Source organism: Gastrolobium bilobum, unplaced genomic scaffold, assembly GCF_033153095.1.
Source record: "Gastrolobium bilobum isolate Gb01-03AN ecotype WA unplaced genomic scaffold, APGP_CSIRO_Gbil_v1 utg111814, whole genome shotgun sequence".
Classification (NCBI taxonomy): Eukaryota; Viridiplantae; Streptophyta; class Magnoliopsida; order Fabales; family Fabaceae; genus Gastrolobium; species Gastrolobium bilobum.
In genome coordinates, this window is record NW_026896239.1 from 14,618 (window position 1) to 135,336 (window position 120,719).

At 35.9% G+C, this 120,719-nt stretch overlaps 4 protein-coding genes across 17 annotated transcripts; all 4 read right to left on the reverse strand.

Moving 5' to 3' along the window:
* Positions 1-1,125: 1,125 nt before the first annotated feature.
* LOC133298427 (nuclear pore complex protein NUP1) lies at positions 1,126-43,053 on the reverse strand. Of its 14 annotated transcripts, none has more exons than XM_061497705.1 (17): positions 42,710-43,053; positions 40,855-40,901; positions 24,763-24,902; positions 23,777-23,975; positions 23,388-23,687; positions 7,484-7,582; positions 7,317-7,403; positions 6,488-7,207; positions 5,991-6,089; positions 5,824-5,910; positions 4,995-5,717; positions 4,574-4,666; positions 4,130-4,222; positions 3,700-3,792; positions 2,725-3,362; positions 2,045-2,197; positions 1,126-1,517 (listed from the first exon to the last, which is right to left on the reverse strand). In XM_061497705.1, the coding sequence occupies exons 1-17, from the start codon at positions 42,966-42,968 to the stop codon at positions 1,442-1,444; spliced, it is 3,906 nt and encodes a 1,301-aa protein (XP_061353689.1). In that variant the 5' UTR covers positions 42,969-43,053; the 3' UTR covers positions 1,126-1,441. The 14 variants fall into 14 exon arrangements, with proteins under 14 accessions (XP_061353689.1, XP_061353690.1, XP_061353692.1 ...); XM_061497706.1 differs by having other exon boundaries at positions 4,995-5,714; positions 6,488-7,210; XM_061497708.1 differs by having other exon boundaries at positions 2,731-3,362; positions 6,488-7,210.
* Positions 7,591-10,485, reverse strand: LOC133298426 (nuclear pore complex protein NUP1-like). The gene is made up of 3 exons (XM_061497703.1): positions 10,170-10,485; positions 8,572-8,618; positions 7,591-7,938 (listed from the first exon to the last, which is right to left on the reverse strand). The coding sequence occupies exons 1-3, from the start codon at positions 10,426-10,428 to the stop codon at positions 7,591-7,593; spliced, it is 654 nt and encodes a 217-aa protein (XP_061353687.1). The 5' UTR covers positions 10,429-10,485.
* Positions 43,054-56,094: 13,041 nt separating the features above from the next.
* On the reverse strand, positions 56,095-66,857 carry LOC133298425 (calcium-dependent protein kinase 1-like). The gene is made up of 8 exons (XM_061497702.1): positions 66,686-66,857; positions 65,347-66,244; positions 64,072-64,215; positions 63,792-63,944; positions 62,713-62,828; positions 59,679-59,846; positions 57,170-57,394; positions 56,095-56,476 (listed from the first exon to the last, which is right to left on the reverse strand). Exons 2-8 carry the CDS (start codon positions 66,167-66,169, stop codon positions 56,354-56,356), a joined length of 1,752 nt encoding a protein of 583 aa, XP_061353686.1. The 5' UTR covers positions 66,170-66,244; positions 66,686-66,857; the 3' UTR covers positions 56,095-56,353.
* Positions 66,858-110,685: 43,828 nt separating this feature from the next.
* Positions 110,686-115,717, reverse strand: LOC133298423 (uncharacterized). The gene is made up of 5 exons (XM_061497701.1): positions 114,503-115,717; positions 113,840-113,894; positions 112,730-113,785; positions 112,545-112,672; positions 110,686-110,745 (listed from the first exon to the last, which is right to left on the reverse strand). The coding sequence occupies exons 1-5, from the start codon at positions 115,715-115,717 to the stop codon at positions 110,686-110,688; spliced, it is 2,514 nt and encodes an 837-aa protein (XP_061353685.1).
* Positions 115,718-120,719: the final 5,002 nt, after the last annotated feature.

The window sequence follows — 120,719 nt, forward strand, 5'->3', positions numbered from 1 at the left end:
AAGAATTCATGCTTGTGCTTATGAGTGTTCTAGCATTTTGAGCAATTAGTGAATTGGATGACTGATTATGTCTCTTGTGTTGCTAGAATTGAGGTAAGTGGATCATCCTTGAGTAACCATCCATTGGAGGAAGTTATGAAGCTTGATTAGCTCACTTGAATTGGTATTAATTTGTGAAGCTTGGTTGATTGTTTATTGGTGGTGGACAAAGGATAAGCTTAGAAGCACATTAAGGTAAGCCTTCAAAACTTGGGTATTGATCCCTTTATTGTTCCACCAAACCCTGAATGGGTAGTGGTTGTTGATAGTGTATGTAATTACAATAAAGTAATTTAATGCTTTGTTATATGTATGTGTATGCATTGGGTGTGACATAGGATAGTGTTTCCCAATGCTTTGTATGTTGCATGACGATGCGTAATTCATACTTGGTAGATTCTCTAATCAATAGGACTATTTGAATCTGAGTATCCTTAGGATGACATGAGAGCTCAAGAGATGTCTCCTGGAGATGTTTGACACACTGCATGGATATGTATTTACTGCATTATTTACTATTATTGCTATTATACTGTGAGTGAACTATGGGGTGAAGAGATGCTCCAAGGACCCCTGATTTACTGAAGTATATTCGTATATCTCACTCCATATTGTAGAGACCCCCTTTCAGGTACATATGTTGCAGGAGCCTCTGGTGGCAAGTGCTCATACTTGAGCTAGATGGTTATATGAGGATAGCCTGTTGTTTTGGATTGCATGCTGTCTAGGATTGTTAGATGTACTTGTCATTTATATCACCCCTTGTACATGTATATTTTGGAGGCCATGTGATGTATTTTGGAAGACTTAATCCATGACCATTGTTGTGGTAATTACCTTGTTGTATACGGCTAATAGCTTTGATCATGTCTTTTGATAGCTAAGTCATTTGGCATGTATTTATTTTGAAGAACATGGATGTAATTGAGATATTGATACATTAATAGAATGTGATGTTATGGTTTTGTCATTTTGATTTGTCCAATGAAATGGTATAAAAGATCGAAATAAATGCGAGTAAATTTTTTCCTTTTATTACGCGAACATTTAAAACCGTAAAAAACGTAATAAATAAAAGTTGTGACCATAACTGTAAACTCTTGCGGAATACTTGTTTAAACTATTTTTATATCTTATTTTACTCAATACAGGACACTAAGGGGAGAGCTACTGGATAAATTCTGACTAAAACAATTTGTACCAATAGATGGAAATGTAGAGGCAAATGTAGCGCTTGAAGCAACACGTCCATTATCTTGATTTAATCTGTTGCTAAAAGTAAATATATTATTTACAAAAAAAAAAAAAAAAAAAGTAAATATATTAGCAGGTGATGTCAACAATGATGTCGATGCTGCAGATGTAACAGCTGGCTCTGATGACGGAGGAGAAGATCCAGCAACTATATTAGTCTTAGCATCAGCATTAATTCAAGAACTTTTTGCATTGAATCAACAGCAACAGGAACAGTAGTGGAGCTGCAAATGAAGGGAACATTTAATATATTTGTTCATTGTAACACTTCACTAAACATAATGTAAGATCCCTTATATCTCTTCACAAACCCAACTGAACAGTGTGTCAATAAGAACAGTATTATTATGATACATCACAGAAATCACAGTCAAATTGCAAAAAGTTCAAAATTCACTTTAAAAATGAGAACCAAAACTCAAGATAACAACTAATCACCACTTGATAAATTTGGCGAGTCAACGACCATGAAACTGTGAATGCAAAATGTGTTTTACAAATCAAATGACACCGGAACAGTAGCAGGGAAGAATGAAAAGTATTAAATTAAGACAAACTTATTATAGCAAACATGGGGAAAAGTAAAGTTATTGTGAAAGAAAAATATACTCCCATAACTCATTAGAGACATTCTTTTTTCTTTACTGAAAAGAAGTCAACAGAACAGACACAAATCTATAAACTAGAAAATAATGTAGATGAGTAAAGGGTTATTTTGAGAGTGTTTTTAAAACAAGCCAAAATTACATACACTAACTTGATTGAGCTCGTCATCTTTGAGTCAGAAAAAACACCAAAATTGAGACCACCAACTGGTGATGAGAAAGCAAATTGGGGAACATAATCAACATTTTTGTTGATGCCTTTTGGCATTGAATCAACAGCAACAGGAACAGTAGTGGAGCTGCAAATGAAGGGAACATTTAATATATTTGTTCATTGTAACACTTCACTAAACATAATGTAAGATCCCTTATATCTCTTCACAAACCCAACTGAACAGTGTGTCAATAAGAACAGTATTATTATGATACATCACAGAAATCACAGTCAAATTGCAAAAAGTTCAAAATTCACTTTAAAAATGAGAACCAAAACTCAAGATAACAACTAATCACCACTTGATAAATTTGGCGAGTCAACGACCATGAAACTGTGAATGCAAAATGTGTTTTACAAATCAAATGACACCGGAACAGTAGCAGGGAAGAATGAAAAGTATTAAATTAAGACAAACTTATTATAGCAAACATGGGGAAAAGTAAAGTTATTGTGAAAGAAAAATATACTCCCATAACTCATTAGAGACATTCTTTTTTCTTTACTGAAAAGAAGTCAACAGAACAGACACAAATCTATAAACTAGAAAATAATGTAGATGAGTAAAGGGTTATTTTGAGAGTGTTTTTAAAACAAGCCAAAATTACATACACTAACTTGATTGAGCTCGTCATCTTTGAGTCAGAAAAAACACCAAAATTGAGACCACCAACTGGTGATGAGAAAGCAAATTGGGGAACATAATCAACATTTTCGTTGATGCCAAAGTTAAATAACGGAGCATCAGCACCTGGCTCCTTTGACGATGCAACTTTATCCAAACCAAATATTGGACCTGATTTAGTAGACTCCTTTGATGGAGCATCAGCAGCAGTCACCTCTGTTGACTGAACAACTTTATTCCCAAAGTTCAACAGGGGAGGATTAACAACTGATCCATTTTGTGAATTAAACTTCTCGGAACCCAAAATTGTGTGTGCAGCTACTGACACTGCACCCATTGTTGGCTTAAAAGTAGGATCAGGGATAGACGAACTTATGGACGTTGGTATATCAAACTTCTGACCAAATGTAGATCCATCAGCAGACCTAACAGGAGGTGAACCATCTGTTGTAAAACTTTTGGATGGCAATACTACAGATGAAGCTGGGGGAATCTCCTGTACATCAGTTTCAGTAGCAGAGGTAGTTTTCTCGGCCACAGGAGTGGAGCCTGTTGTTTCTTTCCAAGTAGAGAAAGAAGGAACGGCTCCATTAGGGTAGGCATCATCATCCAGCTCCAGATAATCCTTTAAGGCAGAAAAAGAGAGAGAGGATAGTAAACAAACATCATCTAACATTGAATCATATTTTTCATTTGAAAAATTAACTCACTTTACTCTATCAGGAATCAAAACCAAATGTATAAGAAACAAAAAAATAAAAATCTTAGCTATAGCTTCACTAATCATAATTTGGGAGCTAATGGAAAAAAGCAACAAATCACTATAAACAACAAGATTAATAGTACCAGCTCTTCCCACTATATATATATATATATATATATATAAAAGTCACATAAGAATTTCTAATATTTAAAATCAAGATAACTACAGGAAACCATCAAACAGTTGCAAAATATCAAACCTCATGTGCACTCAAATGGAATGCCCTCTTTTTTTGTGGATGATAAGGAACGGCTCCATTAGGGTAGGCATCATCATCCAGCTCCAGATAATCCTTTAAGGCAGAAAAAGAGAGAGAGGATAGTAAACAAACATCATCTAACATTGAATCATATTTTTCATTTGAAAAATTAACTCACTTTACTCTATCAGGAATCAAAACCAAATGTATAAGAAACAAAAAAATAAAAATCTTAGCTATAGCTTCACTAATCATAATTTGGGAGCTAATGGAAAAAAGCAACAAATCACTATAAACAACAAGATTAATAGTACCAGCTCTTCCCACTATATATATATATATATATATATATAAAAGTCACATAAGAATTTCTAATATTTAAAATCAAGATAACTACAGGAAACCATCAAACAGTTGCAAAATATCAAACCTCATGTGCACTCAAATGGAATGCCCTCTTTTTTTGTGGATGATAAGGAACGGCTCCATTAGGGTAGGCATCATCATCCAGCTCCAGATAATCCTTTAAGGCAGAAAAAGAGAGAGAGGATAGTAAACAAACATCATCTAACATTGAATCATATTTTTCATTTGAAAAATTAACTCACTTTACTCTATCAGGAATCAAAACCAAATGTATAAGAAACAAAAAAATAAAAATCTTAGCTATAGCTTCACTAATCATAATTTGGGAGCTAATGGAAAAAAGCAACAAATCACTATAAACAACAAGATTAATAGTACCAGCTCTTCCCACTAATATATATATATATATATATATATATATATATATATATAAAAGTCACATAAGAATTTCTAATATTTAAATCAAGATAACTACAGGAAACCATCAAACAGTTGCAAAATATCAAACCTCATGTGCACTCAAATGGAATGCCCTCTTTTTTTGTGGATGATAAGAAACGGCTCCATTAGGGTAGGCATCATCATCCAGCTCCAGATAATCCTTTAAGGCAGAAAGAGAGAGAGGATAGTAAACAAACATCATCTAACATTGAATCATTTTTCATTTGAAAAATTAACTCACATTACTCTATCAGGAATCAAAACCAAATGTATAAGAAACAAAAAAATAAAAATCTTAGCTATAGCTTCACTAATCATAATTTGGGAGCTAATGGAAAAAAGCAACAAATCACTATAAACAACAAGATTAATAGTACCAGCTCTTCCCACTAATATATATATATATATATAAAAGTCACATAAGAATTTCTAATATTTAAAATCAAGATAACTACAGGAAACCATCAAACAGTTGCAAAATATCAAACCTCATGTGCACTCATATGGAATGCCCTCTTTTTTTGTGGATGATAAGAAACAGGATTTGTCACAGAAGAATCTCCAGCTTTTACAATAGACACAACTTGATTCCTTGGGACTGTAGCATCTGTATCAGTAGGAGCAGCAAGCTTCAATGGACCATTTTCAACCTTGTCTATCTTTGATGTTAACTTTTGAGCACTAGCTGACAAATTTCCAAGTGTGCCGCCTAATTCATTATCTCGTATGTTATCCAGGAATTTTGATGAATCCACTGTCTCCATACTTCGAAGAGCCTGTCCTTGTAACATGGATGATGACAACTTTGTCGGAGATTTATCATTCATAATTGGTAGCCTTGGTTCCAATGATTTTTCTTTAGGAGAAACCAAATTATCAAGTTGCTGGAGTATTTTTGAGGCCATCTCGCTAGATTTTGAAGATATAGGAGGAAAGCCAGTACTAGGCATGGTGTCATCAACATTTTTTGCTGACAATTTCGTATGGCTATGCTTAACTTCACCCAATAGAATAGGCTTCTGCATGGAAGATGAAGGTTGCTGAGCAGCATCAATGCCAACTCTGTTCCTAGCTATAGATAAGGGGGCGCCTGAATGAGGTAAGGTTAAGCCTTTAGAAGATAGAAGATTAGACTTGTGAGGCATTCGGCGTATAGGACCAAAAGATCCTATATCATTATCTAATAGAGAACTTCTACGTTTTAATGCCTGCTAAAAATGGGGAGGGAAAAAAGGTGAAATCCAGGAACATATCTCTGAAAAAGAACTCTAGAATGTACACTGAAAGGATAGGACTTATAATCACAAGTATGTATACCCTTTGTTTAGAGCCAGAAAGCATATCATGATCCAGTGCATACTGAGCTGAAGATGATGGCTCACCTTCAACAGCAACGCCAACACCCTGAAAAGTTAGAGAAACCCAATAAAAATCTCAACACTAGAAACAGAATTATCCAAAGTACCATTTAGTAAATGGCAAACCTTGAGCGTAGATGTTGGATAAACTCTGGCATAAGGTGTTCGAGCCATCCTATATATTGCTGATCTTCCATGAGATCTTGGGGTCACAAAGCCAACACCCTGTAAAGTTAGAGAAACCCAATAAAAATCTCAACACTAGAAACAGAATTATCCAAAGTACTATTTAGTAAAGAGAGAGAGGATAGTAAACAAACATCATCAAACATTGAATCATATTTTTCATTTGAAAAATTAACTCACTTTACTCTATCAGGAATCAAAACCAAATGTATAAGAAACAAAAAAATAAAAATCTTAGCTATAGCTTCACACTAATCATAATTTGGGAGCTAATGGAAAAAAGCAACAAATCACTATAAACAACAAGATTAATAGTACCAGCTCTTCCCACTAATATATATATATATATATATATATATAAAAGTCACATAAGAATTTCTAATATTTAAAATCAAGATAACTACAGGAAACCATCAAACAGTTGCAAAATATCAAACCTCATGTGCACTCATATGGAATGCCCTCTTTTTTTGTGGATGATAAGAAACAGGATTTGTCACAGAAGAATCTCCAGCTTTTACAATAGACACAACTTGATTCCTTGGGACTGTAGCATCTGTATCAGTAGGAGCAGCAAGCTTCAATGGACCATTTTCAACCTTGTCTATCTTTGATGTTAACTTTTGAGCACTAGCTGACAAATTTCCAAGTGTGCCGTCTAATTCATTATCTTGTATGTTATCCAGGAATTTTGATGAATCCACTGTCTCCATACTTCGAAGAGCCTGTCCTCGTAACATGGATGATGACAACTTTGTCGGAGATTTATCATTCATAATTGGTAGCCTTGGTTCCAATGATTTTTCTTTAGGAGAAACCAAATTATCAAGTTGCTGGAGTATTTTTGAGGCCATCTCGCTAGATTTTGAAGATATAGGAGGAAAGCTAGTACTAGGCATGGTGTCATCAACATTTTCTGCTGACAATTTCGTATGGCTATGCTTAACTTCACCCAATAGAATAGGCTTCTGCATGGAAGATGAAGGTTGCCGAGCAGCATCAATGCCAACTCTGTTCCTAGCTATAGATAAGGGGGCGCCTGAATGAGGTAAGGCTAAGCCTTTAGAAGATAGAAGATTAGACTTGTGACGGATTCGGCGTATAGGACCAAAAGATCCTATATCATTATAGAATATAGAACTTCTACGTTTTAATGCCTGCTAAAAATGGGGAGGGAAAAAAGGTGAAATCCAGGAACATATCTCTGAAAAAGAACTCTAGAATGTACACTGAAAGGATAGGACTTATAATCACAAGTATGTATACCCTTTGTTTAGAGCCAGAAAGCATATCATGATCCAGTGCATACTGAGCTGAAGATGATGGCTCACCTTCAACAGCAACGCCAACACCCTGTAAAGTTAGAGAAACCCAATAAAAATCTCAACACTAGAAACAGAATTATCCAAAGTACCATTTAGTAAATGGCAAACCTTGAGCGTAGATGTTGGATAAACTCTGGCATAAGGTGTTCGAGCCATCCTATATATTGCTGATCTTCCATGAGATCTTGGGGTCACAAAGCCAACACCCTGTAAAGTTAGAGAAACCCAATAAAAATCTCAACACTAGAAACAGAATTATCCAAAGTACCATTTAGTAAATGGCAAACGGTAGATGTTGGATAAACTCTGGCTTGAGCCATCCTATATATTGCTGATCTTCCATGAGATCTTGGGGTCACAAAGCCATTTTCATGAACCCGGCAAGGGTTTGCCCTTGGCACAATTGACATAACTGGGGTAGCAAAGTTCTGATTTCTTAGTAGAGTTGGATCCTCTCTTGGAGGATTTCGCAAGCCCAGCATTGATTGGGATACCTTGGAAGGCCTGCTCCCCATGTAAGCCTTAGCAAGCTCGGCAGGTGAAGCAACATCATCAATAGAAACCTATGGACAGCATATGGTTATACATGACCACTCCAAAAAATATAATCAAACTTATATATCAAAGATAGGTATGAATAAAATTGTCGTACGCTGGAAGTAACATATGGAGTTGAAACAATATGACACTACAAATGAATATGTTTCCCCTTAAAGTTGAATGCCCCAAAAGAACCCTTGTGGAGGGTCCTAAAGAACGAATTGTGCTAACTAAACCTATCTTGGAATGCAATATGACACTACAAATGAATGTTTCCCCTTTAAGTTGAATGCCCCAAAAGAACCCTTGTGGAGGGTATCAAAGCACGAATTGTGCTAACTAAACATATCTTCGAATGCAATATGACACTACAAAATGAATATGTTGCCCCTTAAAGTGTCCTTAACTACATCGAAGATACAATATACACCTAGATAGGTTGGAAGACAAAAAATAAATAAGAGGCATAAAAATTAATATAATTTCTTTAGCATGAACACATATATTGCAGTAGATTTGGTATAATATTAAGACATTGTCATTAAACAAAGGAACACCCAAATTATTTTTCATAGCATGATGGAAAAATAAAATCACACCCAAAAAATTATTCCTATGAAAACAGCAAACAACATATGTGAAGCATGCATACTTACAAAGACAGCTGCTTCCTGGTGATTGTCCCTCGCTTCCTGCACTGCTTCTGTGCCCAAAAAAAAAAAAGGTAAATAAATATACATAACGGAAAAACATTGAATCATGTGATTTACTTTAATATAATAAAAGGACACACCAAGGTTATCAAATCACAATTCAAATCATGAATCGCCAAGTTACTTTTGAATCATGAATTAGAAATCATATCAAATCGTAAGATTCAGAAACACAATAAAAAATAGCTCCAAATATATCACATAAATAATATATTATGTACACTGCTCAATGTATGAATAAAAAAACAAAGTCTTACGTCAGAAAGTCATAATTGAGTGTCGCCATCAATTCAGATGTAAGATAATAAATAAAAAACTAATAACACATAAGTAACCAAGTCCAAAAATACTATGGTCTTTGGGAGTGTCAAGACTTTATTTCAGAGAAAGAGGAATAAAAAAATAAGCTTTCTTGGGTCTCAGAATCCCAAACTTAAAAAATAGTGCTGTTGATAATGGTATCACGAAATGTACCATCCAACTGTAATTTGAGTATACAGCAAGGCCAAAACACACTGTTCTACTTTACCCTTTATTTAAAAAAAAATCATGTGTCCTTGACCTTCAGGTCGCATTGGGTCATACACAACCGGACATCGCGACCCGCATTACCCAAATAATTACAGTGGCAACGCAATCTTCGTACATTTCTTTCTGCACTAGATTATGCAATACTAAATTCATGGTGCAATTAAGGCCAGCCAGCAATTCAATCGTTGATCTGAATCGTTCACCCATTGACTCAAATCAAATCATACAAGTGATGTTGTGAATCATCCGCTTTTGACAACCATTAACATTGTCGCACACAATGAAAAGGAAAAAATAAATCAAAAGTCACTGAAAAGTTACAACAAAAAGTTACCCATAGTATATACCATTATGAAAAGTTAGGAGAGCAGTGAGCCCACAGAAAAATTTCATAGCCTTTGGCCCCCATTTCTCATTAACAATGTCCTACTCTCAAGCCAGAAATTAGATATGAGATAATAAGGCTACGTACAAGGATTACCCTCATCTCAACCCTCACTTGTCGGTTCGGAGAGTGATTTTAGTCTTGCTGAGTTCTATCCTTTTAACCGAATCAACACATACAAATTCAATGTAATAATTCATTCATGATATGTTTTAGCACTGCCCTAACTATTGGGGTCCTATGTTGGGTAGAAAATCAAAGACTTGTTATTAAGTAGTGACTATCAGAAGATTACAAAATTTTCAAGCTTTCAGAAACATAACATCCCACAATATAGGAACTAAAAATCAATTACTTTTGAAACGTAAAACGATAATCAATAACAATAACAACAAAATTGCTAACTTAAATGCTTTCAAAATTGAAGTATTTGACATTATTTAGTAGCAATAACACCGAAAGAGATTAGATTTCCTCAGAAACCTAAAAGGAAAAAATATTGAAAAACAAAACCAGCAATTCGCATAAAAAAGTTATTAAAAAATAATAAAAATCACACAAGCTTCGTTCAATTAAAATTAATTAATTAATAAGTTAATTTAAACAAAAAAAGGGGGAAAGATACCTGAAGAACGTGGTGGTGGTGGTGGTGGAGGAAGGCGCTTGCGGAAGACGGAGGCGAAGAGCCTTTTGGCGCTAGAAGCGATGAGCCTCTGTGCGGGATCAACGAGCTTCGAGAACCAACCACTGTTCCTGCTAGGGTTTCTCAGCGCTGTCAGCGGCCGATCGTACGGCGTCGTTTGCGTTCTCCGAAACGGTAGTTTTCGGAACTTGCCGAACCCTCCTCCACCTTCGTAAGGGTTCTCATCACGCGCCGTTGCCATGAGAGAGAGAGAGAGAGAGAGAGAGAGAGAGAACGGGGAAGGAGCTTTCAATTTCAAGGGAGAAAGTTGAGAGCGTGCAAAATTAGGGTTTTAATTCTATGGAGAGAGGGAGAGAGAAATAAATAAATAAAGGAAAAAACATATATCTATTTATGATTTATTGGGCCAAACTTAAATCCAAAAAGTAATAACCGTTGATGGACGAAAATAAACGGTTAGGATCTAAAATAATATAAGATTATATCCTCTTTAAAATGACATATGTTATTCCCATAAATAAATATTTATTTCAGAACGATATCGAAACAGGGGAACGAATATCTGGTGACAGTGGTGAGCAAGGAAGCACGTGAATAAAAAAAGTCGGGCTAAATTCCGACATACGGCGACACGCTCCGACACGCTCCGACACGGTGTCGGACACGCGGTTGACTTTTTCCGATTATTAATTTATTTAATATGGCATTTTTAATTTTTTTTTTAATTTTTTTTAAAAAAATTTATTTTTTCTTAAAAGTTAAAATATATTAATAAAGTTCCACCTGATCGATCAATTTTAAACGGTAGATAGAGATCATCTCAGCAATTGTTGTCAATTCTCATACGCTCTTGTTAGAGAGAGAGAGATCTGATATTATAGATCCCAAATTTTTTTTATTAAAGCTTCCACATAACGTGTTGATGTTAATTTAGTTTCATGTTAAATTATTAAATATTAAATGAAATATACACTATATAGATTAAAAATATTATTTAATATTAAAACGTGTCCCAACGTGTCGAAATCCATAATTTTTTAAGATTGACGTGTCAGAGTGTCGTGTCGTGTCGTGTCACGTGTCGCGTGTCGTATCGGTGCTACATAGGTGGTGAGCGACTGTGAAAGAGAGAGAATCTCACTCCTTTCTCCTTTTTAGTCTAGTTTTTTTTTAAAAGCATAATAATAACAGTGCTGAATGTAATTTCTCATTCGAATCACTTTGAATTGAAATTTAAAATTAAAATGAAATTACTAATGAATTAATGGTACAAATATTGTAACAATTAATTAGTATTACTATCAATGTTACTACTAATTTTACTACCAATCAATTTCTCCGTTATATCAATTATGTTGATCATCTAATTGATTATATTTATTTCCATCTTTGTATGGTCATGATTTTCCATATTTAATGTGAAAACATTAAATATGAGAAATCATAACCATACAAAGATAAAAATAAATATAAAGTATTAAATATAGAAATCATAACCCTACACAGATGAAAATAAAATAACTGTTAATCAACATAATCGATCTAACGATGAAATTAATTGATAGTAACACTGATTAATTGTTACAATATCATTTCCCTTTGAGTAAGACAGACAAGGGTGAGCTTCTAAGTTCTAATGTATCGATTTTATACTCTAAATTTTAAATCCTCCAATGAAATATATTTGTATGTTTTGCGACGGGGAGTGAGAGAAAAAAAAATGCAAAAAGAGAGAATTTTTTTTTCTTTAGTGTATGTTTAAAGGGATAGGTTATTCTACCTATTTATTTTTTCTGTCTACATTTACCTACCACTCTGAAATACTATTAGATCAAAATCTCAACTAACATTTATCTTTCTCTCTTTTCTTGAGATTCTGATCTAACACTATTAGAGAGTGGTAGGTAGAAAAAAAGTATTTTATTTAAAATTATAAAGAAATTATATTTATTTACAAGAATGTGATTAATAAACTTTTATAATTACAAGATTATCACCATAAATTAATTTAAATATGAAAAAAAGTTGGATTCATTTACCAAAGTACCATTAATGAATTATCATAATTATAAAATTGTAATTACAAAAACAATAAAACTAAAAAATAATTTTTCAAGGGAAAAATATTTCTACTTTTATGCATAAAAATTTCTTTGCCACACTCGAAGTGAGTGGGTCGCATTATCATTCATTTTTAAGCGAGTGTGGCATAGAAATTTTTTTTGCATTACAAACAGAAACATTAAACCATTTTTGAAACATCTCTAACTTGTTCTTCTTTTAATTTTTAAAAATTAAAAAACAGTTATTGTGTTGAAAATCATTTTGCAAAGCAATACATTTCAAACAAGTTTTTTTTTAATTCTAAACATTAAAAAACTATTTTTAAAAACGAAAATGAAACATATTATTTTTTTTCCTTTGTGGTTCCATGAAACATATTATTTTTTTTAAGATACATTTTTTTGTATTTTTATTGTATTAGAATTATAAAAAAAATCTATTTAGATAACACATTCTTGGTCACTTATAATGCAAAACTTTTCCTGAAATCCTATCAAGGTAAAAGTACACATACCAAACAAGTTGAATCAAATATCTGTTTAATTATGTGCATAAAGGAAATGATAACGTGATAACTACTTTATTTCATAAGCATGCTTCAAATCCTTTAAATCATATTATTGATGAAATTCAAAATTATTATAATTTGCATATATATTTCTTTGCATTCATCATAGAAATTTTTGGATTTGATGTTCACTTTAAGAAGCTTACTGTGATTAGATTACCATTTCATTTGCCAAATCAACGGTAAGTTGTATATAATGTTGAGGTGGGTTCCTCCTTTATTAATATGGAGACTGACCATGCAAGACATTAATAGCGCATGACTCAAAAGCTGATCAATCACTTCAATAAATGCAACTACTTCATTAAATGACGAAGTTTCTGAAAGAATATGAAAGGCCTACCCCACCTATAAAATGGGATGAAATTAGAAAGAGAAAGTTTAGTTGGTCAGAGAATCTCTCTATAATAGAAGTTTAAGTGTGTAACCTCTTCATAAAAGAACGTTGTATTCCATCCTTATATGGGTGAAGTATTCGTAATAATCCTGGGGGTGTTTCGTATAGGAGATATTTTTTTTATCAGGAAAAAAAGATTTATAGGAATATGGTGGTGAACATTTTTGCCTAGGTAAGTTATGAAAAAGTGTTTGGTATGCCAAAATTTTACCGAAAAAGTTGGGTTAAATTTAATGATATTGTGTTTAGCTGGTAGTAAAATATTGGTGGGATTTCGAAGCAAAATGACTAAATTACCCTTTCATTTTGAATCTTGAATATCTTTTCTATCAGGAAACGTTCGTTTGTGGATATCTTTTCTATCATATATTTTAAGACATCTGCATGTCTTATCTCAAGGCAATTTTGTCTAAAAAAATTAAAACGCTTTTCACGGTTGATGGGTAAAAAAAAATACCACGGTTCAAATGAGATATTTTTTGCCAATGTAACATTGAAAAACATATTAATGGGAATAATATTACACCAGCATTTTTATCACATTCTCCATACCAAACAGAGTAAACAAATATTCCACACCCCACTTTCCCAAGATTTCTATCACATTCTCCATCCCAAACACTCCCTAGTGAGTCACAAGGGAAGAACTCTTGTGATCTTACTATTCATATAATTGAAGTTTTTGTTATACTAGGTCACATGGTTTTTACTCCTCTGTATTTGAGGAGATTTTCCATGTTAAAATTGTTGTGTGTTTTTTCTTTCCCTTCATCTCCATTTCTACATCTTTGTATTTTTGTGTTATTGCGTATTTGAGCCGACTTATCAATAGGTCGACCTCCAAGTGTCGAACTGGTGTGCTCGACTTGAAGAACTATTTGCTTTGTAGTGAAAGAGGGACCACATCCCAACAATAGTATCAAAGCCCGAGATTAAGGGTTTTATGAAGTGGTAAAGTTGGACGGAAGGGTTTCTCATGATGGAGACATGTTCAAACTTATAGCAGATAACTATTCATATTGGAAGCCAATGATGTATTCTATATTTTGTTATCTGACCTTTCATGCAGGAAGTGAACTTATGGGTGGAGACTACTCCATAAACCCTAAGTTTACTGAGATGTTGTCTCTCACCCCATTTGGGGATATATATTTCACATAAAGCAGTAGCAGGAGAACCATCACAGGGAAACGGACCCGCACATGGTTAGAGCATACAGGATCAAGGAAGAATTTATATGTTGGGATGTCTGCATTTTGTGTGCATGATATAGTACCGTGCACTACTATATAGACGAATATGTATTTTGAGATGGACGACAGAAGTTATATGTTGTGAATTATGGTATCAAGATTATGTACATGATGTATATTATGTTGTGCGATATTATCAGTGATGGCGCAGAGCCATTGTATGGTATTTTTATAAATAGGTCATTATGTGGATTGAATTTATCTATTATCAAGTACAAGATATTATAGTGTGATTTAATCCTTAGTTGCCTAGTTTACAGCCGTTATGCTGTCCAAGAAACTTTATCCAGAACGGTACGTGATATCGTATTGGGTAAAGGTATGATCATTAATTATGATCACGGGATTTGTAGAGTATGTCATATAGGTATGAGACTGTACAGATATAAGAACTTTGATAGAAAACAAATTATGAATGACAATTACATTGTGTAAACATAAAGGAAAAAGTAAGTCTTCCGCGAATTTAATCAGGTATGCTGCACTGTTAAGACTATATGTTAGTTAACAGACCGATTATTAAATTGGGGCGTTGCAAGGTACAACAAATTTACTTCTCTATTTTGGAGAAGGAAAAGGCAAGTTGGAAGACGATACATATGGTGATCTAGGGTAGGTATTGATTCTAGAAAATTAACAACATGATATTTGATTACCTTTGCAAGGGGAGCCGTGTCATGGCAATCAAAACTCCAAATTGTGTTACACTATCAATGATCGAGGCCCAATATATCACCGCACCTGAAGCAAGCTAGGAGATGATATGGATGGAGAATTTACTCCTTGATAGACAAGGTTACCTCTAGATCTCGCTCAAAATAAGAATCTACCTATCAATCTCGCTAAAAACACACTGATATTCATTACCACTAGATCCAAGATATGATAAAGAAAAAACATATTCAACTAGAAAAGGTGCATATCGACCTGAATTGGTCTAATATGATGACAAAGGCAGTACCAGTAAGAAAATTTGAAGAGTGCTGCAAGGGTGTCGTGCTGATAAACCATTGCATTAAAGTCAGAAATGGGAGATTTGTTGTGATATGTTCCTCCTTTAATGTTGTGGAAGTCGAGCATACAAGTTATTAATAGTGCGTGACTCAATGCCTGAATAAAAATTCCAATAATTGCAACCACTTCATTAAATGATGAAGTTTCCAAAAGAAGATGAAAGACCTAGCCCATTATAAAATGAGATGAAATTACAAAGAGAAATTTTAGTTGGTTAAAGAATTCCTCTATAACGGAAGATTGAGCGTGTAACCTCTTCAGAGAAGAACCTTGTATTACATCGTTGTGTGGGTGAAGAAGAATTCGTGTAATCCTCTAGTGAGTCACTAAGGTAGAACTCTTGTAATCCTACTATTTATATAGTGGAAGATTTTGCGAGACTAAGTCTCGTGATTTGTACTCCTCTGCATTTGAGGAGATTTTCCATGTTAAAATTGTTGTGTTTTTTCTTTTCCTTCATCTCTATTTATGCATTATTTTTGTATTTCGTGTTATTGCGTATTTGGGCTGACCTGTCAATAGGTCGATCTCCAAGTATGGAGCTAATGTGCTCGACTTGAAGAATTATTTGTTTTCCCACTAATAGAGGGACCTTGTCCCAATATACAAGGACAACGAAATTGTTCAACATGTTCTAAATATGACAGAAATTAAGAGTATTTTGTTCTTAGGTTGGATGAAAAAACAAATCATAGATGCAAGCAATATTACACACAATGAATTTCCTACAAAATTTGTAAGTAAATAATGATGTTCGAAATGGATGCCAAGAGAGAAAGGATTTGCTATTGGAAGATTGTCTCATGGAAATGGAGAAAATTTTAATACTGGGCTTTCGCTAAAACATTTGAATAGGTAAATGGACTTCACATATATAAGAACATTCAATAGTTCCACTCATGATTCATTCAATGATGCATGCTATGCTTTTGGTCTGCTACAAGATGAAGTAGAGTTTATTGACACAATCAAATAAGCAAGTTATAATAGCCATAACCTGATTAATTAGAAAATTGCATGTGATTAAATAATTAATCATGCATTATGGGATTTAATTAAGCAAAAGTCTTAATTAAAGGAATGAAGTCACTTTTTGAATAAAAGGTGCAGTTAGTGAAACTTTTAGGGTGTGTAGGAAAAATTACCTGGAATGTAAAAGTAAATTGAGGAATATGACGATAAAAATATCCCAAACTAATAGTTAAAGTTTGAAAGTGAGTTGAGGTAACTAGATCGATAAGTTTTTACCCAATTAAAGGTTACCTAACCAAAGTTAAGCTATTTTACTAAGTTTTTCTCACTTTTCCCTCACTCTCTTCGTGCTTCTTCTTCATCTTCTTCTTCTTATCCCCAACCATGCGACCATTGAAGAGGGACCAAGAAACCTAGCCTCTCCATTTCTCAACCAAATCCCTTGGTTCTTGGACCAATCTTGCTTAGAATTGTGCTTATGAGTGTTCTAGCATTTTGAGCAATTAGTGAATTGGATGACTGATTATGTCTCTTGTGTTGTTAGAATTGAGGTAAGTGGATCATCCTTGAGTAACCATCCATTGGAGGAAGTTATGAAGCTTGATTAGCTCACTTGAATTGGTATTAATTTGTGAAGCTTGGTTGATTGTTTATTGGTGGTGAACAAAGGTTAAGCTTAGAAGCACATTAAGGTAAGCCTTCAAAACTTGGGTATTGATCCCTTTATTGTTCCACCAAACCCTGAATGGGTAGTGGTTGTTGATAGTGTATGTGATTACAATAAAGTAATTTAATGTTTTGTTATACGTATGTGTATGCATTGGGTGTGACATAGGATAGTGTTTCACAATGCTTTGTATGTTGCATGACGATGCGTAATTCATACTTGGTAGATTCTCTAATCAGTAAGACTATTTGAATCTGAGTATCCTTAGGATGACATGAGAGCTCGAGAGATGTCTCCTGGAGATGTTTGACACATTGCATGGATATGTATTTGCTGCATTATTTACTATTATTGCTATTATACTGTGAGTGAACTATGGGGTGAAGAGATGCTCCAAGGACCCCTGATTTACTGAGGTATATTCGTATATCTCACTCCATATTGTAGGGACCCCCTTTCAGGTACATATGTTGCAGGAGCCTCTGGTGGCAAGTGCTCATACTTGAGCTAGATGGTCATATGGGGATAGCCTGTTGTTTTGGATTGCATGCTGTCTAGGATTGTTAGATGTATTTGCCATTTATATCACCCCTTGTACATGTATATTTTGGAGGCCATGTGATGTATTTTGGAGGACTTAATCCATGACCATTGTTGTGGTAATTGGCTTGTTGTATATGGCTAATAGCTTTGATCATGTCTTTTGATAGCTAAGTCGTTTGGCATGTATTTATTTTGAAGAACATGGATGTAATTGAGATATTGATACATTAATAGAATGTGATGTTATGGTTTTGTCATTTTGATTTGTCCAATGAAATGGTATAAAAGATCGAAATAAATGCGAGTAAATTTTTTCCGTTTATTAATATAAACGGTTATGATTTTAATCAATCAAACTTATTAATTAATTACTAATTCCAAATAAATTATAACAGTTGATTGGCGAAGATCAACTGTTTGAATTTGGTGCCAAATTTTAAAGCTTGACACCGATATCAAAGGATCTCACTATATATATATATATATATATATATAAAGGGTTTATGCTTTCTTATGTTACTTTGGGTTATACGTAATCTCTGTGAATCTGAAATAATGACTTCATCTTGGATCTGTAGGACAATGTGAATGAGGCACGTATAAGTTGACCATAACCTCGAAGGAGAATTTGGGACTCTACTAAATAATGCATTGCTGAAAGAGAATACGAACAAAACATTTTGATATGCATTCCAATAAACTCTTCGTTCAATATATATATTAAAATATATATTGGGATGTTTGTGAGTGGTCTACACTCTACACTCTTGGGATGTTTTATTATTTTTGCTTAATGTTTATGTTATGGAATTTGAATATTTGATTAGTTATATGATTTATTATGAGTTGCTATATGTATTAAATGTAAACTATATTATATATATTAAAAATATTATTTAATACCAAAACGTGTCCCAACGTGTCGGAATTTAGCATTTTTTAGAATTAACGTGTCGGAGTGTCGTGTCGTGTCGTGTCCCGTGCCGGTGTCGATGCATCATTGATTGCCAATGCAAGTCTATAGACTTGATAATTCAAATAAGAAAAAAAACTATGATATCAAAATTTTCTTTTTTCTTTTTTTGGTGTGGATATCAAAATTTTCAAATCAAGGTGTATTTGGATAAAAAAAAAAATTTAAAAATGCATTTTGTGATATATCAATTTTTTAGAATATATTTTGAGAAATATACTACATATATTCTTTTAGGGTTTTCATTTTTCTAAAAAAAATAATCCAATTATCATATGAAAAAAAATTTGAGCACGTTCATATTCTTAAAAAAGATACACAGGCCCCCAATCAATAATTCGTCATTACTGAGTTTCCCAAAAAAGTTGTTTGTCCCAACTCCCAAAAATTTCTAAGTCTTTTAATTTATTTAAAATCAACATCAAAATTTATTTAAAATTGGTAAGATCCAATTAAACGCACAAGTTAAGAATCACTAATACTAGTGGACCTTTACTAAAAATTCCCATAGTTGTTGAATTTGAGGTTTTATGTACATTCTATGAACATAAAAACACCAATGATACATAAATAATGTTGCAACTCGTGAATGCCTAGTTGAGTTTGCCATTAGATAATGCTTAGCCTACCAACTCTTCAATCTCATCCTCAACTTGCTGATGCACAGACACATATATAACACGCATCTCAAGCGAGTGTTCCTTTCAAGTTTGAGAGGAAATAAAAGCCAAATGCAAGTGCTCAGGTGAAAATCTGTGTTAATAATTCTACATTGCCAATACACGTATTACATAGAATATCAACATTTATTATGATCAGCTGGTTACTGCAAATCACATATTGTCAATTTCATGGTTCATAGTTCTTTACTTAGTTAATGCAGGCCACACTACAACACTTCTACATGCATTTCTGCATCTTGCTGTTGGTTTATCAGGTATTTGATCAGGCAAATAATTAAAGAAACCATTTATCACGTTAAATAGCTTCTTTCTCTCGCTCTTATACAATGGTCACACTATCCCAAGTAAGTTCTTTCTCTCGCTCTTTTCTCTCTTTTTTGTGGGTATATTTTTCTTTCTTATTTTTAAACGGCCTTGTTTATACAAAGTTACAATACAGAATACATGAGTACTAATTGCTACACCATAAATTGTAAGTTATGCGACAACCAGCTAAGCCATAAATTCATGCCTATTTCTGGCTATGATACAAATAACGAAAATACAGGGATTTTGACAACATCATAACTGACCAAATCTTGATCTTGAAATATGACCTAAAACCATTACAAGTACAGCAGATATGTTCAATCACATCATACTATTACAAAATTGTGAAAAGCTAAGCCTTGCATTCTATAAGAAGCAAGACACGAGACTGACAAGCTTGCATATGTTGATTTGCTTTCATAGCATCATTTGTCCAGATTGCTAACTGAACAGCCAAATTAAGGAATCATTCACCCCTTTTAAGAGTTTATTCATTTGTAGCACTAAGTGCAGACTGCAGCAGTGACAGAAAATTTTCAGAAAAAATGGTCTTTACTTCTTACGCTGCTTATGTTTAACTCTCACAAATTTTCGACCAGACTTGTCACCACCACCAGTGCCCAATGAGAAACTCCCTCCAGCATTAAATTCTAGACTGCCAGAAGCCTGAAATGGAGATGGGTTCTGTGGAGCAATATTCTGTTGACTCGCATACTGGAAAGGATTCGCTCCGGTTGGAGTTGATGCTCCAAATACAAAATCTGATTTAATTGGGGGAGGTTGTTGACCAAATACAGGAGTGGCGGGCGGACCTGCTTGAACTGTGTCCTCAGCCATACTGTCCTCCATGCTCATCTGATCATTATTAGCAGAAGCTGAAGCATATGTGAATACAGGACTAGGACTTCCAAAAGCAGGCTGCATGTTGGTAATAGCTGCAGCTGAAGTAAATGAGAATTGAGGACTAGATGCACCAGTGGAAGATCCAAATATGGGTGAACTGGTAGAAGCAAGAGGAGTGGATGTTGCAAAAACAAACCCAGAGGTGCTGGGCTTGCTGGGCTTCCAACTAGAAAGTCCAAACAAAGTAGAACTTGAACTACTCTTGGAGCTAAAAGTAATAGGGTTGCCGGAAGCAAGGGTACGTTGTCCAGAAGTTGTACCAGAGTTGAAAATACTAGCGCTGGTACTTGAAGAAGTAAACAATGAACTCCCTGAAGAAAAAGTTGTATTCCCAGTCAACCCAAACAATGGGGATGATGCAGATGAACCAAATCCCACTGACTGATTCTGAGTAGAAGTTGTAAAACCACTAGTAGCAGAAGGTGCCAGCATACCAAGGACAGACCCACTTGTAGTGCCAAAGACAGAACCCTGAGACTGGCTATATATAGAAGTCATTACCGGGGAACTCAACCCAAAAATGCCACTCCCTGTGCTACCAACAGCAGCAGAAGAGCTTCCAAAGGCAGTATTGCCTAGATTACCAATTCCTCCATCCTGCCTGCTCTTGGTTTCCACTGGTTCTGAGCCAGACGATGATACAGGTAAACTTGTTGATGATAAAGGAGTGGATCCAAATTTGAAGGAAGTTGTAGGATATGAAGATGCCACCACTTGGGTGGAGGAACTGCTCGGGGTGCTAGTTGTCATGCTAGTGCTAGAGGAAGTTGCTGTGGCACTAATGCTGCTGCTGCTTGCTGCAAGGGAAGACCTACTGGATATATTCTGACTAAAACTATTTGTACCAATAGATGGAAATGTAGAGGCAAATGTAGCGCTTGAAGCAACACGTCCATTATCTTCATTTAATCTGTTGCTAAAAGTAAATATATTAGCAGGTGATGTCAACAATGATGTCGATGCTGCAGATGAAACAGCTGGCTCTGATGACGGAGGAGAAGATCCAGCAACTATATTAGTCTTAGCATCAGCATTATCTGATTCAAGAACTTTTGGCATTGAATCAACAGCAACAGGAACAGTAGTGGAGCTGCAAATGAAGGGAACATTTAATATATTTGTTCATTGTAACACTTCACTAAACATAATGTAAGATCCCTTATATCTCTTCACAAACCCAACTGAACAGTGTGTCAATAAGAACAGTATTATTATGATACATCACAGAAATCACAGTCAAATTGCAAAAAGTAAACACGAAAAAGTTCAAAATTCACTTTAAAAATGAGAACCAAAACTCAAGATAACAACTAATCACCACTTGATAAATTTGGCGAGTCAACGACCATGAAACTGTGAATGCAAAATGTGTTTTACAAATCAAATGACACCGGAACAGTAGCAGGGAAGAATGAAAAGTATTAAATTAAGACAAACTTATTATAGCAAACATGGGGAAAAGTAAAGTTATTGTGAAAGAAAAATATACTCCCATAACTCATTAGAGACATTCTTTTTTCTTTACTGAAAAGAAGTCAACAGAACAGACACAAATCTATAAACTAGAAAATAATGTAGATGAGTAAAGGGTTATTTTGAGAGTGTTTTTAAAACAAGCCAAAATTACATACACTAACTTGATTGAGCTCGTCATCTTTGAGTCAGAAGAAGCACCAAATTTGAGACCACCAGATTCACCACCAACTGATGATGAGAAAGCAAATGGGACTTGGGGAACATAATCAACATTTTTGTTGATGCCAAAGTTAAATAACGGAGCATCAGCACCTGGCTCCTTTGACGATGCAACTTTATCCAAACCAAATATTGGACCTGATTTAGTAGACTCCTTTGATGGAGCATCAGCAGCAGTCACCTCTGTTGACTGAACAACTTTATTCCCAAAGTTCAACAGGGGAGGATTAACAACTGATCCATTTTGTGAATTAAACTTCTCGGAACCCAAAATTGTGTGTGCAGCTACTGACACTGCACCCATTGTTGGCTTAAAAGTAGGATCAGGGATAGACGAATTTATGGACGTTGGTATATCAACCTTCTGACCAAATGTAGATCCATCAGCAGACCTAACAGGAGGTGAACCATCTGTTGTAAAACTTTTGGATGGCAATACTACAGATGAAGCTGGGGGAATCTCCTGTACATCAGTTTCAGTAGCAGAGGTAGTTTTCTCGGCCACAGCAGTGGAGCCTGTTGTTTCTTCCCAAGTATCAAGTTGCTGGAGTATTTTTGAGGCCATCTCGCTAGATTTTGAAGATAAAGGAGGAAAGCTAGTACTAGGCATGGTGTCATCAACATTTTCTGCTGACAATTTCGTATGCCTATGCTTAACTTCCCCAAGCAGAATAGGCTTCTGCATGGAAGATGAAGGTTGCTGAGCAGCATCAATGCCAACTCTGTTCCTAGCTATAGATAAGGGGGCGCCTGAATGAGGTAAGGTTAAGCCTTTAGAAGATAGAAGATTACACTTGTGACGCATTCGGCGTATAGGACCAAAAGATCGTATATCATTATCTAATACAGAACTTCTACGTTTTAATGCCTGCTAAAAATGGGGAGGGAAAAAAGGTGAAATCCAGGAACATATCTCTGAAAAAGAACTCTAGAATGTACACTGAAAGGATAGGACTTATAATCACAAGTATGTAAACCCTTTGTTTAGAGCCAGAAAGCATATCATGATCCATCATCATCAGCTCAGTATGCACTGGATCATGATATGCTTTCTGGCTCTAAACAAAGGGTATACATACCTGTAAAGTTAGAGAAACCCAATAAAAATCTCAACACTAGAAACAGAATTATCCAAAGTACCATTTAGTAAATGGCAAACCTTGAGCGTAGATATTGGATAAACTCTGGCATAAGGTGTTCGAGCCATTCTATATATTGCTGATCTTCCATGAGATCTTGGGGTCACAAAGCCATTTTCACGAACCCGAGCAAGGGTAGTTGCCCTTGGCACAATTGACATAACTGGGGATTTCTGAGCAAAGTGCTGATTTCTTAGTAGAGTTGGATCCTCTCTTGGAGGATTTCGCAAGCCCAGCATTGATTGGGATACCTTGGAAGGCCTGCTCCCCATGTAAGCCTTAGCAAGCTCGGCAGGTGAAGCAACATCATCAATAGAAACCTATGGACAGCATATGGTTATACATGACCACTCCAAAAAATATAATCAAACTTATATATCAAAGATAGGTATGAATAAAATTGTCGTACGCTGGAAGTAACATATGGAGTTGAAACAAGATGGTTTTCAATCCCATTTTCTAGTGCTGGAGTTTTGGGATATTCTTCAATTTGAACACGAGGCAACATTGGATCTGATGGAACCACTTCTGTCCTCTTCCCGTCTTCCCCAACAGGTGGATCCACGGTTCTTGAACGCATAAGCGTTGTCAAATGATCAATCTCAGATCTGCGGAAAAATAGACACTTACCATGAACAAAGTCAACAAAAAGCTTATCGAGTGAATAATGTTTAAGAATATAGAATGACATGAACTTGATATGGATACCTAGAAGAAGCAAATTGTAATTTTTGCAACAAGAACTTCATAAGCTTCAATAAGTTACACAGAAAGTGTAAAATACAAAACAACAACCATCAAGCATTATCCCACCAGGTGGGCTCAGCTACATGGATCAAATGACAACATTGGGCTAAATTAAAAACCAAACAATTGTATAATTGTTCAACAATCCTTGTAATAAAAATTAAACAAACCTTTATAATTTGTCACGTGACATGCAACAAATTATCACATACATATATATACATGTTACATATAACATGTATATATGGATTAAGTGTTTCTCCTTTTACATGAGATACCTAAAACCATGTCATTTCGAGTTTGGGGAAAAAATTGTCATGATAATGACTAATACAGCCCCAACATGTACCAAATTGACATAAAAAAACCCCCACAACACCAATATGACTTTGTTTTGGGGTCAGAGAAAATAATTTTATCTCTTGTAACATGAGAAACATTTAACCCTATAAATACACACACACACACATAAGAGCGAACAAATAACAAATCTTCATAAAAAATTTCATTCCTCAAAGTAGAAATTACATATTTACATTCAAGAATTTGCTGCAAATAAGATTATTCAATATTCAAAAGCAGGGACTACAGAGTCAGCAACCCAATGTGAAAAATAGTGATGCCACATGCACATCATACAAAGCATACCTGGTGAAAGTCTTCTGCTTAAGTAGTTTCTCCAGTTCAGTTAATCCACCTCCATCTGAACAGTTAATTTGAACACCACTTTCAACTATTATTCCTTGTTGCTTGCCAGAGGATTCATTTGCAACCTGTTCCTCCTCATACTACAAACACCAAAACAAGATGACAATGATGATAGTAACAACAAAAACTAAAATTAATACAAAAAAGGGGGGCGTAATAGAGAAAAATCTGCATATGGATTATATAAGTAAAAAAAAAAAAAAAAAAAAACCAATCCCCGTTAAACCCGACTAGCAAATGTGGGTGGAGGTAATCCTTGTACGCAGCCTTACCCTTCCATAATTGCAAAGAGGTTGTTTCCTGGATTCGAACCCATGACCTTTCAGCCATGAAGGAACAACTTTACCACTGCTCCGGTTCGCCCCCTTTATGGATTATATAAGTAATGACCAAAAAATCTTTCACTTACAAAAGAAAAAAAAAAGTGCAGCTCTAACCATGAAAAATTATCATACAAGGACTGCAAGAAGCCCCATCAAATATGCATTTTACTACTATTAACTTAAATATGCTACCAACAAACACTTTGAAAATAAGTAGAGAAGAATCAAGCACAGTAATATCAGTAACAACCTCAACCAACGTTGAGTAAAGTTCCACAACCAAATCAAAGTAACAGCTCACGAATTTGCGGTGAATGTTATCCATTTTGTCCGAACTTTATAAATACTAGTGTCTTGATAAGCACTTTCAAAATTTGTCCTTTTACAAACATGTAAAATCATTATAATGTTTCACAGCTTTCAACAACTACTCATTTATAAAAATTCTTATTAATTATTTGTTGCTTAGTAATTAAAAAGGAAAATAGTGTTAGAGAATAATATAAACCATTTAAAAAAGCCCTCACCCAACACCTTAAAATTTTGGATTGAAGTGGTTCTTTACATGGTATCAGAGCTTTAGTGACCACAAGGTCACGAGTTCGATTCTCACCGCTCCCCACTTGTTGAATTAAATAAGCATAAAGTAAAAAAAAAAAAATTGGGCCTAAGCAATATCCACACTTCAAGCCCAAAGGACTCTTGCTTGAGGGAATGTGTTAGACAATAATATAAACCATTAAAAAATCCTCACTCAACACCTTAAGGTTTTGGGTTAAAGTGGTTCTTTATATAGAGAAGCTTTATAAAATTATAACTACCTTGTTAGTATATGGATGTCCTAGAGACAATCTTTTAATTAGAATAGGACATATGTGGACCTTTGTATTGTCGCAAATAAATAAAAGCACTATTTATCCTGTTTCATATTTTGTCTCAATATTACTGTTAATATTTTATATGAGTAACTGGATAAACACCTTGGAGTAAAATAGGTATCTCTTGAGTATCTGTGATGAGATCACGATCATGAGGATTCAAGGATACTGGATATTTATTTCTAATTTTATGTTCGTAGTCTAGAGACACTGGGAATGGGGATCAGTGATCTCGGGTAAGACTAGCACGACTTATCTACTTGTATTCAGATGCAAGGTAAAAACCTCATGAGCTACAGATATGGAGATGTCTTAGCTAAAGTCGTGGGTGGATCTATAAGGGTATAGCTCGCACTGAACAGACCCACAAAAGAGACTCTATGAGGAAATCTCACAGAGAGTATCATTAGAGTAGTCTCTTTATATTTGGGTATGTCTTTCCTTAGTCCAGAAGTTATTACCTAGACTGTGTTCTAGAAGGCATGCTTTGACTGTATACCTCGTCTGCCTGACACATGGAGACTCATAGGTATACTGTTGGGCTTGTCCTGAAAGAGCACAGGGCTAGGGTGATAAGCTGAAGGAATTCGTCAAATCTCTGTGAGAGATTAGGTTATCTGTAAACCGGAGAAATCGGGATGACATTTACAGGGACTCGGAAATCTATGCATAGTAAAAGAAATCATGAGATGATCTGCCTTTAGAGTCAGTAAATTGAAGATTCCCTATTTCGAATAAAGCATACCCTAAGCCGCAAGGGTTGATACGCTTCCTTACCCTAGGTTTTATGGGAAGGTAACCGAGACGAAAAGAAATACATACGGCAACCAAATATGTGTAATACGATGATCAAGTCATTAATCTAACTAGCTCTGGGGCAACAAAGCATTGCTAGTGCTCTGTGTTGTCATTAAATGGGTTGTGGGCTTGTTGGGCCCGAGCCCGTTTATGTCAGTGGCTATGTTGGACCTAATGGGTCACACACTAACACCTTAATGTCATGACGATATAGCATTAAAGGTATTGGGCCTAATAATGGTTGTTAGCCCAAGATGAAGTTTGGAAGCCCACTTAAGAGGGAGAGAGCGCATGGTATTGTTAATAGGCTTGGATGGTCCAAGACATTACTAATTAATTTAATTAGTTAAATTAATTATCAAATATTTAAATTTTGAATTTTGAATTTGAAATTTGAAATTTGAATTTTGAATTTTGAAATTCGAATTTTGAATTTGAAATTTGAATTTTAAAATTTGAAATTTGAATTTGAATTTAGAATTTAAATGTTTGCACGTTTGAATTTAAATGTTTGAATTCGAATTTGAATTGGCTATGAAAAGTTGTTTCATAATAAAAGGATAAGATGAGATCTTGTTGGAACAAATCCCTTGTATCAAGAGAAGATCTATGGAGATCTCCAAGGGCTGATTTGGGGCGCCATTTTGGTGAGAGATGATTGTCATCTTGTCAAACCAACAAGCTCCAATTAGATTTGGTTGTTGAGAGAATCAGTGAGCTAGTTGGTTCAAACTTGAATGCAACAGCTCAAATGTATCTGGACCCTTTTTGGGCTGAATAGGGGCGCATCAATTGGTGGTCATATGATGAGCATTGGTTCAGAATTTTGACTAGATAAAGACCTAGTCTTATGAGGATTCAAAGCGGAGGTTGTTGGTATTTTTGAATTGCAACAACTCCACCTTTGTCTCACTCACTTGTGCGCCACTTTCATTATAAGTAAAGTAAAAATTCTGATTTGATACACTAATTCTCTCCCTCTCTTGTGCGCCTAGTTGGTGAGTTCCTCCTTAAGGTTTTTCAAAAGAACCTAGCCAATTCTTCTATATACCATTCCCACTCTTGTGAAGTTTTCATGCTGGAGACTTCACTCTTCTAAACACATATACCTAGCCTCCTTCTTCACCTGTTGAGCGCATAGCAAGCCTCTCTGTGGTGGTCAATTAGTGGCTTTCAAGAAAGCGTTCTTGCATCTTGACGTGGGTCGTGTGGATCAACGTTAGAGGGTTTGAACCCTTCAAACCTAACACTGATCGTCTTGGAGTTTTGAACTCATAAACAAAGGTAACATCACATGCCATAAAGCATGATTCTTGATTGCATGTGTAATTCCGCATATGAAAAATTTTGTTTTTCCCTCTCACATACTACGACCTTCAAGGCCATTTTACTTTCAAGTGGTATCAGAGCCCGATCGCTTTACCATCGGCGAGTGATGGTACTTTGTTTGTGAAATTAATTTTTGCACGGTCAAAAGGTCTTTTTGTTAAAGACTAATTCTTTGCATGTGGATTTTTTTATGAACATGTTTAATATGATTATGGTGTTCATATATCTACATGACCTCAGGGTTTTGTTTGTTTTGATTCTTTGTGAAAGTTTTCAAAAGAAACATTTTTTTTGAAAAGGGAATATGATTCTGCCATGATGTGAATATTCAAATGCATTATTTTCTCCATGATTTTATTTAATAAAATTTTTGTATATGATGATGTAAGGTTCGGCCATATGAGTTATGGTTGAATAAATGGTTTAATTTTTGTAATCTTTGAGAAAGATTTGACAAAGATTTGAATTATGCATAAAGATGCAAAATTCGACCATTAAGAGAAAATTGGAAAATTTTTGAATTTTGATTCTTGTTTTGATATTTTAATTGTTAAATTATCAAAATATATGTGAGGAAATATTTATATAATATTTGATATTATGTGCTTGCAAGCTGTTTAAATTTTCAGGTGCAATTTGGAAGGGGATGGTCATGGTGCCCGAAATTCGAATTTCAAATTTTAAATTAATGTGTAATTTTGCTCTATTTTAATTAGAGTTGTAATTTGAATTTTGAATTTTGTATTTTTATTATTTGTCCCTCCAAAGATGTTTTGGAGTTTCTTTAATTATATGTAATTAGAGAATTAGGCTAGTGGCGTATAGACGACGAGGAGCCGATGCTTGAGAAGCAAGATGGACAAATGCACGAGCACCATGACCATCTCAAATAAAACTGTTTTATATGCATGTATGCTTTTATGTTTTGAACGACTAGTATGCATGAATTGGACAAAACGCGTTTGTATGTATTATTATGCATGTCCAATTACGACTAGTGTAATCCGATAGATGTTTGACATAAGATAACGACTAGCATGATAATAATATAAATGTGTTTGATGAGACCTAATAAACCCCAAAAAAAAGGAATAAATTATAAACATATGATTACCTCCAACCACCAATATTACTTGAACCTCCTCTACATAGTGGTGCTCCACATCTCAGTTGGGACCCACTGTTTAGTTGAGTAAGAGTAGTATTAGAAGTGTTAGACACTTAGGGTGTTGGTTAATACTTAACTGAGACATAAGTTGCAGACTCAGCCGGGCTTATGTGCTTAGGGTAATAATGCTAGGTTGGTTGCATGAGATGCACCACTAAGTGACAAGGAGTTGTCAAACTAATGTTAAGAGAGGGTATGAGATACTGTTGATGAGGATCAACCCATTATTTAAATTAATCTTGCGATCACAGACGGAGGTTAAAATAGATAATCGCACTCTTAATCTCACTAAGGTAAAATCTAAAAGTAGATTAACCCTAAGTCAAATGGGAAGGGTCATTGACTTAGATACAATAGTGGGAGGGGCAAATTATTTAAAGTCTTTAATAATTTGTTTATACAACATGTCTAAATATATTAATTAAATCATCTTTACATCTTTTTCAGTTTTTAGTATGACTAATCCACTGTCACTGCGCTCAATACTCGATACGAACAAACTGACCGGTTCAAACTTTATGGACTGGTATCGGAACTTCAGAATTGTTCTTAGGGCCGAAAAAATAGCTTATGTCCTGGATGCTGCATTACCCGTAGCTCCTAGGGAAGGGGAAGATGGGTTCGCGGAATTTGATTTCGAGGCCCACAAACAGCACATGAATGACAATGTGTTGACTGTCTGCATCATGTTGGCATCCATGTCGCCTGAACTGCAAAAGCAGCATGAGCATAAGGATGCTCCCTCTATTGTCTTAGGGTTGAGAGGACATTAAAGGCAGGCATGAGAGGTATGAGGCCTCTAGAGAATTGTTCTCATGCAGGATGTCTTAGAACATGTCTGTGAGCAGTCATGTTCTTAAGATGATCGGGCTCATTGAGAAGCTAGGAAATCTAGGCTTCGTGATGGATGCCGAGCTAAGTAATAACTTAGTCCTGACCTCGTTTCCACCTTCCTTCAGTCAATTCATTATGAATTACAACATGCATGGGATGCTTGTGAGCTTGCCTGAATTGTTAAGAATGTTAACAACTGCTGAAGTGTCTATCAAGAAGGATAGGACACATGCTCTTCTGATTGGTGGGCCTAGCAAGGAGCCTGCGAAAGGAGACTCCCTTAAACCCAAAGGAAAACCCAAGAAGAAGAAAGGCAAAAAGAAGGGTAAGAGTGCATCCAAGGACAAAAGCGATGTTGAGTGCTTCCATTGTGGCAAGAAAGGCCATTGAAAGAGGAATTGTCCAGACTACCTGAAGAGTGTAAAGGACAAGAAGCATGGTGATGCTTCTACCTCAGGTACTTTCATGATTGAGATAAATTATTCTTGTGCTAATCCTACCTCATGGGTATTGGATACCGGTTGTGGTTCTCATATCTGCAATATGTTGCAGGTGCTTAGGAGCCCAAGGAGATTGGAGAGAAACGAGGTGGACCTCCGCGTTGGCAATGGAGCAAGGGTTGCTGCTCATTCTGTTGGAGATGCCGACCTTATTTTGCCTACGGGCCTTTTATTGCATTTGAATAATTGTCTTTAAGTTCCAAACATTTCTAGAAACATTATTTCTGTTTCTTGTTAAGAACAAGATGGTTTTACTTTTAGTATTAAGAATGGTACATTTTCTATCATTTCAAATGATATTGTTTATGGTACTGCTTCTTTAATATATGGATTGTATGTTCTGGAAATGGTAACTGAAGTGCTCAATATAGCCGTGAAACGACTTAAGATAGATAATCAATCTTATCTTTGGCATTGTAGACTAGGGCCCATAAACGAAACAAGATTGTCTAGGATGCATGCAAATGGATACCTAGATTCCACTGATGTTTGTGGGCCAATGTCTATAGAGGCTAGAGAAGGATACTCCGATTTCATCACCTTTACTGATGACAAATCAAGATTTGGGTACATGTACCTAATGAGATATAAATCCGAAGCCTTTGAAAAGTTCAAGGAGTTTAGGAATGAAGTAGAGAAACAGTGTGGCAAGATGATTAAGACATTACAATCAGATCGTGGTGGTGAATATCTGAGAGAAAATGGAATTATCTCGCAGGATTATCTGAGAGAAAATGAAATTCTCTCGCAGTTTACTGCACCTTACACACCACACCAAAATGGTGTCTCCGAAAGGAGAAACAGGACCTTGTTAGACATGGTCAGTTCTATGATGAGTGAGACTCAACTTCCAAAATCGTTTTGGGGATATGCCTTAGACACAGCGGCATACCTTCTAAATAGGGTATCGTCTAAATCTGTTCAGACCACGCCATATGAGATATGGAATGATAAGAGACCCAACCTGAGTTACCTCAGGGTAAGGGGATCGCCAGCTTATGTCAAAGCGTTGGCATCAGACAAGCTTAGTGCTAAGAGTACTAAATGTCTATTTGTGGGGTATCCCAAAGGTACTAAGGGATACTACTTTTACTCCATGGATGAACACAAGCTGTTTGAGTCAAAGAATGCTGAGTTCCTTGAGAAGGATTTGATCTCTCAAGGAGCCAGTGGGAGTAAGATTGATTTTGAATAAGTTCAAGAACCACATGAACAGATTGAGGAACCCGAGTCTGCTCCGCAGGCGACGTTCTCCAATGGAGAAGTAAACACACAACTCCGTAGATCAACGAGGGTCATCCATCCACCTGAGAGGTATGGGTTTGTGATTGAGAATCAGCAAATCGTCGAGGATGATGAACCAAGTAACTACGAAGAGGCAGTCACGGATGTTGACTCTTCTAAATGGCTTGAAGCCATGGAATCTGAAATGGATTCGATATATCAAAACAAGGTATGGACCTTGGTTCCTAAACCGCAAGGAAAAGTTCCTATCGGTAACAAATGGGTCTTTAAAAGAAAGACTGATGCAGATGGCAACGTTCAGACCTACAAAGCTAGGTTGGTTGCGAAAGGGTATCGTCAAAGACAAGGAGTTGACTATGATGAGACTTTCTCGCCTGTTGCCATGATCAAATCTATTAGGATCATGCTTGCAATAGCGGCATATCACGACTATGAAATTTGGCAAATGGATGTCAAGACCGCCTTCTTGAGTGGGTTCTTGAAGGAGGAAGTGTACATGACACAACCTGAGGGCTTTGAAATCAAAGATCAGAAGCATATGGTATGCAAACTTCAAAGGTCGATATATGGGCTAAAGCAAGTATCAAGGAGTTGGAATATTCGTTTTGATGAAGTCGTTAAGAGTAACGGTTTTATCAAGAACGAGGATGAACCTTGTGTTTACAAGAAGGTTAGTGAGAGTAATGTCGTCTTCCTGGTACTTTATGTAGATGACAAATTGTTAATAGGAAATGACATCCCCACATTACAAATAACGTAAGAGTGGCTTTCAAAAAACTTCACCATGAAGAATTTGGGAGAAGCGGCCTTTATACTTGGTATAAAGATCTATAGAGATAGATCCAAGAGGCTGCTGGGTTTATCTCAATCCACGTATGTTGACAAGATGCTAAAGAGGTTTAGCATGGAAGGGTCGAAAAGGGGTTTTCTTCCCGTCAGTCATGTGGTACATCTTTCAAAGGCTATGTGTCCTAAGTCAACGCCTGAGAAGGATCGCATGAGTGGAATTCCATATGCTTCGGCTATTGGATCCATCATGTATGCCATGATATGTACGAGACCAGATGTCTCATGCTTTGAGCATTACGAGCAGATACCAATCGGACCCTGGAGAGGGTCACTGGACAGCAGTCAAGACCATCCTTAAATACTTAAGAAGAACTAAGTATGCGTTTCTGGTCTATGGTGGGGTTGATGAGCTAACAGTGAAAGGGTTCACTGATGCCAGCTTTCAGAGTGATAAAGATGACTGCAAGTCACAATCAGGGTTCGTATTCACCTTAAATGGTGAGGCAGTATCTTGGAAGAGTTCCAAGCAGGAGACAACAGCAGATCCAACGACAGAAGTTGAATATATAGCTGCTTCTGAAGCAGCTAAGGAGGCCGTGTGGATCAAGAAGTTCATATATGAACTAAGGGTGGTTCCAAGCGTGGATGAGCCCATACAGTTGCTTTGCGACAACACTGGAGCCACTGCGCAGTCAAAGGAACCTAGTTCTCATCAAAGATCTAAGCACGTGCTCCGCAGATATCACTTGATTAGAGAAATCATTGATAGGATCGATGTAAAGATGGATTATATTCCCACAGATGATAACCTAACCGATTCTCTGACAAAGGCTGTTTCTCAGAGAAAACATGATAGTCATTATGAGGCTTTGGGTATATGACTTAGGTTTGATTGGCTCTAGGCCAAGTGGGAGCTTGTTAGTATATGGATGTCCTAGAGACAATCTTTTATTTAGAATAGGACATATGTGGACCTTTGTATTGTTGCAAATAAATAAAAGCACTATTTATCCTGTTTCATATTTTGGTGGTGAATATCTGGGCCATGAGTTTTAGGATTATCTGAGAGAAAATGGAATTCTCTCGCAGTTTACTGCACCTTACACACCACACCAAAATGGTGTCTCCGAAAGGAGAAACAGGACCTTGTTAGACATGGTCAGTTCTATGATGAGTGAGACTCAACTTCCAAAATCGTTTTGCGGATATGCCTAAGACACAGCGGCATACCTTCTAAATAGGGTACCGTCTAAATCTGTTCAGACCACGCCATATGAGATATGGAATGATAAGAGACCCAACCTGAGTTACCTCAGGGTATGGGGATCGCCAGCTTATGTCAAAGCGTTGGCATCAGACAAGCTTAGTGTTAAGAGTACTAAATGTCTATTTGTGGGGTATCCCAAAGGTACTATGGGATACTACTTTTACTCCATAGATGAACACAAGGTGTTTGAGTCAAAGAATGCTGAGTTCCTTGAGAATGATTTGATCTCTCAAGGAGCCAGTGGGAGTAAGATTGATTTTGAATAAGTTCAAGAACCACATGAACAGATTGAGGAACCCGAGTCTGCTCCGCAGGCGACGTTCTCCAATGGAGAAGTAAACACACAACTCCGTAGATCAACGAGGGTCATCCATCCACCTGAGAGGTATGGGTTTGTGATTGAGAATCAGCAAATCGTCGAGGATGATGAACCAAGTAACTACGAAGAGGCAGTCAAGGATGTTGACTCTTCTAAATGGCTTGAAGCCATGGAATCTGAAATGGATTCGATATATCAAAACAAGGTATGGACCTTGGTTCCTAAACCGCAAGGAATAGTTCCTATCGGTAACAAATGGGTCTTTAAAAGAAAGACTGATGCAGATGGCAACGTTCAGACCTACAAAGCTAGGTTGGTTGCGAAAGGGTATCGTCAAAGACAAGGAGTTGACTATGATGAGACTTTCTCGCCTGTTGCCATGATCAAATCTATTAGGATCATGCTTGCAATAGCGGCATATCACGACTATGAAATTTGGCAAATGGATGTCCAGACCGCCTTCTTGAGTGGGTTCTTGAAGGAGGAAGTGTACATGACACAACCTGAGGGCTTTGAAATCAAAGATCAGAAGCATATGGTATGCAAACTTCAAAGGTCGATATATGGGCTAAAGCAAGTATCAAGGAGTTGGAATATTCGTTTTGATGAAGTCGTTAAGAGTAACGGTTTTATCAAGAACGAGAATGAACCTTGTGTTTACAAGAAGGTTAGTGAGAGTAATGTCGTCTTCCTGGTACTTTACGTAGATGACATATTGTTAATAGGAAATGACATCCCCACATTACAAATAACGAAAGAGTGGCTTTCAAAAAACTTCACCATGAAGAATTTGGGAGAAGCGGCCTTTATACTTGGTATAAAGATCTATAGAGATAGATCCAAGAGGCTGCTGGGTTTATCTCAATCCACGTATGTTGACAAGATGCTAAAGAGGTTTAGCATGGAAGGGTCGAAAAGGAGTTTTCTTCCCGTCAGTCATGTGGTACATCTTTCAAAGGCTGTGTCCTAAGTCACAGCCTGAGAAGGATCGCATGAGTGGAATTCCATATGCTTCGGCTATTGGATCCATCATGTATGCCATGATATGTACGAGACCAGATGTCTCATATGCTTTGAGCATTACGAGCAGATACCAATCGGACCCTGGAGAGGGTCACTGGACAGCAGTCAAGACCATCCTTAAATACTAAAGAGGTTTAGCATGGAGGGGTCGAAAAGGGGTTTTCTTCTCGTCAGTCATGTGGTACATCTTTCAAAGGCAATGTGTCCTAAGTCAACGCCTGAGAAGGATCGCATGAGTGGAATTCCATATGCTTCGGCTATTGGATCCATCATGTATGCCAAGATATGTACGAGACCAGATGTCTCATATGCTTTGAGCATTACGAGCAGATACCAATCGGACCCTGGAGAGGGTCACTGGACAGCAATCAAGACCATCCTTAAATACTTAAGAAGAACTAAGTATGCGTTTCTGGTCTATGGTGGGGTTGATGAGCTAACAGTGAAAGGGTTCACTGATGCCAGCTTTCAGAGTGACAAAGATGACTGCAAGTCACAATCAGGGTTCGTATTCACCTTAAATGGTGAGGCAGTATCTTGGAAGAGTTCCAAGCAGGAGACAACAGCAGATCCAACGACAGAAGCTGAATATGTAGCTGCTTCGGAAGCAGCTAAGGAGGCCGTGTGGATCAAGAAGTTCATATATGAACTAAGGGTGGTTCCAAGCGTGGATGAGCCCATACAGTAACTTTGCGACAACACCGGAGCCACTGCGCAGTCAAAGGAACCTAGTTCTCATCAAAGATCTAAGCACGTTCTCCGCAGATATCACCTGATTAGAGAAATCATTGATAGGATGGATGTAAAGATGGATTATATTCCCACAGATGATAACCTAGCTGATTCTCTGACAAAGGTTGTTTCTCAGAGAAAACATGATAGTCATTATGAGGCTTCGGGTATATGACTTAGGTCTGATTGGCTCTAGGCCAAGTGGGAGCTTGTCAGTATATGGATGTCCTAGAGACAATCTTTTATTTAGAATAGGACATATGTGGACCTTTGTATTGTTGCAAATAAATAAAAGCACTATTTATCCTGTTTCATATTTTGTCTCAATATTACTGTTAATATTTTATATGAGTAACTGGATAAACCCCTTGGAGTAAAATAGGTATCTCTTGAGTATCTGTGATGACATCACGATCATGAGGATTCAAGGATACTGGATATTTATTCCTAATTTTATGTTCCTAATCTAGCGACACTGAGAATGGGGATCAGTGATCTCGGGTAAGACTAGCACGACTTATCTACTTGTATTCGGATGCAAGGTAAAAACCTCATAGCTACAGATATAGAGATGTCTTAGCTAAAGTCGTGAGTGGATCTATAAGAGTATAGCTCGCACTGAACAGACCCACAAAAAAGACTCTATGAGGAAATCTCACAGAGAGTATCATTAGAGTAGTCTCTTTATATTTGGGTATGTCTTTCCTTAGACCAGAAGTTATTACCTAGACTGTATTCTAGAAGGCATGCTTTGACTGTATACCTCGTCTGCTGAAACATGGAGACTCATAGGTATACTGTTGGGCTTGTCCTGAAAGAGCACAGGGCTAGGGTGATAAGCTGAAGGAATTCGTCAAATCTCTGTGAGAGATTAGGTTATCTGTAAACCGGAGAAATCGGGATGACATTTACAGTGACTCGGGAATCTATGCATAGTAAAAGAGATTATGAGATGATCTGCCTTTAGAGTCAGTAAATTGAAGATTCCCTATTTCGAATAAAGCTTACCCTAAACCGCAAGGGTTGATACGCTTCCTTACCCTAGGTTTTATGGGAAGGTAACCGAGACGAAAAGAAATACATACGGCAACCAAATATGTGTAATAGGATGATCAAGTCATTAATCTAACTAGCTCTGGGGCAACAAAGCATTGCTAGTGCTCTGTGTTGTCATTAAATGGGTTGTGGGCTTGTTGGGCCCGAGCCCAATTATGTCAGTGGCTATGTTGGATCTAATGGGTCACACACTAACACCTTAATGTCATGATGATATAGCATTGAAGGCAGTGTTGTTAAAAAATAGTGTCGAAACGTAGAAACGTACCGTTTTTACGTATTTATGACCAAAAACGTGTCAAAACGGGAGTTGAAACGGATTTTGGGTTGAAACGGTTGAAACGGCGAGTCAACTAGAGTTTACCGAGTTGACTCAGTTTTTTTTTAAAAAAAAAATAGGGGTACTTTTGTCAAATCACGTCATCCCCCAACTTAAAAAAAAAACCCTACCATCGTGTACGCATTGTTGTTGCTGAGTTTGTACGCGTAGCTGCTGCTTGCTTGCTTCTTCCCCCAAAAAACCAAAAAAAAATCACTGCTTCTTCGGTTATCTTATAAAAGCGAGGTATTCTTCTTCTTGTTTCTTCTTCAGAGCACATACTTCTTCATCCTTGCTTCTTGCTTCTTTAGTTCTCCTATAAAATTGCTGCTCATTTTTCTTTGCTCCTTTTTTGCTTTCGTACAGTACCGACTACCGAGTTTTTTTAAACAGATTGGTGATATATCCTCTTCAAATCTAACACGCCACCATCCTTTCATACTGATATAGTTGAATATTGAATTTTTATAATTTTATAATTTTTATTTTTTAATTTTAATACAGATCTAGTTTTTTACTTATAATAAAAGAAATATTGAATTTTCCAAAAGTATTTGATATTATTGAAAGTAGAAATATTTGACTGTATTTAATTTTTATAAATATTGTTGAAAGTAGAAGTATTTAATTTTAATTCAAATCTAAACAATGTTTTATTGTTTTATTATTAAAAATGATCCAAATTTAATTTACACGTACGTTTCACTTTATGTAACCACTGAGAATTTTATTCCAGTAAAGAAATAGGAAGATTTCAATTTTATTGTTGACAATGAAACGGAGTGCATGGTGATATCTTTTATGATTTTATTACCTAGGTGTTTTGATTTTAATATGTATTATGATGACTGAGTTTGAACTTAATTTTTATTTCTTTTAGTATTTGCACTTAAATTTGTGATGACTTATGTATTGGTGTGTTTTGGTTATATATATATTCGATATATTTTAGTTTTTTGGTACGTAGTAAACTCTTACGTTTCGTTTACGTTTCTCGATTTTACGTTTTTGCTTCCCCCTACCGTTTCAGCGTAGACTCTACGTTTTAACAACATTGATTAAAGATATTGGGCCTAATAATGGTTGTTAGCCCAAGATGAAGTTTGGAAGCCCACTTAGAAGGGAGAGGGCGCATGGTATTGTTAATGGGCTTGGATGGTCCAAGACATTACTAATTAATTTAATTAGTTAAATTAATTATCAAATATTTAAATTTTAAATTTTGAATTTGAATTTTGGATTTGAATTTTGAAATTCGAATTTTGAATTTGAAATTTGAATTTTAAAATTTGAATTTTAAAATTTGAATTTTGAATTTAAATGTTTGGACGTTTGAATTTAAATGTTTGAATTCGAATTTGAATTGGCTATGAAAAGTTGTTTCATAACAAAAGGATAAGATGAGATCTTGTTGGAACAAATCCCTTGTATCAAGAGAAGATCTATGGAGATCTCCAAGGGCTGATTTGGGGCGCCATTTTGGTGGGAGTTGATTGTCATCTTGTCAAACCAACAAGCTCCAATCAGATTTGGTTGTTGAGAGAATCAGTGAGCTAGTTGGTTCAAACTTGAATGCAACAGCTCAAATGTATCTGGACCCTTTTTGGGCTGAATAAGGGTGCATCAATTGGTGGTCATATGATGAGCATTGGTTCAGAATTTTGACTAGATAAAGACCTAGTCTTATGAGGATTCAAAGCGGAGGTTGTTGGTATTTTTGAATTGCAACAACTCCACCTTTGTCTCACTCACTTGTGCGCCACTTTCATTATAAGTAAAGTAAAAATTCTGATTTGATACACTAATTCTCTCCCTCTCTTGTGCGCCTAGTTGGTGAGTTCCTCCTTAAGGTTTTTCAAAAGAACCTAGCCAATTCTTCTATATACCATTCCCACTCTTGTGAAGTTTTCATGCTGGAGACTTCACTCTTCTAAACACATATACCTAGCCTCCTTCTTCACCTGTTGAGCGCATAGCAAGCCTCTCTGTGGTGGTCAATTGGTGGCTTTCAAGAAAGCGTTCTTGCATCTTGACGTGGGTCGTGTGGATCAACGTTAGAGGGTTTGAACCCTTCAAACCTAACACTGATAGTCTTGGAGTTTTGAACTCACAAACAAAGGTAACATCACATGCCATAAAGCATGATTCTTGATTGCATGTGTAATTCCGCATATGAAAAATTTTGTTTTTCCCTCTCACATGCTACGGCCTTCAAGGCCATTTTACTTTCATACCTAACCATCATAATTTCCCATTTTTTTTAAATCAGGTTTATATAATCTTAAAACAACATAAGACCAAAACTTGGCTCAGCCATATATATTGATATTGAAATAGCAAATTCTTGTGGAGGATAGTTTCCAAATCATTGTGTTCCACTATGCACAATTTTATATACATTGCAAATCCTTACACACTATAAAAACTCCATGCACATATTCCCATGTACTCAGCAATAATTCATTTAATAATGAAATAACTGTGTTGCTCATCATAAAGACGCAATGTCAAAGAATAAACACCAAATTAACCAGCAGATTACCACTTCACTCATTCCAAATATATACACTTTGAGTTCACTTAATCTCATGCCCAGTGATCTACAAGAATAAAAAGCAAAACCCAACCAGACGTGCTACAATGTATTTCAACACACTAGGAAAGTACTGTCCAGTGCAACCGAATCATTCCATGAAAACCTAATTCCTTATGAAGCATTTATACTAAAATGCCATACCCAGTTTTAAACAAGTTGTTTTCAGGAAGGAAGTTCACAAGTTCAAGTCTATAAATAATTCTATTGATCTTCAGTACAGGTTTTAACCTTATGCAGAAGGCAGAAATTCATTCAACCCCCATTTGTTGAATGCCCCAAAAGAACCTTTATGGAGGGCCCTAAAGAATGAATTGTTCAAACTAAGCACATCTTGAATGCAATATGACACTACAAATGAATATGTTTCCCCTTAAAGTTGAATGCCCCAAAAGAACCCTTGTGGAGGGTCCTAAAGAACGAATTGTGCTAACTAAACCTATCTTGGAATGCAATATGACACTACAAATGAATGTTTCCGCTTTAAGTTGAATGCCCCAAAAGAACCCTTGTGGAGGGTATCAAAGCACGAATTGTGCTAACTAAACATATCTTCGAATGCAATATGACACTACAAAATGAATATGTTGACCCTTAAAGTGTCCTTAACTACATCGAAGATACAATATACACCTAGATAGGTTGGAAGACAAAAAATAAATAAGAGGCATAAAAATTAATATAATTTCTTTAGCATGAACACATATATTGCAGTAGATTTGGTATAATATTAAGACATTGTCATTAAACAAAGGAACACCCAAATTATTTTTCATAGCATGATGGAAAAATAAAATCACACCCAAAAAATTATTCCTATGAAAACAGCAGACAACATATGTGAAGCATGCATACTTACAAAGACAGCTGCTTCCTGGTGATTGTCCCTCGCTTCCTGCACTGCTTCTGTGCCCAAAAAAAAAAAAGGTAAATAAATATACATAACGGAAAAACATTGAATCATGTGATTTACTTTAATATAATAAAAGGACACACCAAGGTTATCAAATCACAATTCAAATCATGAATCGCCAAGTTACTTTTGAATCATGAATTAGAAATCATATCAAATCGTAAGATTCAGAAACACAATAAAAAATAGCTCCAAATATATCACATAAATAATATATTATGTACACTGCTCAATGTATGAATAAAAAAACAAAGTCTTACGTCAGAAAGTCATAATTGAGTGTCGCCATCAATTCAGATGTAAGATAATAAATAAAAAACTAATAACACATAAGTAACCAAGTCCAAAAATACTATGGTCTTTGGGAGTGTCAAGACTTTATTTCAGAGAAAGAGGAATAAAAAAATAAGCTTTCTTGGGTCTCAGAATCCCACACTTAAAAAATAGTGCTGTTGATAATGGTATCACGAAATGTACCATCCAAGTGTAATTTGAGTACACAGCAAGGCCAAAACACACTGTTCTACTTTACCCTTTATTTAAAAAAAAAATCATGTGTCCTTGACCTTCAGGTCGCATTGGGTCATACACAACCGGACATCGCGACCCGCATTACCCAAATAATTACAGTGGCAACGCAATCTTCGTACATTTCTTTCTGCACTAGATTATGCAATACTAAATTCATGGTGCAATTAAGGCCAGCCAGCAATTCAATCGTTGATCTGAATCGTTCACCCATTGACTCAAATCAAATCATACAACTGATGTTGTGAATCATCCGCTTTTGACAACCATTAACATTGTCGCACACAATGAAAAGGAAAAAATAAATCAAAAGTCACTGAAAAGTTACAACAAAAAGTTACCCATAGTATATACCATTATGAAAAGTTAGGAGAGCAGTGAGCCCACAGAAAAATTTCATAGCCTTTGGCCCCCATTTCTCATTTACAATGTCCTACTCTCAGCTTAGAAATTAGATATGCAAGCCAAAAACTTAATCACTGAGTTACACTATCATTTGTGTACAAATTATACCATGTCTATCATGTTCTTGAAGATATTGTTCACAAACTATGGGAACCAGTCTAAGACTCTACATCCAATTCATTTACCTCCCTATTTTTGAATGTTAGTCTCACTGAGTTCTAAAAGAAGGCAAGCCTGTAGAATTGGTAAAGTTGCTTCTTTGTGACTGAAACGTCATGGGTTCAAATCCAAGAAACAGTTTCTTTACAAATATGAGATAATAAGGCTACGTACAAGGATTGCCCTCATCTCAACCCTCACTTGTCGGTTCGGAGAGTGATTTTAGTCTTGCTGAGTTCTATCCTTTTAACCGAATCAACACATACAAATTCAATGTAATAATTCATTCATGATATGTTTTAGCACTGCCCTAACTATTGGGGTCCTATGTTGGGTAGAAAATCAAAGACTTGTTATTAAGTGTAGTGACTATCAGAAGATTACAAAATTTTCAAGCTTTCAGAAACATAACATCCCACAATATAGGAACTAAAAATCAATTACTTTTGAAACGTAAAACGATAATCAATAACAATAACAACAAAATTGCTAACTTAAATGCTTTCAAAATTGAAGTATTTGACATTATTTAGTAGCAATAACACCGAAAGAGATTAGATTTCCTCAGAAACCAAAAAGGAAAAAATATTGAAAAACAAAACCAGCAATTCGCATAAAAAAGTTATTAAAAAATAATAAAAATCACAAAAGCTTCGTTCAATTAAAATGAATTAATAAGTTAATTTAAACTAAAAAAGGGGAAAGATACCTGAAGAACGTGGTGGTGGTGGTGATGGAGGAAGGCGCTTGCGGAAGACGGAGGCGAAGAGCATGTTGGCGCTAGAAGCGATGAGCCTCTGTGCGGGATCAACGAGCTTCGAGAACCAACCATTGTTCCTGCTAGGGTTTCTCAGCGCTGTCAGCAGCCGTTTGTACGGCGTCGTTTGCGTTCTCTGAAACGGTCTTTTTCGGAACTTGCCGAACACTCCTCCACCTTCGTAAGGGTTCTCATCACGCGCCGTTGCCATGAGAGAGAGAGAGAGAGATTTAGAGAGAGAAAACGGGGAAGGAGCTTTCAATTTCAAGGGAGAAAGTTGAGAGCGTCCAAAATTAGGGTTTTAATTCTACGGAGAGGGAGAGAAATAAATAAATAAATATTTATTTCAGAATAATATCTGTGGGAACGAATATCTGGTGTGTGACTGTGAGAGAGAATCTCACTCCTTTCTCCTTTTTAGTCTAGTTTTTTTTTTTTTTAAAGACATAAAAATAACAGTACTGAATGTAATTTCTCATTCCAATCACTTTGAATTGAAATTTAAAATTAAAATGAAATTACTAATAAATGAATGGTACATATATTGTAACAATTAATTAGTATTACTACCAATGTTACTATCTATCAATTTCACCGTTATATCAATTATGTTGATCATCTAATTGATTATATTTATTTACATCTTTGTATGGTCATGATTTTTCATATTTAATGTGAAAACATTAAATATGAGAAATCATAATAATACAAAGATAAAAATAAATATAAAATATTAAATATAGAAATCATAACCCTACACAGATGAAAATAAAATAACCGTTAATCAACATAATCGATCTAACGATGAAATTAATTGATAGTAACACTGATTAATTGTTACAATATCATTTTCCATTGAGTAAGACAGACAAGGGTGAGCTTCTAAGTTCTAATGTATCGATTTTATACTCTAAATTTTAAATCCTCCAATGAAATATATTTGTATGTTTTGCGACGGGGAGTGAGAGAAAAAAAAATGCAAAAAGAGAGAAAAAAAAATTTCTTTAGTGTATGTTTGAAGGGATAGGTTATTCTATCTATTTATTTTTTCTGTCTACATTTACCTATCACTCTGAAATACTATTAGATCAAAATCTCAACTAACATTTATCTTTCTCTCTTTTCTTGAGATTCTGATATAATACTGTTAGAGAGTGGTAGGTAGAAAAAAAGTATTTTATTTAAAATTATAAAGAAATTATATTTATTTACAAGAATGTGATTAATAAACTTTTATAATTACAAGACTATCACCATAAATTAATTTAAATATGAAAAAAAGTTGGATTCATTTACCAAAGTACCATTAATGAATTATCATAATTATAAATTGTAATTACAAAAACAATAAAACTAAAAAATAATTTTTCAAGGGAAAAATATTTCTACTTTTATGCATAAAAATTTCTTTGCCACACTCGAAGTTAGTGGGTCGCATTATCATTCATTTTTAAGCGAGTGTGGCATAGAAATTTTTTTTGCATTACAAACAGAAACATTAAACCATTTTTGAAACATCTCTAACTTGTTCTTCTTTTAATTTTTAAAAATTAAAAAACAGTTATTGTGTTGAAAATCATTTTGCAAAGCAATACATTTCAAACAAGTTTTTTTTTAATTCTAAACATTAAAAAACTATTTTTAAAAACGGAAATGAAACATATTATTTTCTTTCCTTTGTGGTTCCATGAAACATATTATTTTTTTTAAGATACAATTTTTGTATTTTTATTGTATTAGAATTATAAAAAAAATCTATTTAGATAACACATTCTTGGTCACTTATAATGCAAAACTTTTCCTGAAATCCTATCAAGGTAAAAGTACACATACCAAACAAGTTGAATCAAATATCTGTTTAATTATGTGCATAAAGGAAATGATAAAGTGATAACTACTTTATTTCGTAAGCATGCTTCAAATCCTTTAAATCATATTATTGATGAAATTCAAAATTATTATAATTTGCATATATATTTCTCTGCATTCAGCATAGAAATTTTTGGATTTGATGTTCACTTTAAGAAGCTTACTGTGATTAGATTACCATTTCATTTGCCAAATCAACGGTAAGTTGTATATAATGCTGAGGTGTGTTCCTCCTTTAATAATATGGAGACTGACCATGCAAGACATTAATAGCGCATGACTCAAAATCTGATCAATCACTTCAATAAATGCAACTACTTCATTAAATGATGAAGTTTCTGAAAGAATGTGAAAGGCCTACCCCACCTATAAATGGGATGAAATTAGAAAGAGAAAGTTTAGTTGGTTAGAGAATCTCTCTATAATAGAAGTTTGAGTGTGTAACCTCTTCATAAAAGAACATTGTATTCCATCCTTATATGGGTGAAGAATTCGTAATAATCCTGGGGGTGTTTAGTATAGGAGATATTTTTTTTATCAGGAAAAAACGATTTCTAGGAATATGGTGGTAAACATTTTTGCCTAGTTAAGTTATGAAAAAGTGTTTGGTATGCCAAAATTTTACCGAAAAAGTTGGGTTAATTTTTGTAATACCCCATATTTTTATTAACTTTAACCTTATGCCTTTTAGTTAATTTGAGGAGCTCAAACTTTTAAGTTTCGAGGACGAAACTTCTTTTAAGGAGGGTAGAATGTAATACCCCATATTTTTATTAATAAAATAATAATAATAATAATAATATAATAATAATAAACTATAAATTAGTAGTAATAATATATATATATATATATATATATATATTATGGTGATAGATAACAAAATGTAATATTAATTTTACCTTTGATAAAATTATGAGTGAATACCCTTTTTAGTCCCTGAAAATATTTGCGAAGCACAATTTAGTCCCTCGGTTTAAAAAAGTCACATTTCAGTGTTTCATTTTTAAAAAAAAGGGACACGTTTATACTTCTGTTAAGTGGAAAGTGACGGCCCTGTTGACGGACGCCACCTGGAACGTTAAGTGGCTGAGTCACTAACGTCATGCCCACGTGGAGAGAAAACGACGTCGTATTGATAGCTGCCTTGTGTCTAGTTGGATGTTTGGACATGTGACCGTTGCATGAAAGGGTGAGTGACCCAATATAGTTCCTGTCAATTTAGAACCCTAAATCAGCCTAAGAATAAAAAAAAAACCCAAAACACATTTTGTTGAAGATTGAATAGAGTGTCAAGTAGAAGGTGTTTACTGGCTATTTTCTGGTGCGTAGAAGAAGATGACTATGTTATCTGGCTTGGGGGATCAAGTTTTCTGGTGCATTTGGGAGTAGAACAACCTCACGGAATTTTGGACGAAGGTGCAAGATGTTGTTCAGCAAGATCTGAGTATGAAGGTGCAGGAAAGAAAGCTGTGATGATTGCAATGGTTGTTACAATGAAATGCATTGTACGAAATGTAGTTTTTCTTGAATGAAATTGAATGACTTGTTGACCACTGTGATGAATAATGTTGAGAAGATGCACTTTTGGTCCCTGGATATTGGAACCTAATGATATAAACTAGAACCCAATTTAGTCCCTGGATATTGGACCCTAATGATATAAACTAGAACCCAATTTAGTCCCTGGATTTTTTATCGAGGGCCAATTAGGTCCTTGAAAAAATATATCGGGGCACTTTTTGGTCCCTGACAGTTAAAATTTGGACATGACCTGTTTAGACTAAATTGGACACAAGTTGCAATTCAAAAGCTGTTCATCACAAAGACATAATGCAGCAATTCAAAAATCAGCAAGCTGCAGCAATTCAAAAGCTGCAATTTATACAAGCTGCAATCCAAAAATTGGACATGAACACATTGCATTCAAATTTGTCCAAACAGCAACGACCAAACAGTACCCAGAATTGGACCACCTGCATTGTAGCCAGAATAAAAAAGATTCATACACAAATTAACAAATCAGCATACAGATACAGCTTGCAGCAATGGGAAACAACTGATATAAAAAAGGAAGTTGTAGTCATTCATAATGGAACTTGTAGTCAGTTACAACTGCATACCCTTCCATCATAATTAAAGGCTTGTCAAAAAATAGAACCTATGATGGTCACCAAAACCATTCTAAAACATCCATTTCATACACAAAAAACAGAACCTATGATGGGCACCAGAACCTATGGGGGTTCCAAAAAATATAGTCATGAACATTGTTGCCTATACAACAAAAAAGTGAACCCCTATACAAAAAAACTGTATCCAAGAATGATTCAAGCTGGTCTTGGTGGCCTAAACTCAGGTGTGGCCATGAAAGCCATTGTGCCACTGCTTTTTGCATTGATGGTTTCAGTTGACAATTGTTCTGCTGGTGGTGGGGCTGTAGGTGGTGGGTTGTTGCCCCTAGTGGCTTTCCTTTGTCATCCACTCTCCCATTTTCATAAGTCAGCTTTCCTTTGTCATTCCTAACCAACACACCTCCATGATGATATCTTATAACTATATAATCTTCCATCTGCATACAAAACAGAACATAATCATTTTTGACACTACCATCATATTAATTTACAATATCATACAAGTAATCACTACTTAAAAATATTAATTGTGGCTTTTTTAATGGCTGCATAAAACTAATTACACGACACTGTCATAAATAAATTTGGGGCTTTTTTGGTAATCACTACACACACCAACTTAAAATAACAAATGGGGGACCACATGCAACAAGTTCCAAAAAGATTCAACCAAAGGCAACAAGAGGGACCGCAGATAATAATCAGGTATGCTGCACTGTTAAGACTATATGTTAGTTAACAAACCGATTATTAAATTGGGGCGTTGCAAGGTACAACAAATTTACTTCTCTATTTTGGAGAAGGAAAAGGCAAGTTGGAAGACGATACATATGGTGATCTAGGGTAGGTATTGATTCTAGAAAAATTAACAACATGATATTTGATTACCTTTGCAAGGGGAGCCGTGTCATGGCAATCAAAACTCCAAATTGTGTTACACTATCAATGATCGAGGCCCAATATATCACCGCACCTGAAGCAAGCTAGGAGATGATATGGATGGAGAATTTCCTCCTTGATAGACAAGGTTACCTCTAGATCTCGCTCAAACTAAGAATCTACCTATCACTCTCGCTAAAAACACACTGATATTCATTACCACTAGATCCAAGATATGATGAAGAAAAAACATATTCAACTAGAAAAGGTGCATATCGACCTGAATTGGTCTAATATGATGACAAAGGCAGTACCGGTAAGAAAATTTGAAGAGTGTCGTGCTGATAAACCATTGCATTAAAGTCAGAAATGGGAGATTTGTTGTGATATGTTCCTCCTTTAATGTTGTGGAAGTCGAGCATACAAGTTATTAATAGTGCGTGACTCAATGTCTGAATAAAAATTCCAATAATTGCAACCACTTCATTAAATGATGAAGTTTCCAAAAGAAGATTAAAGACCTAGCCCATTATAAAATGAGATGAAATTACAAAGAGAAATTTTAGTTGGTTAAAGAATTCCTCTATAACGGAAGATTGAGCGTGTAACCTCTTCAGAGAAGAACCTTGTATTACATCGTTGTGTGGGTGAAGAAGAATTCGTGTAATCCTCTAGTGAGTCACTAAGGTAGAACTCTTGTAATCCTACTATTTATATAGTGGAAGATTTTGCGAGACTAAGTCTCGTGATTTGTACTCCTCTGCATTTGAGGAGATTTTCCATGTTAAAATTGTTGTGTTTTTTCTTTTCCTTCATCTCTATTTATGCATTATTTTTGTATTTTGTGTTATTTCGTATTTGGGCTGACCTGTCAATAGGTCGATCTCCAAGTATGGAGCTAATGTGCTCGACTTGAAGAATTATTTATTTTCCCACTAATAGAGGGACCTTGTCCCAATATACAAAGACAACGAAATTGTTCAACATGTTCTAAATATGACAGAAATTAAGAGTATTTTGTTCTTAGGTTGGATGAAAAAACAAATCATAGATGCAAGCAATATTACACACAATGAATTTCCTACAAAATTTGTAAGTAAATAATGATGTTCGAAATGGATGCCAAGAGAGAAAGGATTTGCTATTGGAAGATTGTCTCATGGAAATGGAGAAAATTTTAATACTGGGCTTTCGCTAAAACATTTGAATAGGTAAATGGACTTCACATATATAAGAACATTCAATAGTTCCACTCATGATTCATTCAATGATGCATGCTATGCTTTTGGTCTGCTACAAGATGAAGTAGAGTTTATTGACACAATCAAATAAGCAAGTTATAATAGCCATAACCTGATTAATTAGAAAATTGCATGTGATTAAATAATTAATCATGCATTATGGGATTTAATTAAGCAAAAGTCTTAGTTAAAGGAATGAAGTCACTTTTTGAATAAAAGGTGCAGTTAGTGAAACTTTTAGGGTGTGTAGGAAAAATTACCTGGAATGTAAAAGTAAACTGAGGAATATGACGATAAAAATATCCCAAACTAATAGTTAAAGTTTGAAAGTGAGTTGAGGTAACTAGATCGATAAGTTTTTACCCAATTAAAGGTTACCTAACCAAAGTTAAGCTATTTTACTAAGTTTTTCTCACTTTTCCCTCACTCTCTTCGTGCTTCGCATACCATGATATTTTCAAGAATTCATGCTTGTGCTTATGAGTGTTCTAGCATTTTGAGCAATTAGTGAATTGGATGACTGATTATGTCTCTTGTGTTGCTAGAATTGAGGTAAGTGGATCATCCTTGAGTAACCATCCATTGGAGGAAGTTATGAAGCTTGATTAGCTCACTTGAATTGGTATTAATTTGTGAAGCTTGGTTGATTGTTTATTGGTGGTGAACAAAGGTTAAGCTTAGAAGCACATTAAGGTAAGCCTTCAAAACTTGGGTATTGATCCCTTTATTGTTCCACCAAACCCTGAATGGGTAGTGGTTGTTGATAGTGTATGTAATTGCAATAAAGTAATTTAATGCTTTGTTATACATATGTGTATGCATTGGGTGTGACATAGGATAGTGTTTCCCAATGCTTTGTATGTTGCATGACGATGCGTAATTCATACTTGGTAGATTCTCTAATCAGTAGGACTATTTGAATCTGAGTATCCTTAGGATGACATGAGAGCTCGAGAGATGTCTCCTGGAAATGTTTGACACACTGCATGGATATGTATTTACTGCATTATTTACTATTATTGCTATTATACTGTGAGTGAACTATGGGGTGAAGAGATGCTCCAAGGACCCCTGATTTACTGAGGTATATTCGTATATCTCACTCCATATTGTAGGGACCCCCTTTCAGGTACATATGTTGCAGGAGTCTCTGGTGGCAAGTGCTCATACTTGAGCTAGATGGTCATATGGGGATAACCTGTTGTTTTGGATTGCATGTTGTCTAAGATTGTTAGATGTATTTGCCATTTATATCACCCCTTGTACATGTATATTTTGGAGGCCATGTGATGTATTTTGGAGGACTTAATCCATGACCATTGTTGTGGTAATTGCCTTGTTGTATATGGCTAATAGCTTTGATCATGTCTTTTGATAGCTAAGTCATTTGGCATGTATTTATTTTGAAGAACATGGATGTAATTGAGATATTGATACATTAATAGAATGTGATGTTATGGTTTTGTCATTTTGATTTTTCCAATGAAATGATATAAAAGATGTAACTATTGAGGCATTGATGTTGTAAGATTGTCAATTAGGTACCAAGAAGTTAGAGAATATAGGGAGTTAATTCCCCAATTGAAATAAATGAAAACAGGGGAATTTATGTTTTGCACAGGTAGAGGGCGCTTAAGGCCCCTTATGAGGAAGCTTAAGCGCCCTAAGACCGAAAGTTTTGAAGATTTAACCATTTGAGGGGGCTTAAGCGTCCAAAATGGAGGCTTAAGCACGCATAGAGGGCTTAAGCGCCAAAAGAGAGGGCTTAAGCGCCCTGGTGAATCTGTGCGTGGATAAATTCTCTGCCACAGGGGGATTAAGCGCGCGCAGGGGGTGTAATAGCCTGTTGTACACCGGTATTGTTAACATTTATTATGATATTAAGCGCAATTACAATCACAACAATTCATTTATAAAAATGCGAGTAAATTTTTTCCGTTTATTACGCGAGCATTTAAAACCGTAAAAAGCGTAATAAATAAAAGTTGTGACCATAACTGTAAACTCTTGCGGAATACTTGTTTAAACTATTTTTATATCTTATTTTACTCAATACAGTACACTAAGGGGTTCCCATAAACCCACTTAGCCAAATTCTCAATCTTGTGTTTTCTACCTATCCGAACATGATTCGGTATTTATTTTTCTGCGGACACACCGCACAAAACTAGTCCTTCCTCTTTAGCTATATCTTTTCTTACTTAATTACCTTTCCAATTAGCCATCACACGAGTCATTTCGATCTCGTTTGCTCCGGATATCACCATTTGAAGTTGGACAAGCAAAATTGCCAATCAACCCCAAAACAGCTCCAAATATCCTTCACTCTACGAGTTACTACAGAGAAACCACTCACTCAATTGCTCTAAAATTTTTATACCATATACTAGACACCTCAAGCTTCAATTTTACATATCATACACTTAATTTTATCGAGAAACGAAGCGGAAATAAAATTCTCAAAAACTGCTAGAAACAGCCCCTGCATAGGTGCGTTCTGGACAGTCCGTGTTCACAGGTTTCTACAGAGCTGTGTGCTACCTTGACATTCCTCATATTTAAACGCAATATAGGGGACATCTCAAGCTTTAAAATGGCGTATGACACGTCCCTATCAGACCTCTGTGGAGGGAGATATGCTCTCCCGAAGTTCGTTTAAATTCTGGCAATTCTACAGAAAATTAGCCAGAGTTTCCTTTGTTTTTCCTAAAATTCCCAAATTTGTAATTGTTTTCTAATACCTCAAATGTATCTAATAACCAATGGGTGGCACACACAAGGACCAACAATGCCTTGGGGCACTTACAACCCAACTCAGTTTATAGTTATTACACAATATATACCATATGACTCACTTTATAAATCATTAACTTGTTTCAAACACCAATGTCCATTTACATGCAATTTCTCAATATACAAATAATTATAATCCTAAAATAGGCCTAAAGCCCTTCCATCATATTACATCATGTATCCATTGTACAATTGCAACATTTCACTTACATATTACAACTTACAACTTCATAACTTTAATTACAACTTGAAACATAAAGCTTAAAAGACATATACAACTAGACTTAAGCAAAATGACATGAACAAATATGACTATGAAACTCATCCTACATACATATGGGATGTTCATGCCCTAAGTCTTGCCTAGGCCAAATGGCCATCAAAATGCAAAAGTGCAAGTCCTCCAATGACTTATCCTACGAGCTTCTTGCCTGCCGCTCCCGTGCCACTGCTACCTCCTGAAATAAAGCCCCCAAGACGAGGTGAGATATACGAATATATCTCAGCAACCCAGAGGTTCTGGAGAAAACTCTGTCCAATGGCTCACTTCGATGCATATAAATAATATAAAATAACCACTTTTCAAAACGGGATAAAGCAAGTGATTTAGAGAAACTGGGGAATATAGGAATACAAAATACGACGAAGCGGGAATGGTAGCTACCAATACCACGCAACGTCCTCGGCATATAAGCCTATGGGTCTCATCCAAGGCATGTTCTTAGAACATCAACCAAGGTACTCCTTCCATCCGCATACACCTGAGACTTCCTAGTGTGCTCCTATCCGGATCACACAGCACGACCCTAGGTCAACTGGAACTCCCTCTCGGAGACCTATCCAGTGTAAGTCTGAAACGCCCGAAGGCAACATTGTCTACTGGCCAGAGACTCGGTACCTATGTACCAACATACATCTACATGCATGATCATGTTATTCTACACTACTCATATACATTTCCTACCATCACCCTCAACGGGTATGGTGGAACACACAAGGGTAACAAGCCCCAGTACCAAGAAGTTACCTCAATGCGTTTCTCCACTTAGCTCCAAGAAGTTTATGTTCCAAGCTTGTTACTCAACAGAATGCCTACACAGAGGACATTCCCAATTACTCAAAACTAATACGAACACATGCCAGTTAACAATTATACAAGTATGATTCAACCACTTACCTCAATCCCACTTGGTCCAAGACCAAGGGCAATCCACCGACTCACGGTTCGGGGTTCAAATCGACGTACGGAAACCTACAATAACAATGTATGAACCGTCAGTACACGACAATTCTATCAAAATGTGAAAAACGTCAAAACCCCCTTACACCCTTGTAGGTTCGGCCTTCTTAGGCTTATTTCACAATTTATTTTTCTAATTTTTCTTTCTCATTCTATTATACTTCCTTAGGTTGCCAAAAGGCTACACAAGTGTCGTTTTTCCATTTTACGTCTTTTAAATTACATTTTGCCTAATATTTTACTCTAGGATCCTTTATGGTATTTAACACCCTCAATTATTTTTCATTGATTCTTCCACTTTCAAACCACCACACAACCCATCTAAATACCATTTAATACAAGATACATCATTCAAACAATGTCAACAACACCAATTCCCCTCTTTTTCCCAATGGCCGAAAATTCAACATGGTGACCTCCAAGGGATTTCCATCAATTCCAATTACTCCACACCTCACACAATCCTATTATATAATCATATAATTATACCACAACTCACTAATCCAATCCCCATGCATTTTCAAAATTCAACGTCATGACACCTCAAAATTTTCTAAGTTAAACAATCATATTTTTCACCAAAAATTTTCATTGCATTTATAGCTAATGCACATTATTCTAAGACACATTCATGTACAAACTTTTTCCAATTGAGCTTTCTAAACACATCAATCACAAAATCCCCCTTTAGGGTTCAAGAAATCAATCACATCATTCAATCGTTTAAAATACAAGGAAACTCACCCAAATGCAAGGCACAAGGCTCCTCCTAACCATACTCCACCATTGGAGCACCTAGAATCTCCATGAACACAAATCTCTAAGCTTGAGACGCGGCCAAAAGGGAGGAATATCTCAAAATCTATTGGTTTTCAAGGCTTGGGAATACCACCAATGGCTTTAGAAGGCAATTTTCAACAAGTTTCAACACAAATTTTACTTGATTTGGTGCTTGGATGAGTGATTAATGGAAGGAGAAAGTTTGAAGAAAAACTTGGAAGGGAGAGGGAGAAGGGCGCGGGTTTCATAAGAGAGAAGGGAAGAGAAGATGGTGAATAGTGAGGGGAGGTGATGTGGCTTAAGTGATTTGAGTGGGGTGGGGCCCACCGCCACCTCACGCGTTTCAAACTTATTTGAATTTCCCTCTGATTCCACTAAACGTCCATAAATTTAAAACCTATTTAGAAACTATAATTTTTAAAATTAACCATTCTCCTTTAATTATACTTGATGAGGTGAATCTTGAGTTTTTCGGTCGTTCAGAGAAAACGCTGTTTAAGCTGTTGCACGCGTCGTTGGCACGCTTCCCCAAACTAACTTAATTCCATCAAATTTTATCAGAAATCATATTTCCTAGTTCTATAGACCATTTATAACTCATATTTGAAACCTAGAGCTCAAAGCTCACTCGACACGTTTTACGGTGCAATCGTACCGCGATATTTCGACCCGGTGAAACACTATTCACTGAATTTTCTGAAACTTGCCTAATCACTCAATTTTTCGTTCTGAATCCATTTCCAGTGTTATTTTTACCATCTGAGACCTCCTACTCAATTTTTATCTTCCTAGGGTTGCGTGTTGGCTAATTACCGTTTTGCCATGTCTTTGTATTTTGGCTTAATCTTCAGGATTTTCACTAATCCTTCACTTAATTACTCATTCAATATTTTAATACTTAAATTGCGAGGTGGTGTAGGGGGCTTAAGCCCTCTCTTTGAACATAAACTTAAAAATTCTCTGCCAGGGTGGGGGGCTTATGCTCTCAACCCCTATTTTAGGAAAAAAGCAATTATCTCTTGAAACATGTAATAGGGACCATCTAATTAGGTCTAATAAAGATAGTAAATGATGTAAAACATAATTTTAGTTATTCCGTAACTTCACACAATTATAATCACGAAATTGATAGATTAAATACGATCTTGTTGATAAAGGAAATGAGCAATGTTTTAAAAAGAAAAATTTATTTGTATTCTTAATTGAACCAATGTGATTGTAACTGCGATTAATATCATAAAATAATGATAACAAACCGGTTCTAGAATGAGTTACACAAGTTACATAAAAAAATGTTTAAAATCTTACTCATTTCTAATAACATGTCCAAACCTGAATTTGTTTAGAAAAATTGTTTGAAATAATTTTTTTATAGATATAATTTTTCGGGAAAGAAGATTATAAAATTGTTAAGATTGTTGTTTCATATTAATATTTGTTCATTTCAAGTTGGATCAGTTGAGGTATTGTTTCACATTCTTTTCTATAATGATTGAAGGTAATTAAAGGAGACTCTTCTATCCAATCCAATCAGGGAAAGATGTGGTGCAAGACTCGGACACTCAAGTCATGAGAAAATGAGAGGAAGCACACAAATAATCATGTTTAATAATATATATAATACTATATTATAATATAGTATTATATATAACCAGGGTATCAGCAGCTGATGAAACATTTTGGCAGTTGACTACTAGCACACCATTGGTCCATTACAATGTTTAATAATTCTTTAATACTATATATATATATATATATATATATATATATATATATATTGTACATAAAAAGTTCATATGAGGTTAGATGTTGTTTTCAACTAAGATTAGGACAAATCTCCCAATTTTTTTGAGATTTCTGGAAAGGATTACTAATTGTACCATTAAAAAAGTCCTCATATCAGCTAATTAGATTCGAATTCACGCTTTTGTGGAGTATATATCTAATCTTTAACTTTTGGTTTATGTTTACAAATACAAATTTGAAGAATAAACATTGATATTATACACTCAATTTGAAGGAACTTATGGACGTAAGCATGTCAAGTGTGCTTTTGTTGGTGCTTTGCAGGTAGCTTATTGCTTCTCTTGCATCACATTTCCTCATACTTGAAGAGTATAACCGTGACAGCCAACAAAAGGGGACACGGTTGATTAAGGATTTGATCAATATCTCTCAAAGACGTGAATTCAAATTCCGCTGGCCGATTTGAAGACTTTATTAGTTGATGATATATAATTTCTCCTGAAAATTCTCAAAGAGGTTGAGAGATTTTCCTTGACCCCAGTGAAATAATGGTATCTAACCCTACTTAAACTTTTTAAACTTTTCTTGTATTCAAAAAAAGAAAAAAGAGAGTGTAACCCATGTTAAGCCATCAGTTCAGGTGTTTGCATTTTGTAACTATTCAATTAATAAATAATCATTTTCCTCTATAAGAGTAAAATTCCACCATATATCTCTGTTTAGTATACTCTCGTAATTACAAAAATCCATTTAAACTGGACACAAATAAAATAACTGTAGAAAAGAAGGGTCCAACTGGCCCCAATGCGATCTCTTGAACTAAATCATAAAATCTTGAACCTTCAAAGAAAGAAAGAAGGGGGATGGGGTTGGAAATAAGGGAAGGGGAAAAAAATATCAATGCTGACAATGAATACTACAATTTCAATGCCTCCCTGAAACGAATGCTGAAGCTATTTTCTAGGCCCTTTTTACCAACCACAGGAAGATTTCCTTTCTGCATCATAGCCACAAATTCATTATAATCTATGTGACCATCCTGCATATGAAAAAACACAGTTGATATTAATCATCGTTGTATAGAAGCATCAAATTCTTGCTAGAAGGTGTTCAACTTTTTGGCAAGACAATGAAACATAGCAGCTACATTCTTTAAATTGTTCTTGTTCAGAGGAGAGAGTGTGTGTGTGTGATGAGTTTCGAAGTACAAACAAACAACAGAAACAACTGTGTCAAGATGCCACACTTAATGATGGACAAAATGAGTAGAAACAATGATGAATTGATGCCTCCCTTGATATTTTAATTTCCTTTTTTGTTATTGTTTTTAACTCGAATGAATTCTTTAAGAGAGGGCGAGCCTTGGAGCAGCAGTAAGAGTGCTCCTTGTGACCAGCAGGTCACGGATTACCCCTACTCTCGCAAGTTGGGAAGCCTTGTACACTGAGGTTTGCCATTTAAACCAATTCTTTAAAAGAAAATAAAATCCATTGTCAACTGCGATGAATCGCAAAGTTTCTATAAAGAAATGTTAAATATGATTCCATCAGGCCAACAGAAATAATTAGTGTTCCTATTAAACAAGAGGCAGGTGTCCATTTTAATCAGGTGAAGACTAGAGCTGAAGATATTAAGGAGGATTAAGCAAGAAAGAATAAGAAAGTCAAGTAGTTCATTTGTGCTCAAGAAATATAAGTACAAGGGGAACTGTATAGAATTATAAACCACTTACATTATCTTGATCAATTTCCTTGATTATCTCTTCCAATCGGACATCTTTTATGCCGAACTCATCACAAGCCTGTTGAAGTTCTTCTTGAGTAATATAGCCACTTCCATCTTTATCAAAGTAAGAAAAGGCAGCAAATAGATGATCTTCTCTTTCAATCTTGTTAAGATGCAATGTTGCCGCAATGAACTCGCCATAATCAATTGTCCCACTGTTGTCTATATCAGCCTACAATTTCAAGGTATATGTTAGAGATTTGAATTAGCCTATTAAATAAAATACATTACTTTAATCTATGATATAGCAAAAGTTAAAGAGACATCATAATCCTTCTTCGTCCAAATTTGATTTCATTTCTTCTGTGTTTTTAACTACCCAGTATATATGACTGAATATGGTAAATTTTCCGTCTAATATCAAAGTTCATGACTTTACGAATAAAAAAAATGATAAGACGTAAAAAATCATTTCAACCCGAAAGAATAAATTGTAAGGTGAAGACATATTAATGGTCTTATATTTTATATTATTATTTTTTAATACGTTCCCTCACATGAGGGTCTATTGGGCTTAAAGGGTGGACATAGACAATGCATAGAGTCAGTTACCTGTGCTTTTAATTATTTATGAGTAGAATGGGGACAATGAGGATCAAACTTGTGATCATTTGATCACCGAGGCCATACCATGTAAAGAATTATTTCACCTCAAAAACTTAAACGGTTAGGTGAAGACACATTAATGGTCTTATTTTTATATTATATTTCTCTAACAAATAGACTTGTCTTCGAGTTAGATGAAAAGGTTCTATGATTCTATCTATAATTAGTTCTAATAATAATAGCACGTGGTACTAGAACTGAAAACAATTGTAAAGTAAATCAGGGGGAAAGAGACTATTGCCCAATAAAAACATATAAGCAAGTGAAGCACCGGCACAATCCAAGTAACGAGCTGTTTCCATGTCTAAAATATGTCTGAACCAACACTCAGTTTGAACTTGAACTTGTACCCCTTTGAATAGTGCTTCTCGGAACATTTTTTATATGACACTTCTATAGTCATTTCAATGCATGTTTAAACTTAAACATGTACCAGATGTATTTTGGATATTTTTCAATGATGCTTTTGAGGCTCTCATGTTTGCTTAAATATATCAATACTTAAGTATTCAAAGGATTGCCCTCACCCTTATCTGTCATTGTGCTTTGACCATACACCGAAGTGCCAAATACTTTAAATAGGAACTCTATGCTTCTTTCATGAATGTTATAAGGAACCCATGATGAGCTCCCAACAAACGCAGACTAGAGTTCATATAATTATTATCAAAGTATTGTTTGTTTTACATTTTCATTAACTCAAGGTGAAAAATACACTTTCTATGACACTTTTATTTTTATAAGAAGCAAGTCTTTTTTCCTTATTTCTAATGTACCTTTGCCAATGTTCAAAAGCTAAAAGAAACAAGGCATTGTTAGATGCCCATATTCAGAACAGCATAATTAACCAAACTGGAAGCAATAGCCCTATATAGTATTCCTAGGTTCTAAAGAGAACATGTTATAAACCCTGCAAATACTAGGGTGTATGTAAATAGGAATGGGAAGGGTAGCAGGGAATTAAAAGCTCATATAAGTAGTGACTAGTGAGGTACATGTGAGGGATAATCCTCATGGAGATTTGCAATGTAACAACCTGCATGCATGGCAGGAGGGCAGGGAAGCAAGGGGTGAAATTGGTTAGGATGAGAAGGATAAGAGGGAGGGGAAAGGAGGGGATAATCTGAGGGTAGACAAGTATTGAGTAAGGCTGAGGAAAGGGAGGAAACAGACTCCCTCAAAGTGTCCACAGTATCCCTAGTTTTCTGTTTCTGTTTCTGTAAGTGTGAGAGTTTTCCTATCATTCTGTATATAGACATTCCCTCTGATGCTGATATTCTCCTGATTTTAGTAGAAGGCAGGGTTCACAGGAGTAGTTTCTATAAAATCATTTGTGTTTTCCAGTTTCTTATCATAACTTCACTTTACACTCTTGCCAAATGCTACATTATACTATTTGCTACAAATGCCAAGATCAAATCAACAAATGAATAATTTTAGGGAAAATATAATTATTATGTTGTGATCAGGAAAGTGTTATTGGTTAAGTAGTTATTTGCAGTGCACCCAAATTAGAGATGACAGTTATCTTCTTCTGTTTAAGTTAGAATTGTTCATTTATAATTACAAATTAACACTTGGAAAAAAAAAAACTAATGAAGAATCACTGATTACAATATTATGATCATGCCGACCTTCTAACTTCTAGGATGGCAGATCTAACTATTGAGGGCAAGAGAATTCATGTCAGAAACAGCCAAAATGAACCGTAAAAATTAAGACCAAGATTAATTATAGAAAGCTTAACTACTGCAAAAGATCTTCAGTATTCATTCATTTTGTTTATTAACATCTAACTAATACCACTTGTTTCTTTCTATTATATAAATTTGACTAAAAAAGATACTTACCGCATGCATTAAATCATAAATTTCAGACTCCTTAAGATTAGCACCCACTCTTTTCAAACCAGCTTTAAGTTCTTCAAAAGTGATTTGACCACTGTTGTCTGCATCTATCATCTTGAACATTTCTCTTAAGCCAGCTATTTCTTCTTCAGATAAGCTCTCTGCAATAATCTGAAAAATGCAAAGGATGATAAAATGAAAACTAGCAAATTATAAGTGTTAAGAGTATCAAGATGATATCGTATAATATTAAGATTATATCTTATTATAGTTTAGAGTATCCTCGAGGATCTCTTAGGACTAGTATCACTATTTTTTTATATATTTTTCATGATTTGTTTCCTTATATTAGGAGTCCTTTATTTAATATAAATAGGAATTCATGTTTTGTCTTTTGTAATCACTTCATAACACATCAATATACGATATTACTAAGTCTTCTACCTTTTCCTCCCCGCATAACTAAATTCCTATAATTTCAACATGGTATTGGAGCAATACCATCTTTTGTTACCTGTCGCATCACTTTTCTGCTGCCAAGTTCCCTAAAATCTCGAACTCTACGTCAACTACTTTTTTGTCAACCTTCTCTCAACAGTCTATCATATTCCGCTTCATCTATGGCCACCTCTATTGCCGTCAGCTGTTGCTGGAAATTTTCCCGATAAGATCTTCGTCCATTGGACCATAGATCAATGTCTAGCCCACTTATTGTAGTGAATTATTACTTAGCCCATTGATGGATGTCTCCCTAATCCCTTGACCGCCTGATAGTGGTATCATAGAACACAAAGTCACAGATGGGCTTCCACAGGTACTTTGGTGTTCATCTGGCCCTCTCCTCTGTTGTTCCAGTGTGCCCACAGTCTATCCTCATTTGATTTGCATTGCACTGAGGGGAAGAAGTTTGCAAGTTGTTATCTGGCCACGTCTGATTTTGTATGATGCAAGCTAGCCCTAGCTGCATTTTTTGTCTTCTTAACGTAGAACATTGTCTCTTCTTTAGTTTGTTAGCTTTGTTTCACAACTATCTTGTTCACTTGGCGAGTATTTTGTCAATTGTCACTATGACTATGGACGACAATGGCAGCAAAAAACCTCAAAGTCACAGATCCTTGTTCCCGGGCTCTCTGTCAATTCATCGGACAAACCTTTTTGACGAATTTCATTTTTCATGGTTTTTGCCCAATTAGCTTCACCATGAAACTCGAAAGTCGTTAACAAGTTCCATGTATTGTCCGATGAATAGACATAGAAAGGGGATTGAGATATGTGAGGTGTTTTGCTGCCATTGTTGTCCTTAGCCATTGTGACAATTGAACGAAAACCTCATCAAGTGAACAAGGAAGACAACCATGAAACAGAGCAAACAAATTAAAGAAGTGGCAAAGCTTGACACTAGGAAGACGAAAAAGGCGGATATGGCTAGCTTGCATCCAACAAATTCTGATGGGGATAAATTGCAACTAGCAAATTTCTCCCCTTCACAGCAGTGCAAATTAAACAAGGAAAAATTGTATGCTAGACAACTAAGCTGGGCTTGACCATGGTGCTAGCACTGCTCCTTGAATCTTCTAACCCTCAAAGAAGAGCATGGAACCTTCCTGATAGAGATTGGTGAAGCCACCACGGTTGGTGTCATCATTCAACACATAATAGCTTCCTTGTGGTGTTGTTATCAAATGAAACATTTGGCTAAAACTTAAGAGTGTGTTGTTTGCCAATGAGTTAGAGATCACCATCGTCGATTGCCAGCCCCCTAGTGTCAATGCCGGCATGCTCGTCTTTGTCAGTAGCAACCTCCAACTTGGTGGCAAACAACATGCTCATAAGTTCAGCCAAATGCTCCCTTTGATACCAACACTGTAGGGAAGCTATTATGTGCTGAATGACAACACCAACCATGGTGGCCTCGCCAATCTCTACCGGTAAGGTTTCATGCTCTCCTTCGAGGGTCACAAGATTCAGGGAGCTCAAAACATTGTCGCCAAGCTCACTTCCCTCCCTTTCCAGTAGTGTCAATCAACATCGTCGAGCCAGCCCACGCATCCAACGTTCCCACAGTTCACTTGGCTCAATTTGTTTAATTGTCACCATGGATAAGGACTAAATGGCAACAAAAAACCTCAAAGTCACAAATACCTATTTCCTTTTCTATATCCATTCATCGGACCATATAAGGACCTTGTTGACGAGTTTCATGTTGGTGGTGAAATTAACTGGGCAAAAGTCATGGAAAACATGTTGAAGGTGAAGAATAAATTAGGTTTGTCACAAGCTCCATTTTTTTTATTAAAGCATGGGGCAAGAAACAATTTGATTTTCTAGTTCGTAAGTTGGGCATTTGTTACAACCATGGTTCAACTTGAGGGGAAAAGTATAAGGATGTTGCCATCGAACCTCATCCCGCACATGCTTTGGTTGGGTATCCTATGTTTTCGTGTGGTTGAAGCTTCCAATTGTTGTTCTTGATGAATTTGGAGGTGAAGTTTTAAGTTCTTGTTGTGTATACTTGCTTGCCAACACATTTTCACTGATGATAATTCTAGCAAAACTTGTTCTTCCTTTTCAATCAACTCTTTAAGTTTATGTTTATTCCAGCCATCTTGCTCAGTTTCGTTTCGAGCAATGTTCATCTCCCCGACATCTCCAACATCCTAGAGTTTCCTTTCCAACCATGCTTTGTGAAGCCCAAATTATCTTATTTGGTTATTTTTCCATTTTAAGGGGTTTATTTGTAACAAGCTTAAAGCTTAATAAGCTTTAACTTGAGGGGGAGTGTTAGAGTATCTAGATAATCTCTTAGGATTAGTTTCACTATTTCTTATTTTAGGAGTCCCTTATTCAGTATAAATAGGGATTATTCAGTCTTCTAAACAATAACATCATATTTTCACTTTCACCTCAGAAATCCATAATGCAAAGATTCCAATCTGAAACATGTAGTGTAAGTATCTTCGTACTCAATGCTATGTATCAATATCAAGTCCGAATCAAATAACAAACGACTTTCAAGCTTCCACAACAAGAGACTTACAATAAGAGCCATTTTCTTGAGCTTGTTCATAGCAGAAAATTGCTTCAAGCGACTTAATACAGCGGAATCAAGTGGGTGGTCAGGAGCTACACCATCAACTTGAATCCAAGGATGACCTGCAGGAAATTAAACATAAATAAGCAAGAAAAAACAGAGTTTTCCATATTATTTCAAATTTGGCAAAAATAATTGTAAAATTTACGTCCAAAGTAACTAGCTTGGGCTTTTCTATATAGCATAGAAGTGTTAAATTCATAATACCAAAGAATAACTATTATACTTCCCTTATATAATAAGAAGAAGCCCCATCAATCTGAGATAAAAATAGGGTATACAATCCATGCCCAAACATCACATATTGCCGTGAAATTATTTTAATGCTAAAATTATGCTAATAAATGTTTCTATTAGTATATACATATATGTTAGAATGTTTTAATCTTTGAAAGTATGTCAATATTAGCACTTGATCTAGATATTTATGTCAAATCTGTTATACTTCCTTTTCTAATACAAACAGCATTATAAACAATTAAAATGAACTGTTATACCCTAAAGAAAATGTTGCCTTTATTGTTACTTCCAACTTTCAAAAAAGATGATCAAAACATGTGTAATTGCAAATTATAGATCCAGTTGCAAAATATGCTATAATATGACATGTGAAGAACATGGTTAGGAAGTTAAGTTAAGACTCAATACACAAATAAATCTTTTAATACTTAGCACTTCTAGGTTACTGAGACTTTTCAATGTTAAAGCATATAAGACTTATATACTAAAAGTTATGTAAGGTAAATGTTTGTGAATATAGCCATTTTTCCCAGGTAGAAGCCCGGTAGCTATTTTACATGGCTAGATTATGATGATTTTTGCCTCCAATTTTACGGTGAGAGGGGAGAGTCAAGCATGGACTAGAAGACCTTCGCGTCAAAAGTGACTAACATCCACTATCACAACAAGATTTTGCAAACCACAAAATTTAAACCAGTTTTGTTCAACTAACTCCCACATCCTTGCAAAGACCAAATTAATGACAAGATCATGACTAAATATTCAATTAGTAAAACTATACTTACATAATACTTGATATGCAGTCATCCGCCTTCTAGGGTCGCGAACAAGCATTTTCCTTACTAAATCTTTTGCACTTTCAGAAATTCCAGGCCAGGGATCTGAAGTGAAGTCAAGATCACCATGCAGAACCTGTTCAAATATTCCTTGTTCGCTTTCTACACAACCATTATGAGCATACAAAGAGAGAGAGAGATAGGAAATTAATAATCAGAAAAACATAGGCATAATTTATAAAACCAGAGGTCAAAATTATATAGCCCTAATTTATCCAAAAGATCTCACCAGCCCAAAATGGAGGCACTCCACTCAAAAGAATGTAAAGGATAACCCCAGCACTCCAAACATCAGCTTCAGGACCATAACGCTTTCGTAAAACTTCTGGAGCAACATAATACGGGCTGCCAACAACATCAGTAAATACATCACCTGCAAGCAAAATATCATCAGTTTTTCTCCGTCGAATCAATTTACTACAAACTGTATGAAGGTTCATTTAAAAAACCACATGTGTGTGACACAATGAAGCCAGTAAAATACTTGAAACCTGATAAAGTATATTTGAAAAAAATATGATTTTCAATTCAAGTGATTTTATTGATCTATTATATACACTAGAAATAAATGAAGAAGGAATTGAAAAATTAACAGCACCTCTGATTGAACACTAACTGTTATATATACACAAGTCTATTAGATGCATACCTACAAAGTTGCAGGCTTGACAGGACAAATCAAAGACACATACATTCTAAATTTAGAACCCAAAACTAGAAATATAGTAGTCTATTACACAGTTGTCCTCCCAAGAGCTTGCAGCACTCTAGCAAGTAATGCTTACATCCGTCCTCAAAAACTAAGGACTTTCTGCTGTTGCTAGGAAACTAGAGTATGGAAGATGGAAAAGTCTTCAACACTTCAGATATTTCACATAATCAACAAAAATTATTGAGCCTTTTGGACACTATAAAGTATGTAGGTATAAACATGGTTAACAAGTTCAAACACAAGCAATAGTACAGCAATGCATATCCTCGAATTTCAAGCAGATTAAAATATTTACTAAAATATTAATCCAGTTAGCATATCTTGAAATTCAAGACGATTGAAGCCTGCAGACCAAGTTCAGCTGTCAATGGTATCTCCATCCACACCCATTCTCCCATTCTTTCTGAATTATGCTTCTATTCATATAAAATTTCGAAAAGATAACATTTTGGTCTTCAAAAGATATGTTTTTTTCCTCAATTTGGCGCCTCAACTTTTAATTTTATCAATTTAGTCTTTATAAATGTTTAAATTCATCACAACTTGACCATGTCTATAGAATCTTTAATGTTTCAATTCATCTCAATTTGCAAGTGCTGTACACATTGTGTACCATTTTGTAGACCTTGCGTCATAAATGTGCAACGTAAGACCAAATTGAGATGAAATAAAACTTTTAAGGACTCAATAAATTGGATTAAAAGTTAAGGGAGGCAACTCTCAAGGACCAAAATGGTAACTTTCTCTATATTTACTTAATCTCAATACTATAGTATGAGCATCAGAAAATACCTGGCTTAAAGAACACAGATAATCCAAAGTCAATGGTTTTGAGAAGTGAATCCTCTTGCTGATTAACAAAGAGAAAATTCTCAGGTTTAAGATCTCTGTGCATCACACCTAGAGAATGACAAGCTTCCACAACCCCAACTATAGTCCTAATAAGGTCAGCAGCTTTTCTTTCAGTAAAATGCCCATGATGAATAATCCTATCAAAAAGCTCACCACCTGCACATAATTCCATCACAACATGAACAGCCACCGCATCCTCATAAGCATCTTTGATGGCTATAACATTAGGATGCCCAGACAAGTGGTGCATTATCTGAATTTCTCTTCTCACATCCTCAACATCATCATCACTTACCAGCTTCCTCTTTGCAATAGATTTACATGCAAACTCATGTCCTGTTGCCTTCTCCACACACAAGAATGTTGTCCCAAACTGGCCCTGTCCAAGTTTTCTCCCCAGACTGAAGAATTCCTTGAAATTACCAGTTTCTCTTAGTAACACGGAATCGACACGAAGTCCTGCACTAGAAACTCTCTTCACAGAACCGGGTTTCTTCGGTTTCTTCTTCTCCTTTTCTGGTTCCTTTTCCGATTTTGCCTCCTGTTTTGTTTCTGGTTTCGCTTCTGGTTTGGGCATAGTTATCTGCTCAGGAGGTTTGCTTTGGACAGGCAAGGGTGATTCAGGCTCATTAGTTGTTTCCTCATTTGCAGATTCTCTATTAGACACTGAACCTTCAGGCAATTCAGATCGCCAAAATGCTGCAGAAACTGATTGAATAAAACCATTTTTTGAAATGCTAGGACCAACACAATTGTTCCCCATATTGCTTCACACAGAATTATTTTTTGTGCAAACAATTGGCCAACTTTCATCACTCGGATCTAAAGCCTACATCATCTGTTAACACAATAAACAAGATCTATATATGAACTTCAAAGTTCAAATCCTTAATAGTATGCATCAAAGTCAAACCCAATATATTATACCAAAAATTTGGTACAAGCAACAAATCCAAAGATTCAATATCATCCAACAAAAAAAGAGTGATATGTTGGACGAAGAAAGAAGAAAGATTCAATATCAAAGTGCTAAAAATTCAAAGAATTATTAAAAAGCAATGAACACCCTAGCTAGTAAAATGAAAAAAGAATCAAAATTTATGGAATTTTAAAAGCACCCCTTTTCAAAAAGATGCATCAAAAGAACATGAATCGCATATTAAAAATACTAAAAAGAAGCTCAAAAAAGAAGAGAGAGATTCAAACACCAAAATAGAAAATAAAGGATACCCAGTTGAGAGAGAAGTGAAAAAAAGAGAGAGCAAAGGATAAGAAGTACCTTGAGTTTACCAAGTCAGTTGAGGTTTGATTTGATGAATGGTTGTGTTGTGTTGGAAATGGTGGACTCTGCTGAGAAATTGGTTCGTTTATATCTAAGTTTTTGGTTTTATATTTTAATAATATAAAGACATAGGATGTTTGTGCATCTTAGTGGGGGAAGCGAGAAAAACGCGTTTCGGTCTGAAAGGAATTCAATGGATACACTAATCCCGGCCTTTGCGCTTTGATTGTGTTAGCTTTGTTTCTGTGTGGTTTGAGGATAAGTTGAAGTAGAGTTAGACATTGATATGTTAGTATTTTTTATTGGGAATAGGAATATAATATCCCAGAAAATAATAGTAATTTATAATAATAAAAAATTAATAATAATATTATAAATTTAATAATAATAATAAAAATAATAAATTATAAATTAGTAATATATATATATATATATATATTTATATTTGGTAGGGGTAGATAATAAATTATAATATAAATTTTATCATAAAATTATTTTTTGTGCGATATGAGTGCTATTGGAAATTGATTTTGATACTTTATAATACTTCAGATTATTAATAATAAAATAATATATATATATATATATATATATTTATATATATATTAGATGATAAATTTATTTATAGTTGAAATTTTGTGCTCGGATATGAGTTTCGTGTAATGATTTCCTTATTCTTTATTGATGTATCTGACTCAGATATTGGCTTCATACACTATTTATTTTTTATTCTTAATTTCTTATGGCTCATAATATAGCTAACTTATTTGCTAACTCAAGGCTGACTCATGATTACTCATTATATCTAATCAAATTACTAATCAAACATTACCAATCAAACAATCAAACATTAAAGCATAAATGATCAATCAATTAATAGTTCAATTAATTATAATTTATCATCTAATATATATATATATATATATATATATATATATATATATATTATTTTATTAATAATAATCTGAAGTATTACAAAGTATCAAAATCAATTTTCAATAGCACTCATATCGCACATATATCGCACAAAAAATAATTTTATAAAAGATAAAATTTATATTATAATTTGTTATCTATCACCATCAAATATAAATATATATATATATGTGTTATTATTACTAATTTATAGTTTATTATTATTATTATTAATTTTTTATTATTATAAATTACTATTATTTTTCTGAGATATTACAAGGAAATATCCTTCAATTTTTTTAAGAATTTTTAAGAGGATTATTATATATCACCGATCAATAAAATTCTCGCATCGGCCACCGTCACTCTGGGATAATTTAGATGATTATATTGTTTATACAAAATTTAATATAAAGTTAATATAAAATTTATTTTTAAGTTAAAGTTAAAAAAAAATAAAGTTACAATTTATTTGTTTTTTATATGAAAATTTTAGTTTAAAAGTTATTCTACAGTTAAAAACAACTTCTATAAACTTTGTTTCTAATTAAAATTACTAAAAAGGTGTAAAAACATTTTTTATTTAAATAAACACAAATATGATAAGAAATAAAGAATAAACATTTTAAGGATACTTTTTTTCTCTTGTTTTTAAAAAAAATGAAGATTTAAAAGAGGGAAAAAATGAAAGAATGAATAAAACTTTCTTATTAGAATAGAGTTTCATCTTAAAAGGTTTGTACTCAAATAAGTGGAAAACTTTTATTAGTAAACACCAGCATGGCTAAAAAATTGCGTACAAAAATCAGTAAAGGATATGAAATAACAAAATTAATTATAATCCCTTATTAGAATTTGATATCAGCTAATTATGTGAGAGGAGAGAAAACCCTTATTCCTTGATGCATACGAATTTTAAAACCAATTACTCATAATTTTTTTTGTTTAATATGAAATTATAACCTAAAATACAGATAAGAGATGAACTGAAGACAATCTTATATGCACAAAACTCTCTCGGGGACAAAAACCATGTTGGTAATATTCATAGCATTTTGGAGGAGAGGAAGAGATCAAATGATTTTTCATTAGGGTAGAGGGCAAAATTTGTAAATATAAATTTAAAATAAAGATATAGCTAGAAAATAAATATAAAAACTGTGAAAAAGCTTACGTAGATCTTAAAAAACACTTGGGAGCGTTTGGTTGAAGAGAAATTTTTTGAATACTAGGGAAATATAATTGATAGAGAAATGGTTAGAAAGTGAGTTTGGTAAAAAATTGTAAAAAAAGATGTTTGGTTGAGTAAAATATTACTGAGAAAAAGTTATAAGTGGTACTGTGCATATGTTGCTTTTTGCCATTTACCCAGCTTTCTCCCAAATACCATGTTAGAAGTGGGTAAGTTGAACAGTACTTTTCATCCATTTTTACACACAATTATGAAATGATGGGGAACAAAGTTAGCTAGAAAAATTTTGTAATTTTTTTTACCAAACATGGATAACACAAAAATCCAATCTCATATACCTAGATATCCTTACAAAAAACTCCAACCAAACACCACCAGGAGTTTTTAGCTTTTATTTTTATTCATTATAGAAAAAAAGGTTTTTTCTCTATAATAATAATTTTTATAAAAATGTATTTGACTAAGATTTTCCTTTTAAGAAGAGAAGTTAAGAAAAAGATTCGGGGCGCTTAATCCAAAAAAAAAAAAAAAAAAAACTAACGTGATGCGTAAAATGGGAGATCAGTTCATATTGGTGTAAAATGTAATATTCACCATTTGATAACTTCACATGGAATGTAATTTTTTATTGTGTTGTAATTATCTATTAAATTGTTTATTTGTGCCAAAACAATAAATATATATTCAATTGCTCTTAATTTCATATATTTCAAAGAGTATATATTATATTAAATTTGATATATTTTAATGAAATACTAAATAATTTATATCATGTAATATTTTATAAATATAAATTAATATATAAGAACTTTCAATTCAGCGGTAAATTTTGAGATATAAATAATCAATAAAAAATTATCAAATAATATAGGGAAAACTTGGTAGCTTTCTAACGACAAATAAGGAATACTTGCATTAATGTAAATAATTTGATAAAAAATTATCAAATTATATAAGAAATGCTTGCAATAATATAAAAGAATATCAAACCCTTACTAGCCATGTAGCTTTCTAACTATTAATAGCAACTAGTTTTGGTTGAAAACTTATATATGCTCATTTATTACACCTCTGTAAATCTAGGACGCTATTGAATCATTATTTGAACATTTCTTGACACTTGATAGATTCCATTGATCATACACTTGTGTAATATATATTTGATCCTTTAAGCTCATTTTGTTATAAATCATATAACGCTAGTGCTTCAACTACACTTTGAGATAGTGCCTACTCAATTCCAAATACATTCCTCTTAGTATTCTTGAGATAAAGGTTAGAGAAACCCTTAAGTGGTTGGGAGCTAGCATATTACCTAGGAAAATTTGCCAACTCATAAATATGATGAAAGTTACAAGGTTACTGGGTACATGGAAACTTGATGGTTATTGTCTTGTCTATGTGACAGAGATGTCTAGCCAAGCACTAGTAGATCAATATAAGATTTTGTGCTCTCTCTAGATACCTATGAATTAGGTATCTTGGAGGTAGCAAATCACCGTACACAATTGTAAGGCCTTAGCCAAAAGGTAGGGGTGTGTGTGCACAGTTATCACATAATAATAATAGAGAGAGATTAGTTCATGTGAAACCAATGCACTCAAAATGAATAGTACAATTATACAAGAGTTTTAATGATAACAAATAAGCTTGAAAGCGACTTCAAGGATAATACAACTCATAACAATCAAAAAGTCCAAGGAAGGAATTCAACAAGACAATAGAAGCAAAACCATCAACATACATGATCAAGATATCATTGGGGCTTAGATCTAAATATAAAGGTAATTTATTAATGATGTTTAAATGAGCTCAAATGATACTTAATCATGTGCATGCATTATCCATGACACTAATCACTTGAAATATTTTGAATAACTCATGAAAAAGACCCTTGACACATATTGTAACCTCAAAACAACTTTATCAAGTCAAGGAATTGCACTAAAAATGATTAGAGACAAGATTGGAATGCTTTGCAACTCAAAAATTGCAATACTTAAGTTCTGCCAAGAAAGTATTCGAATACTTTCTTGACTAGTATTCCAATACTTGTGCTGAGAACAAAGTATCTGAATACCTTATGAAAAGTATTTGAATACTTCACGAAAAATATTCGAATACTTACTGTGCAGTAAGCATTCCAACGGCTATAAACGGCTAGTTTCGTACCAACACCTGTATAAACTCATTTATTACGATTCAAAAGAACAAAAATCACTGTTCCATCGATTTTACAATCATTCTTGATTATTCTCATTGAATCAAACACATTCATTACTTGTTCTTACTCATATTGATCATAAAACTCCTTTGAGCTTCATTCTTGTGTTATTGATCAATACTCATAAGCTTCAACTTGTATAATATATACTTTAAGAGTACAAATCCAATTCTAAACACTCTCCTTCTGTTTATTTGAGTTGAGGGTAGTGAGACCCTAGTGAAAAGGTTGCTCATACCGTAAAAGTGAGATTTATGCTAAGTGGGTTTATGGGAACCCTTTAGTAACTTAAAATAAGTAATGTATAATAACCCTAATTATGTAATTTTTAAATTAGAGGGTCATAATGAGGACCTTATGGTCATAAATGGAATGAGAATGAATTTTTAAGAATTTGGATACCCATATTGAGGGTATTCCAGTCAAGTGAATTTTCATCTGATGTTTTTGACTGCTGACGCAGTAATAAACTGTAGAATAGCTCCAATACAGTGAATTCAAGTTAGAAAGCTATCCTAATGATATGAATATCATAAATGATGTAAACATAAGATTTGATGAAGTTTGATACCTATATTGAGGGTATTCTGAACAGTTGAGTTTTCACCTGTTGTTTTTGACTGCTGACGCAATATCAGTCTGTAGAATAGCTCCAATCTAGAAAATTATAGTTAGAGAGCTAATCTAATGATATAAACATTATGAATGAGGTTAGGATATGATTTGATGAAGATTGATACCCATATTGGGGTATCTTTGAAAAGTCACTTCTGCTAGGTATTTTGTACTGCTGTAGCAGCAGCCGGTAGAATCCCGAAACGGGAAAAAGATGAGAAAATGGAAATAAAGACCAATATATGCCTAAAAAGACATAATTAGATTAAAAATGTTAAAGTTAAGAAGATTATGAAATCCGGGTACAATTAAGAACACCGGTAAAGACTATAGTGCAATTAAACTACTGTTAGTGGATCTATGATCTACTAATCAAAATTTTAAGTTATGAACATGATAATTAGACAAAATTAATGTTAAGTACTTAAAGTTAGAGTCTTGGAGGTTTTCGGGTAAAATTTTTGACGACAGATCAGTTAAAAATTACACCGGGTGTCACTAAAGGACGAATGTCACTTAAGTGACATGGCACCCCTAATTAGGGCACCCTTTCCCTTCCCCCTCATTCTGAATCAGCAGCCTCCTCACACACACGCACTCTCTCTCTCTCTCTAAAATTCAATTTTTGAAATCTCTCTCACTTCTCTCTAAGATTCCTCCACCAAAACCTCTCCAAAACACAAAATCTTCTTCATCAAAGTTGTTCCTTTCACTTTCCTCTTCACAACCATACCATTTTCATGGTGTGGATCAAATTTTCGAGTTCCTCACACCACCATACAGCCATGATTTTTGAGAGTTCAAGGACCATGGAGTTGTGTTCTTGAGTTCTCTTGAAGAACAACACTTGGTTGCTTGGTTCCTTTGATTTCTAGTGAAAGTTTTCTTAAACTTTTCTTGAAAAATCTCATATTTTTTCTCTTGTGTTCATGAGCTCTAACTCTTGAGCATGTTCTTGAAGGTGTGTTCATGTTTAAAGGAGCATTCTTGGCGGTAAAATGTGGAGCTTGGAGCTAAAGGTGTGAGCTTGAAGCATTGGTGCTCATTTGAATATATAAGCATGAAACTTTGGAAAAATGGTGACTGTTCTGTCCTTGGGACAGAGATGTCTAGCCCAGTTAGGCTAGTACGTTGGTATTGGATCTGATGTCCTCTCCAAGGTATCTATGAGAGAGATACCCTTGAGTTGGGAAGATCACTGTGCACAGAATACAATGGTGGCGTTAGCCAATGGGGTGTGTGTGTGCACAGTGACAGCATAACAATGAGAGAAAGAATGTGTGTACCTTTAGGGTTTTCCCTGGTATTTATAGAGTTTACATGTAGATAGCTTGGATAGCTATGCTGACACATCAAGTGGATAGCTGTGCTGACACATCAAGTGGGTGGCTGTGCTGACTCATCAGCTTTTGGATTGCCCCTTGTTGGGCTTGTTACTTAATGGGCCCATCGTATGGGTCCATAACAGTTGCCCCTCAGCCGGGCTAACGGGGTACCCGGGTAGTCGGGATGAACCTATAAGTGCGCTTTTTTTCCCTCACGGGGTGTTCTTTGCCCCTCTTATGCCGGCGAGTCGAGTATAAACCCGGTGGGACATTTTATGTATCCTGCAATGCTTGGACCAGGTCCAATGCCGATTTGTTTGGCTTCTTCCCAATGTCGGCCAACACGTTGCTTTCGGGTTCTCATCTTCCCTATGCTGGTTGAGCATCAACCATACTGCTATTCTGAGCGAGGAGTACGCTTGAGTTGCTTGACCCTATTTGCAGATTGCCCCCAAGCGGTATTCCCCATCTCAGAATGCATCTGCATATTGATTTGGTCAATGGTTGTGTAAGACCCCGTCGGTATTGTACCCGGGTTACAAGGGCATGTATGTATGCCTATTGCTTCCCTGTGAAGCCGGGTAGAAACTGTGCTGAAATACCCGTGGGTTGATTATTACCCCAGCATCAGCTCCAAACACGGTGAACAGCTGTATGTTCATACAGGTTTTGTCTCATATATAGGTTTTTGAACGATGATCATTGCGTTGTGCCACGTGTTCCAGCCTGCGCACTATAGTATGCTGCGGCCGTTCCTATGCTGTCATTGTGTTTCGAGTGCATTTATTGCAGCATCGCTTTAGCTGTCTTGTCATCAAAATTTAACTTTTTTTTTTATATATATTTTGTGCGCGAGGTGGCAGTTTTGCCCTCGCCCTTTAACCTTCTCTGCGCTGTGATTTGGCACATGATGATTGCGGTTCCCATCCACGATCGTGGCAGTTATAAGTTAAGGGTGAAAATACTTAAATAACCCTGACCTTTGCTATTCAAATTCCAGTAGTCGTTTGCTTGGCTATATAAGCCCTCTTCCCCTTTCACATGCTTTCGTTTAGCTTCTGAGCATCGTGCACTAGCGTTTGCTTTTGTTTTCTGGGTTTTGTGCCCCCATTTCTGCTTGGATTCTTCGTCTTCCTCCAACAGTTATTTGCACATATTTGTAGTTTTTCTCTCTTCTCCCTTTTTTTTTGTTGAAGATGCGCATGTTGCATCGTCGATTTTGCTATTTTCTCCAGAACCTGTAAATATTTTCCATAGGGTCATATCTCCCACAGTTGTATGTTCCTTCTTGTCGCAGTTGTATGTTCCTTCTTGTTGCGCGGATGGTCATCATCTTGTTCTTCTCCTCCTCTTTTTGCTATTTGATATTTAGTATTTTTCAATCTCTGAACAAATGAGGGGAAAAAACCCTTTCCCTTCAGCTTTGTGTTTTAAAGGCCAGAGGGAGGAAAACCCTGATTTTTTCAAAAAGATTCCTCCAGGTGCTCGTTTTTGGCTTTGGGGGATTCCCAGGACTAAAGAAGAAGAGCAAGAGGCCATGCTTCGAGGCTGCCGTGGTGGTCGTTCTTCCCGGAGTAAGTGCCTCAGAAAAAGTAGTCCTTCAGTTCCACGATCTCTACCCAAGACCACCTCAAGTTCACATTCCAAAAGCCCTGCTTTGCCCTATCCTTCCTCTGTCTCGGTAGGCGTCCCATGTTATTCTTGCGTCTACCTGAGTTCTAAGCTCGTCGAGCAAGGATGTGATTCGTTGGCCGAGTCCACTTTGGAAAGTTACCGGCATGGAAATCTTGTTGGATCGATGTCGGCATCTGGTGGGGCCAATGATCCGATTACTCTTTCCGACGTGCCCAGCTCTTCATCTTCTAGTGACTCATCGTCTGCTAGTATTTTTGATGCAGGTATAACCTATTCTTTCCTTCTGATTTACACTTTCTTGTTTTTCTAGGCATATATGGCATCTCCCCCTCGAGAGGTAGTAGAGGAATCTGGATCTGCCGAGTCACGTTGTGGGCCTCCGCCATCCTCATTGACCTCCCAGTTTCCCTGGGTGATTCATGAGGTTTTGAATACTACGTCCAAGCTTTCTGCGGAAGACGTGTCTAGTCTTTCAGTTGGGTTGGTTGAAAACTTTGACCTTGTAGCCCTTGAAGAAGACGAACCCGTATGTTCTGGTGCGACTGAAGAGGGTCCTTGCTTCTTTTTCTTCTATCGAGATTTTATTACTCAACTCGGAATCCGATTTCCGTTGACCAAATTTCAAATAGAGACACTCAATCATCTTCACATATGCCCTACACAACTCCATCCCAACGGGTGGGGTTTCGTTAAGGCCTTTGAGCGATTTTGTGCCTACCTTGTACTTCGCCCTTCCGTTATGGTTTTCTTTTTCTTCTTTCAAGTCATATCTTGTCGAACTGGTCGCGAACCACCAGAACTGAAAGGCTGGATTACTGTCCAAGGTGTTCCTGGCCATAGACTCTTTAAGGTCTATACAGAATCTTTTAAGGGTTTTAAAAACAAGTTCTTTAAAGTGTGCGCGCATCCCGGTAAGGAGGTATGGTTTCTCCAATACTGTGGCACAGATGAGGCAGAGGGAAAGTTTCCCTTGTGTTGGTCACCCGATCATTTTCAGTTTCCTCCTTCTAGCTACCGCTTTAAAGAGTCCGAGTTAGACTGCAATGATATTAATACCGTGATCGCCATCGGTACATATCTTCAGACGCATCATCATGCTAGCGTTGCGTCTTTTATTTATAAGTCTCAAGAGGAGCTTGATGCAGAATTAAGTATGTTTGATTGCTCTATAGAAATGTTTCATACTCCGCCTAATAGCTGACTTCATTATTCTGCTTTATTTTGTTTGTTTTTCAGTTCCCCAAATGGAAAAGCAGCCAAACACTCCTCCAAGTTGGTTGGCCGCTCTGACTAAAGGAAAGAACGAGTCTACCTCCAAGTTGCAGCAGAAAGATAGTTCTTCTGGGGTGGGGAAAAAGAGGAAGGTGTCCGAGCTGAATCCGCCCAAGGATGTTGTTAACAAATCAAAAGCCAAGGTGTTGGAAAAAGGAGAAATTGGGAACAAAGGAAGGGGGATCCCTACCGAAAATGTTCTGTTATCCCCTCCTCGGCAAGTGATGGAACCCCATCCTCCTACTTCTGGTTCCGGCTTGGTTAAGCATGCCGTATGGGAATCCGGGATATCTGATGCTATCCGAGAAGCAGTTCTTCCGCCTGAGTCTTTCTCCAGTGCAAAGCCCTTCACAACTGAAGAAATCAAGGTACTGGACGATTTGGAGCTTAGTGGCCTGAAGTTGTCTGGGTTAACGAAATCATTACGTTTACTGAAGCGTAAGTATCTTCGTTCCCTTGACGAAGCTGCTGCCTCTCGGGAAGAAAAAGCAAAGGCTGTTGCCGAGTTGATCAAGGTGAAAGAAGATTTTTCGTCGATGAAGGAGAAATATACCGAAAGTTTATCTGACTTGGGAAAGGCAAAAACATCCTTGACGCAACTTCAACGTGATCATGAGAAGCTTCAATATCTTCATGCCAGCAACAACAAGAGTTTGAGTGATTTCAAAATCGTATATGAGAAGGCAGAGAGGGAAATGAAGTTAGCCCAAGACAAGTTGAAGGACGCCAGGGTCTAGTTGAGGGAAGCTTAGAATGAAGCTCAACTCTACCGGGGTGAACTTGAAAAGTCTATCACTGGTTCCTTTTATAATGCACTAAGCCAACTGCAAACTATGAACCCAGATTTGCTTTTAAACTTGGTTGGCCTAAGCCCTCGTGCCTATGTTGTTGATGGCCAAATCATGCTCCCAGCCACCGGCTCCCCGTCTCGCGTTTCGGTTTCTCAATCTGAGAAATTTGCTGTCGTCGAGGATGGTGAGGAGGCTACCAACCAATCCGGCAAGGAAGTTGTGGTGCGAAAAGATCATCCCACCACCCTGACGAAATGAAGAGCCGGAATGCCAGTTGGATTTGTAGTTTGTTGGGATCCTTTGGGTCCCTTTTTGGTTTATCATGAATACTCCGGTTTTATCCCGGTCTGAATTTTGTTTCCTAGACAACTCTGAATTTTTGTGTTTAAATGCCTTGCCTTATGATATGTTGTTTAGCACTTCTTGATTCCGAATTCGCCATAGATGCATTTATCTAGGTAGTTGATTTGTCAGAATCTAGTATGCCATTGCAGTAATGCTTTTGCTTAGGCAATTTTACGAGGTGACCATAACCCGGATATGCCCTCGGCATTAGGATTTCCTAAGTGGCCGAGTTACAAATCCGAGTTACAGAGATATACCTCCTCTTCATACTTGATGAGTGATACACCAAGGTTGCATTATTTTCAGTAATCAGGTGAAATGTTCATCCCAATTTGTTGTCGTAAACTCGTGCATCATACGAGTTTTTTAATTCATGACCTGGCCGAGGTCAAAGCATCGTACGTATTCCACTTTATGTCAATTGGATGACGCATGTTTGTTTAACTTACTCGTTCTGGTAAGTTTGCATATATAATGGGCCTTGCCTTTTGACTTAGCCATTTCGTAACTCAATTTATCTAAGGTAAAAACAACAATGCCATCTGCCACTTTTTGGTATCTCGACCAAAGTAGTGGCATTTTGACTTGATCAGAGTCATTATGGAAAATTGTATTTGTACCTCGGATTTAATATTGATATATCAAAGATAGACAAGAAAAATTGCAATTTTCTCATTTATTGATATCAAATTACGAATTACATGAACTTGTCGGCATATTCGGCTTTATCAAACCCTTCGTAAAGGGAAGAAGAGTTGCATTTTGACATATTTAAGCGGAGGAATGCAGATTTAGCTGTAGTATGTCTTCAGCTTATCCGCATTCCAGGTCTGCTTAACTTCTTCGCCTTCCACTGTCTCCAGGATGTAAGCTCCTTTTCCGAGCTTTTCTTTAACCCGGTAAGGTCCTTCCCAGTTTGCAGCTAGCTTTCCATCTCTGGCATTTTTGTTGCCAATATCGGCTCTCCTGAGCACCAAGTCATTCTTTTCAAAATTCCTTGGTCTCACTTTCTTATTATACTTTGCTGCAGTTTGTTGTTTCGCCATCATATTCCGGCAGTGAGCAGTGACCCTAGCTTCATCTACAAGGTCTAATTCTTCAATAAGAATTCTACTGTTCTGTTGTTCGCCTTGCTCAAGACTAGTCAGCCTTCTCCAAGAGGGTTCTCCAATCTCCATCGGGATCAAGGCTTCATATCCATACGTTAGCCTATAAGGGGTTTCTCCAGTTGCAGTTTGGGTACTAGTTCTGTAACCCCACAGGACAAAGTATAACTGGTGAACCCAGCTTTCTTTCGCGGCAAACATTCGTTTTCTGAGACCCTCCACAATCACTTTGTTGGCCGCTTCGGCCTGCCCATTTGACTGTGGGTGCTCCACGGACGCGAAACGATGGGTGATGTGTAGGTCTTTCATTAGCTGCTGGAATTTCTTATCAGCAAACTGCGTTCCATTATCAGTAACCACCTCAGCTAGAATTCCGAATCTTGAAACAATATTTCTTTCAAAGAATATTTTCACTCGAGCAGAGGTGATCGTGGTGACTGGTTCTGCTTCTATCCACTTTGTGAAGTAATCCACAGCCACGATCAACCATTTGAGTTGTCCTTCAGCAGCTTTAAAAGGTCCTAGTAGTTCCATTCCCCATTTGAAGAAGGGCCACGGGGCCGAGATGGATTTCAGTTCTTCCGGTGGTGAAAGGATCAACTTACCGTTCTTCTGACAGCTGTCACACTTCTTGACATGTTCTTGGGAATCTGCCCCAATGGTTGGCCAGTAATAACCAGCTCTGAGGGCTTTTCTGGCCAAGGCTTTACCACCCATATAGTGCCCATTTATCCCTTCATGGATCTCGACAAGAACATACTCGGCTCCCTCTGAGTCCAAGCATTTTAGCATGGGATTATGCAGGCCCTTTCTGAATAGTCGGTCATTCACGATCGCATATTGGGTCGCATCTTGGACCAACTTCCTGGCTTCCAGGCGATCCTCTGGCAGTATGTCTTTCTCCAAATAATCAACTAGAGGTTTTCTCCAGTCATTTACAGAGGTTACCATCATCACACAACTCAGCGTTGTTATGCTTTGCTGCACCACAGTTCTGTGATTCCCTAGATTTTTGGTGCTGGCTAACTTCGACAAGATATCAGCTCGGCTATTCTCCGCTCGCGGGATGTGATAAACCCGGACCTCATCAAAGTCGGCCATAATTTCCTGGACGGCGCCAATGTTCTGTCCTTGGGACAGAGATGTCTAGCCCAGTTAGGCTAGTACGTTGGTATTGGATCTGATGTCCTCTCCAAGGTATCTATGAGAGAGATACTCTTGAGTTGGGAAGATCACTGTGCACAGAATACAATGGTGGCGTTAGCCAATGGGGTGTGTGTGTGCATAGTGACAGCATAACAATGAGAGAAAGAATGTGTGTACCTTTAGGGTTTGCCCTGGTATTTATAGAGTTTACCTGTAGATAGCTTGGATAGCTATGCTGACACATCAAGTGGATAGCTGTGCTGACACATCAAGTGGGTGGCTGTGCTGACTCATCATCTTTTGGATTGCCCCTTGTTGGGCTTGTTACTTAATGGGCCCATCGTATGGGTCCATAACAGTGACAAAAATTGCACCACCACCACCTAAACAATTCAGCCATCATGAGTTCTTAAGGGGGTTGATGTGTTTAATTGATAAAAATTAGTTCTTGAGGTTGTTATGTGTGGACAATCATGACTAGGACCAAGGGGAAAGGTTAAAAATGCAACCTTTAAGCTTCAAAATGCTAATCTTGATTAAGGAATGGATTTAAACTCTAATGACTCTATTATATCAAATCTGTCCTAAATAGTATAATTAGGGTTTTATGTTTAAAATTTAATTAAATGATGGATTAGTTGGCTAATTAAGTGTAGGACTTAATTAACTAAAGAAATGGTAAAGTTAACAAGTTAAAAACCTAGTTTGTATAACCTAAACATTTTGGCCACCTAAGGATCAATTAGGGTTAGTATGTTAAAAATTTGGTTTAAGACCTAATTAGGACATTAATTTAGTGGTTAAGTGAAGTGGATTATGCATAATACATTAATTAATGATTAAACTCTAAGATTAGACTTAAGTAGGGTTTAGGTGCACTAATCAAGCAATTAGTAAACTTTAAGTATCATACATAATGTGAATAAGGGGATTTCATTATGTGACTTGATAATAGAAAAATCCAAGAATTAAAGTGAATTAGGATTTATAATCAAAAGTAATTAAGGTTTGTTAAGTAAACACATTTAAGGCTAAGTAACCAGTTTTGAGGCAATATTGAGGAGAGCATATCTCCCTCCACAGAGGTCATATAAGGTTGTTCCTTATATCAAATTGAAGCTTGCGATTTTAGCTATATGGTGTCAAAATTTCGTATCAATTTAAGATGTATTCCATTTTGTATGTTCGTTTGAGTGAGGACTACACAGGGAGGCCACGTGTAGGGGCTGTACATGGCTGCAATTTTTACGAATTGTTTATCCCTCTGTGCTTACTAAAATTAGGCTCATAATATGTATAATTAAATATAATGGTGTCTAGTTGTCTACATAAAAATTTGAGAACAATTGGTTTTGTAGATTGTCCAGAATTGAAGAAATGGTAAAGGATGTTTAGGGTCCTGTTCGGAGTTGGCAAACAGCTTTGCTTGTCCAACTTCAAATGATGATAACCGGAGCTAGGAAACTCCAAATGAGGCATGTGATACCTTGTTGGAAAGGTAATTGAGTCTAGATTAACATACTAAAATATGAGAATTTTATAACAAGTGAGTCGCGTTCAGTAACTAGAAAACAGAAGCATGTATAGTTATGGGAAAACCGTAAAAGTGATATTTAAGCTAAGTAGGCTTATGAGAACCCTTAGTAACTTATAATAATCATAAATATGGCTTGGATGAGTTGAAAATAATCTAAGTTACCTAAGTAAGCCTTGCATGTGATTCTAAGCTATGTAATTAATTGAAGATTAAAGTGGCTTGTAATAATGCACTAAAATATGTTATAAGTAATAATTGGTCTAGACTTGTAATGGGTATATTATTGGCATATGATTATGAAAAGTGGAATCATTAAATATTAAGTCGTGGATATGACTTGATTAATTAATATGTAATTAATGATGTGAATGGTTCCTACTCTAGGTGTGCCTAGAGAACCGTGCACTTGAGGACTTTGTTGAAGCATACGTATTATATTAGAGTGTGGGCTTGTGCTAAGCTCCCTAAGGTAAGCTCCTAGTTCTAGTTGACTCCTCTCTCTTGTGGCCCCACCATGATGGTGGACATTATGGTTGTATTGTATGAGAGTATATGGTATGATGTATATGTGCATTCATTCACATTCATATAGATGTTATATGATCTTGATGTTATGATGATGCACTGATGATATATGTTATGAGGATCCTGGCCAGTGATTATGGTATGTAGGCTGTCTATGACTTGACTCTGGGCTGTATCATACAGAGTTTGTGTTGACTGTCTATGGCTTGACCCTAGAAGTCACACAAGTGTAATTGTCTATGGCTTGAACCTGGAAGTTACACAGGTGTAACCGTCTATGCTTTGACCCTGGGGTTACACAAGGATGATATGATGATGCTATGTTTATGCTGTATATTTGTATTATATGCTTTATATCTGACTTGTCATGCAGGAAGTGAGCTCAGGGGTTAGAGTATCCTCTATGAACCTTGAGCTTACTGAGATGTGGTTATCTCACCCCGTTTGGGGACATCATTTCAGGTACCCAGAGTAGTGGTGATGCTTCTAGGGGCAAGTCCCCCACAATGGAGTAGTTGATGATGCAACTGATGATTTTATATTATGTTTAGACTTGATGTTGGCATGTAGACTTGTTAACATGCTGAATTATTTTATGGAGATGATTGTATGTATTTATTTAGGCTCATGATTGTATACTTAGAGCCATGGATTATTACTAATGCTTTTATACTTGAATTAATATAGACTTGATGCATGTATTCAGTTAATTTGGGCATGGAGCCTTATCGTTGTATTGACCCATTGAGGGGATTGCAGTACGTGTGGGACTTGCAAGCTATCTGTTTAAATTATTGTATCAATCAGGTTAAATGTATGTGTGGGACCAGGTTCCCAGTTATCCGAAATACAACCGTTATTCTGTCCGTGAGACTCCGTCAGAAATGACACTTGATGTCACATCTTGATGGTCAAGGGCCACTAATACTGGCTCATGGGATTAATTAGTAGATGTATGTTTAGATTTACTCTTTCGCAGTATCTCAAGTGAACGTTTTTAGAAAGGTTTTCATAAAATGTTTTGGAAAAAGTTTATTCATATTTTCGTGAGATGATTTATTATTCTTTTAAAATAAAGTCTTCCGCAGTGTATGCCAAATATCATGTATGTTAACCACCGGAGTACTACGGGGTATTACATAATGTATGATAGTTAATCATGTATTATATTAATTTCGCATATAGATTTCAGTTATGATCACAGTTTACGTCATTACATTTTATATTTTTTTCAAACACTTACTTAATAAAATGGAAAACGTTTACTCGTATTTTTAAATAAACTATTGTGATTGTAACTGTGCTTAATGTCATAATCCATTTTAACAATACCGGTGTACAATGGGTTATTACAGTTCCAGCGATCATCAGGCCATCAACATGTCCCGACATTACGTCCTCTAACTCTTGTCTTGTGAAATACAAGAGTGGTGGTTCTGGCTTGCTGAGGTCTTCCTTGAATTTAGGTTGCTCTCTGACTGAAAGCACCTCCTTTAAATATTTTCTTCGAGCACTCACTGGATCTCTTCCTTTTCCAAGAGCTCCACTTATCAGATTACTTTCAAATTCTGGTTCTACAAACTCATCATCATCTTTAACCGGCTTCTTACCCCGGTTGTCCTCCTTCGGCTTCTTTTCTTTAGCCAGACTCCAGTTTCGACCCTTTCTTTTTCTATTGTTTCTCCATCCTTGTGTTCTAATTAGATATAGGCGCAATTTTCCATCTATAATATACTTTTTGATTGCATCCCTTAAATCCCAGCATTCATTGGTGGTATGGCCTGGTCCATCATGGAAAGCATAGTATCGTGTTTGGTCTAGGTTGCCCTTATTCATAAAAGGTCGAGGTCTTTCAACCTTTTTCATTTCAGTTGAAGCTACCTCCCTCTATATTTGGGATCTCGGCAGGTTAAGTGGAGCGTATTTCTCATACCTTGTTCTTGGTGGAGGTCTTTCCTCAGGTTTTTTTACCTCGAAAATCGTTTTTCGTCATGTTTTCAGCTCTCGCAATTCTGCTCGGGCTTCTTCTCTGATCAGCATTTTCTATTTCCATTTGATCCAACTCAAGGTACTTTTTCGACCGAGCTGTGAATTCCACCAATATTCTAATCGAGTCTTTATAAATGGATTTCACCAGTGTTGAGGATCCATGTAACCCTTCTATAACTATGTGTACATGAACATTTTCTGACAATCCTGAGACCTGTAATGCTGCTTCTTTAAAGCGGTCCAAGTATTTCTGGAGGGATTCGTCGGGTTGTTGCCTTATTTTTCCAAGAGCAAATTCTGACTTTGGCTGCTTTTTATTCGTAGAAAAGTTTAACAATAACCTCCCCCCAAATTCCTCAAAATGCCTGATTTATCCTGCAAGCAATGAAGAGAACCACATATGAGCTGCCCCCGTCAAAGTTGTTGAAAAAGCCGTATAATCAGCGTTTCCTCTAGACCCTTGATATACATTATTGTAGCAAAAGCATCCAAATGGACTTGAGGGTCCTAAGTTCCATCATACTTTGGCGGTTCAGATAAATTTCGGTTCTCTAGGAAGGGTGCATCTACAATTTCATTCACAAAAGGGCTATTGTTGTACTGCCCTCTTTGATATTTCCTCCTGTATACTCCTGACACATCATCCGGGTTCCTTGATTGTCTTACTTGATCATAAAACCAAGTATTTTTAGCTCTTCTCTGCACTTCAATGTCATTTTCTCGGATGTTACCTCCAGCTCCACCTTGCAAATGACCTATATTATTTCTCCTTTCACGTATGCCGGGTTGTTCACTTTGAGTTGTTCCATTCATTATACCTTCAGGTCTCCTATCCCAGTTGCGAGTCACGTTATCAAACCTCCTTTGATTTCCTTCATCAACATGTCTTATTTGACCGAGGTCATTTCTTCTTCGGTCGTTCCTTTGCTCAGTGCCAACCCGATGAGGGCTTGATATCCTCAAATCATTCATGATATGAGTCATAACCTGTCTAGGATCCGGGTTCCTGGCCTGCCATAACCTAGCTTCCAGATCCCGGATACGTAGTGCATCTTCTTCTCGTTGGAGATGGTTTCTCCTCTCCATCTCTTCCATCCTTTTTAGGACTGCGGCCACAGCTAGATCTGTATCCCGCTGGTCATGATTAACTTCAATTGGGATCTGCCCTAAATTTGGGGCATGTGCGCCAATTGGTTGTAGTCCTTCTATATACGGAGTGTAACAGCCTGTTACGTACCGGTATTATTAACATTGAATATGATATTAAGCGTAGTTACAATCACAGCAATTCATTTATAAAAATGCGAGTAAACTTTTTTCTTTTCCTTACGCGAGCATTTAAAACAATAATAAAATGTAATGAATAAAAGCTGTGATCATAACTAAAAACTACACGCAGAATAATTATAAATAATGCCTAACTATCATATAAAGCTCCTCTCAAGTCACTAAGGCGTTCCCATAAACCCACTTAGAATAATTCTCACTTTTACGGTTTTTACCTAACTGAACATAGTTCAGTAATCTAGATATTGCGAGAAAACCGCATGGCACAAACCTCCCATCTTTTAGTATGTTATTTTAGACTTAATTATCTTTCCAAAAAGCTGGCACACTCTCTATAAAGTTCTCGTTTTCTCCGATTATCACCGTTTGAATCTGGACAAGCAAAACTGCCAGTCAACCTCAAACTAGGCTCCAAACAGTCTCTACTCTTTTCATGATACTGGACAAACTGCTCCACCAATTCCTCTAAATTTTTATACAATAAACTAGACACCTCTAGCTTCAATTTGACATATAATGGGCCTAATTTGGCTAAGAATTGAGGTGGAAATAAATTCCCCAATTCAGCAACCTGACAACCCCAAGTGCAGGGCCATTTCAGACAATCCATATTCAAACACCTCTACAGGTCTGCGTACAACTCCAATGGCTACCAAATTTTGATAAAAAATAATTTGACATCTCAATCTTCAAAATGATGTATGGTAAGTCCCTATTAGACTTCTGTGGAGGGAGATATGCTCTCCCAAAGTTCACCCAAAATATACCATTTTCTAGAAAATTCGACGGCATCTCCTTTGTTTATTCAACTTATCCCACTTTACCAAAAGAGTGTTATATAACACTTCGTAGTTTTAAAAAAAAGTAACTATAGTTTAAATAAGGATTAAAGGGTAGGATTAGTGAAAATCTTGAGTTTTGGGTCAAAATACATAAAAAAAGGGTAAAACAGTAATTTGACAAACACGTAACCCTAAACAGTAAAATATTAGTAGAAGGTCTCAAATGGGAAAACTAACCCTGGAAATGGATTCAGAACAAAAAATTGAGTGGTTAGGCAAATTTCTGAAAAATTGATGAATAGTGTTTTTACCAGTAAAAATATCGCGGTACAGTTGCACTGTAAAGCGTGCGGAATGAATTTTGTGCTCTAGGTTTGGAAATAAGTTATAAAATGTACATAGGACTAAGAAATATGATTTCTGGTAAAATTGATAGAAATTAGAGTGTTTGGGGAAGCGTGCCCACAACGCGCATAACAGCTTAAAACCGTGATTTCTCCGAACGACCGGAAAACTTCGAATTCATCTGATCGAGGGAACTTAAAGGACAATGGTTAATGTTAAAAATTTGAGTTTCTAAATAGTTTATGAACAAATGGAAGATTAGTGGTGAATTTAAGTTAATTAAGTGAGTTTAAGTGAGGGGACACTTGTGGGGCCCACTCCCACTTAAGTGATTAAATGAGCACATATCCAAATTCATTTTAAAATATCATCTTCCTTCTTGATCAGCCCAAAAAAACGCAGCCCCCTCCCTCCTCCATTGGAGAAAATAGTTAAAACTTGAGAAATTCGTAAACACTCAACGAAATTAAACGATTCCAAAGCCAAAGTTGCTTGGTTTTCTCCCTAGAACCAAACCGCTACCTCATTTTCGGTGTAAGAGCATTGTGGAGTAAGATATTCCTCCGTGAAAGTTGCGAATTTTTGAGGAAAGTGGAGACATTTGTGGTTGTTTGCTTGATTGGTTGCTTGGAGGACATTCATTGGAGGCTTAAGCATTGATTTGTGGTAAGTTTCACCACCTATTGTGGATTAATTGTTGAGATCAAATTTTGAAAACCTAGAGCATGTGTTGTGTGATTGATGTGGTTGGAGACTTTAAATTGAAAATGTGTATTAGATAAAAGTGTCTTAAAATGATGTTTTATGTTGATTGAGCTCATAAAAATTATTGGTTAAAGTGTTGGTAACTTAGGAAAATTTTGATGTTGGTATGCATGACTTTGTGAAATGAATATGTTGTGGGATTGTGTAATTGAGTTGTGAAGTATTTGTATGAGATAATTATAGGAATATATGATGTGTGGAAATGTTGAATTGAATTTAAAACCTTTGAGTATGAATCCATGTAGAATTCGGCCATTGAAGGGAAGTAAGAAAAAGATGATGTAAAAATCATGTAATTAGTGTTGTGTGGTGTTGAATTGTGTTTAAGTGGGTGGTATGTTGGTTTGATGCATGTGAATTGGAAGTAGAATCATTGGATATGTACAAGTGTAGGAATTGACCTAAAGGAGTGATGAACCCTTAGTTCATCAGGTTTTTAAGCCTGAATTAATATCAATTTGTGTGATTAAATGGATGGAAAAGAGGTTAATGTCCTGGAAATCTCTCAAATACAAGTTCTGAAGCTTATGTTGAAAATTTACATTGTTTTTGTAGGGAAATGAAGCTCAAGAAGCAAAAGAGAGAAGGAAGAAGATTCTGAAGAATGGGAAAATTCTAAGTGTTGGGCGCTAAAACGCCCAAAACTGAGCGTTTTAGCGCCCTGTTGCACAAAAGATGCTGGTGCTGAACATTAAAACGCCCAAAACTGAGCGTTTTAGCGCCCAAGACAGTTAAAACCAGTTGGGCATCCGTCAAGGTTGAGCGCTAAAACGTCCAGAAATGAGAGTTTTAGCGCCCATGTCAGTTTTCAGTTGTAATTTGTAAATTATAAAAGGACAAGGGGCCTTCACATTCTGACAGATTCCAGATATCAGATCCAATCTATCATATCTCATTCTGACTTTTCCCATCACACTAGGAGAAGGGAGATCAGATCAGGTCTTTCATAGATCTGATCTGACTCCTCATTTTCTCTGAATTTCCAAATTCTTTAGGATTAGTTCTTGCAATAGTTAGTATTTCCTATGTAATTGTACTTGGAGATTGAAGACTCAACTATCATGACAATGGAGTTTGATCTATCTTTCTTCTCTTGTTTGTGTTTCAATTATGTCTGAGTAGAGTCCTTTGTAGTCTGATTCAATGGAACTCAAGTTTGAATTTATGAATGGTTAATTAGATGTTTTGTTTATCTATTATGTGATTGTATGAAGTTGTCTTGATTAATTCTTCATGTTGAGGAATAGTGTAGAACAGACATGTTTACATTGTTTCTCTATTTTTGACAACTTCATCAATAGTGTTCTAGTAGTCAAGGGATTGATGCTAGGATTCTGATGTGTTCTTAAGACCTTAGTAATTAATGCATGTATTAAGAAAGGAATCACCAAGGGATTGGGGTTTCTGATTAATGTGTCTATCAGGGTAGTAAGGGATTACATCTTGAGATGATAAGAAAAAGGTTGATCAACATCACATGGTAGATAATTCATAATGGAAATTGGTTCATCTATAAATTCATGTTTGAGGGAAAATGACATCTGACTACTTGTTTACATTATAATTTACATTTTAATTATTTATCAAGTTTTAATTCAATTCAGTGTAGTTTCTGGTGACAAGAAATCTATGCAATCTATAAACTTTTGTTTGATTCAACTCAAGTACATATGGTTAGTCAGTGCTTGACACAAATCCTCGTGGGAACGATCTTTACTCATCATTTTATTACTTGTACGACTAGTGCACTTGCTAAACGTCCAACAAGTTTTTGGCGCCGTACGTCCAACTGCTTTTAACTGTCTTGGGCGCTAAAACGCTCAGTTTTGGGCGTTTTAATGTTCAGGCGCTAAAACGCTCAGTTTTGGGCGTTTTAATGTTCAGCACCAGCATCTTTTGTGCAACATGGCGCTAAAACGCTCAGTTTTGGGCGTTTTAGCGCCCAACACTTAGAATTTTCCCATTCTTCAGAATCTTCTTCCTTCTCTCTTTTGGTTCTTGAGCTTCATTTCCCTACAAAAACAATGTAAATTTTCAACATAAGCTTCAGAACTTGTATTTGAGAGATTTCCAGGACATTAACCTCTTTTCCATCCATTTAATCACACAAATTGATATTAATTCATGCTTAAAAACCTGATGAACTAAGGGTTCATCAAGGAGGATAATTGAGGAAAATGGTGTAGAGGAGTAATTGAATGAAATTAAAGACTTGAAACGATGTCGTGGTAAGCGTAGGAAGCTAACGGAACCTTGAAATAAAATTTAGAACATAGCTAGGTATTTTAGGCCATTTGGCCGAACCTATGCATGTGTAGGAAGGCTGTGGTGCTTGGTATTTTGACTTGGTTGCACCATGGTATTGATGATCCTCGTGTGATCATTATAGGTTGCCTCCCACGGATGTGAACTTGGAGCTTTGAGCTTGGTGGGTTGCCTTTGGTCCTTGACCAAAGGGATTGTGATATTCCTTGTTGAACTAAGCTCGGTGGTACGGTGAATAGGAGCTACCAAAAGAGGGAGTTTCCATCAAATAATCCCTTGGTATTGGGGTCAGTCCCCATGTGTGCTCAACCATGCCCCTTGAGGGTAGTGGTTGGAGGTGTATGTTGATAGTATATTGTAACATGCTCATGCATTATGTATGTTAGGGGGTACATAGGATGTACCGTGTCTCTGGCCAGTAGACTGTTGCCTTCAGGTGTTACAGACTTCTACTGGATAGGTCTCCGTAAGGGAGTTCCAGTTGACCTGGGGTCATGGTGTGTTATCCGTTGAGGAGCACACTAGGAAAGTCTTGGGTATATATGGATGGAGGGTGCCTTGGTTGATGTTCTGGGAACACTTCATTGGATGAGAACCTATAGGCTATATGCCGAGGCCAATAGGCCGGGTGTTGCGTGGCTTTGGCTTTGACCATTCCAGCTTCATCGTATTTTTACTCCTTATGCTTCCCTACTTCACTAAATCCCTTGCTTTATCCCTTTTCGGTTGTTGTAGTATATTATTGATTTACATCTGAGTGAGCCATGAGGCGGAGTAATCTCCAGAATGTAAGAACCTGCACCGCTAAATTAGAAATTTGAATAATTAATTATGAGTTTAATAAATAATTCCATAATTGACTTTGAATAAATATGGTAAGGTTAGAATAATTATCTCAAAGGTTTAACAACGTTGAAAGTCGCTTTTCTGATGAAAAGTGCAAATACCAGTTCTGCTTCACGGTATAAGTGCGTACCAGTGAAGTATTTCAAAAAAATTATAATAAGTGGATGAATATTTCTAGAATAATACTTAGGAATGGTATGTCAAGTTTGGACTCAAAATAATAAAAACTGACGTAAGGACTGATACCTGCTACGTAAAAATGCGTACCGACAAAGTGCTGCAAAAATTATAATAAAAATATGATAAATCTTAGAAAAATGGCTAGGTTCAGAACATGAAATTTGAGATTAAAATGATAATCGGAGCTATTAGTGCTAATACAGTAGGATTAAACTTAATAAGCATATAAATAGGCTTGGCACAAAGACCTAGGTCAGATTTTATTGTCTCCTACGTGAATTTCTGAAGGCACTTTGCTCTCACCTTGCCACCTTCATCTTTCTCCATAGAGACCCCAAAGTGATCACCTTTTTCATACTTCCTTCACCAAAATAGCATAGGTGAGTGAGAGCAAGCTTGTGAGAGTGTGTGGTCACTCACTTCTGAGTTTGAGCTTCTGAGTTGGTGAGGTTTTGGGATGACTTCTTGAGTGTTGAGGTGTGAGCCATTTCCTTGTGGTGTGATGGCTTCAAGAAGATATTTTTAGTGATAAAAGACCAAGCTTCAAGTGCATTTTCGTAGCTTTGAAGTGGCTGAACCATAATGCTATATATAGGGCTCCAAGTCACTTCCCTTTTATGAGTTTTTGAGCCTTGAGGTAACTCATGATCATCCTCTTTGAAATTTCATGATTCTAGCTTGTTTGAGTCATTAAAAGAGGAAACTTTGATCATTCAAGTTAAAGTTTGATAATCTATGCCTAAAATGTAGTAATGAACTTCTGTTGAGGAGTTATTGGACTTCAAATCGTGAGAGAACCCTCAAAATGATGTTTATGCAGAAACTGCACGAGTTTCTACATTCTGTCTGATAAGTATTCGAATATTTTTTGTGGAGTATTTGAATACTCATCAGCAGGTAGTTGAATACTCAGCAAGGAGTATTGGAATACTTTTCTGGAAAGAGAAGTATTCGGATACCTTGTGGTATTCGAATACTGTAGTGAAAGTATTCGGATACTGTGTGGTATTCGGATACCGTGGGGAAAGTATTCGGATACTTTGTGGTATTCGAATACTTTAGTGAAAGTATTGTGATACTTTATGGAGAAATAGAGTATTCGAATACTCATCGAGCAGTATTCGAATACCTCCTGCAGATTAAGCCTAAAATCACTTAAAATAAGTTGGAAAGTCTTAAACACTTAGTGAAACCTTGGGTATGAATATTAATGATTATTTATGACATAAACAGACTGTGATTGTGCTGTTTGGTGACCTTGGGCTGGTGTGGACTCTTGATTGGACTGTTAGCTTGAGAGGTAAGCTTTTGTGTCCTTGATTTTGCCCATTATTGGTTCCACCATACCTCATGGAGTGATGGTTTATATGCATGATGTGTTTCTATGAAATTATGTGATGATTACTGAAATGCTATTGAGCTGTTTTATTGAGTGCAAGTGCCATATGATATGTATGTGGTGTACCACCTAGACGGTAATCATGAGTATGTGGAGACATACAAGATGGCAACCCGTGGGTGAGGTACAAGCGGTGTTCCTTGTACTGTAAGTTGTAGACGTATGTAATCCCTACATTTTTATTCCCTGGCTAGTAGGATTATGACACACATGACATGGATATATGCTGTATTGCACAGATTTTGGAAATGATATTATTATACTGTTTTGGAACTTATATTGCACATGTGAGTGATCTTGGGGTGGAGAGATCCTTGAGGACCCCTTGTCTTACTGAGATTTCTCTTTAGAGATCTCACCCCGTGTAGGGGCAAATTTTCAGGTACAGGTACCTCAGGGGTTGAGACCTTGACGGCAGGAGGTCGGAGCTGAGTTGATATATGCATGTCTACTTATTATCGCTTTTGGATTTATACATGCCTTGTTATTATGATATGGCTATTGATTTGAGACATTGTTTGGCTTTGTTTCCTTATTTGGTGAGCATAAGGGTTGTCCATGCCACATTGAATTCTATTATGCCTTTAGACTTGAGTTGTATGATATATCAGGATATTATCTGGTCTACGTGTTGTAGTTCCGTGACTAGATACACATATATTGAATGAAGTTATTCAGTGTAGTTATTTATTGCAATTTACATATAGGCATTATTTTGAAAAGGATGGTTAAGTCAACTTTGTTAATATAATATGATCATAATTGGAAAGAAAAAGTTAGCTTCCGCATTTATTTAGTTGCGCCTTTACCATATGTATGTTTAATACACCGGGTGCACATGGGGTGTTACACAGAACCTCTGGATTACTGAAATATGTTCGTATATCTCACCCCATTTTTGGGACTTTATTTCAGGTAGTAGCAGTGGGGCAGGAGCCGTGGGCAAGAAGCCCATTGGATGAGCATTGAAGATTCATGCACTTTTTGCATTTTGAGGCCTTTGTGGCATAGGCTAGACTTAGGGCGTGAACATTGTATGTTGAGTTAGGATTATGCATATTGTCATCTTTGTTCATGCCATATTTTGTCTAAGTTTGGTTGATGATTTACCATGCTTTATTTTGAGGATTTATTTGTATTATGTTTATAATGGAGAATTGTAATTCGTAAATATTAGACCTTGTGTAATATATAAGGATGATGTATAATGAAAGGGCAATGGGCCTATTTTAGTTGATGAATTATGTGTATGTTTAAAGAATGCATACAAATGGATCAAAATGATTGAAATGGTTTAAGTTTTATAATTTAAGAAATGAAATGTAAAGTGAGCAAATGGATATAAATTGTGATGGGCTGTAAGAGCACCAAGGCATTGCTGATCCTTGAGTGCCACCCTTGAATATTAGGTACCATTAATGATAGATAACACACTTTTGATAAAGTGGGATAGGTTGAATAAACAAAGGAGGTGCTGTCAAAATTTCTATAAAATGACAGATTTTGAGTGAACTTTGGAAGAGCATATCTCCCTCCACAGAAGTCCAATGGGGAAGTGCCATACACTATTTTTAAGGTTGAGATGTCAACTATGTTGTGTCAAAATTTGGTAGCCATTGGAGTTGTGAGTAGACCTGTAGAGGCAGAAGAGTGGGGATTGCCCAGAATTGCCTTGCACTTGGGGCTCTCGGGTTGCAGAATTGGGGAACTTATTCCCACCTCAATTCTTGGTCAAATTAGGCCCATGATATGTCGAATTTAAGCTTGTGGTGTCTAGTTTTCTGTATAAAATTTGAGAGCAATTGGTGGAGTGGTTTGTCCGAAATCGTTGAAAGAGTGGAGATGTTTGGAGCCCTGTTTGAGGTTGCTGGCAGTTTTGCTTGTTCAACTTCAAACGTTGATAACTGGAGCAAACGAGAACTTTTTGGAGCGTGTGATAGCTTGTTGAAAATATAATTAAGTCTAGAATAACATATTAAAATATGAGAGATTCGAGACTTGCGGATTTTCTGCAGTATCCAAAATACTAAATCATATTCGGATAGGTAAAAACCGTAAAAATGAGATTTTGACTAAGTGGGTTTATGGAAACTCCTTGGTGACTTGAGAGAAGGATTATATGATAGTTAGGCAATTAATATTATTATTCCGCATTTATTTGTTAGTTATGGTCACAACTTTTATTCATTACGCTTTATTATTGTTTTAAATGCTCGCGTAATGAAAAGGAAAAAGTTTACTCGCATTTTTATAAATGAACTGTTGTGATTGTAACTGCGCTTAATATCATAATTAATGTTAACAATACCTGTGTACAATGGGCTGTTACATGTTAACTATCATCAATGGTACCTAATATTCAAGGGTGGCACTCAAGAACCAGCAATGCCTTGGTGCTCTTACAACCCACAACATTTTATATCAATTTAATCAATTTACATTTCATTTCTTACATTTTAAAACTTAAAACATTTCAATCATTTTGATCCAATTGCATGCATTCTTTAAACATACAAATATTCATAACCTAAAATAGGTCTATTTCCCTTTCATCATATAGCATAGAGCCGTCAAAACGGGCTAGCCCGGCCCGTTAGGCCATAATCCGCGCGGGTCAGGGCCAAAAAGCCCGCATAGTAAACAGCCTGCATGGGCCAAAAAATTATATAACCCCACAGGTTAAGGCTAGCCCGCGTGCGAAAAATCAAATAAGAAAAATCAATAATAAAACTTAAAATACACTTAATTCAGTATAAAAATAAATAAACAAATAAAACCAAATAACATTTTTTGTGCTGTCAAATTTCATGGATTAAAATCATGACTCTAAAGCTATCATGACTCCAAAGTTCATTATAAAACGTCCCTGTCTTTGTACAAATAATTTGAGCTATCAGGTTCCCTGAGAATGATTCGTTCATGCACGGCAACATCAAACCTAGACTACTGTTTTGTTGGTTTTCTTCAAAGTCCTCCAAAGCTGAGCATGTATCATTTGCAAAAACCAGATGCTTAAACATTTATTAAGCAGCTCTTTCTTTCTTCGGTACAATAAAAAGAAAGACAAATAGAATATTACAACTTCTAGCAACATTTTAAAGTGTCATCATCTGTTATTACATATATTTCAAGGTACAACAACTAAACAATCCACATATTCAAGAAAACTCTATTCATAGACTAGCATGAAATACTTTTAAGGAATCTATTGACACATCCAATAACAAATGTCTACAATTACCTTCCTCCTCATGCTTACCAACAGTGACAATAAGACTGAGTTTAACAGACTTCTAAGCATGTGTTACATATTATAATAGTATAATACTTTATGCTATAATGGGGAAGAAACGAAAAAACAAAATAAAAATAACGAGTAGGGAGGACAGATATACATAAAAATGAACTGCTAGATGCCATGAATATATAAAATATTTTTTATCAGCTGTATTAAGATGCAATTAACAGTGCCATTTCCAGTCTCACTACTAGTAGAACATAGTAATGTAACATTCTTTCAATAGGGAAAACCCTCCTCCAACAATGTGCACATAGGCACCTCACCCATCAAGTGTCTTGTAGCTGTTAAATATTAGTTCATGAGAAAGCTTAATCATCATGTTACTAATAAACTTTGCCAATATTCAAGAAATATCGGCAACAAATGTGGTGATTAATTCAAATAACAAAGCACACAAGTAAAACTAATCTAAAGGTGAACTAATAAAAAATGGGTATTAGTTATTGAGAAAGAGCTAGACTTTTTGAGAAAATTAAAAATGGGAACTCATTATTATACCAGAGATGAGTAAAAGTGTTAGAGCCAGGTGATTCTTCTTATGTATTTGAACCTGATCAATCAGACCAATCACAAGATGAAGAAGACAACTTGATCAAGACCTTTTTGCCTTCATACATCCTTCCAAAACTTGAAGATGTGGATTACTCCTCTTTGTTAGGATTGTAATGAAACTTGGCGATTTTTGCCCCCACTCTGTTTCATTGTAATGAAACTTTTGGTTCAGATGTAATTAAATAATGTACTCTAGTTGATAATGTAATTCTAGATTTATGAGGAGCAGAAAAACTTTTACTGCATCTCTGATACCAGATACCTCCAAAAATTTTATGGAGTGTGTGTTTACTTTAATAATTTTTTTGTACTTTGTGATTTTCTTGCATACTTTAATAAAACAACATGCCAATACCATGATAGACCATCTCTTAACCCAACAACAAACACAACCTGAATACTATACTGATCAAATCATCAAAGGACTTATTCTGGTAACTGTTGCTATATATTTTAATTTTTCCTATATTCATTGATATATATATATATACATATATGTATACATATATATATATATATATTGCCATGATTGTTGTGGTCGGTCTTGCATTATGTTTTAGCTTGTATCTTCACAATGAGCTCGTAGCCTCGTGTTCCATATTAGGATAAGTTTATGATAGAGTGAATAAAATAAAATAAATTAATATTAATTGGCAGAAGATAAAAATAACTCATTGTTAAAAATACAACAGGGAAAAAGGCCATAAACATATCTGATCTTAGAGGTTTGTCAAAATCTTATATAGCTTTCTCATTGTTAAGTACATAAACTTCTATAAAGCCACATTCAATCATATTAGTTAACAAATGAACTCAGAGAAAGATGGAAATTTTTTTCATCCAAAACAAATATAGTGTTAACTGTTATTTGTTTTGGATGAATGCAGTAATACCTTCACCATAAGCGCTAAAGAACTTGATGAAACTAGCCCAAAGAATGATAAAAATGTTTAGCCCAAAGAATGAGTACCTCCGGTGGTCAATCATGGACAACCATATCAGAATATGATAAAATCGATTTGCAACGGAATCAACAAAATCAAATCGCAAGTGAACAAAAAAAAAATCCCCAGATCTCGATCTTCAGACACAGCTTAAAAGATCATTTGAAAACGAAATTAAGAATGAATTCCAAGAGAAAATAGAGATCCCATGTGGTAACGAAAAGAAAAGGAAAAACCGTACAGAAAAAATGAATATGTAAAGCTGAGATATTGAAAAGAACAAACCAACGAAGGTGAAACAAAAATGAGAAGGCACAGAGCACCAAAATTAGAATTTGAGGAAGCAAAGACAAACCTAAATCGACTTCAAATCGAGCAATAACGATTAATTGAAGAAGAAAATCTCAACTAAAAAAAGGAATTAGATATTTAGGGTTTACAAAAAAAAAGTATGGGGCTAGCTCGTAGGGTTATGGGGTTAACCCAAAAGAGATGAGGGCTATTGGGGTTAGGGTAAAAAATAACCTTACTAATATGGGCTAAAAAAATAGGGCTGAAAAATGAGGGTGAAGGGCTGGTGTAACAGCCCGTTGTACACCGGTATTGTTAACATTAATTATGATATTAAGCGCAATTACAATCACATCAATTCATTGATAAAAATGAGAATAAACTTTTTTCGATTATTACATGAGCATTTAAAACCATAAAAAACGTAATAATTAAAAGTTGTGACCATAACTGTAAACTCTTGTGGAATACTTGTTCAAACTATTTTTATATCTTATTTTACTTACTACAAGTCACTAAGGGGTTCCCATAAACCCACTTAGCCAATTCCTCAATCTTACGTTTTTAACTATCCGAACATGGTTCGGTAATTATTTTTCTGCGAACACACCAAACCAAACCAGACCTTTCTCTCTAGTTATATTTTTTTCTTACTTAATTACCTTTCTAAGAAGCTATCACACGCTTTATTTGGAGCTCGTTTGCTTCGGTTATCGCCGTTTGAAGTTGGACAAGCAAAACTGCCAACCAACCCCAAAACAGCTCCAAACATCCCTCACTACATGAATTACTTCAATGAAAACACTCAATCAAATACTCTCAAATTTTTATACCATAAACTATACATCTCAAGCTTTAATTTGATATATCATAAACTTAATTTGACTAAGAAACGAAGCAGGAATAAAATTCTCAAAAACTGCCAGAAACAGCCCCTACACAGGAGCGTTCTGGACAGTCCGTGTTCACAGTATTCTACAGGGTTGCGTGCAACCTAGGAAATTCTCAGATTTTAACACAATATGGGGGACATCTCAAGCTTTAAAATGGTGTATGGTATGTCCCTATCAGACCTCTATGGAGGGAGATATGATCTCTCAAAGTTTACCTAAAAACTGTCAATTCCTAGAAATTTTGCCAGAGTTTCCTTTGTTTTTCCAACGTTCCCAAATTTATACAAGTGATCTATGACCTCAAATGGTACCTAATAATCAGTGAGTGGCACACACAAGGACAAATAATGCCTTGGGGCACTTACAACCCATCACAGTTTATCTTACATATATAATACATATCACATTTCTTTCTCGATTAATACTTAATATGTTTCAATCATCAAAGTCCAATTGCATGCATCTTCTAAACATACATATAATCATATTCCTAAAATAGGCCTATTGCCCTTCCATCATATTACATGCTTACATATTATATCAAGTATTCAGGTACAGTTTACTGTCTTAACATGCATATTACACTTTACAACTCAAAGTCTTCAAATACAACATAATGTAAAAACCTCAAAATGATATATGTACTAGACTTAGGCAAAATGACATGAACAAATATGACAGTGAATCTCATCCTACATACATATGGAATGTTCATGCCCTAAGTCTAGCCTAGGCCCAGTGGCCACCAAAATGCAAAATACTGCAAAAACTTCAGCTAATCATCATGCGGGCTTCTTGGCCGTCGCTCCTGCGCCACTGCTACCTCCTGAAATGAAGCCCCCAAGACGGAGTGAGATATACGAATATATCTCAGTAACCAAGAGGTTCTAGAGAATACTCCGCCCAATGGCTCACTTCGATGCATATAAATAATATAAAATAACTTCTTAAAAACAGGATACAACAAGGGATTTAGTGAAAACGGGGATCATAAGATGTAAAATACGAAAAAGCTGGAATGGTAGCTACCAACACCACGCAACGTCCTCGACATATAAGCATATGGGTCTCATCCAAGGCGTGTTCCTAGAACATCAACCAAGGTACCCCTCTCATCCGCATACACCCGAGACTTCCTAGTGTGCTCCTATCCGGATCACACACCACGACCCTAGGTCAACTGGAACTCCCTCTCGGAGACCTATCCAGTGGAAGTCCGAAACACCCGAAGGCAAGACTGTCTACTGTACAGAGACTCGGTACCTACGTACTAGCATACATACTAAATGCATGATCATGTTATTCTACATTGCTCATATACATTTTCCTACCAACCCTCAACGACATGGTGGAACACACAAGGGGAACAAGCCCCAGTACCAAGAGGTTACCTGAATACTCCTCTCCACGTAGCTCCAACGTAATATATTTCTCGAGCTCGTTATACAACGGAAATGCCTACACAGAGGACATTCTCAATTAATTACTATTCATATGAACACATGCAAGCTACTAATTCTACAAGCATGGCTCCAATTACTCACCTCAATCCCACTTAATCCAGGACCAAGGGCAATCCACCGAGCTCACAGTTCGGGATTCAAATCAACGTACGGCAACCTACAACAACCATGTACGAATTGTCAATACACGGCAATTCTGTCAAAATACGAAAAAACGTCAAAACATCATCTTAACTTATAGAAACCAACATTCACTGCCACCTAGAATTTTATTAACATACTGTTTATATAATTTTCTCCTCTTGGCCGAATTGGCCTAGTTCAAAGTCCATGATTTTCTTTCAAATATAACCATGTTTTTGCACTTCAATCCAAGGGATTCATCAACCATCAAGCCATAACATAATTAAATGAAACTCCACCCAAAGTCAGCCCCTTGGTGCGCATGTTATATGCTTGGAAACTCATTTTTTACCACTTATTAAAAAGAAGAAAATACAAGGTTATGACCACAACAGCACAAGGATTCTTTTTCTCAAAGTAACTAAGCATTTTAGGGACAAGAAAATACTCACAAGCTCCTTTTAACTCCCTTGGGTTGCTACGGTTTTAGAAGAAGAATTGAGCTGCTTAATGTCTCCTTGGTTTCACGGTTGGAAGTGGAAATTGAGCTGCTTAATATCAAACAAAAAAAGATATCCAACCGACTAGAATCACACGGCTTGTCTCTTAGTTCCCTTTTTGTATAGCCTTAAAGAATTGAGCTGTTTAATGCTTTGAACCAAGTGAGAACCGATTTGATGTCCGAAAACAATTTGAATTTCTCTTGGCCGTATGAAAGGAAGGGAAAGAAGAAGCTGGGGCGATCATGTGTTTTGAATGGAAGGAAACCGACTTGGTTGTATTTAGGACAAGGGAGAACCGACTTGGATGGCTAAGAATTCAGAATTTTGTTCCTACCTTGACTCTACCTCATGCTTGAATTGCCAACTTGCTTAAGCATGACAAGGACTTTCTTCTTTTATTCTTTCTTTTTGGTTCCACGCTAGACACAAGGTTACACCTTTGTTGATTAAATTCCACCGCTTGGAAGGACACCAAACTTGTCGACTTGGATGTTTGTTTAAGGCATTCAGAATTCTTTTTGTTTAATATCTCCTTGACACCACCACTTGGAGAACAAGGGAACCGACTTTGTTTCACAAGACAAGGGCTTCTCCTTTTTTTGATTTTAATTCACTTACCTTCTAAAGGAGGAAAGCCTACGGAATCTCACATAAGCATGACAAGGATTTTTAAGCACGACAAGGATTTTTCTAAGCACGACAAGCACCTCACTTCTTTTATTTATATTTTTTTTCTGTGATTAACATCTTAATATTTAAACTTAAAAATGTGAGGTGTTATATTGCCCTAGGGCTTTGGCCCATTTTGACAGGTCTATTATAACATGCTTCAATATTACACAAGGTCTAATATTACAATTACAAGCCTCTAATTAGAACATAATGCAATAAATCCTTCAATTACAACATAATGAAAGTAACCTCAACATAAGGCATAACAAATGTACAACTAGACTTAGGCAAAAAGATGGCATGAACAAATATGACATAATGGCCTCAAAATGCAAAATAGGATCAATGTCCACATGCTCCTCCTACAGGCCTCTTGCCCACGACTCTTGCCCCACTGCTACTACCTGAAATAAAGTCCCTAAAACGGGGTGAGATATACGAATATATCTCAGTAACCCAGAGGTTCTAGAGATTACTCTGCCCAATGGCTCACTCAGATGTAATTCAATAACATATTAAAACTACCAAAGAGGGATAAAACAAGGGATTTAGTGAAGTAGGGATATGTAGGGAGTAAAAATACGATGAAACTGGAATGGTCAATGCCAAAGCCACGCAACATCCGGGCTATTGGTCTTGGGATATAGCCTACGGGTTCTCATCCAAGGAAGTGTTCCCAGAACATCAACCAAGACACCCTTCATCCATATACACCCGAGACATTCCTAGAGTGCTCCTCAACGGATGATACCCCATGACCCCAGGTCAATTGGAACTCCCTCATGGAGACCTAGCCAGTGGAAGTCCGTAACGCCCGAAGGCAACAGTCTACTGGCCAGAGACACGGTACATCCTATGTACCCACTATACATACATATATGCATGAGCATGTTATAATACATTATCAACATACACCTCCAACCACTACCCCCAAGTGGCATGGTGGAGCGCAAACGGGGATTAACCTCAGTACCAAAGGATTACCTTATTGAAGCTCCCAAGCTAGGTATTGTCACATCTCGGGCGCTGACGAGGGTGGAGAGTGATCGCCGGTGCGAAAGGGCATGGACAAGGAGCGGCTCGTGGCAAGCTTTTAGCGACAGGGGTACATGAATGAATCGAATGAACACCCGAAAGAGAGGGATTCCAGATATTGTGCTGGTATGGGACGGTATAGTTGAGAATAACTTATAATAATTAATTGGTACTACCGATACTAACAAGATGCATATACTTTTTGGTAGCCCGGAACGGAAGAACTCCATAGTTAAGCGTCTTTGACTTGGGGTAATTCTGGAATGGGTGACCTCCTGAGAAGTTTTCCCAGGTAGTATAACACCTCACATTTCTAAAACATATATTAATATAATAAATATGGATTAAAGGGCAGGATTAGTGAAAATCCTGAAATTAAGGTCAAAATACAAAGGAAGGGTAAAACGGTAATTAGCCAAACATGTAACCCTAGGAAGGTAAAATTGAGTAGGAGATCTCAAATGGTAAAACTAATCCTGGAAATGGATTCAGAATGAAAAATTGAGTGGCTAGGCCAGTTTCTGAAAATTCGGAGAATAGTGTTTTTACAAGGTAAAAACATCGCGGTACAGTTGCACTGTAAAGCGTGCCGATTGAATTTTGAGCTCTAGGTTTGGATATAAGTTATAAATGGTAATAGAATTATGAAATATGATTTCTGGCAAAAATTGTTTGAAATTAGTGTGTTTGGGGAAGCGTGCCCACGACGCGCATAACGGCTTAAAACTGATATTTCTCCGAACGACCGAAATACTCCGGATTCATCTGATCAAGGGTAATTAAAGGACAATGGTTAATGTTAAAAATTAGAGGTTCAAAATAGTTTAAGAAATTATGGACGTTTAGTGGAATCAGAGGGAGACTTGAATTAATTTGAATTGCGTGAGGTGGCAGTGGGGACCACCCCACTTAAGTTAAGTCATGCATATGGATCAAACCACTATTCATTCTCTCTTTCCTCTCCCCCCCCCCCACCATTGCTATTTTCTTTCAAACCTGCTTTCCATCATAACTCCTTCAATACTACTCTGAATCAAGTAAAGTTTGTGAGCAAAGTTGTTGGAAATCATCATCCGAACACATCCCACCGATTAGTTTTCCTTGAAACCCTCTCATTTGAGAGAAAAGGTCCAAAACCAGCCACGAAAATTGGAGGAAATTGGAGGTTTTTGGAGTTGTTTCTTCAAGCCATTGCTTGGGGATCACTTGGAAGGGTCCTAGGCCAAGCCCTTGAGTATATTTCAACACATTTTATGGCTTGATTCGTGAATATAAATTTTGAAAACCTAGATCTAAATTGCATGATTGATGTAATTAGATAGCTCAAATAGAAATTTTATATTAGACAATTGTGGCTTAGAATGATGTTTTAGAGTGATAAATGTCATAAAAATTGTTGGTGAATTTGAGATTTTAACTTAGTGAAATTTGAGTATGGTTTCACGACTTTGTGAAATTGATGTGTTGTAGGATTGTGTAAATGAGTTGTTGAGTATTTGTATGAGTTAATAGTAGGAATGTATGATGTGTTGGAATGTTGAATTGGATCGAATAACCCTTGGGGTGAGGACTTGTATATTTCGGCCATTGGAGGGCATGTAGGGTGTGATGATGCAAAAATTATGCAATTGATGGGTTGTGATGTTAAATGGTATTTAGAGGTGTTGTGTGATGAGTGGATGCATAGAAAATCAAAGGAAAAATAATTGGATTGTGTGTGATGTACATTTGGACCTAGAGAGGAATAATTAGAAAAATGATGTTGTGATGGTGTAGGATGGAAAGTAGGACCTAAAATGGTCTTGTGGTAGCCTTAGGATGATAAAGAAAAATAAAAAGAAAATTTACGAAAATATTTTGGGATTTAAGCTTATGTTGACCGAACCTACCTACCTTGTGTAAGGGAGGATTTTGGTGTTTTGTAGTCTTGGTGGATTTCACCTTGTATTGATGATCCTTGTGTGATCATTGTAGGTTGCTTCCCTCGGATTTGAACTCGGAACCGTGAGCTTGGTGGGTTGCCTTTGGTCCCGGACCAAAGAGATTTTGGTAAGTGCTCTTGAACCTATGCATGTATACGTGATAAACTTGCATGTATTTGGTTGGTTGAAATTGAGATGGAAATGTCCTATGCGTAGGCATTTCTGGTGAAAACAAGCTTCGAGATATTGTGATTAGGAGCTATCAAGCGGAGGAGATTATTCAGGTAATCCCTTGGTACTGGGGTTTGATCCCCGTGTGTGCTCCACTATGTCCGTTGAGGGTAGTGGTGGAGGTGTATGTGAATAATTTAGTATAACATGTCCATGCACTGTGTATGTTTAGTGGTACATAGGATGTACCGAGTCTCTGGCCAGTAGACAGTTGCCTTCAGGCGTTACGGACTTCCACTGAATAGGTCTCTATGAGGGAGTTCCAGTTGACGTGGTGTGTGATCTGTACAGGAGCACACTAGGAAGTCTCGGGTATATATGGATGGAGGGTGCCTTGGTTGATGTTCTGGGAACACTCCTTGGTTTGAAACCCGTAGGCTATGTGCCGAGGCCATTAGGCCGGATGTTGAGTGGTATTGGCATCGACCGTTCTAGCTTCATCGTATTTTGATTCCCTATGCTTCCCTACTTCACTAAATCCCTTGCTTTATCCCGTTTTAAATGTTATATTATGTTGTTGACATGCATCGAAGTGAGCCATTGGGCGGAGTATTCTCCAGAATCTCTGGGTTACTGAAATATATTTGTATATCTCACCCCGCTTTGGGGACTTTATTTCAGGTAGTGCCAGTGGAGTTGGAGCGGCGGGCAAAAGGCCTGTAGGTTGAGCTTGGACATATAGCTATTTTGCATTTTGAGGCCATTGGGCCTAGGCTAGACTTAGGACATGAACACTGTATGTAGAGTTAGGCTTATACATTGTATCATCGTTGTTCATGCCATATTTTGTCTAAGTTTAGCTTATGTTTATCATGATTTATTTTGGAGAATTGTTGTAATATTTGTAAGAAGCATTGTAAATTGTAATTTGAAGACCTTGTGTAATATTGAAGCATGCTATATGATGAAAGGACAATAGGCCTATTCTAGGATTTGATTTATGTTTTATGTCAAAGAATGCATGCAATTGGGTCTTGTGATTGAAATTAGTTAACTTTGAAAAGGTAAGCAATGATTATGTATTTTAAACAAATTGAATATAAATTGTGAAGGGTTGTAAGAGCACCAAGGATTTGCTGGTCCTTGAGTGCCACCCATGATTATTAGATACAAAATTGAGGTTAGATAACACACCTTCAAAGGTGGGATTTATTGTAAAAACAAAGGAAACTCTAGCGAATTTTCTAAAAATTGGCTGAATTTTGGTGAACGTTGGGAGCGCATATCTCCCTCCACAAAGGTCCAATAGGGACGTGCCATACACTGTTTTAGGGTTTTAAGGCTTAAAAATGGTACCTTGATGCATCTAATGACTAAAAGATGATAACTTGTTGTTGGGTAATGTTGAACACGCCTAGAAATGCATGATTAGGTGTTTAAAATCGGTAAAAAGGGAACCTTTAAGGGATATCTTCACGAAAATGCAGAAACTGCATTCTGTCGTGAAATATCCGGATATTTGTCGAACAGATATCCGGATATTGGATATCCGGATATGTGGTTTTGATATATCCGGATATTGGATATCCGGATATGTGAATCTGCATATCCGGATATAGACAGTGAGATATCCGGATATTGCATATCCGGATATAGTCCTGAGGAATATCCGGATATTCTGGGATTTCGTGGAACAGTAGCTGTGTTGTATGTACAGTAGGCTATTGCGGGTTTGTGGACCCTAGTTTGATGAAGTTGAACTTCTGTATTTAATGGACTAAGCCAGAATCATAGGATTAAGGGCTTGTGGCTTTGTTAGAAGCTTTAAGACTTGAAAACGTAATGAAAATGCGTTGTCTTTAATTTGTATGCATGTGGTACATGTTTATTGATTTATATTCGGTCCATATCATATTGTGATCTGCTGTGATTGGACTTTGAGCTTGTGGCATTGGATAGCTAGCTTAGAGGAAAGCTTTCGTGTCCTCCGTTTAGCCATGTTGTGGTTCCACCATGTCCCATGGGGATATGGTATATGTATGTTGTGTTACATGCTTTTGATGATTTGGAAATGCTGTTGAGCTATTGTATGTTAGTGCCTTGTTGATATGCATGGAGGTGTTCCACCTATACGGTAAGCCTGAGTATGTACAACATACAAGAGGGTGAGGCTGTGGGTGAGGTGCAAGCGGTGTTCCTTGTACTACATGTAGGGAATAGACGTATTCCTACATTTCTCGGGCCAGTAGATAGTGATTACACACATGCCATAGATATCTGTTGCACTACATAGTTTTGGAACTGATAATGATATAAATGCTTTTTGAACTTATATTGCACATGTAAGTGAGCTTGGGGTGGAAGATCCTTGATGACCCCTTGTCTTACTGAGATTTCTAGTTTAGAGATCTCACCCCACGTTTGGGGAATGCTTATTTCAGGGTCAGGTAATGTTGAGACCTCAGGCGGCAGGAGGCCGAAGCTGAGTTAGATTGCTGTTATATTATGCTGCCATGATTGGATGCTGGATTTGCATGTTGTTTATGCTTATAGCTTCAGTTATGTTTATGGAGTTTTACGTTGAGACTTGTTGTTTACTATGTTTATTTGGTGAGCATGGGGATTGTCCATGACACATAGTATTGTTATGTCTTGATTCTTTTGGAGTTGTAATAATGTATCGGGATATTGTCCGGATTACTAGATGTAATGTCGTGATTTAGATACACACTTTATCTATATATTGAGGTATTTCAGTAGATGTCTTAATGCAATTTACATACAGGCGTTATTTTATGAAATTGATTAAGTAATCAAGTTGGTAATTGATAATGACGTCATAATTGAAAAGAAAAAGAATATTCTGCATTTTTAATTAAGCACCGCTTAATACGATGTAATGTTAATATTCCGGGTATACACGGGGTGTTACAGTCCTCAAGGATCTTCCACCCCAAGCTCACTTACATGTGAAATATAAGTTCCAAAACAGTTTAACAATATCATTTCCAAAATAGTGCAATGCAGCAGATAATCATGTCATGTGTGTCAATACAATAATCTACTGGCTAGAGAAATGTAGGAATACGTCTATTACCCACACAATACGCGCCCTGCCGTACCTACCCTTAGGATACCATCCCATCGGGTGAACTCCACATACATATCATAAGCCATTGCACAATATAAACTCAAAAGCATTTCAATATATCAAAGCATGTAACACAACATGCATATAACCATATCCCCATGGGCCATGGTGAAACCACAACATGGCTAAACCGATGACACGAAAGCTTACCTCTTAAGCTAACTATCCAATCCAACAGTCCACAGCTCAAAGTCCAAACACAGCAGAATCACAATTTGTTATGAACCAATAATATATCAACAATCATACTCTACAAGCATACAACATAAAGACAACGCATTTTCTTACGTTTTACGTCTTAAGGCTTCACACAAGCCACAAGCCCTTAATCACTTGATTCTGACTTAGTTCAATTATTATAGAAGTTCAACTTCCTCAATCTAGGGTCCACAAACCCCCAAACATCAGTTCTGGATGAACAGTTAGCTATTGTTCCTCACAACCCAGAATATCCGGATATTTGTCGGGGACATATCCGGATATATCCATATCCGGATATCAAAAGACCCCATATCCGGATATCCATATCAAGATATCATATCCGGATACCAATATCCGGATATCCATATCCGGATATTTCACGACAGAATGCAGTTCTGCATTTTGTGAATATATCCTTCAAAGGTTCCACTTTTAACACTTCCAAACGTTAAAGCATGCATCTTTACTCTGTTTTAAGTTCACATACCAGTGGGTTACTTGTTTAACTCATGAAACATACCAAAACATCAACTTTAACCCATTAAACTCATGATCAAGGTTGGTGACACTTACCCAAGCTTCAAGGCAGCAACCAAAGTGCTCTTGGAGCTCACAAACCAGCCTCAAGGTGCTGACACAGAAGGGTGCACGAAAATGGTGCTCAAGACTTGATTTTTCTTCACAAAAGTTGACACTTGGAGCTTCAACAACCAAGAACAAAGCTCCAACCCAACCACCCACCAACTCAGCCCTCTCACAAACACAACACAACCACTAACCCTCAGAAACAAGGTCTCCCACAACCCCCCAATGATGATGCACACTCACCCAAGGTGATTTGATGAAGAAACCAAGAAGAAAGAAGGCTTCTTGGCTCACAAAGGTGGAGAGAAAGGTGGCAAGGGTGGTTGACTTCAAAGGCTCAGCAAAATGCTACGTAGAGGTGCCAAACATTAGACCTAGGATCAAGTGCCCACCACTTATATAGCCACTTAACAATCAAACACACAGATATAACTTTAAATGCTACGCTTAGCATTTTATTCCAAACTCAGGATTCTTAACCTACTCAATTTTACAAGAATTATCATATTTTTATTTTATTTTTCACAGCACCTTTCTGGTACGTGCTTTTCATAGCCAGTATCAGTTTCTGGCACCGGTTCTCATTATTTTAACTTGAAACTCATTTTACAAGTCCTACATATTATTCTAGGAATATTCATGCACTTATTATAATTTTCCAGGATACTTTTTGGTACGCATTTATACCGACTAGCAGAATCGGTATCTGCACTTTTCGTCAGAAAAGTGACTTTCAATATTATTAACCACTTTCTATAATTATTTAATCCTCATAATAATTATTAGGGTCAATTATGGAATTATTTCCTAATTGCACATAATTAATTAATTAACTTCCTTAATTAATGGTGCGAGTTCTTACAAATGATCTCTCTCCACAATGATTCCCATGCGAAACTAAGGGTAGCAAGGTGTTCCTCTCAATATTTTACACAAGTTTGGCTTTGGAATCGTTTGATTTCATTAAGTATAACTCAAGATATTGTTATTTGAAGTTTTCAGTTGAATAACCATGGAGGAAGAGGGGAGCTCGGTTTTGGAGAGAGAATGAGGGAGGAAGATGAGTGAAAATCTGATTTCACATGTGCTCAAATGCTCACTTAAGTGGGGGTGGGTCCCAAATGTGAATTTACCAATTTACCCTCAATTAAAGTAGTCAATGTAGCTAAGTGGTTCCAAAAACCAACAAAGCCAATTTCACCTTTTTACACTTTCTACATAGAGTATACCTAGGTTTTATCAAAACTGGGCGTGATTCACTTGTCAATAAATTTTCATCTTTTAGTATGTTAAACTAAACTTTTCAACGAGGTATCACAAGCCTCAATTGGAGTTCTATAACTCCATATATGCTCGCAACAAATTGTTTCCTCAAAACTGCCAACAGACAGTAAATAGGGCATCTGGGTTCCCTCACTGTTTCTGAGATTCCAAGAGTTATACTAATCTTTTAGCTCTCACATTTTAATATGTTATAGTAGACACCTTGATCTTTAATTTTATATATCATGAGCCTAATTTAGGTAAGCAATGAGAGAGATATGAATTTTTCAAAATCGCAAACAGAGTGTTAGGGATATTCCCAAGAAACAGAGGAAGAAAAATGGAAAACAAAAGAGTTTCTGTTTATTTCATTCAATGCCTTATTCTGAGATTACATCACCTATTTATATCAAGAACAACTACAAGCTACTCAACAGACTCTTGTAACAACTTCCATTATACATGGAACTGACTAACTAACTAACAACTATTTGAAACTAACTAACAGCTATTAGAACTAACTAACAACTATTAGAATTTACATCCACGTAACACAGAGGCTGCACCCAGTTTTGCGAAACTGGACAGTCCACACTCGTTTGTAAACTTGCATGATTTACAACACATAATGTTACTGTATTTTAGGATAATGTAGGGGACATCCTAAACTTTAAAATGGTAGCTCGACACCTCATTTGACCAAGAAATGAGGTAGATATTGATCTCCAAAGTTAGGGTATAAACCACACCAAATTTTGGAAATTTGGGCAGATGTGTTTGTTTTTACAACTAATCTCATTTATTCAATTGTACCTAATTAATCATGGAATGGCATCCAAAGGCCCAACAAACCTTTGTGCACTTACATCCTCAACATAATCCATAATATGGTTGTTACTTAATCATCAAGTCATTGACCATAATTTATTTGTATTACCATTTACATACTTTCAATACTTATAACTTTACACCTACCATTTCATACACAATTTCCATTTCATGCATCAATTCTATCATAATACACCAAGCTTTTGATGCAACGTTATTTGAGTCGGTTTGATTCGTTTGAATATATATGTTTTTACTAATTTAATTCATAGGTTCGATCAAAAGAATTATCATTCGCCAAGATTAATATACTTATAAATTCATTTATTGTACTCTAATTCTAAATATTTGAAATAGTTGGAATTTAAATATATGATTATTATAGGGAAGAGATAGAATAATTCATGTTCTTTTTAGGTGATTATTATGCGAAAGAATGTTACAATTGATGCTTATTTTAAGATAAATATGTTGAGCTTTTGTCCTCATCTACCCTTAATGTTGAATTGTCAAATATTGAGACTCTTCCTTCAAAGTCTCTGAGAATTGAAAATAAAGAGATAGTTAAAGAAGTTGATCTTACTTTATTGGAAAGAGATCTCGCACTTCGCCTTCCAATATGGAAATATCCTATCAATCAACAAGATAAAATCCATCGTGTTTATCTTAAACTTGGTCCATATCAGTGAAAGCTTCAAAATTATCCTTTTTCTGGACCAGAGAAGAATCAACATCGTTTTTGCTCTTCTTGGTTTGACTTGTTTCCATCTTGGCTAGAGTATTCTCCAACAAAAGATGTTGCATTTTGTTTGCCTTGTTATTTATTTCGTAAGCCAAGTGGCAATGGGCGTTTCAGACTTAGTACATTTGTTGTTGAGGGTTTCAAAAATTGGAAAAAAGTTAATGATGGATAAAATTATGCTTTTTTACGTTATGTTTGAAAAAATGTTATCTCAGTGCATAAAAATGCTATGAGATCATGTAGTGATCTTAAGAACCAATCTCAACATATTGAGACATTGGTTGAAAGGCTTACTTCTAAACAGATTGCAACTAATTGTTTAAGGCTACAAGTTTATGTCGATATGACAAGATGGCTTGCATTTCAAGGATGTGCTTTTAGAGGTTATGATGAAAACTTAGATTCACTTAATTGGGACAATTTTTTAGAGATGATTCAGTTTTTAGCTTCTTATAATCAAGAAGTTGCAGCAATTGTGTTAGAAAAAGTTCCTCAAAATGCTTCATATAGTTCCCTTCGGATTCAAAAGGAAATTCGTCATGTTTTCTCTCAAAAAGTAAAGGCCACAATATGAGAAGAAATTTCCAATGCTAAATTTTGTCTTATTGTTGATGAAGCTAGTGATGTATCTAAAAAAGAGCATATGGCTATTGTTTTGAGAATCGTAGATAAAGATGGTTTTATATGGGAAAGGTGTTTTGGTCTTGTACATGTGGAAGATACAAGTTCTAAGACTTTGAAACAATGAGTATTCAACATTCTACGTCACTATAATCTTGACGTTCAAAATCTCCGAGGACAAAGCTATGATGGAGGTAGTAATATGCGAGGTGAATGGAATGGATTGCAGGCTTTAATTTGTGTCGAGTGTCTATATGCTTGTTATGTCATTGCTTAGCTCATCGGCTTCAACTTGCCTTGGTTGCTGCATCTGATGAAGTAAAACATGTTCATCAATTTTTTGAGAAATTGAAATTCATAATTAATGTTTTTACTTCTTCTTGTAAGCGTAATGATAAGTTAAGGGTTAACCAAATAAATGAAATTGCAAGAATGATTGATATTGATGAACTCGAAACATGAGTTGGTCTTAATCAGATTGGTACTTTGCAGAGCTAGAGCTAGAGCTAGAAACAACGAGCTAGAGCTACTCGTTGGAGTTCTCATTACAATTCTATATGCAGTTTGTTGAAAATGTTTAAAGTTGCACATGAAGTTCTTGACAATATTTCTAATGAAGGAAAAACATCATCATAACATGGAGATGCAGATAATGCATACTTATCATTGACATCTTTTGATTTTGTCATCATATTGCACCTTATGAAGGAAATTATGAGTATTACTTTGTCAGGCATTGCAAAGAGAGTCTCAAGATATTTCAAATGCTTTACACTTGGTTTCAAATACAAAAGAGTAACTTCAGAACTTAAGAGAGATAGATTAGGATGTTTTCTTGGTTCAAGTTCGAGAATTTTGCATAAAACATGACATTGACATTCCAGATATGACTGCAAAATATATTGAAAGGAGAGGTTGTGCTCGAAATGAGCAAGGTGATTTTTCTACAGAAAAATTTTATAAGGTAAATGTCTTTTGTGCTACAATTGGTTATCAATTGTAAGAATTGAATAACAGATTCAATGATAATAGTCTTGAATTACTTGCTTTGAGCATGAGTTTAGATCCAAGAAATGGGTACAAGTCATTTAATAATGATGATATTTGCAAGCTTGTAGATAAATTTATTCAAGTGATTTCACAGAACAGGATTAATACAAATCTTGGAAGCAAAGATGGTGGAAAAGGTATATATAAAATTGCAAAAATAAGGGATAAGAACAGTAAAGACCTCACCCATGTTAGATCCATCAAGGATGAAAATCAAAAACTTTTGGTGCGCGATGAAAATGTAAATGAAAGATGGATGAACTACTTTAACAAGCTATTTAATAGGGATGGCGATAAAAACGAGGTGAACTTGGAGGATGCTTATGATGATTTGAATAGAAGTTTTGTGCGCAAGATTAATACACATGAAGTCAAGGAGGCTTTAAAGAGGATGAAGACTAATAAAGCCTTGGGACCTGATGGTGTGATATGAACCTCACCAAGAATAGTGTGACCCAAGACCAATTTAGTTAGGATCGTTTCTACAACCAGGAATTTAAAACAAGAAATAAAGAACCTTGACCCGTTACCTATGGAAGATAAGAACCAGAGGTATAAGATGGATAAAGACGTCACACTCAAGAAAGAAGAAAGTGGGTGATAAGGCTGGTTTGAACGCCACAAGAACAAACTTCTTGATAAATTCAGAATTCTAGATAAGAACCAAAGAGAAGAAACCTCTCTATTATAATATAACTTCAAAATCTGATTACAAGAGTTATATCCTCCCTTATTTATACTTGAAACATCCCTCCAAGAATAGGAAAATACTTAGCAAATGAAAAGACACTAATTTAAAGTTGACAACTTGTAAAAGGAAAAGACTCTAATCAGCCCACTAAACATTAATGACTTGGAAATGTGAATCAACCCCACTAAGCATTAATAACATTGAAAATGCTTTCAGCCCCACTAAGCATTAATTGACATTGGAAATTGCTACTCATTCCACTCAACCTTTCTTGCATTGATGACATTGACTAAATTCTGATTATGAATAAATTTGGGCTTGATGTCTTCATGATTAGCCCACATTTGCTGGATCAACCCACTAAGAGCTTCTTTAAACTTCTTGGCCCTTAATCTTGTTATTGGCCCATTTGGCAATTGTAATGGATCACTAGGTGTTGTCTCCTTATTCATATCATTCCCTCCCTCTTCAAAAAGATTTGTCCTCAAATCTGTACCTACATCAAAAAGAGATAAATCAGAAACATTATATGTTGCACTAACATTGTACTCACCTGGAAGGTCAAGCTTGTAGGCATTATCATTTATCCTCTCAATCACTTGAAATGGTCCATCACCCCTTGTAGGGTAATGTAAAGCAGCCCCACTTAGCTTTTCACTAAAAAAGGAAATGGGACGTTCTTCTTGCATTAAAACAGCTCCAATACCTATTCCTGAGGCATTACACTCAGTTTCAAAATTATTAGTAAAGTTAGGCAAAGCAAGCAAAGGAGCATTAGTTAATTTCTCCTTAATTAAATTAAATGTCTTTTCTTGTTCATCACCCCACTTAAAACCCACATTTTTCTTAATAACCTCAGTCAATGGTGCTGCTAGGCTACTAAAGTTCTTCACAAACCGTCTATAAAAACTAGCCAGCCCATGAAAACTTCGAACTTCACTCACACAAGTAGGACTAGGCCAATCTTGAATTGCCCTTACCTTTTCTTCATCCACCTCTATCCCTTTAGAACTAACAGCAAAACCAAGGAACACAAGCTTGTTAGTACAAAAATAACATTTTTTTAGATTAGCAAACAACTTCTCTTTCCTCAAAACATTCAAAACAAGTTTTAAATGCTCAACATGCTCATTCAAGTTTTTGCTATAAATCAGAATGTCATCAAAATATACAACCATAAATTTTCCAAGGAATGCACGCAAAACATGATTGATCAACCTCATAAAGGTGCTGGGTGCATTAGTTAAACCAAATGGCATAACCAACCATTCATACAACCCATATTTTGTTTTGAATGCAGTTTTCCACTCATCACATTCCTTCATTCTGATTTGATGATATCCACTCCTAAGATCAATTTTAGTAAAAGCACATGCACCATGCAACTCATCTAGCATATAATCAATTCTAGGAATGAGATGTCTATACTTTACAGTGATATTGTTGATGGCGCGACATTCAACGCACATCTTCCAAGAACCATCTTTCTTAGGCACAAGCAATACTAGAACAGCACATGGACTCATGCTCACACGGACACGCCCCTTTTGCATAAGCTCATTAACTTGCCTTTGGAGCTCCTTTGTCTCTTCAAGGTTGGTTCTATATGCTGGCCTATTTGGAATTATTGCCCCTGGTATGAAATCAATTTGGTGCTATATACCCCTTATTGGTGGTAAACCATCGGGTATTTCTTCAGGGAACACATCCTCAAAATCCTGCAAAACAGAAACAATTGCACTAGGCAAAGAAGAATCAACTTCGTTAGTGTTAAAACAAGCCTCCTTATACAAGAGTACAATCATAGGCTGTTTTAGGACCAATGATTTGTTAATCTCACCAACTTTCACAAAGAAGTTCTCCTTTTTTCTCTCTTTTCTTTTCTCACTATCGGAAACTTGTTTTTCACTATTTTTCTCTCTCTGATCTTCTCTTTCTTTTTTCTGGACACTCTCTTTTTTCAACCTTACTTGATCCTCATACACTTGCATTGGACTTAAAGGAGCAAGAGTAATGATTTTGTTATTCATGACCAATAAGTATATATTAGTGTACCCATCGTGCATCACACGTCGATCAAACTACCATGGACGCCCTAAGAGAATATGCCCAGCTTTGGCAATACATCACATAACACCTCATCCTTATACTTTCTAATTGAAAATGGAACTACCACTTGCTTGTTCACCTTGGTTTCTCCACAATCATTCAACCATTGTAGTTTATATGGTCTAGGATGCTTCAGAGTTGCTAAATTTAGCTTCTCCACCAAACTAGTACTAGCAACATTTGTTTAACTTCCTCCATCAATAATCATGGAACAAACCTTGTCCTTGACATTGCATCTAGTATGAAAAATATTTTCTCGCTGTAACTCCTTATCTTCTTTAACTTGCACATTAAGAGCTCTTCTAGCCACTAAAAGCTCTCCTTCAACTGGTAATTCTATATCACTTGCATCTTCTAAAGAAGGCATGGATTCATTATCAGATTCACCTTCACTTTCAACATCACCATTATCTTTCAAAATCATGACTTTGTTATTTAGACATTGAGAAGCAATATGGCCCCTTCCCAAACACTTAAAACATTTTATGTCTCTATTTCTAGAGGATTGAGATTCAGTTTTACCTTGGCTGGAAGTGTTTACAACTTGGTTGGTTTTAGAGGAACCAGCTGAAGATTTAAAATGAGGCTTCTCTTCATTTTTATTCCATGTTGGTCTTGAATGAGAAGTGGAATTCTGCCCCATACGCATGGTACCCTTCCTTTTGAGTTGTCTCTCCACCTTTATGGCCATATGCACCATGTCATCTAACTCCACATAATGTTGTAATTCTACCACATTTGCAATGTCCCGATTTAAGCCAAGCAAAAATCTGGCCATAGTAGCTTCACGATCTTCATCTACATTGGCTCGAATCATGCTTGTCTCCATCTCCTTGAAATAGTCTTCAACACTTTTAGAACCTTGTGTGAGACTTTGTAATTTCTGAAATAAGTCCCTATGGTAGTGACTTGGAATAAATCGCCTTCTCATGACAGCTTTCATGTCCTCCCATGTTTCAATAGGTCTTTCACCATGTCTCCTTCTGTTTGACACAAATTGATCCCACCAAACAATAGCATAATCAGAAAATTCTATGGCAGCCAATTTTACCTTTTTCAACAAAGAGTAGTTATGACAATCAAACACCAACTCCATCTTTCTTTCCCACTCTAAGTAAGCTTCTGGATCATTTCTGCCTTGGAAAGATGGAATCTTCATCTTGATACTTCCTAGGTTATTATCAACCCTTTCTTCATTACACACTCTTCTTCCTTCATTTCGACGTTTATTCTGCCTCATATCAACTGTAGAATTGGTGTCATCTTCATTTAGATGTTTTGAAGTTCTCGGTTGTCGCTCCCTTTGTTCAACTCTTTCTATTCTATCTTGCATTTCATCAAACCTGAAGTTCAATATTTCAAATCTCTGTGTCATGGCTTCAAAGTAGAATTTGAAATCTTTAGGAATTTGAGCATCACCCTCTTGAGACATTCTTTTTTAATCTGAAAAAAAAAAACAAAAGTTAAAATATCCTCACAACACACCCTCACGTGTTTCTCTCCCAATTAAGAGCTCTCACACTCATGTTTCAAAATTAGGCTTTTATCCTCTTATAAGCTCACACACTCCTGCCTTTTTCCCTCTTTTGAATTCCCTCTTTTAGTTCTTAGCTGAACTCAATTGAAGTTTTCTTGAAGAAATCCAAACAGATCACAAGATGTAATACAAAGAGACAAGAAGAACAAGAGAATATTTTTTTGATGTCAAGAATTAGGGGTAAAGAAATGTTGGATTGGCAATAAATCTTAAGCAATAATTGAAATTAATTAAGATGGGAAGTACACACTGGAATAGAAAAGAACAAAACTGAAAAGAATTCAAAGAGACAAGTTTTACTTCAAGGAATTTGGATCAGATTTTTTTTCTTCCTATTTTTTTTTTTTGCTTTTGAAGATACTAGATTTTTTTTTCTTTTTTTTTTTGCTTCTGCAGATACTGAGACTTTGTTTTTTTTTTTTTGGCTTCCGAAGATACTAAGATTTTTTTTCTTTTGAACAGTACCAATGAGAATAGTTGACACAAGAAGGAGAATGAAATAGAAATAAAAAAAATTAACAATAAAATAAAAAGGATAGATCAAACCTGATTTAGAAGACTAGCTTTGATACCAAATTATATGAATCTCACCAAGAATAGTGAGACCCAAGACCAATTTAGTTAGGATTGTTTCTACAATCAGGAATTTAAAACAAGAAATAAAGAACCTTGACCTGTTATCTATGGAAGATAAGAACCAAAGGTATAAGAAGGATAAAGACGCCACACTCAAGAAAGAAGAAAGTCAGTGAAAAGTCTGGTTTGAACGCCACTAGAACAAACTTCTTGATAAGTTCAGAGTTCTAGACAAGAACCAAAGAGAAGAAACCTCTCTATTATATTATAACTTCAAAATCTGATTACAAGAGTTATATCCTCCCTTATTTATACTTGGAACATCCCTCCAAGAATAGGAAAACACTTAGCAAATGAAAAGACACTAACTTAAAGTTGACAACTTGGAAAAGGAAAAGACTCTAATCAGCCCACTAAACATTAATGACATTGGAAATGTGAATCAACCCCACTAAGCATTAATAACATTGAAAATGCTTTCAGCCCCACTAAGCATTAATTGACATTGGAAATTGCTACTCATTCCACTCAACTTCCCTTGCATTGATGACATTGACTAAGTTTTGATTGTGAATAAATTTGGGCTTGATGTCTTCATGATTAGCCCAAATTTGCTGGATCAACCCACTAAGAGCTTCTTTAAACTTCTTGGCCCTTGATCTTGTGATTGGCCCATTTGGCAATTGTAATGTATCACTAGGTGTTGTCTCCTTATTCATATCATGGTGTCCCTATTGAAGTGTGGAAAGGCCTGGGGGATGTGGCAATAAAATGGTTGACCAACCTTTTCAATAAGATTCTTCAGACAAATAAGATGCCTGATGCAAGGAGGAAAAGTATGATTGTGCCTATTTAATAAAATAAGGGAGATATACATAATTGTTGTAACTATAGAGGTATTAAGCTAATGAGCCATACTATGAAGTTGTGGGAGAGAGTTATTGAACATTGGTTGAGAAGAGACACCAAGGTTTATGTAAATCAATTTGAATTTATGCTAGGAAGATGTACCATGGAAGCCATTTTTTGATGCGACAATTGATGGAAAGATATCGAGAAAAGAAGAAGGACTTACATATGGTGTTCATAGATCTTGAGAAAGCATATGATAGGGTTCCAAGGAATGTTTCATGGTGGGTTCTTGAGAAGAAAAAAGTACCATCAAAGTATGTAAAGGCAATCAAGGATATGTAGGATGGGGTTACTACTTGTGTGAAAGCTTGTAATGGAACATCAAGTTATTTTTCTATCACGGTAGGTGTACACCAAGGTTCGGCTCTAAGTGCTTATCTCTTTGCCTTAGTTATGGATGAACTAACAAAAAATATTCAAGAGGAAGTGCCATGGTGTATGCTTTTTGCAGATGATATTGTGCTTATTGATGAGAACAAAGACGGTGTTAATAGAAAACTTGAATTGTGGAGAAGCACGTTGGAATCTAAACGACTTACGTTGAGTCAGAGCAAGACTGAGTATTTGAAGTGTGAGTTTTCTCTGGCAAGAGATGAAGACCAAGATCCAATGCACCTACTTGGTTAAGAGGTACCCAAGAAAGATGCTTTTAGATACCCGGGATCCATTTTGCAAAAAGGTGGAGAGATTGATGAGGATGTAAATCATAGAATCAGAGTAGGGTGGATGAAATGGCGTAGTGCATCTAGGTTTTTGTGTGACCGCAAAATCCCCCTTAAGTTAAAAGGAAAATTCTATAGAACAACAGTAAGACCTGCAATGCTATATGGAGCTGAATGTTGGCCAACATATAGGCAACATGAGCATAAAATGGGAGTAGCAGAGCTGAGTTGAGGATGTTAAGGTGGACGTGTGGTTATACGAGGATAGATAAGATGAGAAATGAAGATATTCGACGAAAGGTAGGAGTACTATCGGTGGCTGAAAAAGATGAGAGAACATAGATTGAGGTGGTTTGGGCACGTAATGAGAAGGCCCCTAGATATCCCGTAAGAACAACAGTTTGTTACCAAGATCTCAATACAAAAAAAAGTAAAGGTAGACCGAAATTTACTTGAGGGAAGGTAGTAAAGCAAGACTTAATGGATTGGGATATAGATTGGCGGACGGTGTGTCTTAGAACGAAATGGAGAAAATCTATATGCATGGTGGAGGGTTAGACCCGTTGTTATTCCTATGTTCCAAATGGTCTCTTTTTAGTCCTTTTTCCTCTTTAGCTCCCCCTTTTTCTTCTTTTCCTCTTCTTTTATCACTTTTATACTTATATATTTATGAGACAGGATCCTTTGACACCAGTGTCAAAAAAAAGTTTGACACCTCATCTGAGAGACGTTAGATTAAAAAAAATCAACGATTCTGATTTGTAAGCATGTGACACCATTGATTTTTTTTAATCTAACGGCTCTCAGATGAGGTGTCAAACTTTTTCTTTGACACCAGTGTCAAAGGATCCTGCCTCTATATTTATATATATATGTATATATATTATGGCTTTAATGTTTCTAAAGTGAATGTAGATAAGTTATCTACATTCGCTCCCAAAACAACGTCGTTTTGGGTTAAAAAATAAAAAATTATGATGAAAAAGACTGTTATAACCCTGAAATAAATTATAATTACAAAAATACCTTGATTTTCGCCTCAAAACTACGTCGTTTTGGACTCAATGTAGATAAGTTATCTACATTGACTGTAGAAAAAGCGAACCCATATATTATTACTATTTTATTTATTTTTATTTATCTTTTTTCAACCCTTTCGTATATTTTATTTGGGTTTATCTACCACCGACCCCAATTAATTTGGGATAAAGGTGTTGTTGATGTTGATGTTAATTTAACAGAATAGGAAAAATTGCACTTGAAGTTGGAGTTACAGCTTTTTGAGCTCGATATTCCTAAACATCAAGATTTGCATAATTTATCAACTACATCTGAATTATGTCAAGAACTTGCAAGAATTGAAAAATCAATCATTTATCCTCTTATTTATAAAGTGATTAGACTTGTACTCACCCCCACAGTTTCTACTGCAACTACTTAAAGAGCTTTCTCGGCCAAAAAGATAATTAGGAGGAGACTTCAAAATCGAATGGAACACCAATTTCTTGATGATTCTTTGGTTATATATATTGAAAAAGAAATTGTTTTTAATTTTAGCACATATTCAATTATAAAAGAGTTTAACAATATGAAAAAACGCAGTGCAAGAGTTAAGTGAATTAACCTTGAATTTTGTAATAAAACTCTTTTCAATCTTTTTATATTAGTTCATATATAATTGTATGTATTTTTTTTTATAATATATATATATATATATTTTATTTTTGCCCCCCACTATGAATTTTTTTGGGTTCGCCACTGAATACAATTTTACTGGCCAAAGAATACATATAAATAATTATCACACAACATGTTCAAATGCATGAGCATACTCTATCAAGCATTATCATAGTTCATAAATTCCAACCACTACCGCAATGAGTATGGTGGAGCACACAAGAGAGTTAATCTCAGGACAAGAAGTTTACCACTTTGAAGTTTCCACTATAGATAGCTTCAACCACAAGTTACTTCCTCCACAAGTAAACTCCACAAGTTACAAGGATTATCATATCAATAATTGATTTCAATGGTTACCAAACCATATAACACACATTCAAATTCAAGTTATAAAACTTACCAAATCCTTGAAATTCAAGGACCAAGGCTTCAAATGTGAAGCTCCAAAGCTTAATCCTCCAAGATAGTATCCAAAGATCTCAACCTACATGATCACACATATTTAAGATCAACACCATGTTTGACAACACAAGCTAAACAACATGAAATCATCTTCCAATTTCTCACCCTATGCCTCGGCCATAAAAAAGAAATTTCTCATTTTGTATCCGGGAACACAAAAAATAATTTTTTTTTATTCTTTTTCTGTTTCTGAGCACAAAAATAATCTGGTTTTGTCAAACACTATTTCTATCCATTTTTGTTTCTAAGAACAAAAATTGAAAAAAAACTGATTATGGAAATGTTGTCATAGACACCCTTTATGTTTCATGTCGTTTCTACAATTCATGTTTCTAGTATCTATTTTCGTAGAAATTCAAATTGATGGGTCAATTGGAGCATATTTTTAATACTACATAAATATGTACTTCTTTATTAAAAAAAAAAGGAAAAATTTCATAAATCCCCTATAAGTTTTTTTAAGTATCACTTATCCCTCACAATTTTTTTGAATCATTTATCTTTTTTTTAGATTTTTTTTATCACTTACTCCATTGAATTAAAGTTTCTTTATCACACTTATCTTCATCACTTAGGAGATAAGTGATAACAAAACTTTAAGTCAG

Bases quoted from the DNA above. Each gene is read 5' to 3' on its own strand.
- LOC133298426 (XM_061497703.1), bottom strand. From the start codon at position 10,428: ATGGCAACGGCGCGTGATGAGAACCCTTACGAAGGTGGAGGAGGGTTC. The intron at 8,619-10,169 runs GTATCTTTCCCC...TTTTGGGCACAG, and splicing joins ACCACCACCACGTTCTTCAG to AAGCAGTGCAGGAAGCGAGG. The intron at 7,939-8,571 runs GTAAGTATGCAT...TGCTGTCCATAG, and splicing joins ACCAGGAAGCAGCTGTCTTT to GTTTCTATTGATGATGTTGC.
- LOC133298427 (XM_061497704.1), bottom strand. From the start codon at position 42,968: ATGGCAACGGCGCGTGATGAGAACCCTTACGAAGGTGGAGGAGTGTTC. The intron at 23,976-24,762 runs GTATGCTTTGTA...ATTTTTCCGCAG, and splicing joins AAGCAGAAGACTTTCACCAG to ATCTGAGATTGATCATTTGA. The intron at 4,667-4,994 runs GTTTGATATTTT...TCTGCCTTAAAG, and splicing joins TCCATATGAGTGCACATGAG to GATTATCTGGAGCTGGATGA.
- LOC133298425 (XM_061497702.1), bottom strand. From the start codon at position 66,169: ATGGGGAACAATTGTGTTGGTCCTAGCATTTCAAAAAATGGTTTTATT. The intron at 64,216-65,346 runs GTATTTTCTGAT...TTTTGCTTGCAG, and splicing joins ATCTGTGTTCTTTAAGCCAG to GTGATGTATTTACTGATGTT. The intron at 56,477-57,169 runs GTAAGTGGTTTA...TTTCATATGCAG, and splicing joins AGGAAATTGATCAAGATAAT to GATGGTCACATAGATTATAA.
- LOC133298423 (XM_061497701.1), bottom strand. From the start codon at position 115,717: ATGTCTCAAGAGGGTGATGCTCAAATTCCTAAAGATTTCAAATTCTAC. The intron at 113,786-113,839 runs GTATATAGCACC...CAAATAGGCCAG, and splicing joins TGGTTTACCACCAATAAGGG to CATATAGAACCAACCTTGAA. The intron at 110,746-112,544 runs GCTCTTAGTGGG...TTACTTCATCAG, and splicing joins GGGCCAAGAAGTTTAAAGAA to ATGCAGCAACCAAGGCAAGT.